The sequence below is a fragment of the Hevea brasiliensis genome, chromosome 12 (genome assembly GCF_030052815.1).
Source record: "Hevea brasiliensis isolate MT/VB/25A 57/8 chromosome 12, ASM3005281v1, whole genome shotgun sequence".
NCBI classification, from domain to species: Eukaryota; Viridiplantae; Streptophyta; class Magnoliopsida; order Malpighiales; family Euphorbiaceae; genus Hevea; species Hevea brasiliensis.
The window spans coordinates 28,714,654-28,858,832 of record NC_079504.1 but is presented as its reverse complement, the minus strand read 5'-3'; the positions used below and the strand labels follow the sequence as shown (position 1 = coordinate 28,858,832).

Sequence of the window (144,179 nt, the reverse complement as noted above, 5' to 3'; positions counted from 1 at the left end):
CTCATTGAAAAAGCATGCAATATCAAGAAATACATCTTTCTGTGTATCATCTAGTCCATCAAAACTTACTCTCAACACATCATGAATTTTCAAGTCAGGAATCATTGCTAGTTCATTTTGCACACTTTGCCACTTAAGCATGGTTTTATCATTGAGAAAAGCACCCAAAACCTTAAGAGCCAAAGGAAGACCTTTGGCAAAAGATGTAAACTGTTTTGAGAGCCCCAGATACTCTATTTTGGGGTTATTTTGCTTGAACGCATGCTGACTAAAGAGCTGAAGGGCTTGATCAGTATTTAGATACTGAACATCATATATATCCTTTACTCCATGTGTAAATAGCAAGTGTTTGTCACGTGTGGTTATGATGATCCTACTTCCTTGACCAAACCAATCAGGCTCTCTGGCCAATGCTTCCAATTGCTTCAGATCATCCACATCATCAAGAACAAGAAGAACCTTTTTGTGACATAGCCTTCTCTTGATTATACTAAAATTGGCATTGAAAGTCCATGTATTTATTTTCCTTTTTTCCAATAAGATTTTCTGCTGTAAAGAAGTAGCACCATGTTCTCTGAAATTTTCTTTAACATTTGCAAGAAAACAATGAACCTCAAATTTGCTACAAAGTTTGTCATAAATAACCTTCGCAATTGTTGTTTTACCTATGCCGCCCATACCCCAGATTCCTACCATATGGACAGCATTTGACTCAAAATGTAATATCCTTTCCATTTCTGTAATGTGAGAACCCATTCCAACAAAGTCACTGCCATTGCTTGATGATGTATAAATTAATTTGTCTGAAATATCTCTTGCAATTTGTTCTATCAAGATTTTGTCCTCCCTGTCTCAATCAGACATAAATGAAGCAAAGGAAATAAATTCATGATGATGGTAACTTATTGAAAAGGATCACTCTCAAAGGATCACTCTCAAATCTGATTCAAAGATCATAAAATTAAGAGTTTATACTGCGGCATTGTAATAAATAACCAAAGCAATCTAAGGGACGGACCGACTCAAATTAAAAATAATGACTCGAAAACAGGTCAAATATTAAGAACTCACAAACCTTAGATTTCGTTCTCAATTTCAAATCATGCAAAAACATAATCCCCCTATTTGGAAACTAGAATTTTGCAGGACAATTCAATTAATTTCTTTTTAGTGAACTCATATTTGGAATGAAAGAATTCAAATCTTTTTAACTTAAAAAAAAAAAATCATTTTAAAAGAAATAGAAATTAAGCATGATTGTGTGAGAATTAAATTGAAATCTTTTTCTTGCAAATGATTTATTCTGAATGAAGCCAATGCATAACTACTCAAATCAAATTATGAATGGACATCTATATAACAGAAAGTTTTTTGTAACAGCAGTCAGTGTTTAGAGTATCAATCAATTTCAATTGACAATCCTTTGGGAATTTGCATCAGATTCAGATCAAATACAAGAAATAAATAAGAAGAAACATGATAAAAAATTTTATATATTGAAACATCAAAGAACCCTACTATATTTACAAAGAGATTAAACTCACAAACCAATCATTAATTACAATCACCAAAAAGAGCATAGAGGAGGAAAATTAACACCAATTTGAGCTCCTTATTGACCAAGACCAACAAGATCAGATCACTTTCTAGCTTTTAAGTAAATAGACAGGGCAAAGAAGTAAAATTAAGGGTTTCAAATTACCATTGCTGTGAATCCCACCCACAAATTGAGGCCACTTTTGTTAGAGCATCTTTCCACCTCTGCACCTTCTCCATGTACTCCCTGAAAACTTCTTCATGCTTTACAAAAGCTTCTGCCACTTTGCCTCTCTGATCTCTCACATCGATTGGATCTACATTATAAAAAATGGGTACGACCATTTTTCCCATTCTCTCCCAGCAATCGATGATCTTTACAAGTTCATCCAAGCACTGAATAGAAGCGACATAGTTTTCCGAGAGAAGAACAAGAAAAAATCTCGATTCTTCAATGGGTTCAAGAAGTTCAAGTTTTTCGTCATTTCTTATAGTGTATACTCCTTCAAAGCTCAAGCGTTTACAGAGATGACCAACAAAATTCTTGTGGTTATCTTCACTGTTGAAGCTTAGAAACACATGGCACTTCGAAGGACAGGGGGACCCAGAAAGAAGGGAAGATGAGGAAGATGCCATGGAAGCTATGTTCAAGGTAGAAGAACAGAAGAGATTGAGGCACTGAGGCTCTGTTCGACGAATTGTCAAGAAAGCTGGGAAGAGTTGGTGCCTTTTGACCTTAACTTTGCAGGCAAACTATATTTTTCTAATAAAAGTATAATTTTAAATGATGTTAAAAAAATAATTTAAAAAAATTATTTTATTATTTTAATATTTTTATAATTAAAATTTATAAATTTAATTTTTAATATTTTTTAATTAAAACATTTAAAAAATAACTTTCTCGACAACAATTTTAAATAATAATACTAAAAAAGTTTGAAGGGATTACGGATGACTTTTTCTATTAAACGTAAAATTTAAGTGATTCTATTTTAATAGAATTAAGGCTAATAGGATAAAAAAATCTAAAATTATAGTTAAAATTTTTAATTATGTATATTATAATTAAATTTTAATTATAAATATAATTAAATAAATTAAAATAACTTTTAAAAGTTAATAATAAATTATAAAATTAACTTATTCAATCACTTATTAATACAAGTTTGATCACAATTTTAGTTATTTATTTCGATTTCTTTTTGTCATTACAAGCACAGTTTCTGGCACAAAATTGCATGCATAAATATATTCACTAATAAAAAAACTTAATTTAAACTATAGTGAGGGACTTAAGAGTAGATAAAACAAAGAGAACCAAACCAAAACCCACCTAAACCAAACCCAAAAATCAACTCATCCCTAACCTAGAAACACTAGGAATACAAAATGAGTCCCCATCAAAGAAGCAAACTGCAGACCATAGCTAGGCTTAACACCACTAGAGTTGCTGCACAAGGATTGAAGCTAGCATGCCACCAACGAAACAAGGGGGCAGAACATCACCAATCATAGCCCGAAAACTCTCCCAAAGCATTGACTTTTACGAACTCCATGAACATGTAGCTCAACTCTGCCACGGCAGGAGGATGCTACCAGAGAGCTCATCATCCCTATAGGCCATCATGATGATCTTCCTAGCCGTGGTGTAGAAGTATATCCCGGAGATGCTTACAATCAATGCAAAAGTAGACCTCATACCGAGCATAGTATACCCTCAGACTCAAATTGAGCATCAAAAGGCTTCCTTTTTAGCCTTCAAGCGGCCAACCCGATGGCAAGCACACACAAAGAACCAAAAAACCTATGAAAAACCCATAGTGACAACATATGATTTTTTTTTTTTTTTTTAAACAAACTCTCTCCATTTCACCCCATTTGCAAAACGGAACTAAAGCCAATATTTACAACCCAATACAGTTGAGGGAGTGTTAAATGCTCATCTTTCCCTACTCATGAAGGATAGAGGAAGCCTATGGGAAAACTAAAAACTTAGCGCCTCCGAGAGTATATGAGAGAAAACTAGAGAAGAAAGAAAATCAGAGGGCTAATATATATTATTTACAATATTATAAATTCAGATGCTAATAAAAAATTTAATTATAATGTAAAAATTATTCTATTATAATCCATCTACGTAGATTTTTGTTAGTGTAATTATAAAGAATTTTGGTCTTATCGTATTGTCCTTCAATTTTGGTTATGCCAAGAGTGGTGCATGGGGAGATGTCACGTTGTAAGCATCTGCAGATTTGGTATGGAAAATAATAATAATAATAATTATTATTATTATTTTTAGATTCAGAACCTGGTTATTGCCAACGATCGTGTGTCTCAGCAGCTCCTAAGGGATGGTTGAAGCCATCCTTGGATCTGAATACAAGCTTGACAATACTCGTTCACACCAATGGAATCTACCATGCACTGAATTCCTTGGTTTATTCAATAGTTATTCTAATCATAAGTTGCAATATGTTCCTTAGAAGTAAAGATCAATCAAGAGTGCAAGTCGAATCCTCTGTAAGCTTGAATGGCAGAATAGATTTTTGGAAGCAGAATCTGAAAATATATATATATATATATATATATATATATATATATATATATATATATTAAAAGATTGAAAAATATAAATCGCATTATGCAGTAGTTCGGTTTTCATTTGTGGTTGAATTATTTTAGATCATAACAGGTTAATTTAGAATAAATCATTTAAATACCTTAACATTTATGGTTAAATTATTATTTTCTTTAATTTTAATTTTTAAAAATTAAGACATTTTTGTAATTAAATGTAATATTTAAAAATTATTTATATTATTTTATAAATATTAATTTTATTTTTTTAGTTATCTTTTAATTATCATTATTATTTACAATACTACCTTAATATTTATGATTTAAATTATTATTTTCTTTACAATTTAATTTTTAAAAATTAAGACTTTTTATGATTAAATAAAATATTTAAAAATTATTTATATTATTTTTTTTAAATTCATTTATGCAAAAATATTATTTTCAACATGTTACCCTCTATTATAATAATAATAATAATAATAATAATAATAATAATAATAATAATTTAAAATAAAAAATAATTTAAAAGATAATAATAATAATAATAATAATAATAAAAGGTCATTGATGACCATTAGTTTAAAAAAAATTAAAGAAAATTGATAATTAATTTGTGATATCATAATCAACTATCATATAATTTAATCAATCTTAAATTATTTCATTTCTTTAATAAATATTTTCATTACATTGTTATATTTTTTATTATTTTTATTATAAAATCTTTGTTAAAAAATTTAAGAGATAAAAAGTATAGTCTACATAAAAGTTATAAAAATGAAATATAAAGATTTGACTTATTTATAATTAATATGTATTATTTTTTACGTTAATAATTTAATATTCTTTTTATTTCACTTTTCTAAGATTAATTAATACTTATTATTATTATTATTATTATTATTATTATTGTTGTTGTTGTTGTTGTTGTTGTTGTGGCCAACTTATAACCATTTAATTGAAACAGTCAAGTAAATAGTAAACATTTTACTAGTATAAAAATTGAATTTGAATGCTTTTGTTACTATTTTTTAATTAAATAATATTCAGTTGTAAATTATTTTTTTTATTTAAATGATTTTCATTTGTTTATCTATATATAGTATGTCATATAAGACATTTGATAGACATCAAGTACTCTCATCTCACCAAATATTTTTATTTTATCTAAATCCTCTCAAATCTTTTTTTGATTACACTATTTTTTTTAATTATTTCTTTCAATTAGTTATCCTTTTCAAAATTTATTTATTTTAAATATATTTAATTAATATTTATTTAATTATTAATTTTTTATAAATTTTTTATTTAATATTTCTTGAGCTTTGAATATTTTATTTTATTATAATTATATATGAATGTAATGGCCTAGTTATATAAGGGAAATGATAAAAGAACAAAATATAATCTGATTTTCTTAAAAGAGGTGCCGCCACCTTGTCTTCCTCTTCCTATCTTCTTCTTCATCTCTCATCAATTAAAAGAGAATTGCCAACATTCTCTTGAATTAAAATTGCTAGAAATAGTTTCTAGTGTCCTGTATACATCTATAACATCTCTAAAGGCAAATCCTTAATTTCTAATTGATTGGAAAGGCTTGAGAAGCTGTTCAAGGGGCTGCCATTGGTGATCTTGGTGTGGACAAACTAAAGAGACAATATCTAATGTCCTAGGTGCATTCCAAAGGTACCAAACACAACTACAGTGCATCAAAAGGTTAGTGCACTTGTTCTTGATTTAATATAGGGTTCTAATGAATTAATCTGGTAATTCTAAAATCTTAAATGGCAAATGTAGATCTAAAAATATATTAAAAGTGTTTTAATATGCTGTTTAACATTGAAATCAAATAGATAAATAATGAATCTTGCATGATGCATGAGACTCTAGAAGAAAAATTTTGAATTCAATGATTTAAACTTATATTTTTCATGCTTCCGCTCCTTCTATTGGTATCAGAGCCACTATATTTGTCATTTAAATTATTGATTATATGATTTAATTGTGTGATTTGATCATGAGATGATTGATTCATTGCTGGTTTCAAAGAATAGGTGGCAGCATGATGATGAACACCATTGGTGCGCATGGTTTGGTGCATTCAAATATGCGCATGGTTTTGGGCTTGAATGTGGGTTTGGTTTCAAAGCCCATAAATAAGCCCATGACTAATTAAAGTGTTTAATTAGGAGTTTTAATCATATAATTAAATTTTGATTCAAATCAGAATTTTTAAATTTGTTTGAATATGATTCAAATATGAATTTTTAAATTTGTTTGAATGTGATTCAAATCTGAATTTTTAAATTTGTTTGAATCAAATTCAAATCTGAATTTTTAAGTTGAATATGAGATATTCAATTTAATTTAAGTATGTATGTTTTATTTAATTGTTAAATAGTAATATAATGTAATTATAATTAATATTTTGATTATTTATATTTTATTATAATTAATTTTTAATAGAATTATTTTTAAATTTTAATTAAATAGTTATATTTTTATGCATAAATTATCTCTCAACTATATGCATAAATTATCTCTCAACTATATTTTTATACAGAAGTAGAATTTCAAAGATAAATTACAAATATAATTACATTAAAAATTTAGTTACAAATAAAGATGATTAAAAATAATTAAAGTTATAGTATTAAAATTATGAAATCTGTCTTTTGAAAAATAATATGTATTTTTAATATTTATTATATTAATAAAAAATGATGATATTTTAAAATTTTAATTTTTTATTAAATGTATTTATTTTATATTATAAATTTATGTAAAGTGATAATCATTTTTATAAAAGAATTATTTTATAAAAAATATATCAGATAAATGAAAAAAATTTACACTTAGATATAGTATTTTTAAAAAATAATATAATAGAATGTTATTTTTAATTAATAATAATGTTATATATTTTCATTATTATTAAAATTAAATAATTCAATTCATTATTAGTAATTTAATATTTTTTTCATTATATTAATAAAAAAATATTATATTTATATATTTTTAAAATAATATTATTTTCTCATTAATCTAATATATTTTCTGTAATTTATAAAAAATAAATATTAATTTACATAAATTATGAGATAAAATATAAAAGTTTCATGAAATTTAAATTATTTTTTGAATAAAGTACTTTTATTACATTTTAAATGAAATAATCATGAAAATTATTATTAATATATGTATAAAAAGAATTAAATAGGTATTTTAATTAATTACACTATAAATTAATTATAAATTTATTATTATAATAGGTAAAATTTTATTTAAATTAATTAAATAAGACAAAAATTTTAATTTAATATTAATTTAATAATAATTTATTTTATTTAAAATGTAATTAAAAATTAAATTAAAAAATAAAAATTATAAATTATTCATGCATAATATGGACATTATACTAGTTGTAATGATAAGCAATCACTAATCATTTGTGAAATTCTGACTTGAAAGTAGCGAGAGTTTAGGTTGAACAATTCTTATTAATGCCCAGATTAAATGGTCATTAATGATTGATCATACTTTAGTTAATGATTCCTTCTAATCTCTATTTCCTCTTCCATTCTCATTGGTTCAAGGAAGAAAATTCCATTAGCTTTAATTTTATACATAATTTATTATTAAAATAATAATTTAACATTTATAACATATTATAAATTATTAAAACTGTAACAAGAAAATTATCATCTTCAGGGAGATTATTTAATATTCTCAATTTATATACATGTATTCTCACTAATAATTACATTGCTTCACTCATCTTCTTATCTACAATCTTGCTCTGGTATGTTGTTGTTGCAGGTGGGTATCTTTTTGGCCTTGAAGCAGCTTGTTTAGCCACCCAAGGAGGAAGAATTCCATGGTTCCGACTATCCCAAGTAGTGGTGCTGGATCGTTGGTCCCTTGCGAAAACGGGTCCTTTTCTCGAGTTCTCTACTCGGTTGTGCCTCAGGTTCTTGGATTCGGATTATTTTGGTCTGTGATTGACTTGGGTTTATTTTTAGATGATTTTGAGTTATTAATTATTTATTAAATTTTCATATAAAAATATTGAGATAAATTTAGTTAATTTACGAATTGTATGTCGTTTTGAATTGAATTAATTTCTCTTATAAATTAGGTTTTTTTGTTAAAATTTGAATTAATTAAATTAATTTAAAGAAATTACATTTAGATCATCAAACCAATCTTTAATTTTAAGTATCACTTAAGTTTTAATTATTATAATTTTATGTAACTTAAAATAGATTGTAAATTATTTTGAGTTGACTTTATAGGTGAAACAAATTTTATCAATTTAAAAAATGAGATTATTAAAATATCATTTTTTTTAATTTTTTATATGAATGAAATATTCAATTATTTAATTATTAACGCAATTTATATATATAAATAAAATAAAATTTTAAATACATAAAAATATTTATATATATATAAAACTCAGAAAAATGCTAAATCTTACATTAAATATTGCATTCTTAAATTTATTGTTTTCATTGATATTTCGATAATAATTTCATAAATAAAATATCAACTATATAATTTTTTTTATAATATTTTATACAAAATTAAAATTATTTTTTATTTATAATGAAAAAATAAATAGATAAGAAAACTTATTATATTTTTTTTAAAAAAATTTAATTTCAAATTAATTATTGAAGTATTTAAATAGAAAAAAAAATAATGATTTGAAGCTACAGTATAATAAAATTTTCATGAATTATACTAATATTTTATTAAATTATGAAAATAAAATTTGCGTGTATATAAAATTAATTAATTAATCGCATAGTTTTTTCTCAGTTCATAAATTATTTGTCTATCTAATTTTTTTAAAAAGTCTAAAATTTTATTTTTTTTAATATGATTATGGATGTATATATTCATAAAATATATTTATATTAACAATTAACATTAAATTTTAATTTGAAAATTTTCATTTGGATACTTATTTTGCATAATCTTCATAAAATTATATAAAAAATAAAATTAAATAAAAATAAATAAAAGAATGAACTTGCAAATAATTAATGTAAATACAGTGTCTTCTGTGGTTAATTTATTTTTAATCTAATTTATTTATAACTTTTTGGAATCATTAAATTATATCTTACCATTCTAATAATTGTTATTAATAAAAAAAAATTACATTTTAAAAGTAAAATTATGGTAGAAACTTTTTATAAATACAAACAAATTGCCTATTTTAAGATGGTCCTATTGTTAACAGTGAAAAAATAAAATTTTATTATCTATTCTTGGAATTTAATTAAAATTTTTTATTGTAATTTTCATAATTTATCAATAATACTATTACCTTAAAGCCTATTATTATAGTGAAAATCAATCTTTAATAATTAATATTTGCATTTAAATAAATTTTTTATTTTTAGTATCTGATATAAATTGATATATTTATTGAATTAAGTTAATAAATTTTTATAAAATTTAATTTGATTATTTGTATAAACATAATTCATTTAGATTAGGATTTGTAAATAAATTTATAATATATTGATTTTTGCAAATCTATATATAAATTAATAATTTTTGAACATTATAACATTATAAAAAATTAAACATGAAATTTAAGAAATTGAAATCATAATCTTAATACATTAAGAATTAATAAATTATATTTAAATAGAAATTAATAGTGAGATAACATAAGACTTATAAAAAAAATATAGTCTTTTTTATTCAAATTTTAGATACCATATAAGATTTGGGGTCACATATGCTAATAGAAATGTGAATTAAGTAAATAATAAAATTAATATAAGATTATTAAAAACGTAATACCTTTTTCTTTAAATCTTTCTTTTTTAAAGGAATATTAAATGTGATTTTTTTCTTTAATTAGGAAGATTAGATGTGATTATTAACATAAGATGAACTCAGGTAGTTGACGTACCAATTAAAGTATTTTAATAGAAGTAGAAATTATAATAAAAAAAGAATTAAGTATTAGTGAGATTATTTTTCTGAAAAATATATATATATTCATATTTTTTAGTGTTTAGAGCACTTTAAAAAATCAATAAAAAGTATTTTCTTAATTAAAGGAAAAATTAAATATTTTTAAATAAAATAACTTCGACAAATTTATTAAATTATAAAAACACTTATATATGCGTGTCATAAATACTAAGGCTATGCATGGTTCTTAGTTCCTAAACTGAACAAACACTGTATCAAATTAAATTTCTTTTGGTATTGTAGATCGGTTCTGGTTTTTAACTAAAAACTAAACTAAAACCATATTGAATTTGAATCGAATTTATAGATACGTTTTCTATGGTTTTTTAGATGTATTAATAACTCATTTCAAAATTTAAATGGTAATTAAGTATGAATTTTTATAGAAATAATTATATAAAGTTATTTTACAAATCTATTACCGAATTTGACCCATACTAAATCGAAACCAAAGAAATTAGAAATCGTATTGAATGAAAATCGAAAAAATGAAAAATTGAATATGAATTATGCTAAAATTTTAGATCAGTTTCGATTCATAGTTAGACTCCAAATCAGAATCAGAATCACACACTCCTAATAAACATATACTATTAGTCTAAAATTACAATTAAATAATGAAAAACATCTTTGTAGAAAACATTTTCTTATAATATGATTTCCATGGATCCGCGAAAACAAAAATAAACGGAGGTTTAGTTTTTGATTATGGGTAAAGTTTGGTGCAAAGGATTGGGGTTGGGGTTGCATTATGGGGTTGTCGCTTTGAGCCAAGGGCCATAGCCCAATCTCCTACCCTTTTGAGTTCAGGTTGTATGTCATGTTGCACATTTTGCTCAGATGTCCCAGCATTCCACAGCTAAAACATATGTCAGTTATCCTCTCTTATTTAAAATGAACTTATCTGTGGAAATAAGGGCTCTAATTCGCAGCATAACTCAGGATACCTTCTTGAGTGAGATCAGTTTCTATTAACTCATGATAGTCGGTATCACTTTGAAATTCCCTATGGTCTTGGCATTTTGGAGGGTCATTTTGTTGGGGGGAGGCCATATACCATCTGTACCCAGAATGGGGATTTAGTGAAAGTCAATTTCTCAAATGCAAGCTCGAGGGGACAGTCGCCAATGAATAAAAGTTGATTATATATTGACCAAGGTCTATTTTACATAACATAGGTGGTGTTTGACTTAGTTTATAAAAATCAATATATAAGTATCTAATGTTTATAAGCTAATTTGAACTTGTAAGTATTTAAAATTTTAAATAGTTATAATATTAAATAGTTATATGTTTGATTAAAATACTTGTTAGTGAGGGCTTTCCCCAGAAGATGTAGTTGAGAGGATAATGATGAAGAGTTGGTTTTCCATTGTATGCCAACCTTTGGTTATCTCATATCTCATATATGTGTGTGTAGGCTTTGTTAATTGCATCAGATGATGAAATAAAAGAAAGTGTCTTCCTCTAAACATATTTTTGCCTTTCATTTTCTCTGATCCATCCATCCATCTGTCTGTCTATTTTCATTCAGCTAACAGACGGATTTCCAAGGAGACTTCACCATTTGAACCATTCAACTTGATACTGTGCAGGTGTTTTCTGGGTTGGGGGAAGGGGGTTGGGTAGGCATGTAAAAGAACATGCAAGTTACCATTTTTTTTTTTTTTTACAAATAGCTCCGACTAGACTTAAATTTGAAATTTTACAGCCCTGAAGACGACTGTAATACCACTAAGCTAAAACTCATTGTTGAAGTTAATTTTTTTTTTTTTTTTATGAATTTAGTATTGAAATAATAATTTTAATTTAAGGTTTTGATTGGTATTATTCTCTTTCACTAATTGAATATCCAATAAATATAAACAGAAGGATTAACTAATTAGCAAAGTGAAATTTTGAGAATCAACTAATTCAATTACAAAAATACAAGTCTGAATCATTAATATTTTTGTACTGCACAGACTAAACTATAATTATCACTAATGCCTGTTTCATTCATCTATATTTGACAAAACTATAAGCAATGAAACTTAATCCATTTTTTCATTGATAATGCAAGTTTCTTGTCCCATATAATATGAGGGATTAGAGATTCAAACCTGATAACTGACATCCTGATAATTTGAATATTTGATCCTTTTAGAATTCGATTCCTCTTTCTCATTATCAGGGTCAAACTCAAACATCCTGCTGGGTTTGGTCTTGGCCTCAACATATAGAAGACGCACTCCACACTTATTAATATTGCAATGTAGCATATGAATAAGTTCTGGCAGCCCTTCAAAGCAAAAATCAAATGAAACCTCATGACCAGAATACTTGTTGAACCAGCCTTCTTCATTCATTAAACCAGTTTGTGAAGCTTCTGAATACGGATCATACCACAACAACACATGATCTGACTCAAGCAAATGGACATCAATGTTAAAGCATTTCCAACTACATATGACCCCATTTTCATCAAAATTATCAGCTTTGACTCGGCATTCACAATTTATCCAACAATCAATTGGTAAAATGATTTCTGGCAGGCTTTGGGATCTCTCTGATGCTATGACAATGCAGAAAGCAATTCCCTTGAACTGATGCCTATGTGAGGGCAACTGTACAGTTACTAATGATCCCACATTTTGATTATGAAACCATTGTGGAATTTCAATTCCTGGAAAAAGAATTCTTGATTGATTTCCACCCTCCCAGAACTGTATCAATAAAAACCTGAATGTTAGACAGAAAGAGATTTGTGGGATAGGCACGATGATAATAGTTTATAAGGTATACCTTGCTTGCCATCAGCTGAATTGCCAAATGAGCATCTGCCTTTAGATCCAGTTTGAAGCAATTTGCAAAGTCGATGAATGCAAATTTGCATTTGCTTCTGCTTGATAAGGTTTCGAGTGATTCACAGTTATTTGCCTTTAAAATTTCTACAGATGGTGGAAGCTGTGGTAGAGAACGAAGAATCTTGCAATATCGCAAGTTGACACCGTACAGTTTAGAAAGCTGATGGATATTGATTGGAAGGCTCACAAGGTTTTTGCACAAATCCAAATGCAAAGTTTCAAGAAACTTTACATGTTCAATAGATGAGGGTAAATATTTTATAGCCGTTTGACTCAATCTAAGAAAAGAAAGAACTTCCATTGGCTCCAAGATTTCTGGGAAACACTCAAATTTTGAGCAACCAGATAGATCAAGCGTTCGAAGAGATCTCAACTTGCAGATGCTGCTTGAGAGACTCAATAGCTTTTTGTTGTCATTCAGCTTCAATGTAACAAGCCCAGTAAGAAATTTGATTGATTGGGGCACCTCTTCAATTGCAGTCGCACATAGATGTAGGTGTTTTACAGGCACTAAAGTATCAGCAGGAAACTTGGTGATTTTTGAGCATCCACTGAGATCAAGACACTTAAGATCTGTCAACTTCGAAATTGATGCAGGTAGTTCTTTTACTGCTGTCCAGCTCAAATCTAAGTATTTCAAATTTCCAGAATTCTCTGGACATGTATTGACGTTATAGCACTCTGTTAAATGAAATTATCTGAGTAATTTTGAATCAATTCTGCAAGGAAGATTTTTAAGGGCTTCACAAAGTCTAACATTGAGGTACTCCAACTTGCTAAGATACTGAATAGACGAGGGAAGCTCCACCAAACTTTTACAACCTTGAAGATCAATACGCTCAATATTTTTGGCCTCTGAGAGATCTGGTATGGTAGTCAAGTATTCGCTCTGTCGTAGGCTAATCCTTTTTAAATTCACAAGACGCTGTCGTAATTGACAAGGGAAGTTAATTAGCATAGCTAGAAATGTAGCATCTTGAGCAAGCAATTTAGACTGCAAAACCTAAAGGGGAAAGATTTCATAGGAAAGATCGAAAACATTTGTTGAGTTATAAAAGCATACCTGTATTCCTGTCCAAAGTTGTTCAGCTTTACAGTGAGGTAGCTCAAGAGCAACAAGCTTCGCAGGGCAAAAATTTGACCCCAAAGATTTCATCGGAAATCCATGCCAGTGGAGATACCTCAGCTGATGAGAAAGATATTGAAGGCCATGAGGAAGGTGCACTTTAGCTTTGGAGCTTGTAGATGAATTAAAAAGATAGAAATTGAGCAATCTAAGATGGTTCATCCTTGTAAAGGCACTGGGTCGCAAGTGCATCTATCTTGCTTTGGACATGTCCAAGGATATGGCTTCAATTGTTCTAGTCCCCTGTAGACGAATAATATATATACAAGTGATAGAATTATCTAGAAAGAATTGCTTCTTCTTTCAAGGAATGATCAAACTATCAAATTCATATTATTTTTTTCTGACATATCACAGAATTCAGAACATGCATTACAGTTATTCTTACCCTTTCTGTTGTTAATACTTGGTAAATATCCTCAGGAATCCACAACCTACTGCGTTCTCCAGGCTCTTCCTTGGATTGCAGTTGTACAATTTCCTGACCCATTTCCTGTAACATATCATGCATCAACAACGTATCATCTGGAGTGGTTATAAGAGCTTTGTCCTTGAGAACTGCAAATGCTATCTCTGGAAAGAAACCACAACATTCTAGAATATCTCTTGCAACTTTCATCTCCCAACCATTGAAAAAGCATGCAATATCAAGAAATACATCGCTTTGTGTATCATCCAAATCATCAAAGCTTATTCTTAGCACATCATGAATTCTCAAGTCAGGAGTTATTGCGAGTTTATCTTGAACAGTTTGCCACTCGATTATGCTTTTGTCATTAAGAGAAGAACCCAACACCTTCAGAGCCAAGGGTAGACCTTTAGCATAAAATGATAACTGTTCTGAGAGCTCTAAGTACTCCATTCTGGGATTGTTTTGTTTGAATGCATATTGACTAAACAGCTGAAGAGCTTGATCGTTATTCAGATACAAAACCTGCTATATATTCTTCACTCCATGTGCTTCTAGCAAGTGTTTATCGCGAGTGGTGATGATGATCCTACTTCCTGGACCGAACCAATCAGATCCATTGACTAAGATTTCCAACTGCTTCCAATAATCCACATCATCAAGAACAACAAGAACCTTTTTGTGACAGAACCTTTTCTTGATCATATTAAAACCAGCATTAAAGGTCCATCTATTCAGAAGTTTTCTTTCTAGCAATAAGCCTTTGCAAAGAATTTTCTCTCGTAAAGCTGCAGCGCCAAGGTTTCTGAAATCCTCTTTAACATTTGCAAGAAAGCAATGAACTTCAAATTGGTTACAAATCCTGTCATAAATAAACTTGGCAATTGTTGTTTTTCCTATGCCACCCATGCCCCAGATTCCTACCATATGGACAGCATTCGACTCCAAGCATAATATCTTTTCCATTTCTGTTATGTGGGTACCCATTCCAACCAGGTGTTCAGTATCTCTTGATGATGTATAATGTAATTTTTCTGAAATATCTTTTACAATTTTCTCTATGAACATCGTCTCCTTCCTGCCTTGGCCAGACAAGCAACGAAATCAAAAAATTATGATGATCTGTGACTCGGTTAAAAAAAAAATAATAAAAAAATTAAGTTAAGTCATGAACACATACTCCCCTGGCATGTGTTATAGTTCTGGGCGTTAATGACAAGCCATAATGCATAACTCAAAAGACCTACATAATTATACTGTAATCAAACTATATAGATGAAGTGAAAAGGACAGCCATTGCTAGATTGTAAAGTTGAATCAGACTCGGATGAAGTTGTAAAAACTGAAACAGAGAAAAATTAAGCACTACAAGGTTCTTCACTATATGTTAAAAGGACAATTAATGCCATCTCAATTTGAAATTGAGTGATTAAAGTCATTACCTGATCATATGCCTTTACCATCATAGTCAAAGCTTATTAAAAAAATAAAATGTAATTACCAACAGAAGTGAAATAACCGAAATTTTTTTCTCTTCAAAACCGAACCGAACTGAAATAACCGAAATTATAATGTAAAACCGAACTGAACCGATTGAATTTTAAAATCGAATCGATTGAACTAAATTGATTCGGTTCGATTCAATTTTTCGGTTTGCACCGAATTCTGCTCAGCCCTAGCCTTAACTTGCGCCGCATCAGAAGATAGAAGAAGAAGAAGAAGAAGAAGAAGACTTCCTGGTGGTGATGAACGGCAACGAGGCACAGGTGAGTAAATCCCGCGCTGTTCCTCTCCTTGAAGTGATGGGAAGTTGGTAACCATTCTTTGTTTCCTCTAATTTGTGATTGGTTAGTTTAGATTGGGTTTTGAATCTGGTTTTGGTTTAGAATTTAGAATTGCAGCTAATCGAGAAACTCTCTCTCTCTCTCTCTATATATATATAGTTATGGGTGGATGGATGTAACAGGGGACAATCAATACTGATGAGACTGGGTTGTAGAAGCAAAAATAGTTGAAGTAAAACTAACCAAGACAGAGGGATGATAAATGAAGGAAGAGTACAAGGGAGAACCCAAATGAAACAGAGATAGGAAACAATCTCAGAGAGAAGGGCTTTCCCCCGGAAGATGTAGTCAAGAGAATAATGAAGAGTTGTTATGCCAACCGTTGGTTATCTCATATCTCATTTACGTATGTGTGTGTGTTTAGCTTTGTTAATTACATTAGTCTTAGATGATGAAATAAAAGAAAGTGTCTTCCTTTATACATTTTTTTTTTTGGTGCCTTTCATTCTCTCTGATCCATCTATCTATTTACCTATTTTGATTTAGCTAACATACGGATGTGCAAAGAGACTTCGCCATTTGAACCAGTCACCTTAAGATTGTGCAGGTGTCTCCTGGGTTGCGGGAAGTGGGGTGGGTAGGCATGCATAAGAAGATGGAAGTTATCCTTTTTTTTTTTTTTTCTTTTGAAGTGAAGTTAGTTTTGGAATAATGTGGGGGTGGCGGCGTGAGGCGAAATATCATCCATTGGAATTATATAAAATGCACCAGGTAATGTCCAGGAAAGATGGTGGAGTCACAATGGTCTCACTTAAATACCACCTCCTTAGACAGCATTTCCTAGACATGCACTTCATACAATCCTAATAGAATCAAACCACTGGTAAGTACCGTTTTCCCATAACACTACCACGGTACTAAGGATTTATGCCACGAAGGCATAGATAGACAGGAGTCGCCACCCGGGTAATAACCGGGACATATTCAGTGTTTCTTCCGAGGGTCATGGATGGCAACTTACTCCTTGCAGAGTTTCCACAACCGTCATTACCATAGCCCAATGTCTAGGTTCGGGATAGTGGGTACGTAAGGGGAAGGTGTTAGGCATTCCTTACGCCTGGTCTAACCTCGTTGATTCGAGTACCAGTCCTCTACTAATGTTTCTAGAAGTCTTGTTTATTATTCCTTTATTAAACTTTATCCTAAAAAATGCAATTCTAATCCTACACACGCAAGTAATTCACAAAAGGGTTGTTGTTTACACACAATTTTCATGCACAAGTAATTTCTATCTATGGGGTTGCTAATTATTTAAATGATATTTACCAGATGACTAAAATTAATTTATTATTAAGAATTTAATTTACAAACAAATTCAATTTCAAATAACCCTATGTTTCTATTTAATCTAATTAATTAATTTTCACCAAGTTACCCTAAGGATAATTGAACTAAGTTAATTATGTACATGTGTAATTTATTCTAATATCACATAAGGCCCAAACAATCACAACCTAATAAAGATTTCTAACATGCAAATTTATTTTATAATTACCAAATATTAAATTAAATTTATTTACATGCCAATATTAGTTTAATTTACAAACAAGATTAATTTTAATTTACAAAGTATTTATTTAAATTAATTACATTCAAAAGTCAGTTAAATTAAAAACAAGGTTAATTTTAATTTACCAAATAAAAGTTCTATTATTACTACAATTTCATGCCAATGGTTTTTCGATAAGTTTAGAGTTACTTACCTATTGGTAAATGCAGTTGCCATTGGGGCAAGCTACCCTTAAAAAAAGGTCTTCTCTTCTAGTATGTCAATGATATCCCTGGCTTACTCCCGTTTAGCTCCATATAAGCTCCGCGCAAATGCCCTCTTTGGTACTTACCTTAGGGCTACTTACCAATTTTATTTGTAATAAAAAATAAAGAAAATAAAGAAAAATAATAAAAGTACGAGAGACAGAAACTAAATATGTGCAGAGTTGTGTATCCCCTCAAATTAAACATGATTACATGATCTATATGAACATATAAAATAAATTGAAGACAAAGAGCATAGAATTAAAATATTGTGTGGCATAGATCTTGAAAAGAAAATAATAAAAAATGACCTTCTAGAAATCTTGTATGAAAATCTTCTTGAAGAAAAAAAAAAAATAAGGAAGAACTCAAAGAGTCTTAAATATCTCTAAATTTATTATAGCTCCGAATTTTCTCTACTTCTTTCCTCCCATCCTCCTCTTCTTCTCTTCTCTAGTAGGGTATTTATAGGGTTTTGGGAGAGAGGTGTGATAGGGTTTGGAGTCTTAGGATGATAAAGTTTAGATGACTTAAACAACTACAATTGCAGAATTCGAATAAGACTGGGATATGGGTGAGGTGTTTTAACCAATAGGAAGACAGGAAAAAATGGAAGGCACCAATAGGGAATGAGGAAGAGGTGTGGTAGGAGTTGGAGTCTTAGGGTGATAAAGTTTAGATGACTTAAACAACTACAATTGCAGAATTCGAATAAGACTGGGATATGGGTGAGGTGTTTCAACCAATAGGAAGACAGGAAAAAATGGGGTGACACCAATAGGGAGTGAGGAAGAGAGTGGGGCCAAGGAGGAGAGAGATATTTTGTTGTTTTAAGTTTTAGAAAATAATTAAATGGGTCCCATTTAAAATTCCTAACTAGGCTTTCTTAGGCTCATGGAGTCCAATTAAACTTAATTAGATCCATTTAAAAACTATCCATATTAAATTTAAATAAAATACAATTTTATTTAAATTTAATTAAATTAATTTCCCCAAAACTTTATTATGATTTTTATTTTTTCAAGATCATGCCGCGAAATTAATAATTCAGCTCCATGCCTCCAATTACATCTTACAGTCATATAATTTTTCATCATCGGGTTTCCCACGGCCTCAATACACATACTCATCACAAAATAAGGGTCTACAGTTTGCCCCCCACTTTGGCGAAAGTTGAAATCAATGCGAAAGCATTGCTTAAGTTTCGTCAAAGTGAAACTCAAATTTCTAATAACTATGAAACATTGGCTATGAGGATCAAGTATATCTTGCTCGGTTGACATACTCTATGTTATGAGACTAGCTACGGTCTCATAACAGTAATAACTGTGTCATGTGAAAAATGAGTGTATCTTGCTCTGTCGATACACTCTGCGTCATGAGACTAGCTACGGTCTCATAACAGTGATAACTGTGTCATGTGAAAATTGAGTGCATCTTGCTCTGTCGATACACTCTGCGTTATGAAACTAGCTACGGTCTCATAACAGTGATAACTATGTCATGTGAAATCGAATGCATCTTGCTCTGTCGATACACTGTGCATCATGAGACTAGCTACGGTCTCATGATAATGGCAACTCTGTGATTTGAAATGTTGTGGATTCGTATTTAGGACCGCAGTCCTAAACTACCTATGTATCCCCCTCGCTATCCTGAGGAAAAATCAGACCCACTCGTAGTTCGACACTTGAAACTGTGGTGATGCATGTTTTTCTACGCCTTACACACCTACAGGTGACATGTTGATGCGTGTTCTTCTACGCCTTACACAACTATGCCATGTGCCCAAAACAACGTCTAAGGACTTACCAGAAAACATCTGTCATGAAATGTTGTGGGTTCGTATTTAGGACCATGATCCTAAACTACCTACGTATCTTCCTCGCTATCCTGAGGAAGAATCAGACACTCTCGTAGCTCGATACTTGAAACTGTGGTGATGCATGTTATTCTACGCCTTACACACCTACAGGTGACATGTTGATGCATGTTCTTCTATGCCTTACACAACTATGTCGTGCACCCTAAACAACGTCTAAGGACTTACCAAAAAAATATCTAATTCATGATTTGAAAAAATTGGGATGACTGGATCTCAAAATTCTCTCTGATTTTTATGCTTCCTGTATGCTACTTCCTATCATAGGCATGCTAATTTTACTAGAGATTTTAAAAAAACTTAGTCATTTGGGGGATCTCTTTTTGCAAAAACTTTCTTATAACCTCAAAATTTTTTAAAAGAATTATTCACCAAAAAAGACTTCCTCAAGGTCACAATACAATTTCCCTCTGATTTTTCTTTTTCTTCTCTCCCCCATGCTTCATTATTCTACAGCTATTTCAAAACTTTTTCTGCCTTGACTCCTTTCTCTTCCATGAACTCAATTCTTTGTACCCTAACTTTTGCCTGAAATGCTCTTTCGAGTTTTCATTTCAGCGGGCTTGCTCTAACTTTTGCCTAAGCGGCCCTTTCGGGTTTTCCACTTAGCGAGCTTTCTTTTTTCTTTTCTTTTTCTTATTCTTTTTCTCTTTTTTTTTTTTTTAAAATTAGACAATCACCAGGATATTCATATCAAGCACCTATTCTATCATGCTCACAAGACAATAGGTTAAATCAAAACAATGCAGTTCAATTACTTAATCTTTTGATGTATCCCTCAAGACACAAAACATTCACAATCATAATTCAATAAAACATATTCCTGGTTAATGCAATAAAAACTTCTTTATTTATTCAGGTACACCATTACTCCCTCTTACATTTAGTTTTGCTAAATTTCTAACCTTCCAAAGTTAGAAATAAGTTTTATAACCTACCGAATGGCCTTTTCAGGTTTTCCATCCAGATCTTCTCTCATCTCTCCTTTTGCCTAGATTGCCTTTTGCAGGTTTTCAATCTAGCATTTTTTCTTTTTTTTCTTTCTTTTTTTTTTCTTTTTCTTTCGTTCTTTTTTCTTTGACCCTTACTTTTGCCTAGACCGCCTTTTGCAGGTTTTCAGCCTAGCGGACCTATCTCACACAAAGTACCATTTGAGCTTGTCTAAGTTGACTGGTTTTTGATATTCATTCCCATCCAGGTCTGATATTCTTACAGCACCTCCTGGCAAGATCTTTTTGACTATGTATGGACCATCCCAATTTGACTTAAACTTTCCTCTTGGATCAAAAGGGATGGGCCGAGCTTGTTTCAAAACCATGTCTCCCTCTTTGATATTTCTTGGCTTCACCTTCTTATTAAAGGCCCTTGCTATCTTCCTCTGATAAGCCTGCATATAATACAAGGCTCGCATCCTCTTCTCATCAATCAAAACTAGCTCTTCATATATTTTTTGGGCCCATTCATTTTCTTAGATCTTAGCTTCTAGTATCACCCTCAAGGATTTGACCTCTTACTAATGGATAGCATTGCTTTAGTCCCATCTACTAAAGAGAATGGGTTGCCCTCGTGGATGTCCTTGTAGTACTACAATAATTTTAAAGAACATAAAGGAGTTTTTCAGGCCAATCCTTATATGTTTTGAACATTTTTTTTCCAACTAGAACCTTTCCATTCATATGGGGACCACACATTCCTGCATGTACTTCTTTCATTATTTGCTCAGCCTATTTTTCTATCACACATAAGAGTTTATAGAATTGCCCCCAAGCTACAGTAAGTTGAGTGGCTAATCTATGAATTGTTGCTCTATCTCTTTTGTAAGCTTATTGCTAGTATTCTCTCACTTTCAGAGACCTCCTTATGTCTTCATATCATTTTCCTTCTCCCTCTAGGTCCACATGTGCTACTACTAATCCTTCATAGCATGAAATTTTACTCCTCATTAGGATAACTAGCTAAGTTAACTTTTGATCATTCTTTTCCTATGGGGACACTAGCTTGGCTTGAGAATCGGCCATCTAATTTTAAACTTGAGGCATGTGCTTCTTAGTACTTTGTTAACAAGGCTATAAATTTATCTTTCTTCTTGGGTTAAATCTTCAGCTAACTTAATGTCTTTAGGATTATTTGGTGTACCCAAATTAATAGAGAACGATTTTGATGCATTAATAGAAACTGATTCTAAATGATTATGAATGCCATGCATATGCCCATTAGAATAAACATCAAATAAGTAAGCAAAAGGACTGATCATATTATTAATTTTTACCTCGAAATCTTCATCAAGTACATTAGAAATGGAAACATCTGTATCACTACTATGAGCATTACAAAAGACAAACTCAAACTTAGGAGTGTAACTTTAGGTGCTTAGCTTTCCATGCAGTCCTTAGATCAATGGTCATGATTTTCTGCTTTAGCACTTTCACATGTAGTAACCCCTAATCATATGTCCAGGTAATTGCCCCTCTCTTTCAAGAACTTAGGAGGTTTTGACTCTTTTTCCTCTTTAGTTGGCTCATAGCCCAAACCATGACTCGTGATCTGCCCCATCATCTCAAGAAAAGTCACCAGACCATCTATACTTTCTCCTAAGCCTGTGCTAAGAAAAAACTCCATCCCTTTCTTCATAGTAGCCACTTTTAGATCCATCTAGTTTTTATAGATCTCGACAACTTGAAAATCAGACACTAGTGGAACTAAACCATCTAGTTGTAATGCAACTACCTCCTCATCAAAATTGGTCCAAACATCTAAAGGACCCTCATCATAGCTAGAATTATCACAAATGTCAACAACCATTATAGACTGAGGTTCATTGAGCTTTTGGATGGGTTGGATAGGTTCACTGGGCTTTTTGATGGGTTGGATAAGTTCATTGGGCTTTTGGATGGGTTGGATAAGTTCATTGGGCTTTTGGATGGGTTGGATAAAGTTAATAATTCTGTTAGGGTTTTTTGGGGTGATGGAGATCATGTAGAGACCTGGTGTAGGTGGAAATTTTGGCTAGGCATGGGGCTTTTGGGTTGATTTTCTGGGTCAATCATCCTTTTGGCATCAATTAGGTCTTAGATATCATGCTTAAGTTGAAAGCATCAGTCAGTGTCATGACTGTGGGCTTCGTAGAACCGGCAACATTGGTTGATATCATAGCTAGGTGGGAGTGGATTTAGTAGTGGTCTGGGTACTAAGAGCTATAGGAGGTCTTGAGCTTTGAGACGCTCCAAAACTTAGGATAAGGGTTGTCTGAATTGGAAAAATCTCCTTAAGGTGTGAGACACAATTTGAACCTCAATAACTTTAATGCCACTTAATTGGCCTACCTTGGGGCCTCTTTCTAAAGTTGACCACAATTGTCTCTTCTAACTCAAACATCTTGGCATTCAATATTTCATTAAGCACGGCCATAGTTTCTTCCATCTTAAGTAGTGCAGGTGAAATCCTTATTAGTCTCTTCCCTTCCATAACCTAAGTGACCTGATTGGAAGTCTCTTTGGTGTGTTTTGAGGCTATGTTTGCTCAAAAAAATAGGATTTAAGGGTTAACCTAAGCTTGCTATGTACATGAATGCAATGCATTAATGGACCATTTTTTTCTTTTTTTTTTTTTTTTTGCCTTTACTTTTATAAAACCAAAACCAAACCATACCAATAGAACCAAAACTGAACCAAAACCAGACCATATAAACTGAACTAAAATCGGACCAAAGACTGAATCAAAACCGAAAACAAAATCCTCTAGAACTGAATCTTCGCCCCCTTATACCTTCAACTCTCACGTGCAAGGTAAGAAAAAATTCTATCCTAGGCTATGGTACACTGGACACACCAACAGGGGGTGGTCCAGGACGATCCTTCCCTCACAAATAAAGGATTTATATCCTTAAAATTTAACCATAAGTAAGCATCCTCTTGCTTAACATGGGTTTTGAAATGAACTTGGGCCTATACACACATTGGGTTTATGCATAGGCCTAGGTTCATCTCAACTACCACTAGAACTTATGGTTTAAACAGTAAGGTTATAAGTCCAGCACAACAAAAATCTACGGGGTACCTAGGGTTGAAATCTATGGCTCATGGGCTTCATTGGGTAGGAAAAGGGTCACCCATGCGAGAGCTTGTCCATTAAGCACAACGGCCGGAGCTGTGGCTCTTTTATATACTCGAAGGTACGGGCATGGGGTGCTAGCATTCACCAATTCGTCATAGCTCGAGTAGAACTATGGTCTCCTTGGCTAGTACTAGCGGGGCTAAAAAGGGTAAGGGTGATCCGTGTGATAGTGTAGTGCAATGCAAAAAGTTTAACAAAAGAATAATATTAGACTAACAGAAACATGTGGGAGTAACTATCCATTTAGTCCTCAGCGAAGTCGCCAAACTGTGGGGGCAAGGGGAGCGTGAGGCGAAATATCATCCATTGGAATTATATAAAATGCACCAGGTAATGCCCAGGAAAGATGGTGGAGTCACAATAGTCTCACTTAAATATCACCTCCTTAGACAGTATTTCCTAGACATGCACTTCATACAATCCTAATAGAATCAAACCACTGGTAAGTACCGTCTTCCCATAACACTACCACGGTACTAAGGATTTATGCCATGAAGGCATAGATAGACAGGAGTCGCCACCCGGGTAATAACCGGGACATATTCAGTGTTTCTTCCGAGGGTCATGGATGGCAACTTACTCCTTGCAGAGTTTCCACAACCGTCATTACCATAGCCCAATGTCTAGGTTCGGGATAGTGGGTACGTAAGGGGAAGGTGTTAGGCATCCCTTACGCCTGGTCTAACCTCGTTGATTCGAGTACTAGTCCTCTACTAATGTTTCTAGAAGTCTTGTTTATTATTCCTTTATTAAACTTTATCCTAAAAAATGCAATTCTAATCCTACACACGCAAGTAATTCACAAAAGGGTTGTTGTTTACACACAATTTTCATGCACAAGTAATTCCTATCTATGGAGTTGCTAATTATTTAAATGATATTTACCAGATGACTAAAATTAATTTATTATTAAGAATTTAATTTACAAACAAATTCAATTTCAAATAACCCTATGTTTCTATTTAATCTAATTAATTAATTTTCACCAAGTTATCCTAAGGATAATTGAACTAAGTTAATTATGTACATGTGTAATTTGTTCTAATATCACATAAGGCCCAAACAATCACAACCTAATAAAGATTTCTAACATACAAATTTATTTTACAATTACCAAATATTAAATTAAATTTACTTACATGCCAATATTAGTTTAATTTACAAACAAGATTAATTTTAATTTACAAAGTATTTATTTAAATTAATTACATTCAAAAGCCAGTTAAATTAAAAACAAGGTTAATTTTAATTTACCAAATAAAAGTTCTATTATTACTATAATTTCATGCCAATGGTTATTCAATAAGTTTAGAGTTACTTACCTATTGGTAAATGCAGTTGCCATTGGGGCAAACTACCCTTAAAAAAATATCTTCTCTTCTAGTATGGCAATGATATCCCTGGCTTACTCCCGTTTAGCTCCATATAAGCTCTGCGCAAATGCCCTCTTTGGTACTTACCTTAGGGCTACTTACCAATTTTGTTTGTAATAAAAAATAAAGAAAATAAAGAAAAATAATAAAAGTACGAGAGACAGAAACTAAACATGTGCAGAGTTGTGTATCCCCTCAAATTAAACATGATTACATGATCTATATGAACATATAAAATAAATTGAAGACAAAGAGCATAGAATTAAAATATTGTGTGGCATAGATCTTGAAAAGAAAATAATAAAAACTGACCTTCTAGAAATCTTGTATGAAAATCTTCTTGAAGAAAAAAAAAATAAAATAAGGAAGAACTCAAAGAGTCTTAAATATCTCTAAATTTCTTATAGCTCTGAATTTTCTCTACTTCTTTCCTCCCATCCTCCTCTTCTTGTCTTCTCTAGTAGGGTATTTATAGGGTTTTGGGAGAGAGGTGTGATAGGGTTTGGAGTCTTAGGATGATAAAGTTTAGATGACTTAAACAACTACAATTGCAGAATTCGATTAAGATTGGGATATGGGTGAAGTGTTTCAACCAATAGGAAGACAGGAAAAAATGGAAGGCACCAATAGGGAATAAGGAAGAGGTATGGTAGGAGTTGGAGTCTTAGGGTGATAAAGTTTAGATGACTTAAACAACTACGATTGCAGAATTCGAATAAGACTGGGATATGGGTGAGGTGTTTCAACCAATAGGAAGACAGGAAAAAATGGGGTGACACCAATAGGGAGTGAGGAAGAGAGTGGGGCCAAGGAGAAGAGATATTTTGTTGTTTTAATTTTTAGAAAATAATTAAATGGGTCCCATTTAAAATTCCTAACTAGGTTTTCTTAGGCTCATGGAGCCCAATTAAACTTAATTAGATCCATTTAAAAACTACCCATATTGAATTTAAACAAAATACAATTTTATTTAAATTTAATTAAATTAATTTCCCCAAAACTTTATTATGATTTTTATTTTTTCAAGATCATGCCACGAAATTAATAATTCAGCTCCATACCTCCAATTACATCTTACAGTCATATAATTTTTCATCATCGGGTTTCTCACGGCCTCAATGCACATACTCATCACAAAATAAGGGTCTACAAATAATAATCTTAATTTAAGGTTTTCATTGGTATTACTCTTTGACTATCCAATAAATAAAAACAAAAGAATTAACTAATTAACAAAATGAACTGTTGAGAATCAACCAATTCAATTATAAAAATACAGAGTCTGATTCGTTAATATTGTTATACTACATGGACTAAATTATAATTATCACTAATGCATGTTTCATTCATATATATTTGACAAAACTATGAGCAATGAAACTTAATCCATTTTTTTCATTGATAATCCAAGGTTCTTGTGTAAGGGATTAGAGATTGAAACCCTGATAACTCACTTCCTAATCATTTGAATATTTGATCCTCTTAGAATTCGATTCCTCTTCCTCAGTTTCGGAGTCAAACATGCTGCTGGGTTTGCTGTTGGCCTCAACGTATAGAAGTCGGACTCCACACTTCTTAATATTGCAGTGTAGCATATGAATAAGTTCTGGCAGCCCTTGAAAGCAAAAATCAAATGAAACCTCATGACCAGAATACTTGTTGAACCAGCCTTTTTCATCCATTAAACCAGTTTGTGATGTTTCTGAATGTGCATCATACCACAACAATACATGATCTGACTCGAGTAAATGGACATCAATGTCAAAGCATTGCCAACTACCTATAACAGCATTTCCTTCAAAATTATCGGCTTTGACTCGGCATTCACAATTTATCCAACAAGCAATTGGGAAAATGATATCTGGCAGGCTTTGGGATCCCTCTAATGCTATGACAATGCAGAAAGCAATTCCTTTGAGCTGATGCCTATGAGAGGGCAACTGCACAGTTACTAAAGATCCCACATTTTGATGATGAAACCATTGTGGAATTTCAATTCCTGGAAAAAGAATTCTTGATTGATTTCCAACCTCCCTGAACTGTGTCAATAAAAATCTGAATTTTAGAGAGAGAGATTTGGGGGTTAGGTACGAAAACAATAGTTTATCAGGTGTACCTTGCTTGCTATCAGCTGAATTGCCAAATGAGCATCTGCCTTTAGATCCAGTTTGAAGCAATTTGCGAAGTGGATACACTCAAAATTGCATTTGCTTCTGCTTGATAAGTTTTCGAGTGATTCACAGTTATTTGCCGTCAAAAGTATTAGAGATGATGGAAGCTGTGGCAGAGATAGAAGACCTTTGCAATATGTCAAGTCGATCTCTTGCAGTCTAGAAAGCTGATGGATATTGCTTGGAAGGCTCACAAGGTTTTTGCACTCATTCAAATGCAAAGTTTCAAGAAACTTCACATTTTCAATAGGTGAGGGCAAATATTTTATAGCCGTTTGACTTACTCTAAGAGTCGCAAGAACTTCCATTGGCTCCAAGATTTCTGGGAAACACTCAAATTTTGAGCAACCTGATAGATCAAGCGTTTTTAGACATTTCAACTTGCAGATGCTGCTTGAGAGACTCAATAGCTTTTTGTTGTTCGTCAGCTTCAATGTAACAAGTCCGGTAAGAAATTGGATTGATTGGGGCACCTCTTCAATCGCAGTCTCAGACAGATATAGGAATTTCAGGAACACTGAAGCCTCAGGAAACTTGGTGATTTTTGAGCATCCAGTGAGATCAAGATAACTAAGATCTGTCAACTTAAAAATTGATGCAGGTAGTTCTTTTACCGCTGTCCAGCCCAAATCTAAATTTTTCAAATTTCCAGAAATCTCTGGACATGTGTTGTCGTTATAGCACTTTGTTAAATTAAATTCTCGAAGGAATTTTGAATCAATTCTGCAAGGAAGATTTTTAAGGGCCTTACAAAGTCTAAGATTGAGGTGCTCCAACTTGCTAAGATACTGAATAGACGAGGGAAGCTCAACCAAACTTTTACAACCTTGAAGATCAATACTCTCAATATTTATGGCCTCTAAGAGATCTGGAATGGTAGTCAAGTATTTGCTCTGAGGTAGGCTAATCCTTTTTAAATTCACAAGAGGCTGTCGTAATTGACAAGGGAAGTTAATTAGCATAGCTAGAAATGTAGCATCTTGAGCTTGCAATTTAGATTGCAAAACCTAAAGGGGAAAGATTTCATAGGAAAGATCGACAACATTTGTTGAGTTATAAAAGCATACCTGTATTCCCGTCCAAAGTTGTTCAGCTTTACAGTGAGGTAGCTCAAGAGCAACAAGCTTCGCAGGGCAAAAATTTGACGGCAAAGATTTCATCGGAAATCCATGCCAGTGGAGATACCTCAGCTGATGAGAAAGATATTGAAGGCCATGAGGAAGGTGCACTTTAGCTGTGGAGCTTGTTGGTGAATTAAAAAGATAGAAATTGAGCAATCTAAGATGGTTCATCCTTGTAAAGGCACTGGGCCGCAAGTGCATCTCTCTTGCTTTGGTCATGTCCAAGGATATGGCTTCAATTGTTCTAGTCCCCTGTAGACGAATAATATATATACAAGTGATAGAATTATCTAGAAAGAATTGCTTCTTCTTTCAAGTAATGATCAAACTATCAAATTCATATTATTTTTTTCTGACATATCATAGAATACAGAACATGCATTATGGTTATTCTTACCCTTTCTGTTGTTAATACTTGGTAAATATCCTCAGGAATCCACAACCTACTACGTTCTCCAGGGTCTTCCTTGGATTGCTGTTGTACAATTTCCTGACCCATTTTCTGTAACATATCATGCATCAACAACATATTACCTGGAGTGGTTATAAGAGCTTTGTCTTTGAGAACTGCAAATGCTATCTCTGGAAAGAAACCACAGCATTCTAGAATATCTCTTGCAATTTTCATGTCCCAACCCTTGAAAAAGCATGCAATATCAAGAAATACTTCTCTTTGTGTATCATCCAAATCATCAAAGCTTATTCTGAGCACATCATGAATTCTCAAGTCAGGAATTATTGCGAGTTTATCTTGAACAGTTTGCCACTCGAGTATGCTTTTGTCATTAAGAGAAGAACCCAACACCTTCAGAGCCAAGGGTAGACCTTTAGCATAAAATGATAACCGTTCTGAGAGCTCTAAGTACTCCATTCTGGGATTGTTTTGTTTGAATGCATATTGACTAAACAGCTGAAGAGCTTGATCGTTATTCAGATATAAAACCTGATATATATTCTTTACTCCATGTGCTTCTAGCAAGTGTTTATCGCGAGTGGTGATGATGATCCTACTTCCTGGACCGAACCAATCAGATCCATTGACTAAGATTTCCAACTGCTTCCAATCATCCACATCATCAAGAACAACAAGAACCTTTTTGTGACAGAGCCTTTTCTTGATCATATTAAAACCAGCATTAAAGGTCCATCTATTCAGAAGTTTTCTTTCTAGCAATAAGCCTTTGCAAAGAAGTTTCTCTCGCAAAGCTGCAGCGCCAAGGTTTCTGAAATCCTCTTTAACATTTGCAAGAAAGCAATGAACTTCAAATTGGTTACAAATCCTGTCATAAATAAACTTGGCAATTGTTGTTTTTCCTATGCCACCCATGCCCCAGATTCCTACCATATGGACAGCATTCGACTCCAAGCTTAATATCTTTTCCATTTCTGTTATGTGGGTACCCATTCCAACCAGGTGTTCAGTATCTCTTGATGATGTATAATGTAATTTATCTGAAATATCTTTTACAATTTTCTCTATGAACATTGTCTCCTTCCTGCCTTGGCCAGACAAGCAACGAAATCAAAAAATTATGATGATCTGTGACTCGGTTAAAAAAAAATAATAAAAAAATTAAGTTAAGTCATGAACACATACTCCCCTGGCATGTGTTATAGTTCTGGGCGTTAATGACAAGCCATAATGCATAACTCAAAAGACCTACATAATTATACTGTAATCAAACTATATAGATGAAGTGAAAAGGACAGCCATTGCTAGATTGTAAAGTTGAATCAGACTCGGATGAAGTTGTAAAAACTGAAACAGAGAAAAATTAAGCACTACAAGGTTCTTCACTATATGTTAAAAGGACAATTAATGCCATCTCAATTTGAAATTGAGTGATTAAAGTCATTACCTGATCATATGCCTTTACCATCATAGTCAAAGCTTATTAAAAAAATAAAATGTAATTACCAACAGAAGTGGAAAAATAAGAGAGAATATATTAAAGGATTTATAGTTCAAACCCCTGCATCTCCATCCCCTTAAAATATTTCTGAAATACCAAAAAGAAAAAAACCAATTTCTTGCTAATTTGATGATGATATAAAATATAACTTGGTTAATTAATAGAACAAGGGAATAAGTTAAGATTTTACAATTACCATCCGCGTGAATCCCAACCATATGTTATGGTGACCGCTTTTGTTAAAGCTTCCCTCCATCTTTGCATTTTTTCCCCCTCCTCCATGAAATTTTCTTCGTGCATTACAGAGGCTACTGCCGCAGTGATCTGGTCAATTAGAGCAGATGGATCAACGTTATAAAAAATGGGCACAACTAATTGTCCATTATTTCTCTCCCAGCATTCCATGATCTTGACAAGTTCATCCAAGCACCGAGACGAAGAAACATAGTTCTCAGAGAGGACAACGACCAAAAATCTTGATTCTTCAACGGCTTTAAGATCTGGTGAAAATGATTTGTCTCTCTTTCGTTTTCCATTATCTTTGATGGTGTATATGCCTTTTTGGATCAACTTGTTATAAAAACAACCAACAAAATTTTTGTGATTATCTTCACATGTGAAGCTCAGGAACACCTGGTATTTCCAGGGAGAGCTGGAACTGAAGGAAAGGAAAGAAGAATAAGAAGAAGAAGAAGCAACCTTTTGAGGACTCGTACAAGTCATGCTAGAGTTTGCGAGACCGGAGCTCGTTAGCAAGGTTTTCAAATCTTACACTATGTTTGGGAGGGGGTGAAGGAAAATAAAAGAGGGAAGGAAAATAAGAGAGAGAAAATAAAAAATAAAAATAAAAATTATTTTCCTTCCCCTGAATTGGATTGGAAGAGGAAAATATTAGATTTTTCCTTGTTTGGATTGGGAAAGGAAAATATTAGAGAGAATGTTGTTTTATAAATAGTAAAATTATAATTTTACTCTTAAATTAAAAAAAAAAATTATTAAGTATAGGGGTATTTTTATATTTTTAAATATTTTTCTCTTATTTTCTCTCCATTTTGGAGAGAAAGGAGAAAAAGACAAAATAATGTTATTTTCCCTCTAATTTTTTTCTCCCCCTTTATTTTCTACTCAATTCAAACAAAAGAATGAAAAATAAATTTATTTTCTCCTCACATTTTCTTTCCCCTCTCACTTTCCTCCCTTCCCAAACATACCCTTAGTGTCGGTCTGGCCCACGAGTTTAAGTTGCGACAATAATACCCTCAACTAGGGTGGCTGAAAATCCATACTTGGAGACAGAATCCTCCCTAGCTTCCAGGTGAAGGAAAATTGCAAGGGATATCGGTTATAGAGAGAGAGAGAGAGAGTTGGTACAACTTTGATTACCGAAGTTTTATGTTCGACGATTGGGGTTTTGATAAAAAAGGTATAATTGAAAATAAAATAATATAAAAAAAAATATGAATTTAAAAATAATTATAAAAAATGAGTGAGTTACGTTGAGTCGGATAAATTGAGTGTAAGACGTTAATTATAATAGCGTTTTTAAAGTTCGGATGCTATTTATAATAGCATCTGCATCAAAATTTTTAAAGGAAAGCTGGATGCTATTCAAAATAACGTTCGACTTTTTTTTAAATAATAAAAAATTAATTAAAAAAAAAATTATAGGTTGGACGCTACTTATAATAGCGTTCAATCTTTTTTTTAATTTTTAATTATTTTATTTTATATTTTAAATAAAATATAAATATTATTTTAATAAATAAAATTATAATATATAATATTATATATTATAATATTTTTATTATAAATATTGTTTTTTAATTTAAAATTAAATTAAAATTTAATAAAATAAAAAATTAAAATTAAAATTAAAAAAATAAATAATTAAAAATGTTTAAGAAAAGTTAGACTAGTACGTCCAATTTTTCTTTAAATTTTTAATTATTTTATTTTTATATTTTAAATAAATTAAAAATATTATTTTAATAAATAAAGATATAATAATTAGTATTATATATTATAATATTTTTATTTTTCTAATTTTATTATAAAATAAAAAAAAATTATAATAAAAATATTATATAATATTTTTATTTTTTTTTTATTATATAAGGTTATTAGCTTTATAAAAACTTAATTGGAAAAAAAAATAGTAAGTATTAGATGGCCATGAATGAAATGTTAAATTTTAGTCTGATGGTTGAATGTGAATGGTTGAGAATATTATATATATGCATATACTAATACTATGATTGAGATTATATACTTAATATATTTCATTTGTTTTAAATTTAGAACAGTTTAAACAGTTAATTAAATATTTATTTTAAGAACTATATGGACCTGATCTTTCATATTAAAATGAAGATACGTAGACAATTTTCAGGTGAGGTCCAAAACAAGTAAAATTTTGTTCTTTTTGCTTTCAATGTTTCCTTTTTTCAATTCTCTAAATATTTGGATATGGAATAATATTTGTAAATATGATGTTTGAATATATAAATTGATTTATTAATATAATTAAATTAGTCACTTGGGAAAATTATGTTTATAGGAGGCATTTATAGTTAGTTGACCAATTGTTTATAGACAACTATAGTTTATTTTCAGATTTCACGTGTTTTAGATAGGAGGATGGGTTTGATTGTAAATTTTGTTTTCCTTATTTTCAATATTTTCTTTTTAATTTCTTTCATCATTGATCTTACATATTATATGTTTAGACAGACAATTGGCTTTTAAATTTTTGTCCTTTAGTAATATTATAAATTAATAATATAATCACTTACTAAATAAATACCCTTGATAGTTTTGATATTACAGGCTTAATGCTTGATTTTGATTGTTGGTTTCTTACGATGTTATGTTGCATCCACTTTGGAATTTTTAGAATTTACATAGATTAAATATATATTAGGAAGAGGAAAAATTATGTCTCTAGTAGCTATCGTATTCAACTAGTTCTTTCTGCCATGAAAATTTGACAATTTAGTTTCAGGTCACCATGTTTTATTAGTTAGAGGGTAGTGCGTGACATCCCTATAATATAATATTTTTCCTTTTTCTCTCCCTCTTATGAAAATCGGACTACTTAATCAATTAGAACATAAATCATGTAAATATGATAAATTAGATCATAATCAATTAGATTAATTAACTAAGTAACTATTAATAATTAGATACATTAATCAAGTAATATTATTCAATAAGATCATAAATCAAGTAACTATGATCAATTATATCAATTAATTAAGTAACTATTAATCAATTAGATCTTAATGTTAGTAGTATGCCCTAGAGCATATCATTTTGTATGTATCTTGTACATGTTTTATTCATAAAAGGCAATTTCACTTTTCCGTTTACATAATATATTTATGTGTAATAAAAAATGTCCATTGATATTTTGTTAGAAATTCTATTCTTAAGTTGTTAAGAATATGAGTGACAGTATTTCTAGTACAAAGTATCATAAATTGGTTCACAATCGATGATACTTCACAAAGGACATAACTTACCCAGAAAGATTGTAATTATGTTTGTTCCTAAGGTATTTATGTGAGATATAAATAAGATGGAGTGGTGAGTCTCATGCCACATAACAAATATGATAGGCACTTATACATGATAAGTAGGTCGAATCATTGACACATATGACAAACACATGGAGTTTACTCTTGTCAATGCATTGTCATATATCATATCAGTACATATAATCTTTAGACCTAAGATAACACAGTTATCTTGTATAGGTGGTTTGAGTTTGATACTGCTTTCATACTTGTACTGTGTATGGATATATGGGCATGTGTTGGCTCCTACTAGTTATATATGGAGATAGGTGTTGATCAAGATGGAATCCGTTACCCTAAGTAAATAGAGATAAAATCCCATGTTCATTTAATTGTTCTTGATGTTTCAAGTTCCTGGTCATGACAGACAGATTTAATCAGAAAAGAGTTTCTGACAAGAAAATCTAATTAATCAAGAACTGGAATTAAAAGAGAACATAATGTTCATAGCAAATAGGGTTTGACATTAACCATGACTCCAGCTCGAATTGAGATTTTGTAATGGAGATATTCTAGTGCATGGTAATATATGATTAAAGGTTTATTTAAGGTATTCCTTGTTACTGATTGGGTGGCCATGACACCCTATGCTAAGTGTCAACCATGGTCTATGAGATGCCTAAAATGATTTAGAGAAATCATTTATAGTAAGAAAGAGTTCTGATGATATTAAGAGTTAATATCATATCTCATTGCCAATTAGTGATGAGCCTAGTGAGTCACACACATACACAAGTTAATCACAAAGTAAAATGTGATTTAATTGATTAATTAAAGAGTTTAATTGATTAGTTAAATAGGTTTGATTTACAATGAGATTGCAAAGTCTCTAGCATGGCTTGAAACCAAATATATGTTATTGGATGTATAGTATAAGTTAAATTTATATTTAAAAGTATTTAAATATGAATTTAATTATGAGAAATTAATTAATAGAGATTAATTAGTTAATTTATATTTGATATAAATTGATTAGAAGAGGAGAAATAATGATTTTGGGTTAAGAACTCAAAATTACAACATAAGGGTAATTTGGTCATTTCACATAGTGATATGTGGGACCATGAGATGGTGGCACATGGCACCATATAAACTTGCCATTTTTCTTCCTATTATGCAAGATGATCAAAGTTAAGATTAAGTCTAGCTTTGACACTTGGCTTAATGAGATTAAGTTAATTAAAAATAAGATGCAATGTGGTGGTGACATGTAGCAAAGGGTTTAAGTGATTATTTGACCTAATTATAAAAGGGAAAGAAAGAATAATTAAAAATATAACTCTCACTATTCTAAGGGTGGCGGCAGCCACTATTCCCTCTCCCTCTTCTTGTTTTCTTCATCAATTCAAAGAGAATCATTCATTCCCTTTGAATTAAAATTGCTAGGAATTATTTCTAGCGTCCTATACACATATATAACCTCTCTAAAAGAAAAATCCCAAATTATAATTGGTTGGCAAGACTTGAGAAGCAAAATTGGGGGCTGCCATTAGTGATCTTGGTGTGGACAAGCTAGAGGGAAAACACTTGGGGTCCTAGAAGCTTCCTAAAGGTGTCAATTGCATCCATAGTGCATCAAAGAGGTTAGTGCCCAAATTCCTCTTTCAAATTAGGGCCCAAATTCCTCTTTCAAATTAGGGTTTAATTGAATTAATTTATTAATTCATAATCTTAAATGACAAATGAAGATGCTAATGCATATTAAAAGTGTTTTAATATGCAATTGAGTATTGAAATTAATTAGGCACATAAGAGATGTGGCATGATGCATGAAATCCTATTTTGAAAATTTTGAAATTCACTTCATCACTTGAAGCATATTCACAAATAATTCTCAACATTTCATTTATCAACATATATTATTAAATCTTAAGTACTATCAAGTATTTTATCAATTAATCAAGTAGATAATAATTAATTGGATCATAAATCAAGTAACTACAATCAATTATATCATAATCAAATACAATCAGGTATTTTATCAATTAATCAAGTAGATCATATTTAATTAAATAATAAATCAAGTAATTATGATCAATTACATCATAATCAAGTATTATTGAGCATTTATCAATTAGTCAATTAGATCATAAATCAAGCAATCATGATCAATTACATAAAAAAATTAAGTAATCATGATCAATTACATAATAATCAAGAATTGTCGGGCATTTTATCAATTAATCAAGTAGATCATAGTTAATTAAATCAAGTAACTATGATCAATTACGTCATAATTAATTAATTAATTAGATAAGGGTGAGCATTATTAGGTTCAGACCAAAATAATCAATCGAATCAATTTAATTTAGAAATTCGATTCGATTTTTTATTGAAATTTGTTTCGGTTCAATTTTTATTTTTAAATTCTTCAGTTTACTCGGTTTGGTTTTGCAACAACTTAACATTTTATTTCTTTTTTTTTTTTATTCTATCTTGTGAAAATTGAATCATCTCCCATTGTTGTAAATGATGAAAGACGTATGAGATTGAAAATATAAATTTAATTCCAAAAAAAATAAGAGAAATGGATACATGAAGAAAATGACTTGTGGAGTTTCTTACTTGAGAAGAGTTAAAGATTAAGATAAGTCATTATTAATTAGAGTAATGGTAAATTTTGATAGGTTAAAGGGATGGTGGGCTTTGATAGTTAAGATGATCTCTGATTGATTGAATAATTAATGAAAGATGATAGGTTAGGAAGTTGATGGTATTTAATTTAATGGCTATCAATAGAAGGAAAAAAATTATAAATTTTAAAATTTAAATTTAAAAATTTAATAAAAAACTAAATAAATATTACACATTTAAATTAAAATTTATTAAATTATCCTCGTTTGTATACTTTTATACACAAAATTTTATCCACCAAGTCAAGTCCATGTTAATAACGTTCAAGAGATTTTCCAGAGATTTTGTGATATTTAATGTACCCAGTTGACTATTAAATACTTATTTTTTTTTTTCAGGCTATTAAGTACTAATGTGACCATAATGGTTTCTGGTTGTCTCCTGGGTCTTCTTACAATTTTAGGCCTCTCATACCCACTTCCTCTTCACGACTAGTCCCATCCTCATAGTGACCGTGGTTATTTTCCCTGACACGTGACATGATTTGAAGAGGCTTGTGATGTACCTTTATATCAATCGCCCCTTACTGGTGGTGATTTTCAAGTTAAAAGAAGGCCTGATGGAAGTTTTATCTTCATTTTCTTGGATCTAGAAGAGAAGGAGAAAGTTTATAACGAAGGGCCTTGGTCCATTGATAATAACCTGCTGGTGCTTAAGAAATGGCCACCTGACAAACCTTTGCATGAAGTGGATTTCTCCCTTAATGAATTCTGGGTGCAAATTCATGGCTTGCCACCATGGAATTGGAATAAGGAGAATGCAGAAAGGATAGGAAACTTATTCGGAGGGATCATATGCATGGATGAGTCAACTTTTTGCAAACAAAAGCAGGCAAACTATCTCCGAATTAGAGTCTGCGTCCAGGTTAGTAAACCTTTGCGTACTGGGTTCTTTGTTACTAATACAGGAGGAAAACGAGATTGGGTCCGTTTCAAATATGAACGGTTACCTACATTCTGCTTCAAATGCGGAATCATTGGGCACATAGTGAAAAACTGCAATACTAGTGAGAATAACACAGAGAATAGAGAAGAATCAGATAAGCAGTTTCGGTATGGCATGTGGTTAGTCGCAAAAAACTCAAAACCTTTGCCCATGCTCAACCCTACTCAAGTCAGCCTACAAGGCAATGATCCAACTGTAAACCCTCAAATTCCCCAAACTAAAACACAAAATATCTCCCTTTCCATTGTCCCATTCACAGATCAGAATCTTGATTCAATAGTGATGAGGATGGCACGTTCTGATCACGCTCCGGTTATTGGACCCTCACTGAAACTAGGCTATAATTACACTGTCAGTTCTGAATTGCTTTCATCTGTAAACTTGAACCCCCCAGTTAGTGAAAACCCCTATCTTGTCCATCTCACTCTGCCTAAAAACTCCCTTAACATAAGGGATAATCCAATAGCTCCAGCAGACTCCTTGGTAAACCCATCTACGACCTTGCTCCAAGCAGAAGAGGGAGTAGAAGATTGTACTGGAGCTGTGTGTAGCATTTATGGCAGCCACCGAAACTCAGAGGAAGAGAGGGAAAAAGCCACTGTCACAACGATCAATGCATTAAATACTACTGATAAGAGAGCGAGTCTTTAAGGGAACAGTGAAAGAGGTTATAGGCTGTAAAAGACTTCGATCCCCCATTGGGGTTTCTAATGCAGGCCCAGCAGAATTTTCTACCTGGCAAATAAGGAAGAAGACCCACCAGGCCTACTTAGCCCATATCGGTGTGAAGAAACCAAGTTTCTTGGACATTGAAACTATCGAGCCCAAATCTTTCGATTATCTGGTGCACTTAGCTGCTAGCTTGTTAAAGCCTCAATCTATTTGCTCTGGTCCAAACCCAAGAGAAATTGCCTCATTCTTTAATTTAAATGAATCCAGTCCTATTTTAAAACACATTGAACGAGGAAGGATAAAAGAGATTGTGGATGTAGGCCTGGAGAAGATGCAGAAGCACGGTCACAAAATAGAAGCGAGCAAAGATACAGGGTTGTTGAAAACTCTGCCCAACAAGGATATAATAGTGGTTCAAAGACAAAAATGGAAAAGAAGGGCGAGAGAACAGACTTCCAACCAGATCATTTTTGAGGACAATAATGGAGTGGAACAGAGTAAGGGGGATGAGAATAAAGTGAAGAATGATAAAAAGATCGTGATTAATAACCAGGCAAGCAATGCTGAGGAAGAGAACAAAGCAGAGTCTTCTAGTCCTTCTCAATCTTCTGAGGCTCAGGTGGCTAGCCAAAAGCCACCACTGTCATCATAATGACCTTATCTTGGAACTGTCAGGGGATTGGGCCACCCCAGAGAGTTTGAGCCCTACGGTAGCTCATTTTCGACTATCGCCCCTCCATTGTGTATTTGATGGAGACGAAAAATAAAAGAAGTGTTTTAGAGAAATTAAGAAGGAGATGGGATTTTGTAGAAGGCTTTTATGTGGATCCAACTGGAATAGTGGGTGGCCTGGCTATTTGGTGGAAGGAAGATGTGGAAATTCAAGTTAATCAAGCCTGCATGAATTTTGTGGATACTGTAGTAAAGCACAATAGTTTAAACACTTGGTGGCAACAAACTTTCATATATGGTTGTCCAAACAGTAGGGACAGATCGACCTTTTGGGATGATCTTATGGTACTGAAGACGACTTCCTTAGCAAGATGGGTCTGCATCGGGGATATTAACGCTATTGTTTCTCAAGAAGAAAAATGGGGAGGCAACACGGTTAGACAATCTCAAACTAGATATCTCTTAAACTTCATTAATTATTGTGAGTTGATTGATATGGAGTGCAAGGGATCGCTCTATTCATGGTTTAATAAGCAATTTGGTCAACAGGCCATTCAACAACATCTTGATAGAGCCTTGGTGTCTATAAAGTGGAGGGACAAAATTTTTGAATGCAATAGTGATCCATGAAACTCTTCTAGGTTCAGATCATAGACCCTTAATTTTGAGGATAGAAGGGAAGAAACTGAAGAAGAATTTTATTTTTCTGTTTGAAGCAAAATGGCTTCAAAGGGAGGATTGTTTATCTGTTATTACGTCAGCCTGGGAGAAAGCAGTTAGGGGATCTCCAATGTTTAAAATTGTTAGCAAATTAAAGGCTTGCAGGTCTGATCTTAGTAGATGGAATTGATTGCACTTCCAAGGGAATCAGTTGGAGATAATTAGCCTAAAAGAGAAATTGGAGAAATTATATGCCAACTCATTTGAGCAAAAAAATTTTGTGGAGGAGCAGCAGGTGCTTCATGGTCTGAATGAGCTGTAACAAGGGAGGAATTGCCTTGGAAACAACGGTCTTGGGTTAATTGGTTGCTTGAGGGTGATAGAGACACAAGATTCTTCCACCTTACTACAGTTCAGAGGAGGCACAGAAACACCATTTTGAAATTGCAAAAGAGTGATGGGGACTGGATTGAGGCAGAGGGAGATATTAAACAAGAGATATCTTCTTTTTTCAAAGACATTTATACTAGCTACAGTATAATAAAATTTTCATGAATTATACTAATCTCAACTCAACTAAGACTTTATCCCAAAAATTTGGGGTCGGCTATATGGATTCGCTTTTTCCACTCTGAACGATTTTGAGTTAAATCCTCAGAAATGTGTAATGCTTCTAAGTCATGCTGTACTACTCTCCTCTAAGTCAATTTAGGTCTACTCCTTTTTTTCTTTCTATCCTCTAGCCTAATGTGCTCTACTTGTCTAACTGGAGCCTCCGTATGTCTACGCTTCACATGACCAAACCACCTCAATCTCCCTTCTCTCAACTTATCTTCAATTGGCACCACTCCTACCTTTTCTCTAATACTTTCATTACGGACTTTATCTAGTCTAGTATGACCACTCATCCACCTTAACATTCTCATCTCTGCAACTCTTATCTTAGATGCATACGACTCTTTCGGTGCCCAACACTCACTACCATATAGCATAGCCGTCGTATGGTCATGCGGTAAAATTTTCCTTTTAATTTATTGGGAATCTTACGATCACATAGAACTCCCGTGGCACGTCTCCACTTCAACCATCCGGCTTTAATCCTATGACTAACATCCTCCTCACATCCCCCATCTACTTGAAGGACTGAGCCTAGATATTTAAAGTGATTACTTTGGGACAGTGCCACTCCATTCAAACTAACTCCTTCCCTATCACCAGTTTGGCCTTCACTGAACTTGCAATGCATGTATTCTGTCTTCGTTCTACTTAACTTAAAACCCTTTGACTCTAGAGTACTTCTCCAAAGTTCTAGCTTACTATTGACTCCTTCTCGTGTCTCATCTATCAGAACAATATCATCCGCAAACATCATGCACCAAGGAATACTCTCTTGTATATGTTTCGTCAGTTCATCTAAAACTAATGTAAAAAGGTAAGGGCTTATGGCTGATCCTTGGTGTAATCCAATTGAAATCGGAAAATCTCTTGTGTCCTCCCACCGTGGCGCACAATAGTAGTTGCTCCTTCATACATATCTTTCAATACTTGTATGTACCTAATAGATACCCTCTTTTGTTCTAACGCATTCCATAAGACCTCTCTTGGAACACTATCATAAGCCTTCTCCAAATCAATAAAAACCATGTGAAGATCTTTCTTCCCATCTCTATATTTCTCCATCAAGCTTCTAATGAGAAAGATCGCTTCCATAGTTGAACGACCAGGCATGAAACCAAATTGATTGAGAGAGATAGAAGTATCATGACGTAGTCGATGCTCCACAACTCTCTCCCACAACTTCATAGTATGGCTCATGAGTTTAATTCCCTATAGTTTGAGTAACTCTGTATTTCTCCATTTTTTTTTAAAATAGGTACTATATTTCTCTTCGTCCATTCATCATTCTTCTTATTTGAGTTTAGAATCTTATTAAATAATTTAGTTAACCATGCCACTCCCATATCTCCCAAATACTTCCACACTTCAATTGGTATTTCATCGGGTCCACAAGCTTTACCTACTTTCATTCTCTTAAGTGCTTCCTTTACTTCTAAAGATCTAATCCTTCTAGTATAATTTACATTCTTTTCTATTGTTCTATAATCTATATTCACGCTATTTCCATTTTGACTATTATTAAAGAGATCATTAAAATAATTTCTCCATCTTTCTTTAATGTCCTCATCTTTCACCAACACTTTTCCTTCTTTATCCTTAATGCACCTAACTTGATTGAGATCTTGACATTTCCTTTCTCTACTCCTTGCTAATCTATAAATATCTTTCTCCCCTTCTTTAGTTCCAAGTTTCTCATATAACTTTTCAAAGGCCGGGGCTCTTGCTTGGCTAACTGCCTTTTTTGCCTCTTTCTTTGCTATCTTGTACTGTTCATATGCCTCATTATTATCACATTTAGGTAATTTCTTATACCATTCCCTTTTTCTCTTCAACGCCTTTTTGTACTTCCTCATTCCACCACCATCTCTCTTTTGAGGGTGGTCCATGTCCTTTAGACTCCCCAAGTACTTTTCTAGCTACTTCTCTAATCTTTGATGCCATCTGTATCCACATATCATTGGCCTCCATATCTAGCTTCCATACTTCGGACTCAAGAAGCTCATTTTTGAACTTCACTTGCTTTACTCCTTTGAACTCCCACCATTTTGTTCGAGCTACACTATTTCTTCTGACATTACTTGAATTGTTCCTAAACTTGAAATCCAAGACCACCAACCTATGTTGACTTGTTAAAGCCTCTCCTGGAATGACCTTGCAATCCTTGCATAGAGCTCTATTTGTCTTCCTGGTTAAGAGGAAGTCGATTTGGCTTCTATGTTGCCCACTTTTGAAAGTCACTAAATGTGACTCTCTTTTTATAAAGTAGGTATTTGCTAGTATTAGGTCGTATGCCATAGCAAAATCCAGGATGCTTTTTCCCTCCTCATTTCGACTGCCAAAACCAAAACCTCCATGAACATTCTCATAACCTTGTCTATCACTTCCTACATGTCCATTCAAATCTCCACCAATAAAAACATTTTCTTCATTCGGTATGCTTTGCATTAAATCATCCATATCTTCCCAAAACCTTTGTTTACTCTCACTGTCTAGTCCTATTTGTGGGGCATAAGCACTAACTATATTTATTGTTTCTCCGTCTAGTACTAGCTTTACTAGTATAATTCTATCTCCTACTCTTTTCACACTACTCTGCGTCTTTCAATGTCCTGTCTATGATTATACCCACTGCTTCTTGTTTCTCTCCTTTCCAGGTAAACCACAATTTGTACCTGAATTACCCACTTCCTTACTTTTCTCTCCTACCCATTTAGTCTCCTGAATGCAAGCAATATTCACCCTTCTCCTTTCCAAGGTATCCACAAGCTCCATTAATTTTCCTGTAAGTGATCCAACATTCCAAGTACCAACCCTGATCCTCCTCCTATCCTGCTCCTTCCTAATTGGTCTCCTTCTATGATATCTTCTATTATTTTCTATGTCTATCTTGTGTTCTGTTCCACTATTTATTCTATTATCTGTCCTATGGACTAACTTCTTTACCCACACCCGTCCATGATGTGGGAACCCTTGCTCACTTAACACCACACCCGGGCGCCGGCATGGCGCGTCGCTTTCGGTGAACGCCCTACACCCTTGCATATTTATCACTACACCCGGCTCGGCGTAGCGGCCGTTAGTAGAGGACGGCCCAACGTTTATATCATTTGAATCCATATCATAGGGTGTGACGAAATTTTTACGCTGGTTGTCACCTACCGCAACCCTCCTCCTTTATCCGGGCTTGGGACCGGCTAAGCGCAAACTACTTAGGCGGAGTTTCATGAATTATACTAATATTTTATTAAATTATGAAAATAAAATTTGTGTGTATATAAAATTAATTAATTAATCGCATAGTTTTTTCTCAGTTCATAAATTATTTGTCTATCTAATTTTTTTAAAAAGTCTAAAATTTTATTTATTTTTAATATGATTATGTATATTTATATACATAATCATATTATTTTTTATAATATGATTATGGATGTATATATTCATAAAATATATTTATATTAACAATTAACATTAAATTTTAATTTGAAAATTTTCATTTGGATACTTATTTTGTATAATCTTCATAAAATTATATAAAAAATAAAAATAAATAAAAGAATGAACTTGCAAATAATTAATGTAAATACAGTATCTTCTGTGGTTAATTTATTTTTAATCTAATTTATTTATAACTTTTTGGAATCATTAAATTATATCTTACCATTCTAATAATTGTTATTAATAAAAAAAAATTGCATTTTAAAAGTAAAATTATGGTAGAAACTTTTTATAAATACAAACAAATTGCGTATTTTAAGATGGTCCTATTGTTCACAGTGAAAAAATAAAATTTTATTATCTATTCTTGGATTTTAATTAAAATCTTTTATTGTAATTTTCATAATTTATCAATAATACTATTACCTTAAAGCCTATTATTATGTGAAAATCAATCTTTAATAATTAATATTTGCATTTAAATAAATTTTTTATTTTTAGTATCTGATATATTTATTGAATTAAGTTAATAAATTTTTATAAAATTTAAATTGATTATTTGTATAAACATAATTCATTTAGATTAGGATTTGTATATAAATTTATAATATATTGATTTTTGCAAATCTATATATAAATTAATAATTTTTGAACATTATAACATTATAAAAAATTAAACATGAAATTTAAGAAATTGAAATCTTAATCTTAATACATTAAGAATTAATAAATTATATTTAAATAGAAATTAATAGTGAGATAACATAAGACTTATAAAAAAAATATATAGTCTTTTTTATTCAAATTTTAGATACCATATAAGATTTGGGGTCACATATGCTAATAGAAATATGAATTAAGTAAATAATAAAATTAATATAAGATTATTAAAAACGTAATACCTTTTTCTTTAAATCTTTCTTTTTTTAAGGAATATTAAATGTGATTTTTTTCTTTAATTAGGAAGATTAGATGTGATTATTAACATAAGATGAACTCAGGTAGTTGACGTACCAATTAAAGTATTTTAATAGAAATAGAAATTATAATAAAAAAAGAATTAAGTATTAGTGAAATTATTTTTCTGAAAAATATATATATTTTTATATTTTTTTGTGTTTAGAGCACTTAAAAAAATCAATAAAAAGTATTTTCTTAATTAAAGAAAAAACTAAACTATTTTTAAATAAAATCACTTTGACAAATTTATTAAACTATAAAAACACTTATATATGCATGTCATAAATATTAGAGCTGTGCACGGTTTTTAGTTTCTAAACTGAATAAAAACTGTATCAAATTAAATTTCTTTTGATATTTTAGATCGGTTTTGGTTTTTAACTAAAAAGTAAGCTAGAACCATATTGAATCTGAATCTGAATCGAATTGAGAATCGAATTTATAGATATATTTTCTATGTTTTTTAGATGTATTATATATTTTTAATATAATTATATATATTTATACATGCATGTATGATTATGGACTAAATTTATGATTATGGACTAAATACAATCTAATATTACATTTTCTTAATAATTTTAGTTATAAATACATTAAATAACATTATAATTCTTAATTATAAGGGTACTATTATACTATATATATGTTTAATTCATAATTATATTTATATTTTAGAGTTAAAAATTACATAATTAATAAATAGCTAAAAATTAATAAATGGCTTAACGTATATTATATGATATACTTGTAATATTATATTATATAATATGTTTAATTCTAAATTATATATGCACATTATAGTTAAAAATTATATAATTTAAAAATAACTAAAAAATATATTATATAATATATCATGTATTAATAACTCATTTCAAAATTTAAAAGGTAATTAAGTATGAATTTTTATAGAAATAATTATATAAAGTTATTTTATAAATCTATAATCAAATTTGAATCATACTAAATCGAAACCAAAGAATTAGAAAACGTATTGAATGAAAATCGAAAAAATGAAAAATTGAATCTGAATTATGCTAAAATTTTAGATTAGTTTTGATTCGTAGTTAGACTCCAAATCAGAACCAGAATCACTCACTCCTAGTAAACATATACTATTAGTCTAAAATTGCAATTAAATAATGAAAAACATCTTTATAGAAAACATTTTCTTATAATCTGATTTCCATGGATCCGCGAAAACAAAAATAAACGGAGGTTTAGCTTTTGATTATGGGTAAAGTTTGCATTATGGGGTTGTCGCTTTGAGCCAAGGGCCATAGCCCGATCTCCTTCCCCTTTTGAGTTCAGGTTGTGAGTATGTCATGTTGCACATTTTGCTCAGATGTCCCAGCATTCCACAGCTAAAACATATGTCAGTTATCCTCTCTTATTTAAAATGAACTTATCTGTGGAAATAAAGGCTCTAAATCGCAGCATAACTCAGGATACCTTCTTGAGTGAGATCAGTTTCTATTAACTCATGATAGTCGGTATCACTATGAAATTCCCTATGGTCTTGGCATTTTGGAGGGTCATTTTGTTGGGGGGAGGCCATATACCACCTGTACCCAGAATGGGGATTCAGTGAAAGTCAATTTCTCAAATGCAAGCTCGAGGGGACACTCCCCAATGAATAAAAGTTGATTATATATTGACCAAGGTCTATTTTACATAATATATGTGGTGTTTGACTTAGTTTATAAAAATCAATTTATAAGTATCTAATGTTTATAAGCTAATTTGAACTTGTAAGTACTTAAAATTTTAAATAGTTATATATTTAATTAAAATACTTATAAGTCTAAAAAATATTGTAAATAAATAGATAAATATATTTTAAAACTTATAAACTGGTTTCCACAACAAAAACTCTCATGATTGACATCCACTTCATGATTAAAAGAGAAGAGATAGGAGTTACTTCCCTTAGTGGATCTATGAAAGTCCATTCAAGAGCACCATGATTTTTATAGAACAGCCTTCATCGTTGCAGCACTGAAGTACTTCCCTGAAATTAATTTCCCTACCAAGTCTTCTCTGAAGTTGTTGTGCTTGGCCGTGGTCAGCCTCCTATTGCAGTATAGAGTCACATTGCATTTGATGTTTTGAACAAGATTAATTATCTCTCAAACTTCCTTGTCTAAGCCAGACATAGTAGTTGGACGTAGTTACAGGATCGTAAAAGCAAAGATAGTAGAAGCAAAACCAACCAAGACAAAGGGATGAAAGATCACAACGGAGTTAAGACTAAGAAGGGAAGAAGAGTGCAAAGGAGAACCTAAACAAGAAAGAAACAGGAAACAATTCCAGAGAAAAGGGCTTTCCCCAGAAGATGTAGTTGAGAGGATAATGATGAAGAGTTGGTTTTCCATTGTATGCCAACCTTTGGTTATCTCATATCTCATATATGTGTGTGTAGGCTTTGTTAATTGCATCAGATGATGAAATAAAAGAAAGTGTCTTCCTCTAAACATATTTTTTCCTTTCATTTTCTCTGATCCATCCATCCATCTGTCTGTCTATTTTCATTCAGCTAACAGACGGATTTCCAAGGAGACTTCACCATTTGAACCATTCAACTTGATACTGTGCAGGTGTTTTCTGGGTTGGGGGAAGGGGGTTGGGTAGGCATGTAAAAGAACATGCAAGTTACCATTTTTTTTTTTTTTTACAAATAGCTCCGACTAGACTTAAATTTGAAATTTTACGGTCCTGAAGACGACTTTAATACCACTAAGCTAAAACTCATTGTTGAAGTTATATTTTTTTTTTATGAATTTAGTATTGAAATAATAATTTTAATTTAAGGTTTTGATTGGTATTTTTCTCTTTCACTAATTGAATATCCAATAAATATAAACAGAAGGATTAACTAATTAGCAAAGTGAAATTTTGAGAATCAACTAATTCAATTATAAAAATACAAGTCTGAATCATTAATATTTTTGTATTGCACAGACTAAACTATAATTATCACTAACGCATGTTTCATTCATCTACATTTGACAAAACTATTAGCAATTAAACTTGATCCATTTTTTCATTGATAATGCAAGTTTCTTGTCCCATATAATATGAGGGATTAGAGATTCAAACCTGATAACTGACATCCTGATAATTTGAATATTTGATCCTTTTAGAATTCGATTCCTCTTTCTCATTATCAGGGTCAAACTCAAACATCCTGCTGGGTTTGGTCTTGGCCTCAACGTATAGAAGACGTACTCCACACTTCTTGATATTGCAATGTAGCATATGAATAAGTTCTGCCAGCCCTTTAAAGCAAAAATCAAATGAAACCTTATGACCAGAAGACTTGTTGAACCAGCCTTCTTCATTCATTAAACCAGTTTGTGATGCTTCTGAATACGGATCATACCACAACAACACATGATCTGACTCCAGTAAATGGACATCAATGTTAAAGCATTGCCAACTACATATGACCGCATTTCCATCAAAATTTTGTTTTTTAAAATTTTTAAAAAAATTAGTAAAAATAGATAATTATTATCTTTTATATGAGATAAAATTTTGATAATTGAAATTTGAAAACATTGATATTTAATATGATAAATTAATTTTTTATATAAAAAAATAAAAAATAAAATTATACCGCATAACAATTTTTTAAGCCTCTTATTATACTAGGTGGGCACACTGTTATAGAGCATTTTGAATGTTTAGCTTTAATATAAGGAAACTGTCAAAAAAAAATCTTAAAATTTACCCTTTTCTATAATTGTACCTTAAGCTAAATATTTTAATAATTATATCCTAAACTATTGACATTAGTACAATTACACCCTGGCTTTAACGAAACTGTTAGAACTAACAGAGGAGTCCCTTAATCTCTAAAACATAATAATTAAAAAAAGCTTAACTTCAGCTAATTTTAGATTTTCTACATACCCAGAAACATAATCTCAGAATTCATGACATACCTAGTTTAAGTAAAGACAAAGCTAATCCTATAATTCACATATCCAATTTCGACATACTTAGAAACTCAAATTTTATTCGTCATTGCCTATTACTCGCTACTTTTCAGTTTCCATTGCCACTGTAAATGTTACTAGTTGAAAATATTTAAGTGTTTCCATTGCAATATCAAAAAGCAATATCAATAAGTTCTTCTTTACCAAGCAATCAATTCCTTTCTCACTCAAGTGACTGGATCTCCTGTGCCATAATTCACATGCACTTGCATTTTTTGCCACATTTACAGTGCCATTAGAAATTTAAGCTTACATGAAATACAAATTAGAATACTTATCTCCTCATGCCACAACCAAAGTGCCTTTTGTGAGTTTCCATTTACTTTCACCCATGATATTTAAGTAGCCCTCATCATCAAGTCTTCTAGCAGAAATCAAATTCAAGCGAACATCTAGTGCATGTCTGACATCTTTGAGCATTAATTTCATTCCATTGCCAGTATCCAAACAAATATCTCCAATACTAACAACCTGTGACAATCCACCATTACCCATCCTTAATATGACCTGTCTTGCCACAATAATAACACTTAACATCCTTATTTCTTGACCTTGACTTGCTCCAGCTTTTATCTCTACCCTTTTGAGCTTTCTGTTTGCTTCTCCCTCCATTCTCAGTGACCAGAACCTTTGTCTGTGATGAAAAACCTTGAGACCTTCTTCTCATTTCTTTATTTAATACACTTTCCTTAGCCATTTCAAAGGAGACAACACCATTCGTGGCTGAATTAGCAAGAGAGACTCTAAATGTCTCCTAAGAGTTAGGAGAGTGTTCAGCAACCAGAGAACAAAAATCTCATCATCAAATTTGATACCCAAGCCAGATAGCTAATCCACAGTTTCATAAAATTCACTCAAGTAGTCGGCTACAGAACTCCCTTCTTTGTATTTTAGTGGTATCATTTTCTTCAGCAAAAATAACTTGTTATTGCCACTCTTTGAGGCATATAACAACTCAAGCTTGTCCTACAGTGTTCTTGCATACCTTTCATTGCTGATATGATTATAACTATTATCATCAACAAATTGCGTAATATACCCGCAAACTTGCTTATGCTCAAACTCACAATCTTCATCACTTTTTGATTCAAGCTTTTGAGTAGCAAACACAGGCAAATGCAATGACTTCACAAATAGCAAATCTTTCATTTTGTTCTTCCAAAGGTGATAATTTGTTCCATTCAAATAAATCATTTTACTCAAATTCCCTTCTATCATTCAAGTAGGCAAGCTAACAAAGAAAACCAGCTCTGATACCACTTTGTTGGGGTTTTTCACAATGCAGAATCAACAAATTAACCTTTAAATAATTCGGATCTTAAATTGTAACAAGCCTAACACTAAATTATCACAACCCAAGTAAGAAAAATAACTCAAACATAAACAAAAGCAAGCACACCAAGAACACAAGATTTTTTACATAGAAAACCTCTCCAAAGTGAAAAGGAAAACCACAGGACTTTAGGAGTCCACCCTCAAATTTCCACTATCACCAAAATAAGATTACAAACACCCTTCAAAATGTCTCACAATAGATTCACCAAATAATATCAACAACAAAAAAGATTAAATACAAGAGAAATGGAGAATAAAGAGAAGAAATACTCCAAACCGGATGACACAATTCGTGACCCAATCACTAGGCTAAAGGTCTCCAATCTCCATCTCCACTATTCAAACTGAAGAACCGGATGTCAGAAATATGCAGACAAAATTTGAGCTCGATCTAACAGTTAACGAACTCTCAAAGGCCAAAAGAGTGAAGGTGGTTCAGCACACAAAAATGTAAAATTCTCTCTAAAGTATTTTTCTCTACTTCCTTTTTCTCTCCGAAATTTTCTCCAAAAATAAAATCTGTAGCCACCCTAATTAATGTGACATGAAAACTCACAAAATATTAATTTTTTTCTGCTAATCTCTTTGACTTCTTTTTTTTTTATATAATAACAATATTTATTAATTTAATTGATTTTTCCTACATGGGCGTGAACCAATAACCCAACAACTTGATCCACTTTTTTCATTGACAAATGATAATGCAAGGTTCTTGTCCCATAATACAAGGGATCAGAGATTCAAACTTGAAAACTCACTTCCTGATCATCTGAATATTTGATCCTTTTAGAATTCGATTCCTCTTCCTCATTGTCAGAGTCGAACATCCTGCTGGATTTGGTTTTGGCCTCAACGTATAGAAGACGTACTCCACACTTCTTGATATTGCAATGCAGCATATGAATAAGTTCTGGCAGCCCTTTAAAGCAAAAATCAAATGAAACCTCATGACCAGAATACTTGTTGAACCAGCCTTCTTCATTCATTAAGCTAGTTTGTGATGCTTCTGAATACGGATCATACCATAACAACACATGATCTGACTCAAGTAAATGGACATCAATGCCAAAGCATTGCCAACTACATATGATAGCATTTCCTTCAAAATTATCTGCTTTGACTCGGCATTCACAATTTATCCAACAATCAATTGGGAAAATGATTTCTGGCAGGCTTTGGGATCTCTCTAATGCTATGACAATGCAGAAAGCAATTCCCTTGAACTGATGCCTATGTGAGGCCAACTGTACAGTTACTAATGATCCCACATTTTGATTATGAAACCACTGTGGAATTTCAACTCCTGGAAAAAGAATTCTTGATTGATTTCTACCCTCGCAGAACTGTATCAATAAAAACCTGAATGTTAGACAGAGAGATTTGTGGGATAGGTATGATAATAATAGTTTATAATGTTAGTATGGTGACCAACTCATATGAATTACTAGTATAGCTTTCTATACTTAGGATTATAGCTAGCTGTATGATTCTGGGTAATTAAGGAGTAAATAACTTTCCATAATTAGGCTGATATTATAGTTGATTTTTAGGAATGTAAATCAAGATGATTTCTATTTAAATGAAAGGACTCTCTATTGGAGAGACATTCAACAAAAACTGTCATGGTATCAGAGCCTTCTCTTTGAATCTGTGTTTCCTTGTCTTCTTTGAGTTCTTTGGGTTTTTTTTGGTTTTCTTGATTTTATTTGGTGATCAGTCCTAATATCTCAGGCTCTTGGATCTTGGTTTTCTGATTATATTCGTGCTTTTGGTCACAGAAATTTCTGGTTTTCTTTTCTGGTTTTCTTTGGGCTGTTCAAGATGACAACTTCAAACCATTTTGAGACTTTCAATGTTTGATTCACTGGAAAAAATTATTCTACCTGAGAATTTCAGTTTCAATTATTTGTCACAGGGAAAGAATTATGGGGTCATGTTGATGGCAGTGATCCAGCTCCTACAGATTCTAAGGAGTTGCTTCAATAGAACGTTAAAGATGCTCGGGTAATGCTCAGGTCCATATAAGACTGCAAAGGCCATGTGGGATTACTTAAAAAAGGTTTACAATCAAGACAATACTGCAAGACATTTTCAATTGGAGAATGACATTGCTAATTATTCTTAGGGAAATCTCTCCATCTAGGAATACTTTTCTGGTTTTCAGAACTTATGGACAGAATTTACTAACATTGTTTATGCTAAGGTGCCTGCAGAATCTCTTTTTGTAATTCAGGCAATTCATGAGCAAAGCAAGAGAGATCAATTTCTAATGAAATTGAGATATGATTTTGAGACGATTCGCTCAAATTTAATGAGTCGTGATCCTTCACCCTCCTTAGATGTTTATTTTGGGGAATTACTTCGTGAAGAGCAACGTCTTCTCACACAAAGCACTTTCAAGCAAGAGAATACTGTCACGGTTGCATTTGCGGCTCAAGGAAAAGGGAAGGGTAGGGATATGAACAACATACAGTGTTATAGCTGTAAAGAATATGGACATATTGCTGCCAATTGTGGAAAGAAGTTCTGCAACTACTGTAAACAGCTCGGACACATCATAAAGGAGTGTCCTACACGTCCTCAAAACCGTAGAGCTAATGCTTTCTCAGCTGCAATGAATAGTTCTAATCACTTTGTTGCTCCAGCAATATCTACAACTCCTTCTACAGCTGCTGAACCTGTTGTTCTTACTCCTGAAATGGTGCAGCAAATGATTGTTTCAGCCTTTTTTGCCTTAGGGCTACAAGGTAATGATATTGCATCTTCTCAATTTTGGCTTGTTGATTCTGCTGCTTCAAACCATATGACCAACTCATCTAGTATGCTTAAAAATGTTCGTAAGTATCAAGGTTCAACAGAAATTCAGATTGCTAATGGAAGTAATATACCTATTACTAAGGTTGGGGATTTTACTCCATCTTTCAAAAACATTTTTGTATCTCCAAAGCTCTCTACTAAGCTAATTTCAGTTGGGGCCTAAAGTTGGAAGATTGTTTCCCTTATTTTTTTCCACTCCTAATGTCACTTCTTTTGCTTGTATCACTATTGCTAGTAAGAGTGAAGTATGGCATAAACGTTTAGGTCATCCAAATTCTCCTATTTTGTCTCATTTATCAAATTCTGGTTTATTGGGAAATAAATACCATTTCTCTAATGTTTCTTTTGATTGTTCCACATGTAAACTAGGCAAAAGTAAAACTCTTCCTTTTCCTTCTAGTGGTAGTCGTGCAGTAAAATGTTTTGATATAATTCATAGTGATGTTTAGGGCATCACCCCAATTATTTCTCATGGTCACTATAAGTACTTTGTGACATTCATTGATGATTATAGTCGATATACATGGTATATTTCCTTCATTCAAAATCTGATGTATTTTCTATTTTCAAGACCATCTTAGCTTATAATGAGAATCAATTTTCTACTTGTATTAAAGTATTGCGATCTGATTCTGGTGAGGAATATAAGTCTCATGCATTTCATGATTTTTTGCGTGAGAAAGGCATTGTCTCACAACGCTCATGCCCATATACACCGCAATAAAATGGGGTTGCTGAACGCAAAAACCGTCATCTTTTGGATGTCCTCAGTCTACTCCTACTCCTCTCTATGCTGGCAACACTAGTGGCATTCAGATTGCCACAAATCTAGTTTTCCATGAGCGTACCAAACACATCGAGGTAGATTGTCATTCTATTCAGAAAGCCGTTGATACAGGTGTCATTTCTCTTCCCATGTTTCCACTGCTCTTCAAATTGCTGATGTGTTTACGAAATCTATGACTCGACAACGTCATCAATTTCTAATTGGCAAATTGATGCTTCTTGATTGCCCAGCATCAATTTGAGGGGGGATGTTAGTATGGTGACCAGCTCATATGAATTACTAGTTTCCATATAGCTGTGCATATCTTTGTAAATATGGTATAAAATAGCTTTTTATACTTAGGATTATAGCTAGCTGTATGAATATGTGTAATTAAGGAGTAAATAACTTTCCATAATTAGGCTGATATTATAGCTGATTTTTAGGAATGTAAATCAAGATGATTTCTATTTAAATGAAAGGACTCTATTGGAGAGACATTCAGCAAAAATTGTCATATAAGGTGTACCTTGCTTGCCATCAGCTGAATTGCCAAATGAGCATCTGCCTTTAGATCCAGTTTGAAGCAATTTGCAAAGTGGATGCATGAAAAATTGCATTTGCTTCTGCTTGATAAGGTTTTGAGTGATTCACAGTTATTTGCCTTTAAAAGCATTAGAGATGATGGAAGTTGTGGTAGAGAATGAAGACTCTTGCAATATCTCAAGTCGACATCGTGCAGTTTAGAAAGCTGATGGATATTGCCTGGAAGGCTCACAAGGTTTTTGCACCCATCCAAATGCAAAGTTACAAGAAACTTTACATGTTCAATAGATGAGGGTAAATATTTTATAGCCGTTTGACTCAATCTAAGAACAGCAAGAACTTCCATTGGCTCCAAGATTTCTGGGAAACACTCAAATTTTGAGCAACCTGATAGATCAAGAGTTTGTAGAGATCTCAACTTGCAGATGCTGCTTGAGAGACTCGATAGCTTTTTGTTGTTCTTCAGCTTCAATGTAACAAGTCCAGTAAGAAATTTGATTGATTGGGGCACCTCCTCAATTGCAGTCCCACATAGATATAGGTGTTTTACAAACACTAAAGTATCAGCATGAAACTTGGTGATTTTTGAGCATCCAGTGAGATCAAGACAATTAAGATCTGTCAACTTAGATATTGATGCAGGTAGTTCTTTTACTGCCGTCCAGCTCAAATCTAAGTACTTCAAATTTCCAGAAATCTCTGGACATGAATTGACGTTATAGCACTTTGTTAAATGAAATTCTCCGAGGAATTTTGAATCAATTCTGCAAGGAAGATTTTTGAGGGCTTCACAAAGTCTAACATTGAGGTACTCCAACTTGCTAAGATACTGAATAGATGAGGGAAGCTCAACCAAACTTTTACAACCTTGAAGATCAATACGCTCAATATTTTTGGCCTCTGAGAGATCTGGAATAGTAGTCAAGTATTCGCTCTCTTGTAGGCTAATCCTTTTTAAATTCACAAGAGGCTGTCGTAATTGACAAGGGAAATTAATTAGCATAGCTAGAAAAGTAGCATCTTGAACTTGCAATTTAGATTGCAAAACCAAAAGGGGAAAGATTTCATAGGAATGATCGAAAACATTTGTTGAGTTATAAAAGCATACCTGTATTCCCGTCCAAAGTTGTTCAGCTTTACAGTGAGGTAGCTCAAGAGCGACAAGCTTCGCAGTGCAAAAATTTGACGGCAAAGATTTCATCGGAAATCCATGCCAGTGGAGATACCTCAGCTGATGAGAAAGATATTGAAGGCCATGAGGAAGGTGCACTTTAGCTTTAGAGCTTGTAGATGAATTAAACAGATAGAAATTGAGCAATCTAAGGTGGTTCATCCTTGTAAAGGCGCTGGGTTGCAAGTGCATCTCTCTCGCTTTGGACATGTCCAAGGATATGGCTTCAATTGTTCTAGTCCCCTGTAGACGAATAATATAAAAACGAGTGATAGAATTATCTAGAAAGAATTGCTTTTCTTTCAAGGAATGATCAAACTATCAAATTCATATTATTATTATTTTTTATAATATATCATAGAATACAGAACATGCATTATAGTTATTCTTACCCTTTCTGTTGTTAATACTTGGTAAATATCCCCAGGAATCCACAACCTACTACGTTCTCCAGGCTCTTCCTTGGATTGCTGTTGTACAATTTCCTGACCCATTTCCTGTAACATATCATGCATCAACAACATATTATCTGGAGTGGTTATAAGAGCTTTGTCCTTGAGAACTGCAAATGCTATCTCTGGAAAGAAACCACAACATTCTAGAATATCTCTTGCAATTTTCATGTCCCAACCATTGAAAAAGCAAGCAATATCAAGAAATACATCTCTTTGTGTATCATCCAAATCATCAAAGCTTATTCTTAGCACATCATGAATTCTCAAGTCAGGAATTATTGCGAGTTTATCTTGAACAGTTTGCCACTCGAGTATGCTTTTGTCATTAAGAGAAGAACCCAACACCTTCAGAGCCAAGGGTAGACCTTTAGCATAAAATGATAACTGTTCTGAGAGCTCTAAGTACTCCATTCTGGGATTGTTTTGTTTGAATGCATATTGACTAAACAGCTGAAGAGCTTGATCGTTATTCAGATATAAAACCTGATATATATTCTTCACTCCATGTGCTTCTAGCAAGTGTTTATCGCGTGTGGTGATGATGATCCTACTTCCTGGACCGAACCAATCAGATCCATTGACTAAGATTTCCAGCTGCTTCCAATCATCCACATCATCAAGAACAACAAGAACCCTTTTGTGACAGAGCCTTTTCTTGATCATATTAAAACCAGCATTAAAGGTCCATCTATTCAGAAGTTTTCTTTCTAGCAATAAGCCTTTGCAAAGAAGTTTCTCTCGTAAAGCTGCAGCGCCAAGGTTTCTGAAATCGTCTTTAACATTTGCAAGAAAGCAATGAACTTCAAATTGGTTACAAATCCTGTCATAAATAAACTTGGCAATTGTTGTTTTTCCTATGCCACCCATGCCCCAGATTCCTACCATATGGACAGCATTCGACTCCAAGCATAATATCTTTTCCATTTCTGTTATGTGGGTACCCATTCCAACCAGGTGTTCAGTATCTCTTGATGATGTATAATGTAATTTATCTGAAATATCTTTTACAATTTTCTCTATGAACATTGTCTCCTTCCTGCCTTGGCCAGACAAGCAACGAAATCAAAAAATTATAATGATCTGTGACTCGGTTAAAAATAATAATAATAAAATAAAGGTAAGTCATGAACGCATACTCCCGTTTTATAGTCCTGGGCGTTAATGACAAACCATAATGCATAACTCAAAAGACCTACATAATTATACTGTAATCAAACTATTTAGATGAAGTGAAAAGGACAGCCATTGCTAGATTGTAAAGTTGAATCAGACTCGGATGAAGTTGTAAAAACTGAAACAGAGAAAAATTAAGCACTACAAGGTTCTTCACTATATGTTACAAGGACAATTAATGCCATCTCAATTTGAAATTGAGTGATTAAAGTCATTACCTGATCATATGCCTTTACCATCACAGTCAAAGTTTATTAAAAAAACAAAATGTAATTACCAACAGAAGTGGAAAAATAAGAGAGAATATATTAAAGGATTTATAGTTCAAACCCCTGCATCTCCATCCCCTTAGAATATTTCTGAAATACCAAAAAGAAAAAAACCAATTTCTTGCTAATTTGATGATGATATAAAATATAACTTGGTTAATTAATAGAACAAGGGAATAAGTTAAGATTTTACAATTACCATCCGCGTGAATCCCAACCATATGTTACGGTGACCGCTTTTGTTAAAGCTTCCCTCCATCTTTGCATTTTTTCCCCCTCCTCCATGAAATTTTCTTCGTGCATTACAGAGGCTACTGCCGCAGTGATCTGGTCGATTAGAGCAGATGGATCAACGTTATAAAAAATGGGCACAACTACTTGTCCATTATTTCTCTCCCTGCATTCCATGATCTTGACAAGTTCATCCAAGCAGCGAGACGAAGAAACATAGTTTTCAGAGAGGACAACGACCAAAAATCTTGATTCTTCAACGGCTTTAAGATCTGGTGAAAATGATTTGTCTCTCTCTCGTTTTCCATTATCTTTGATGGTGTATATGCCTTTTTGGATCAACTTGTTATAAAAACAACCAACAAAATTTTTGTGATTATCTTCACATGTGAAGCTCAGGAACACCTGGTACTTCCAGGGAGAGCTGGAACTGAAGGAAAGGAAAGAAGAAGAAGAAGAAGAAGAAGAAGAAGAAGAAGAAGAAGCAACCTTTTGAGGACTCGTACAAGTCATGCTAGAGTTTGCGAGACCGGAACTCTGGTTAGCAAGGTTTTCAATTCCAGAGCCTGTTAAAGTCTAATTCGTATTATAAAATTCTTAAAATATTCATTTTGAGTAATATAAAACTCTAAAGTAGTGATAGTGCTTCATGATCAATTATTAAATAACATTGTTTAATTGTATATATATATATATATATGACTATGCGCATTCTTCTTATTGTTCTGTGTAGTGTGCAGCGTTGTGTTCAATTTTCTGCTTAGAGAGTTGTTCAATTTACGAATTCCTTTTGGGTGCTATCATACTAATATATGGTATTGTGAATTTCAAATGTATTGACAGTGTAAATTTTCAGCTTGATTTTGTGATTGTGTTTTGTTGAGTTTTGATTCTAAGTTTGTTTTTGATTTTGTGTTTCATGGGAAAATGGTTAGTGGCGTTGATGAGAGGTTGACGGTGAGGGTATTTTAGTCATTTCATTTTTAAAAAACTTTTAAAATAATATCAAATTTGATATTTCTATTAAAATGCTTTTAAAAAATTTGATAATTTTTAAAAGAAAATAATAATGGACAAATATTTGTAAAAATATTTCCATAAAAATATTTCCACATCTAATAGTTGGTGTTTATAGAAATTTTTGAAAATTGATGTGAAATAGTGTAATCCATATCCGTATTAATGCAATTAATATTCATCATAAATTCGAATTAAATAAAGAGTAAATTTCTTTTTTATTCTTGCTCTATTTTTTTTAATAGATTTGAGTTTTATCATCTGGCTTTAAAGAATTTTGTATCTTCTCTTTTTTACCTTGGGAGGGTTTGATGTTTTCTTCATTGCAATGATCTTTTTTTCTTTTCTTTTCTATTATGGAGTTAGATGCTTTGCTTTATTACTTAGATATAAGCGTAATAATAGGAAGTATAAATTTTCTCTTAATGAGATATTAAATTTGATGATTTTCATATCAAACTAGTAGAAAGACAGTGTATTCAAACAATGATTGATTACCATTGAGTAGAGTATGCTTCCTATCGAATAGCCAAATTAAATAGTCTATCAATATAATCACATCTTTCAAGTAAAGAGAATTGCTATTATACTTTATATAAATATTTATCTTATATTTTTTTATATAAAATTATAATAATATGAAATTTTATACTTTAAAATTATAGTTTATCTATATTTAATAAAATTCGTATCTTTTAGTTTCTAAAAAAAATTTTATTAATTGAATCACACTTAGATTAGTTTCATATTAAATCATACAAATTAATGAGTTAATTTTTAATTCCATAAACCATTTCAAATTTTAAAAAATAAAATATTATTTTATTATAATCTATTTAAAAAAATTATTTTATTTTACCAATTTTATACCATCATTTCAATCAGTAGAATCGGCTGCCTTTCAACAATTAAATTTAATAGTCTCTTAATTAGTTGGATGCACATGGACTACACATTTTTGTCCCTTCATTTTGTCTGCAATCATCTTTCCCTTTTGCCAATTTCTTTTACAGCTTCTTTTATATATATATATATATATATATATATATGTATCTTAATACGCTGTTAAGGGTATCTTCTTCATGGGGGACCCAAGGATCATACCAAACTTTTATCACCTTTCCATCATCAATACTCCATCTGATACCTTTACAAAGCAAATCCTTAGTCTGTAAAACACTCTTCCAAACATAGCTCAGATTATGACCATCTTGAGCTTTCAGAAAGTCCACTTGCAGGAAATATTTGAGTAACTAACCTAGGAGAGTATGAAGGTTTGAAATTAATCTCCAAACCTGCCTGCCAAGCAACGCAATATTAAAGTTATGCAGATTTCAGAAACCCTAACCACCTTCCGTCTTTTTTGAACACATACAATCCCATGAAAGCCAATGTATTTCTCCGCTACCATCCTGTTTCATACCCCACCAGAAAGTTCATCATTCTTTGAAGCTCTCATCGCAGACCAACAAAGGTATATGGACATAAGACGAGATAGCCTAAGAAACTGACTTCAATAAAATTTCCTTACATGCTCTCGAAAGAAGTTTACTTTCCAACCCTGCAACCTTTTCCACAATCATTCCTTCAAGAAAGAAAATATTTGCTTTTTGTTCTAACCAATAAGAGAAGGTAGACCTAGTAGTGCCCATGGTCCAGAGGAGAAGATACACCGAGCATGCTAGACACAACATTCTTCATGTTTTGAGATTCATTAGGACTAAAAAAGCTCAGAGTTCTGATCATTAATAGCAATTAATAGCTTGCTTGGAAGCCTACTTATAGGCACTCAGAATTTGCTTAATAATATCACATTCCTTAGCATCTACCTTGAAAAAGAAAAAGCTGTTGTCAAAAAAAAGCAAATGGGAAATGCTAGGATTGTGTTTGCTAGTTTTTTAACCATGAATATCTCCAAATCTCTTAGTCTTACGAAAAAGAGATGACAACCCCTCTACACAGAATAAAAAGGTAAAGAGAAAGCATATCCCTTTGCCTCAAACCCCGCTTAGGCACAATTGGGCCAATTTCAACATCATTCAAAGCAACATTATAGGACACTAAAGAAACACAAAGCATAATGATATCTATCCATTTCTAAGCAAACCCCATCCTTTGCATCATAAACTTCAAAAAATTCCAATCTACTTTATCATAGGACTTAACTGATATCAATTTTCAATGTCGCCTCACCTTTTTTCCCCTTGCTCGTCCTTTTCATATGGTGGATCATGTAACATTAGGCCCATAAAGCATTTAATTAAGAGCCCATAAAGCAATTTCATAAGGCCCATAAGAAGTCTCTAGAGATAATAATAATAATTATTATTATTATTAATAATAATAATAATTATTATTATTAATAATAATAATTATTATTATTATTAATAATAATAATAATTATTATTATTATTAATAATAATAATTATTATTATTATTATAGTAGTGGTAGAAAGAAGTCTCCATAATAATAATAATAATAATAAGGAGAAAGGAAGTTTAAAAGAAGCCAAAGGGAAATTTTTTTTCCCGTTTTCTTCATTGAGCAGAAACAAGGGAATAACTAGCCAAAATTTCGCAAGAAAAATTTCCTTTTTCCTCTTTTCCATTCATACCCAATTTCTTCTTCCTCCCTCCATTCACCTCTCTTTTACTAAATCAACCTATAGGCCCACACAAGCATTAGTTAAACCACTAATTTTAACCAAAACCTTAATCTAAAATCCATTTCCCCTTGGCGAGAGCTAGTAATTTCCTGCAATTGGTAAATCCTTTCTTCCTTTCTTCTTAATTATTAAAGTTTAATTAGATATTCATTTGTTTTATGGTGATTTTCTATGGCGTAGGGATAGGAGGGAGATAAGTTTTATATTAGATTAATGAATAAAGTTTTATTTTGAAGTAATAGGTTTGTATGGGGTAATAGGTTTGTATGGGGTAATAAAAGAAAATTTAAAATTCCTAGCTTATTAAGTATGTGCTCTTTAACAGGTGAAATTAAGAGTTGGTGTATATGGAAAGGATTGGATTTAAGTTTTATGGCCTTAAATAGTAGGTTGAGAATGAAGTAAATTCAAGTATGAGGTGGTAGATTTTAGAGCTATTAATGGAGATTAATTATATTTAGATTAGCAAGAATTTTGATTTAATATATGGAAGGAATTTTGGCATGAAATGCTTAAGGTGAAGAAAAATATGTTGAATAGAGGAGGAGAAATAAATGGACAAAATGTGAAATTTATCATATTATTTTGTGTAGGCTTCAAATGGACATTTTAAATTTATTTGTGATGCATTATGAATTGTTGAAAGTTTGTTGAGCTGTTGAAATTTTGGGGAACGTTCAGTTTTATGCCAGAGTTATGCTAGTTTTCTTTTAATATTTTCAAACATAAGTCATGCATTTTACACCTCACTATTTTCACTCTAGAATTTAAATTTCTTTTTTTGATGCACTTTTATTTTCCTTAACTTTAGGAGAGGATCCGGCTCTTATAATAGATACTAGGAGTGCTTCAGCGGTCTAGGTTTCAATCTGTCTTCAGTACAGGTAAGTGGATAAAATATATAGCACTGATATTTTATTAAATATAAATTATTTATATTATTTCTAATTATATAAATGAAAACAGAGAATGGTAATTTTATGCTTTACTATTAAATAAAATGAGATTTATAATTACAATTGAATAAATCACCAAATACACTCAATATATACGCCGAATAGATAGCACTTTGATAATAGGTGAATTATTTTCAACTTAGCTTATATTTATACTATCTTTGGGATAGCGTTTGATATACACATAGCTTTTGGGGTGTATATCAGGTGATTGCCCTTTGGGATACCTCTGCACATGTGTATGACTAATATTTTTATTACTCTCAGGTTATTTTTGTGTCATTATAGAACCCAAGATGCCAGCATTGCTCTCTAGCTGCCAGAGTTTATTATTGCACATGAGATGTCAACATTATCTACATGAAGTATATTACATGTGTATAAGGATATTACGGATTTAATGATATCTCAGCAACTTTATTTCAGCAATCGTTTTAGAGCATACATTTTTATTTTAGCTCAATTATGTGATTTTGATTAATTAATATTTATTCAGCTGACTTATTCTAGCATAACAAATTGGTACTGTTAAGTATCAAAACCTCATCTGTTATCGCTTTGTTATTTGTTTGTCCACTCAAAGAGTAATTGTACTTATTTCTTAATTTTTAATTTTTCAGATTCTTTTCGCTGATTTCAACATTAACAACCTCTCGTCAGTATTGTTCTCTTTTCCACTTCACCCGCTATAGAGTTTAGTGGAGATTGGACTAATATGTTTCTTTTGCATATTTGTTTTGTTTTAGATTACCATACACCTGTATAGGCAGTTAAAAACTCTAGACTGTAAATATTTTCTTTTGATCCTCATAGAGAGGATATGTGTGTGCGTGTGTGTGTATTTAAATATGTTTGATTGGCACATAGCCATATTTTATATATCAAATGTATTTTAACAAGTTTCATATGTTCTTTTAACTATAAATATGAGAAAAAATTCTGTCAATTTTCTAGGTTACACTTGTCTTTATAGGTTGGGGACGAGAGTGATAGATCATCTTAAAAGAACCATGACATTATCAATGATTAGTCTCTTTGAAATGAAAGTCGATTGAGAAGGAGAGATAATAGCAAGAAGTAGCTTCTAGATTCTATTAGCTAGATATTTGGCTAAAATCTTGTACACCATATTGCATAAAGAGATCGGTCTTAAATCCTTCAGTGACAAGGGAGTCTCTTTCTTAGAGATTAGAACAATAATGATGTCATTCAGATGCTCAAAGAACAACCATGCTGAAACCAGTTTTGACAGCTTCTAATAATATCTCCGCCAACAATGTACCAAACCTTCTAGTAAAAAGCAAGATTAAGTCCATTAGGACTCAGTGCGTTATCTAAATGCATGTGAAAAGATGCTCTTCTAATCTCTTCGGCAGAAAGGGGCAGTCAACATCTCATTGTCAGAAGAGGATACCCTTTGGTCAATAAGATTCACCACCTTATCACAATTGCCTGATGAAGAACAAAATAAGTTTTTAAAATAGGAGAATATTAATCAATTTGCTCATGCCGTCATAGCCATTTTACCAAGTACAATCACCATTCTAAAAGCGCCAAAATTCAATTATTTCGCTTCTAGAGGAAGCTTGGGCATGAAAGAACTTGGTATTGCAATCTCCATGCTGAAGCCAAAAGGTCTTTGCCCTTTGTTTCCAAAAGATCTCTTCCTGAGCTAGAGCCTGATTAGATCATCTCTAAACTTATTCAGAGCATTATTAGAATCAACAATCAGACTACCTTGGAGCCACTCGATGTCTCTTCAAATAGTTTCAACCTTCTTTTTGAAATCATTATTAATGTTTCGGCTATTATAGTTGTAATGCTTTGAAAATTATAAAATAAAATAATTATAAAAATTATTTTAATGTTATTTTAATTATTTAATTAATTATTTATTTTATTTTTAGAATTCTATTTTAACACTAATAAATATTGTATTGATTGATATTAATAAACAATTAGATATACTAGATATCAGGATTTAGTTGGCTCCCTAAATTGTTGTGTTATGTGTTGAGTTAAGTTGTACTCCCAAATTGAGTAATATTATTTTATTAACATTTTTTCTTGCATATTAGGTCTTGAATTTGAATTTAGTTATGAATATGAGAATAATAGGGCTTATTACGAGTTTCAAGACTGTATGTTGAGTCAAATCCTAATGTTGGTCTGGCCCACAAGTTTAAGTTATGACAATAATACCCTCGATCAGGGTGGTTGAAAATCCATACTTGGAGACGGAATCCTCCCTAACTTCCAGGTGAAGGAAAAGTTCAAGGGATATCGGTTAGAGAGAGAGAGAGAGAGTTGGTACAACTTTGATCGTCAAAGTTTACATGTTCGACAATCTTGGGCTAAAAGAAATGCAAAACTACTCGCCTTGGATAGGGGTGAGCATTTGGTTCGAATCGAACCGAATTAAATTATAAAAATCAAATTTTAAATTTTAGAAATCGAACCTAACTGAAATGGGTAAAAAATTGAATCAAATCGAACCGCTCTATTTCAGTTTTGTTTGATTTAAACTTATCAGTTTTAATTTTTGATTGATTTTTTAATTTAGACTTGATTTTCAAGTTATTTGATCTAATTTTGATTTTGGTTTGAACCTAATAACCATTAATCAATAAAATTAAACAATTAATATATATAAAATTAAATATAATTCATAAATTTCCCATAAAAATAAATCAATTCAAAAATCAATTCGGTTCGATTTGAATATATAAATTGTTATTCGGTTCGGTTTAACAGATTTTTTTCTCTTCAAAATCGAACCGAAATAACTGAAATTTTTATAATGTAAAATCGAATCGAACTGATTAAATCAAAGTGACTCGGTTCGATTCGATTTTTCAGTTTGAACCGAATTCTGCTCAGCCCTAGCCTTGGACTTGCGCCGCATCAGAAGATAGAAGAAGAAGAAGAAGACTTCCTGGTGGTGATGAACGGCAACGAGGCACGGGTGAGTAAATCCCGTGCTGTTCCTCTCCTTGAAGTGATGGGAAGTTGGGAACCATTCTTTGTTTCCTCTAATTTGTGATTGGTTATCTTAGATTGGGTTTTGAATCTGGTTTTGGTTTAGAATTTAGAATTGCAGCTAATCCAGAAACTCTCTCTCTCTCTCTCTCTCTCTCTCTCTCTCTCTCTATATATATATATATATATATATATAGTTATGGGTGGATGGATGTAACAGGGGACAATCAATACTGATGAGACTGGGTTGTAGAAGCAAAAATAGTTGAAGTAAAACTAACCAAGACAGAGGGATGAAAGATCTAAATGAAGGAAGAGTACAAGGGAGAACCCAAATGAAACAGAGATAGGAAACAATCTCAGAGAGAAGGGCTTTCCCCCGGAAGATGTAGTTAAGAGAATAATGAAGAGTTGTTATGCCAACCGTTGATTATCTCATATCTCATATACGTATGTGTGTGTGTGTTTAGCTTTGTTAATTACATTAGTCTTAGATGATGAAATAAAAGAAAGTGTCTTCCTCTATACATTTTATTTGGCCTTTCATTCTCTCTGATCCATCTATCTATTCACCTATTTTGATTTAGCTAACATACGGATGTGCAAAGAGACTTCGCCATTTGAACCATTCACCTTGAGATTGTGCAGATATGTTCTGGGTTGCGGGAAGTGGGGTGGGTAGGCATGTACAAGAAGATGGAAGTAATCCTTTTTTTTTATTCTTTTGAAGTGAAGCTAGTTTTGGAATAATAATCTTAATTTAAGGTTTTGATTGGTATTACTCTTTGACTATCCAATAAATAAAAACAAAAGAATTAACTAATTAACAAAATGAACTGTTGAGAATCAACTAATTCAATTATAAAAATACAGACTCTGATTCATTAATATTGTTATACTACATGGACTAAATTATAATTATCACTAATGCATGTTTCATTCATATATATTTGACAAAACTATGAGCAATGAAACTTAATCCATTTTTTTCATTGATAATCCAAGGTTCTTGTGTAAGGGATTAGAGATTGAAACCCTGATAACTCACTTCCTAATCATTTGAATATTTGATCCTCTTAGAATTCGATTCCTCTTCCTCAGTATCGGAGTCAAACATGCTGCTGGGTTTGCTGTTGGCCTCAACGTATAGAAGTCGGACTCCACAATTCTTAATATTGCAGTGTAGCATATGAATAAGTTCTGGCAGCCCTTGAAAGCAAAAATCAAATGAAACCTCATGACCAGAATACTTGTTGAACCAGCCTTTTTCATCCATTAAACCAGTTTGTGATGTTTCTGAATGTGGATCATACCACAACAATACATGATCTGACTCGAGTAAATGGACATCAATGTCAAAGCATTGCCAACTACCTATAACAGCATTTCCTTCAAAATTATCGGCTTTGACTCGGCAGTCACAATTTATCCAACAAGCAATTGGGAAAATGATATCTGGCAGGCTTTGGGATCCCTCTAATGCTATGACAATGCAGAAAGCAATTCCTTTGAGCTGATGCCTATGAGAGGGCAACTGCACAGTTACTAAAGATCCCACATTTTGATGATGAAACCATTGTGGAATTTCAATTCCTGGAAAAAGAATTCTTGATTGATTTCCAACCTCCCTGAACTGTGTCAATAAAAATCTGAATTTTAGAGAGAAAGAGATTTGGGGGTTAGGTACGAAAACAATAGTTTATCAGGTGTACCTTGCTTGCTATCAGCTGAATTGCCAAATGAGCATCTGCCTTTAGATCCAGTTTGAAGCAATTTGCGAAGTGGATACACTCAAAATTGCATTTGCTTCTGCTTGATAAGTTTTCGAGTGATTCACAGTTATTTGCCTTCAAAAGTATTAGAGATGATGGAAGCTTTGGTAGAGAAAGAAGACCTTTGCAATATGTCAAGTCGATCTCTTCCAGTCTAGAAAGCTGATGGATATTGCTTGGAAGGCTCACAAGGTTTTTGCACTCATTCAAATGCAAAGTTTCAAGAAACTTCACATTTTCAATAGGTGAGGGCAAATATTTTATAGCCGTTTGACTTACTCTAAGAGTCGCAAGAACTTCCATTGGCTCCAAGATTTCTGGGAAACACTCAAATTTTGAGCAACCTGATAGATCAAGCGTTTTTAGACATTTCAACTTGCAGATGCTGCTTGAGAGACTCAATAGCTTTTTGTTGTTCGTCAGCTTCAATGTAACAAGTCCGGTAAGAAATTGGATTGATTGGGGCACCTCTTCAATCGCAGTCTCAGACAGATATAGGTATTTCAGGAACACTGAAGCCTCAGGAAACTTGGTGATTTTTGAGCATCCAGTGAGATCAAGATAACTAAGATCTGTCAACTTAAAAATTGATGCAGGTAGTTCTTTTACCGCTGTCCAGCTCAAATCTAAATTTTTCAAATTTCCAAAAATCTCTGGACATGTATTGACGTTATAGCACTTTGTTAAATGAAATTCTCGAAGGAATTTTGAATCAATTCTGCAAGGAAGATTTTTAAGGGCCTTACAAAGTCTAAGATTGAGGTGCTCCAACTTGCTAAGATACTGAATAGACGAGGGAAGCTCAACCAAACTTTTACAACCTTGAAGATCAATACTCTCAATATTTATGGCCTCTGAGAGATCAGGAATAGTAGTCAAGTATTTGCTCTGAGGTAGGCTAATCCTTTTTAAATTCACAAGAGGCTGTCGTAATTGACAAGGGAAATTAATTAGCGTAACTAGAAAGTTAGCATCTTGAACTTGCAATTTAGATTGCAAAACCAAGGGCTCGTTTGGCTCAAATGGCCTACTTTCTGGGAAGTGGGTTAGGGAAGTCCAGCGAAGGAAATGAGAGCCTTGATCTCCCAGGAAGTCAAGGCATATGGTCAACTAAACAATAAAATTTTAGCACATCCTGAAAACTTGAACTTTCTGAGTTGACTCAACCAAACAAGCCCTAGGGAAAGAAAAGAGAAGATAAAAAGTGTAAAACACTTATTAAGTTATAAAAGCATGCCTGTATTCCCGTCCAGAGTTGTCCAGCCCTACAGTAAGGTAGCTCAAGTGCAACAAGCTTCTCGGTGCAAAAATTTGACGGCAAAGATTTCATAGGAAATCCATGCCAATGGAGATACCTCAGCTGATGAGAAAGAGATTGAAGGCCATGAGGAAGGTGCACTTTAGCTTTGTAGCCTGTAGATGAATCATGCAGATAGAAATTGAGCAATCTAAGATGGCTCATTCCTGTAAAGGCACTGGGTTGCAAGTGCATGTCTCTTGTTTTAGACATGTCCAAGGATATGCCTTCAACTGTTCTGGTCCCCTGTAGACGAATAATATGTACAAGTGACAGAATTATCTAGAAAGAATTGCTTCTTCTTTCAAAGAATGATCAAACTATCAGGCAAATATATATTCTTTTGTAATATATCACAGAATACAGAACATGCATTATAGTTATTCTTACCCTTTCTGTCGTTAATACTTGGTAAATATCCTCAGGAATCCACAACCTACTACGTTCTCCAGGCTCTTCCTTGGATTGCTGTCGTACAATTTCCTGACCCATTTCCTGTAACATATCATGCATCAACAACATATCATCTGAAGTGGTTATAAGAGCTCTGTCCTTGAGAACTGCAAGTGCAATATCTGGAAAGAAACCACAACATTCTAGAATATCTCTTGCAATTTTCATGTCCCAACCATTGAAAAAGCATGCAATATCAAGAAATACATCCCTTTGTGTATCATCCAAATCATCAAAGCTTACTCTTAGCACATCATGAATTCTCAAGTCAGGAATTATTGTGAGCTTATCTTGAACAGTTTGCCACTCGAGTATGCTTTTATCGTTGAGAAAAGAACCCAACACCTTCAAAGCCAAGGGTAGACCTTTAGCATAAAATGAAAACCGTTCTGACAGCTCTAAGTACTCCATTCTGGGATTGTTTTGTTTGAATGCATATTGACTAAACAGCTGAAGGGCTTGATCATTTTTCAGATATGAAACCTGATATATATTCTTCACTCCATGTGCTTCTAGCAAGTGTTTATCGCGAGTGGTGATGATGATCCTACTTCCTGGACCGAACCAAGCAGATCCATTGACAAAGATTTCCAACTGCTTCCAATCATCCACATCATCAAGAACAACAAGAACCTTTTTGTGACAGAGCCTTTTCTTGATCATATTAAAACCAGCATTAAAGGTCCATCTATTCAGAAGTTTTCTTTCTAGCAATAAGCCTTTGCAAAGAAGTTTCTCTCGTAAAGCTGCAGCGCCAAGGTTTCTGAAATCCTCTTTAACATTTGCAAGAAAGCAATGAACTTGAAATTGGCTACAAATCCTGTCATAAATAAACTTGGCAATTGTTGTTTTTCCTATGCCACCCATGCCCCAGATTCCTACCATATGGACAGCATTCGACTCCAAGCATAATATCTTTTCCATTTCTGTTATGTGGGTACCCATTCCAACCAGGTTGCAAGTATCTCTTGATGATGTATAATGTAATTTATCTGAAATATCTCTTACAATTTCCTCTATGAACATTGTCTCCTCCCTGCCTTGGGCAAACAAGCAATGAAAAAACAAAATTTTTATGATCTTTGACTTGGTTAAAAAAATAAATAAATAAAAATCAAAGCAACTCATGAACTCATACTCCCCTGGCACGTTTTTCTAGTCCTTGGCGTTAATGCCAAGCTATAACGCCTAGCTCGACATACCTACATAATTACTGTAATCAAACTGTATAGATGTAAGTGAAAAGGATAGCCATAGCTAGATTATGAAGTTGAATCGGACTCGGATGAAGTTGTAAAAACTAAAACACAGAAAAATCCAAAATTAATTACTAGCTGCAACTTCTTCACTATATGTTAAAAGGACAATTAATGCTATCTCAATTACAAATTGAGTGGTTAAAGTCATTACCTGATCATTTGCCTTTAGCATAATCAAAGTTTAATATATAAAAAAAAATTCTAATTACCAACAAAAGTGGAAAAATAAGAGAAATATTAAAGGATCTAAGGTTCAAACCCCAATATCTCCATCCCCTTAAAATATTTCTGAAATACCAAAAAGAAAATATCAATTTATTTCTAATTTAAACTCTTGACGATGATCTAAAATATAATTAACTTGGTTAATTAATAGAACAATGGAATAAATTAAGATTTTAAAATTACCATCCACGTGAAACCCAACCGTATGTTGTGGTGGCCACTTTTGTTAGAGCTTCCCTCCATCTTTGCATTTTTTCCCTCTCCTCCATGAAATTTTCTTCGAGCTTCACAGAGGCTTCTGCTGCAGTACTGCCTCTCTGGAACTCGATTATAGCAGATGGATCAACGTTATAGAAAATGGGTACAACTACTTGTCCGTTAATTGTCTCCCAGCATTCCATGATCTTAACAAGTTCATCCAAGCACCGAGAGGAAGAAACTTACTTTTCAGTGAGGAGGACGACCAAAAATCTTGATTCTTCAATGGCTTTCAGATTAAATTCTGGTGAAGATGATTTGCCTCTCTCTCTTTGTCCACTATCTTTGATGGCGTATAGTCCTTTTTGGATTAACTTTTTATAAAAACAACCAACAAAATTTTGGTGATTATCTTCATACGTGAAGCTCAAGAACACATGGTACTTCCAGGGAGGGCTGGAACTGAAGGCAAGGAAAGAAGAAGAAGAAGAAGAAAAAGAAGAAGCCTTAAGAGGACTCGTACAAGTCATGCTAGAGTTTGTGAGACCGGAGTTTTGGTAAGTATCCAGAGCCTATTTTGTTGGCAGACCGTTTCCACCTTCTCTGATTAGGTTGATAATGGAGTTATAAGAGAGACTGAAACCATCAAAAGGGAAGATTATCTCCCTTATTCACAAAAGTTAATATTTGCCCTTGCATCGAATAAGGTACGGCTCTAAAATAATTAAGACTTTTTATTTTAATTGTAATGCAAACATTTTACTTATGAAAAATAAATTTTTATATTATTAGTATTTTCAAAATATTTATTATTAATGAAATATAATCATTTTTCAATTTTAATATAACTTTTTTACAAATTTTATTTTATAATTTTCTATTAAAAGAAATTATTTTCTTATTATTTATTTACCCTTAATAAGTGTCACATTCATCATTAGAATAAGTCATCAATTTTTATTATTTGCATTATCTAGCAAGTGTTTCATTTGGATATATCTCATAGTATTTACAATGTGTAATTATTATTATTATTATTATTATTATTATTATTATTATTATTATTAAATAAAATTTCAAAAGAAATCTTTTGAATTTTAATTAATTCTAGCATCAGCTTATATGAACGTGTATAATGGGAAATTTTTAAATAATTTTTTTTAAAATAACTATTAAATTTTAATTAACCTTTTTTAACAATTGCACCCTTAACATTTTTATTTTTAAAATTGTACCCTATTCTTTTTTTTTTTTGTTTTTACAATTACACCCTGACTTATTGGGAATGAATTAATTACGTAATGCTGTTAACTATCGTTAACGGGGCTTTTAACGATAAGGTCCAAATAATTCGTTGATGGTGTAATTGTTAAAAAAAAAAAGTTATACTTGTAAAAATTATAAAAAGTTAGAATTTTTTTTAGCCATTTTCTAAAAACATAAGGTCATTCACCAAAAAAAAAAAAAAAAAAGTAAAGAGAGGAGCCAATTTACGAATGTGCATCCCTTTCCACTCCTCCAACCAAGCTGATGATCTGATATGCTGGGCTAAGTGCTTAATGCACAGACCAAAGAGATAAAGCGACGGTGGACAATCCTGTCCAATATCCTGTGAAGGGGAAAAAGCTTCCATTGGAGGGCCATTCATACTACTTTCATAATAGCATAGATTAGGTTTTTGTGGGAAACCAGGCATCTAATAAAGTTATCTTAAACAAACTGTCAAGTTAATTTATCATATGCTTTCTCAAGTTCCACCTTTATGGTCATGTAACCTTTATTCCCCATCATCCACTCCATTGAATGCACACCCTCAACCCAAATACCATTATTTGTTGTTTATATCTTTATAGTTTAAAGTATGAGAGATTATTTAATAAATTTTATGAATTTAAAAAAGAATATATTATATCAAGCTCATGTGTTATATACTTTATAGCTATGTATGAAAAAAATTATAATTTAATTCATCTATTTTTAATAAAAAAAAATAAGTTAGTCACAAAGTATGTTTTACGTCAACAACATATATATATGAAGAGAAAGAGGAGAATTTTACTTTATTCTGGAGTGCTAAGCAACACTCATTGATGTCGGCTACTTTGTATCTTTTTATGAATAAATATATAAATTATTTATAGTCATTCAGCAAAAGCTTGATTTTGTTATTAATATTTTATAATGTTTTCAATAAAATAGAAATAATTAAAATTTATATTTATATTATTAATGAAAGTTTTATATTTATATAAGCCTTCTTTGATAGAAAAATATAATTTTAAATATTATTAAAATATAATTTAAATTTTTTATTTTAATATTATTTTAAAATTTTTATAATTTGAACATATTAAATTTAATTTTAATTTTAATTAAATTTTAATAGTTTCTTTTCAATATATTTAAAAATAATTTTTTATAATAATAATAGTCATAACAACAATACTTAATAGGTGATCCATAGGCAATCATTTCAAACTTAACACCTAAATGATGTTTAGGATAAGGTATTTATTTTATATATAAGATTTTTTCTTGAGTTAGTTTTTAAGTAGAGTTAAATCTGATTTATTTTCTTTGTATGATATTAGAGTCCATTTTATTTTAGTGATGAGTCACTCGTAGATATGTTTGTCTATAAATTTTATGCTCTAAATGTCTATGTTTGAGTATGAGAGGATGTATTATTTCATATTAAGTTTAAAATAAGGTGTTTGTACTATAGATAAGACTTGATAAAATTTTTTTGCTTGAATTATCTTTTAGGGTAGTGTTTTATTAGTATATTTTTTTTATATGAAAAATTGCTTTTAGGGTAGTGTTTGAAATAATATGATACTTTTATTTTAAGCATACATATAATGCCACATGTCAAATTGATGCATTGTGAATAATTTAATTGACAACTTTATTCTAAAGGGATTGACTACTTGCACATTCACATTTGGTCCACACACAAATTGAAAATTAAAATCTTGTTATAAAATAAAGTTAGAAGAACAATTTAAAAGAGGCTAAGATTTTGAGAGAGGAATAGAATTTCTACACTTTCATTTCTCTTAAGTGTCCATCTTCAAATACAAAACATCTATTTATGGGGATATATAAATGTGGCAAAGTAAATTCACATAATGCTAGGAATAAATTCATGTAGAGTTAAAAGATTTAGAGTTCTAAGAGTTAAAAAATATAAATAGACTTTTGGGAGTTAGGAATACACATGGACATCTATGATAATTTTATTACTAAAAGAAATTATTATTTAGTTCACATATTGAAATTAATTATTTAATTTTTATTTTTTAAAAAATATATTATTTAATCCATACACTTTACTTTTGTTATACTATTTAATTTGTTTTATTAAATTTTTTACTAGTAAAAAAATTTTAACATCAATTAAGCTATATTTAATCCTTTTAAATTAATATGCGGTTGTCCTATTTTCATAACATTCCAATTGTAACAAAAAAAAATATTGGGTAGTTCTATTTTAGTGAAATTAATTAGTTGATCTCTGTATTTTAAAAAATATATAATTAATGTAATTTAATTACTTAACTCTCTAGTCCCTCCCATTTTTTATATCTAAAGTTTTCATGGTCTTTTCCTCATTTTTCTCTTCATATTTCTTCCCATCTACGCCCACAACATTTTCTTTCATGTTCTCCTTATTGTTCATATTTTTATAAAAATTGGTACAAGCTATATACATAAAAAAGTTAATCAATTTTTTCAAATCTAATAATTTGAAAAATTATTTTCTAATAGAGAAGACATAAAAATGATGCTCAAAAAAATAAATCAAAATTCTTAAATAATTAAAAAAATTAAATTCAAATTTAATATTTAAACAATAAAATTTTCATTTTCATTATGAAATATATTTTGCAAAATATTATATTTTCAAAATATAGTGAGTAATTAATTAATTTCATGAAAATATATAAATTAAATAATAATATTTTTTATAATATAAGGACTAATTAATTAATTTTATTAAAATATAATAACTAAATATTAATTTAATAAGTATTGACTAAAAAATAATAATAAACAATTGAACAATTTAATAAAAATAAAATATATAGACTAAATATTATATTTTTCAAGATATAAAAATTAAATAACTAATTTCATTAAAATTTAAGAATTAAATAATAAATTTCCTATTTTCTGATAAATTAGTTTCGTTAAAATTTAAAAAACTAACTAGTAATTTTTCTTATAGTAATTTTTCCTATTTTCTAATAAAGAAAAAAGAGTACATTTTTGCGCAAAATTTGCAATAATATACTGGTGGTCCAGTGTGGATTTTTTTTTTTTTTTTTTGTCCTGAATCTATACTTGAAAACATAAATGGCCTCGTCAGCAAGAAGCATTCTGCTGAATAGATCCAACAGGTTAAGAAGCGCAAATCTTGCAGAAAATAAACAGGACAGGGGAAAATCTAAGCTTTCGTACTCCCATGGATGAGAAATTCAACCCACAATGATCAGCTTAAGGCAAACACTATTCTATCCTCAAAATGCTGTTAATTGAAATAGTTCATAGTTCTATTACTACAACAACAACATATGATTCTTGGCAGTCATCTAGCTTTGTCCAAATCAAAATTTTCCATTGACATCTGTGAGGTACCAAGCTGACATGTTGATTCTAGATATTCTACACTGGCATGTAGGAAAATCATGAACTTGAAATTCTGAAGTAAATTCTGGAAAGCAACGAGACCCAGCACAACTGTGATTTCTATACTTCTATCATCAGCTAGTGTTAATTTATGCAAGATCAAAGTAATGTAAAAAATAGAACAAAAGAGACATTGATCTCTCATTTCTTAGTCTTGGTTTTCTTTGACACTTGAGCTTTCTTTCTTACTTTCTTTGCAGGCTGCGCTTTTCCTCCGGTTTTACCCTTCTTTTGTACCACTCCCTGCATCCAGACCCTCCATAAATTAAAAATACTTGAAAAATGATATCAAATTAGAACGCATGTTGGGCTTTTTTTTTTTTTTTTGTCCTTTTCATTACTTTCCTTCTTAAACATTTAAAGACTTGCAAAAGTCAGAATATATAGATTCTGGAAAATGGAAACGAATGACAGAAAAAGGTTTCAAAACATACAGATGATTTCTCAGCTTTTCCTTTAGTTCTTCCATTTGTCTGTTCTTCATTGCCTTCATTTTGATCAGTTTCGCGAGAAATAGCTTTAGGCATCTTGTCAGCCTCATCTTCCGAGTCAAAAGAAAAACCCTCGAGTGTTCCTACTCATGCAAAATCATAAGTGAAGAGAAAGCTGGACTGTTCAGAATAAAGATTTACTTTCAAATATTAAACATAAGTGTCAGACATAAAAGAATCCTGACCTTCAACCATAGTTTCAGCTTCATAGACATTAGACTGTGCTTTTAGCTGAATGAAGTCATTCATAATGGCCTCTATCTAACAAAAGATACAAAAAGTCAGTAACTGATATGTTGCACTCCATTTCACTTTTTGGAAAGTAGAGCTTGTGAGGACAAAAAAAAAAAATGCATCACATACATCCCTCACTGTACACAGACATCAAACAAGAGATGCCAAGAGGACAAAGAAAAACAGTGAGCAAACCTTTGCCTCTGATTGACCAAAGCTAACCTGAAACAAAAAGATATGTATTATGTTACAGCAATCTACTAAAGAATAAGATATATGTAGAATGCTAAATATTAAAAATAATAACGCTAATAAGACATAGGTGGTAAGACGAGAGGCCGTTGAAATATTTTGTTCATTTGTTGGTATTTAGGGGGAGGAGTTACAATCTGAAAAATACAAGTCCAGATCATGACATACAACGCAAAATGTCCGGGAAGGAACTATTGTTGTTCTGTATATCGTTCCTGAAACAACCAAAGTTAACCAATCAGATGCAGGTTCATTTGTCAAGACATGTTTAACAATTAGGAGTATTGGTGAGGTGAAAGAAATACATTTTATAAGATCTTCAAGGTGGAACTGTAAAACCAAAGAGAAGCAAAAAGCATAAAAAGAAACACAATAAAGTAGAATGCTGAGGCATTTGATCATTTATGTACAAATTCTGGGAATTTAACAACTTTATTTCGCAGTGGTTTCAGGAGGGGAAAAAGGATACGGACATTTTATTTCTGAAGAATCACTGAGTCAACTTTTTCAGCCACTAAAATGGGGTCAGATATCTTCTGGCAGGATTAGAGATATCAAGAAATGGATATTTGAAATTTTCAACACACCAACCAGAAAGGTACCTTTTAAATCCAAGTACATGTCATGATTTCCAGATGAGGCATCTGGAATCACTACTCGTCCAACAGCCCCCACATCACCACTCAAATCTATGGAATCCCCTTCACATTCAACAAGTGCCTGCACAAACCTTATAGCTTTTACTTGATATAAATTCATGTGCAGATGTGGAAGTGCATTCACATTTGGGTGCGCACGTGTATGCGTGTATTTATTTATGTACCACCATAGATTTAAATTGCAGTTAAAGTCATCTCTATGTAACAGAAACAGGGCCATTCCAACCATAACATAATTGTTGCAGCACAAATTTTTCATAAGAATAGCATACTGCATATTCTAAATTGTGAGACAGCATCTTGGAAACTCAGATGAACTATTTCAGAGCAAGCAGATTTGTTTAGACTCAAACCTACCTTTGAACGACTGACTTTCTCAGGGAGAAGCAAGGGCAGCCTTGACGTAGAAACCTGGGAGTTTTAACTTGTCAAGCCAATTTAATGAACCACGAATTAGGGAATAAAACAATATGTGATGTCCATAATTCTCACATGAGGATCAGTACGCTTCACAGAAGTGTCTTCATCTGCAACCTCTACAGCATCAGGGTCTCCTGTGGCATCATCAAAATCATTTGCATATCTCCAATTAAGCTGCCTTTATCCCTTTTCTTTTTAATTTTGGGTGAGATATGAAAGAGAGAGTCAAATTCAACGCACTTCTAAAAGGTGGAATATAAGTCAGAGCTATTTTCTTCTCTTAAGTTTCAGTAAAGGGTTTTATTTATTCATTAATTCTACCCAGGGGTAAAAGAAGATATTGACAAAAAAAGGAAAAGAGAAAACCCCTTCTAAATCAAAAAGATCTGTCACTCTGCTCATTTCATACCTTTCAGAACATTATCCTTTTTATTCTTCTCTTTCTTGTGTGTATGACCCTCAACTTTTAACAGTTTTTTAGGAGACTTTTCCTTCAAGGCCTTCTTCAATGCTTCACTGCTACTACCAACCATTGCAGCCTCATCCTTTCCACTCTCTTTGAGTTTAATATTTTTTGTCTCCCTCCTAGAGCTATTATCATGAGAAGACTCAGAATCTGATGATAATGCCAAAACTGAATGATTTGCTGCCTGTTTGACAAGAAGAGTACTTATCATCAGTGGTCAACCATTTGACTTTTAAAGAAATTTAAAAATGTTCAAAACTATAACAGCATTAACATTTCTAATAGAAGTAAATTAATGCATCCAGTCTTTGAGGAAACTGCAATGCAGGGTGCATGTGACAATCTTTTACTTGAACAGATATCTCTTACATACTGGGTGCATTTAACATAAAAAAAGTGAGAAAAAATTGAAAAAGAAATACAAAAGAAAAATCTAATGTATTAGTTAACATTTAATATCTAGTAGTTTACCCCAAACCATGGATGCTTAAATAGGATGTCCTTCAATTTTGAGAACATAGATTATATTAACTTTCCCTTCAGAATTCTTATTATTTCTCTACCTCAAAAACACCCAAAGCTAACCAAGTAAGCCCCATATGGCCACATTTCTTTTTCGGCTTTAAAATAGTTTCATATTGCATTCTTTGAGCATATCCTTTACTACCGTTGAATGCATTGGGTAAATTTCAACATGAACAAAAACGAAAGCCCAAAATAATGAGAAAATGGTGTACACTTTCCTACTACTAAATATGCATAACACATCCACTAGCCAAAATGAAATATCCGTTCTTTAAATTATCAAAAGTAAAAAAATATGATCAAGCGAAGCACACCAAGAAAAGAATGTCTTTATCTTCCACATTTTCCCCCAAGGGAAAATTGCGCCCATCTCCTTCGCACATGAAGATTATCATTATTAATCATTCTTCCTAAGCAATATAGCATTCCATTCCATTCCAATAGCCAGGTAAATAAAATTTGCTTTTAGTTAACAGAATATGAACAACACAACAAACATTAACATCTATTGGCTACACAAGATTGAGAATTGACTACGACAAATTGACAAACCAATCCACCCCTCCCATCTCTACCCCCCATGCAGAAGGGAGCATTACAATAGGTCCCTTGACCAAAGACTTATCAAGGATGTGGCACACATCACTATTTTCCACTTTTAGCAGAATGTGAAACACAACCTTCCCCAGTTTTTAGATCCAACAAAATCCCTTCAGATACCCTCACAATTCCAAAACATTAGATAGTTTTTAGCTTCTTGAACGAATTCAAAACTAATAATTTTCAAAGTAGTTTTGACATTAGCATAACAGCAAAATTTTCCACAGATAACTGAGTAATTATCCTACTAAACTTCAACAAACATAACAAAATGCCAGAGCAGAGATATCATACATGAGGTTCTATATCCTCATCAGGTGTTACTTCCTCAGAAGCTGGCCCATCAGTACCATCCCCTGTATCAAAATTAAAGACAACCTATGTAACTTGAAACAAATATGCCCAATGAAAAAACTGTCAGAAAATCAACATAAAAGGCTCAAAAGTTGTAATAAGACTTTTCTTTCAGTCACTTCCCCTCTTGATACCGTTGATACTGTTTTAGAATCATAAAAGACACGTCTGAAACACTATTTCACCTTCTCTTTGCTCCTTCTTCCTCTTCTTTCTCTCATTCTTTGTTGGTATTCCATCTCCAGTTGCCCCCCTTTTGGGAGCCTTTGCCTTGGAAATCGGATATAATGGAGATTCTGCACCACTTTCACCAGGAACAATATCATTATTGCTGTATCTTTCTGGGGATTGAGAATCAATATTATCATCCCTAGAAGGACTAACATTTTGCAAAGAATCAGAATCCGAGGATAATGTAACAGTTGAATGAGTTGGGGCCTGTTCAAGAGTGTAAAACCTTTTCAAATTAGCACCTAAGCAAACATGGAAAGACTCGAAAGACCCATGAAGAAGAAACACAAATCAGGTCAATTCCCAACTTATAGTAGGATAATACCTGAAAACAACGAAGCCAATCCGGAGAATCCTCCCTTGAGCTGCTCATTTTAGGCGAAACTGCATCATTTAAACAAGATAATGAAAAATTTCAGTTGATTTGTGTAAAATGAGTTCATGACTAGTTTCGAGCGGGGAATAAAAAAAAGAGGATTGCAAAATTCGAAACCCTAATTCCAGAACGGAAATATTTTGCAGATTTGGGGGAATGATTCATTGAATTGAAAGTAATTGCAGCATTGTGAAAAGGATTTTGAATGAATCATAAAAATCATAATAAAAAAAAAAAGAAAAAAGAAAAAAGAAAAAAGAAACTTACCAGAGGTTTAACTAAACAAACAACAGAGCTCCGAGCTCGAGCTCCTTCATCAAATTTTAGCGCCAGGGTAGAGCTACAACTTGGTCCCACAATCCATTAATTTATAAATTATATGATTTATTTAATATTTTTATTCATAATATATTTTTTTACAAATAATTTTGACGATGGCTCAAACAGTAATTGTCACGGTATTGACTAACTCATCCATGCGTTAATAGGTAAATTTTGATAACTGTTATGGGATTTTTTTAGATATAATATTATAATTTTTTAATTTAAAAATATAATATAAAATTTTATTAATTTTTAAAATTTTTTTAATTTTTAATTATTAATTTTTCAGTTAGATGTTGATCTGAATAATTTTAGTATAGAGTTTAGTCTAATATTTTTCTTTTCTCTTTTAAGTCATGTGTAAATTAAATTTTTCTTTTTTTATAGATAGAATAATTTTTTATGTATAAAGAAAATAATTTTATACTTTACATAGAAGAGAAAAAAGAAATATTGATTAAACGCCATACATGAGCTATTCACATCAGTTTCTAGTTGAAAAATCAATAATTGAAAGTTAAAGTAATTTTATTGTACAAAATTTAAAAGTTTATGCGGTTTTATATTACATTTTAAAGTTGAAGGGCTATAATATTATAACTATATAAGTTCAGAGACAATTGTTGAAATTTATCCATATAATATTAATTTAATAGATTAAAATATTAAACTAATTAAAATTTTCACTCTTTTTTATTATTATTTTTATTTGTTTTTAAAGTAGAAACTCATACAAATATAAATATTTATACATGAAAATAAAATATTTAATAAATGAAATAATAAAGGGTATGGAATTTTATTTTTATTTAAATAAGTTTTAATTGATTATTTTAAAATATAAATTTAATCCAATTAAATTCTTTATTACACGATTTACATTTTATTGGATAATTAAAATTGTTTAGGGCAAAATGCCTTTTAAACCCTTAAAAAAGATAAAAAAAAAAAAAAATTTTAAGTCCTTATTAAACAATTTGAACCACGTAGAGGTATTTAGTTTAGTTTATAAGTTAATTAAATTAAGTTATAAGTAAATTAGTATTCAATTTGACTTATAAATTAAAAAATTAATTTAAAATAGTCATAAGTTATAAATAAAAATACCTTACTTATAACTTATATACTTATTTTAAAATTTTTTATTATTGTAATAATTTTCTTTTAAAAAATATCAATATTATTCTTATTTTAATAATTACAACACAAAAAGACTTAATATTAATATTATTAAGTTTATGTAAACAGAGACTATAATCTCCAATGTAAACTTAAGAGGAAAACCTGAGAGTAAATCTTGCTTTCACCCACTGTTCAAGGCACCTACTAAAGCAATAACCTCCTCCAAAACCTAGAGGAAAACTCGAGAGTAAAACCCGCCCTCACCCGATATCTAAGCCAACCCCATTGAAGCAATACTTACTCTAAAACCTAAAGAAAAAATATCTTGAGAATAAATCCTACTCTCAACTTGGAGCTCTGGTTCTCCCACAGCTCTTGAGCTTTCTTCACCAAGCTCCATCCAGTTCTTGAGAGCTACTCAACCAAGCAAGCTCTCTTACAAATGAAATAAACTTCCCATATTTATAGGCAAAGAAAACTTGCCAACTCCTATATGTGTCACTGCCTAATGCCACAATATTTTACCACAATCATCTCTTCAAATGCCCCACTTATGCCATTTGTATTTTGTGGCCTACTTTGGCCACTTTTCTTCACTTTTTTTATTATTTCTTTTTTCCTTCTAAGAAAATAAGATGGTAAAGTTTAAATTTTGCGTTTCTTTCTTTTACATTTTCACAAATTTTATCTCAAATAATGATGCAATTTGCATCTCAAGGTATAAAAACATATGAAATTAGACGAATTGACTAAAAAGAATAAGATAAGCATATACATAAACAAACAAAAGAACCATTTACTTTAAAATTGAATTGAATTTCATTTTCAGAACTCAAAATCTAAATAAAACCTTAATATCATTGACAAAAAAAAATACTCCAGCATGCCTCAATAATCAAGCAAATGAATTTTAAAAATAATGTGAAAGAAAAGAATTTCTTTATTATTTTGTAGATAAACAGTTACATAAAAACTCAAACAATCCAAACAAATCTATAAAGGTCAATTAGCTATAGTGGGATTTATAGGAACGATGGGATTTTTGTTTATGTATCACAGATTTTTCTTTTACATATCTTTCTCTTGCTTGAAATTCTTCCACAATTTAGTTGATCAATATCAAGATGAGGATGATGTCCTAATCCTTCTTGAGTCTTTAGAAATGGCAACGGGGCGAGTCTAGGGTTTGGGGTGGGATAAAGACTTTTCGCGGGGAGCCAAGCAGGACAAGTATTTATTTTTGGGCCAATTGATAATTTTCCCAGCAAGTTCCTCAACAAAAAATAATACAATTTTTCATTTTAATTTATTATTATATAATACAAATTTATTTATTAAAAATAAATTATAAGTGAGAAATATAAGTTTTAAATATAATATTAATAATATATCTATATTTTTTGTTAAAATTATTATATTTAAATATATAAAAATATATAAATAAATTATTTTTAATAAAAAATAATAATATATTATTGTGCAAATTAAGTTATAAGAAATCGTTCTATCCCCATCTCACATAATATCAAGATCGAGAAAAATTATTTGAGTCAAGTGGAGTGAAGAAACAATTACTATCCCTAAATGAATTTGAGAGAGAAAAATGAGTATATGGATTGCACTTCTGTTGTTTGATTTTCACATGAACTTATTAACATAATAAATGATTTTTTAATAGACATTCACCTTTTACATGGCCATGTGATTGTAATGTGGGCTTTTTAATTCACATTTTCATATGACTGAGCATTTTTGTTTAATTTTTAACTTAAATGGCTCAAAATATTTCATCATAGCTTAAATAAACCTTTTACTTGTTTTTTAAGGGGTTAAATAGAATTTTTTTATTATTATTTAATTAAGAAAATCAATCGACACTAAATGTAAATTATAAAACTGTGCACATTATTAGAGTTCTAAATTAAATCAAAACATCATATCAAATATATAAAAATTATACATAATCAAATTTATTTTAATATTTTAGTTTAATTTTAGTTCTTTATTAAAAATTGAATCAGGATCATGTTGAAACTGAATTGATACTGAATAAATAACTGAATTTATAAATATTTTTTATGAAATTTTTTAAAATTTTATATGCTTTAATATATATGAATTAAATATAATTTAATATTATATTATATTTTCTTACCAAAACAGAAAAAATATTATATTATATTTTTTTTATTTTTAATAATTTTAAAATAAATATATTAAATTACCTTATAATTTTTATCTTTAATTATAAGTATATTATTATACTACTTAATTCATTATCATATTTATATTTTATAATTAAAAATTATATATTAATAAATAATTAAAAAATATATTATATAATATATTTATATTATTATATTTAATTTTAAATTATATATTAATTAAAAAATTATATAATTTAAAAATAATTAAAAGATATATTATATATTAATAATTTATTTATAATTTTTTATAAAAATAATTATATAAAATTATTTTAAAAATAAAAAATAAATTAAATTAAATTAAACTGAAATTAAAAACATAATCATTTCAAACAGAAAATCGAAGTAAAATCGTATCAAAATTTCGGTTCAACTCCAATTCCTGCCCAGATTCCGAACAGGAACCGGTTCGCTCAATGCTCATGCGTCGCTATCATCAAAACTTCACATTCGTGCCTTGTTTTCGTCTTCCTTTTTCCTTCGCCTTGTGAGATCTCTTCTAGGGTTCTAGTCGCTCTTGTTTCGTCTGTTTCCCAAACCAAGTGATTCCTTTTATTTCTTATTCTCTTCTTTGTTATCTTCTTTTATCTGGATTTATTATTTATTTATTTTCTGCTTTGAATTTGCTGTGAGCACATTAATGTGTGTGATTTTGGTTATGGAACGACTGCCGAGATTTTATCTGTTTTTGAGTGAGATAATTGAATTTTTGTTGAATTTTATGAAAGCCTTGGTCGGCTGTTATAGTTATCATTGCTATTGATTTCCAATTAATTTGTGGGTGTTATTTCTATTTTTTGTTTCCCATAATCTTCAAGTTTCTCTAGTCATGGTGTTATTGTCTTTGTTTAGATTGAAGTATTGAACTCAAGGAGCCCAAGGTAGCTACTTAGTGCTCTCCCTCGCTTCCCAAGCCGTTCTCTTTAGAGTTTCACAATCCGAACTGACCAATCGAAGGAAGGAAGTTCGATAGACATTCGATAATTTTCCCAATTTGAATATAAATAAGCTCAGGTATAACTCTCTAAACTAATTATTTTGTTTTGCTGGGTTCTGTTTTTGAATATGATTTGTTTGGATTTTATGAGTATAAAATTGTTCAAATAGAAGTAAGAGGGGGATTTTGATTCATTTAGGTTGAGCTTTTGAAACTTGTTTTAGATTAATTTGCAGACGACAAAAATAGAGTTTTTGCTTTGTTGGAGTTGGTTTAGGAATGTGCTGAAGACAGTAATAGATGCTCTATACTTGCGTTGATCCTGATCAAAATGAAGGTTTAACTTGATGAGTAGTTTCACAAGTGTAACTAAATTTGCTTTCTGTTGTTTACTTGCTCTGGATGTTGTTTCTGTTAGGCTTAACTTATATACATGTAAAAAGCCTCAGTTTATTCACCTTGATCATCCTCTTCTCGTGTTGCATAAGAAAGAAAATGCACTTGCATCTGCAGATTGGAATATTTTGCATTTGGACTGATGAGCAATTCCCCTATAAATTAATATATTGTTATATTCTTTTTACAAGTCTCATGAATTATGTGAGAAATACACAATGAAATGATTTATCCATTACAATTAAAATGGAAATTTGTGAGTTTTACTAGGAAGCAATCATAATAATTACATTGTTATTTATTCTTCGGATTTACTATTTGTATTCTATGTGGGATGGGCATGGCAAGGGAGAAATTCTAATTAGGGTTGGGATGGGGGACAAGTATGGATATCTGGATTATTCATTGGGTTGGGTACAGGTAGGCAATTTTCATGGGTACTCTCTACCCACTGCCATCCCCTGGGGAAATGGGGCTTGATCCCACTTGGAACTTGCTTTTGGAGAATGCCTTATAGTTTTGAATAAGGGTGAAAAAATAACCTTCATCATGCTGATTTGCTTTGTTTGGGTTCACATTGAAGGTAAAGGATCATGGTGGGATTTAAAAATAGGTACTTGGTAATGGAAGTTTTCTTGGATCCAAATCGGGACCTTGTGGGTGATGATCCCATCATAATCACACAATTTAATGTAGCAAAAGCAATAAAAGATAGCATTCTGGTAAACTATGGGGAGTGTGGTTTGGCTTCATCACTTGGATCATTACAAGGTAAAGTATGCTCTAGTTGCTTTTGTTGTTTGTCTTGTGTAAAATCACTTTTACCTTACTATAAAGGTGATGTTCTTCATATTTGTAAATCTGGCCTCTTTGCAGTAAAGTATGTGAATCCCATCACAAAGCTGTGTATTATCAGAACCTCACGGGAGGAGTACCAGAAGGTTTGGTCTGCAATTACCATGGTTAGGAGTATTGGAAATTGCCCAGTGTTATTCAACTTATTGGACTTAAGTGGTAAGTCAAACAACCAATTACAATGGATATTGAAAAAAAAAGGGAAAAAAAAAAGAATTAATCAACCTGAACACTCACTACCTTTTGTTATTGATTTTATGAAGTTAAAAAGAAATAAATGCGAAAATGAAACTTTTCAACTCCCTCTTATATGAAGGAGATTCCTGATTAAAGCATAGATAGATAAACTATATTTTTGAAGAACTGTTTATACCTTTTTGTTTTATTTTGCTATTTGTGCAATGTATCCTAGCAGTATGTGATAACAAGAGATGTTTTATGCTTGTGAATATTAAGGTGTTCTTTGTAATGAATAGTCATTTTAAGGTTGTATTTATTTTTAAAATTTTTGAAAATTTAAATATTGTTCTCATAGAGATAAGAATAAATCGATGGTGTTTTAAGCATTGTAGTAGTAATAATAAAAATAATAAAATTATAATAATATTCAACTCAACTAAACTTTTATCCAAAAAATTTGGGGTCGGCTATATGGATTCGCTTTTTCCACTCTAAATGATTTTGGGTTAAATCCTCAGAAATGTGTAATACTTTTAGGTCATGTTGTCCTACTCTCCTTCAAGTCAATTTAGGTCTACCTCTTTTTTTTCTTTCTATCCTCTTACCTAATGTGCTCTACTTGTCTAATTGGAGCCTCCGTATGTCTACGCTTCACATGACCAAACCACTTCAATCTCCCTTCTCTCAACTTATCTTTAATTGGCACTACTCCTACCTTTTTTCTAATACTCTCATTACGGACTTTATCTAGTCTAGTATGGTCACTCATCCACCTTAACATTCTCATCTCTGCAACTCTTATCTTAGACGCATATGACTCTTTAAGTGCCAACACTCACTATCATATAACATAGCCGGTTGTATGGCTGTATGGTAAAATTTTCCTTTCAACTTATTGGGAATCTTACGATCACATAAAACTCTCGTGGCATGTCTCCACTTCAACCATTCGGCTTTAATCCTATGACTAACATCCTCCTCACATCCCCCATCTACTTGAAGGACTGAGCCTAGATGTTTAAAGTGATTGCTTTGGGACAGTACCACTCCATTCAAACTAATTCATTGCCTATCACCGGTTTGACCTTCAGTGAACTTGCAATGCATATATTCTGTCTTCGTTCTACTTAACTTAAAACCCTTTGATTCTAGAGTACTTCTCTAAAGCTCTAGCTTTCTATTGATTCCTTCTAGTGTCTCATCTATCAGAACAATATCATTCGTAAACATCATGCACCAAGGAATACTCTCTTGTATATGTTTCGTCAATTCATCTAAAACTAATGTAAAAAGGTAAGGGCTTATGGCTGATCCTTGGTGTAATCTAATTGAGATTGGAAAATCTCTTGTGTCCCCTCCCACTGTGCGCATAATAGTATTAACTCCTTCATACATATTTTTCAACACTTGTATGTACCTAATAGATATCATCTTTTGTTCTAACACATTCCATAAGACATCTCTTGGAACACTATCATAAGCCTTCTCCAAATCAATAAAAATCATGTGTAGATCTTTCTTCACATCTCTATATTTCTCCATCAAGCTTCTAATGAAAAAGATCGCTTCCATAGTTAAACGACTGGGCATGAAACCAAATTGATTGAGAGAGATAGAAGTATCATGACGTAGTCGATGCTCCACAACGCTCTCCCACAACTTCATAGTATGGCTCATGAATTTAATTCCCCTATAGTTTGAGCAACTCTGTATGTCTCCCTTATTTTTAAAAACAGGTACTAAAATACTTCTTCTCCATTCATCAGGCATTTTCTTTGAGTTTAGAATCTTATTAAATAATTTAGTTAACCATGCCACTCCCAATATCTCCCAAACACTTCTACACTTCAATTGGTATTTCATCGGGTCCACAGGCTTTACCCACTTTCATTCTCTTAAGTGCTTCCTTTACTTCTAAAGATCTAATCCTTCTAGTATAATTTATATTCTTTTCTATTGTTCTATAGTCTATATTCACGCTATTACCATTTTGACTATTATTAAAGAGATCATTAAAATAACTTCTCTATCTTTTTTTAATGTTCTCATCTTTCATTAACACTTTTCCTTCTTTATCTTTAATGCACCTAATTTAATTGAGATCTTGATATTTCCTTTCTCTCCTCCTTGCTAATCTATAAATATCTTTCTCCCATTCTTTAGTTCCATGTTTCTCATATAACTTTTCAAAGGCCTGTGCTCTTGCTTGACTAACTGCCTTTTTTGCCTCTTTCTTTGCTATCTTGTACTGTTCATATACCTCATTATTATCACATTTAGGTAATTTCTTATACCATTCCCTTTTTCTCTTCACTGCCTTTTGTACTTCCTCATTCCCCCACCATCTCTCTTTTGAGGGTGGTATATGTCCTTTAGACTCTCTAAGTACTTTTCTAGCTACTTCTCTAATCTTTGATGCCATCTGTATCCACATATTATTGGGCTCCATATCCAGCTTCCATACTTCGGACTCGAGAAGCTCATTTTTGAACTTCACTTGCTTTACTCCTTTGAACTCCCACCACTTTGTTTGAGCTACACTATTTCTTCTGACCTTACTTGAATTGTTCCTAAACTTGACATCCAAGACCACCAATCGATGTTGACTTGTTAAAGCCTCTCTTGGAATGACCTTGCAATCCTTGCATAGAGCTCTATTTGTCTTCCTGGTTAAGAGGAAGCGATTAGGCTTCTATGTTGCCCACTTTTGAAAGTCACTAAATGTGACTCTCTTTTTATAAAGTAGGTATTTGCTGGTATTAGGTCGTATGCCATAGCAAAATCCATGATGCTTTTTCCCTCCTCATTTCGATTTCCAAAACCAAAACCTTCATGAACATTCTCATAACCTTGTCTATCACTTTCTACATGTCCATTCAAATCTCCACCAATGAAAACATTCTCTTCATTCAGTATGCTTTGCGTTAAATCATCCATATCTTCCAAAAATCTTTGTTTACTCTCACTGTCTATTCCTATTTGTGGGGCATAAGCACTAACTATATTTATTGTTTCTCCTTTTAGTACTAGCTTTACTAGTATAATTCTCTCCTACTCTTTTCACAGCTATTACTGCGTCTTTCAATGTTCTGTCTATGATTATGCCTACTCCGTTCTTGTTTCTCTCATTTCCGGTAAACTACAGTTTGTACCCTGAATTACTCACTTCCTTAATTTCCTCTCCTACCCATTTAGTCTCCTGAATGCAAGCAATATTCACCCTTCTCCTTTCCAAGGTATCCACAAGCTCCATTAATTTTCCTATAAGTGACCCAACATTTCAAGTACCAACCCTGATCCTCCTCTTATCCTGCTCCTTCCTAATTGGTCTCCTTCTATGATATCTTCTATTGTTTTCTATGTCTATCTTGTGTTCTATTCCACTATCTGTTCTACTATCTGTCTTATGGACTAACTTCTTTACCCACACCCGTCCATGATGTGGGAATCCTTACTCACTTAACACCACACCCGAGCGCCGGCATGGCGCGTCGCTTTCGGTGAATGCCCTACACTCTTGCATATTTCTCACTACACCCGAGCTTATAAGTAGAGGATACCCCAACGTTTATATCATTTGAATCCATATCATAAGGTGTGACAAAATTTTTACACAGGTTGTCACCTACCGCAACCCTCCTTCTTTATCTAGGTTTGGGGCCGGCTAAGCGCAAACTACTTAGGCGGAGTTAAAATTATAATAATACTAATTGGATAAATTTCACCTATCATCCTCAAGCCCTTATAACAATAGTACAACATCATCCCTAAACTTCAATTTGTATCGTAAAAACTCCCTCAATTTTATTTTGGTGAACTTCTCTAACTTGTATTTGCCAGTTGCCCTGGTAAATGGTTGACGTGGTACACCTAATACAATAAAAAAATAACCACCGCGCTCCTCTCTCGAACTGACCCCTATCCCACTAAAAACAACGCCCCATCACCAAGCTCCATAGTTATTAAATGCTCAATGCACACTAAAGCATCAAGGGGTCCTGGAGTCTAGGCACAAGGTGCAAGGCATAGAAGCGCACCTAAGTGACGTGAGGCGCAAAAATTAAAAAAAAAAATCCATAAAAGTCAAATAAATGTGAATATTTTATCAAATTATAATAATAATAATAATAATAATAATAATAATAATAATAATAATAAGTATTCAAGTAATAACAATTTTGCAATCCAAATAAAATAAAAATAAATTACTAAAAGTTTAAGACACTAGTATATTGAAACTTGAATACTGTTTTAATGTTTCAAAAATAAAATCAAGCAATTATAAAAAAAAACTACTTTTCAAGTTTCATCAAAAGTAGCATCATAATTTTCTTCATACCTTCATCCTCTTGATGCTCACTTTCAAAATTAATATATTCGTCATCCTTCTCATCTCTAATACTAAAGGAGTATTAGTTCTCAAGTTAGCAGATGATGTTTTTTCTTTTTCCCTTTAGCATAGATATTGAAATAGGTGTATATGTAACAATTTTTCTGAAAAAGATAAGAAGAGAGTGGTATTTGTTGAAAATGGAAATATGGGAGGTTTACGATGCTGGGTGTGCTGGTTTGATGAGATTTTGGTAATTAGTCATCACTAGCAATGCTAATTTTGAAAACTTCCTGATGCATTAATATAGGATTCTGGTAGATCGACAAATTTAAGTTGAGTAGTAGTGCTTTTTGCCAATGGAAGTGCTCACTGAAGGTGGAAATAAAGAAAGCGTGCCTTTTTACAGCCGTGTGCTTGGAACAAGGTGCACGCCTAGGTGCATAAGGCACTAGGATTAGAAGCGCACCTTTAATAACTATGCGAAGCTCTTCTCTATCTATCCTTTCTCCATCTGCAAACACACATCAATCTATCATTTGGCATCATAGTACTATCCAAAACCCAAATTCCATCCTCATAACTCATAAATTCAACCCAAAAAATAATAACCACAAACTCAAATTCAAACCACAAATTTGATGTGAAGGAAAGAAATATAGAAACAAAAGGACCTTGGTTTGTGAAAGCATTTACTGTTTTTTTTTTTTTGTTCACCCAAAATGAGCATTGGTTGGTTTTTGTTCATGTGTTTCATTGCTGGAATGAAGCTTGAATGCAACTGAGGGAGGTTTGCTAAAAGATTTATCTTAAATTCAAAGCAATTTATTTATTTATTGTTATTGGGCCTTGTTATGGATTTTTTTCCTCTATTCATTCAAATTTAAGTGATATCATTGAAAAGATTTAGAATTACTAAATCCATTTTTGCTATTCTACCTTTGTTTTCCTAGTTACGCACTGCATTTAATTTAATTTTTTGTTAATCTCTTAGAACTTAAATATGCTCGACCTTTCACATTGGCGTAATGTTGGCATACAATGTTCTGTTCAAACCATGTCAGTTGTAATTATCTCAAGTTTTCTTCTATATGCTATCTCCAGCTTCTGACTAATATGTTCATCTCGTATTTTTTTTTTTCACTTAACACTTATTGGGACATGTCATAGCACTGTAGTCATGGCTGTCCGCAATTGGCACTTTCATGAATTTTTCTAAAATAAAATAGCAAAATCACTCAAATTGATAGTTTAACACTTATAATTTAATCTGCAATTTATTAATACTCTTAGCATCTAATTTTACTATTTATTTAAAAGAAAATACTTTTCATAATTGATATCAAGCCAAAAATAAAATAAAATAAACTATTAAGCCTAACCATAAAAATTTCTAAAATAATAATAAGCATAATGTTTTATACGAATGCGCTAATAGGCCTTTTTTTTTTAACCAAAAAAATAAAAAGGAAAGGTGACAAACAATGGTGACGGTTAAAACAGGGAGGAATTAGTAGTATAAGGACTTAATAATTCTGAAATTGTATATTAACCCAAACTTAAGGAGGTTTTTAGCAATATACTCTAATTTCTATAATGTTATGCCTAAATTGAAATCTAATTGAACAATAGTAGCTTATTGCCTATGATGTTAGTCTGGTTTTAAATTTTATTCCGATTATAATTCTTTTTCTAATTGGGAGATGTAATTGGTGGTATTGGTTTTTGGTGTGCTTGCTTACCAGGGAGTATCAAGGCCTGCAAAAGTGCTGCCTTAAAGTGTGATGAACTCAAATTTGAACAGTACAAGCTTGTGGTTGGAGACCGTCTTTCAGAGGATGTTACTAAGCACATGCAAAATTGTCTTGAAAAGATCAAGATTTTGGAGCACTGAGAATTTTATGTGTAGCCTACTGTTCTTTCACTTCATTTTATAAAATTTAACCTTTTGATTTTGATTCACTCAGGGTGGACTGGTAACTTTTTTTTCAACAACCTCAATCATATTTTGTAAACCATCATCACCATTGATTGAATTGATTTGAAAAATCAAAATACAAAGAAAGCAAATTAAAAAAAAAAAAAAAACCTTTGATAGCACTAATTAGCTCATTTGCTCATATCTCAATTAATGTGCCTTGAATATTAGTTGATTGTCATTGTTGTTAATGTGGATACAGTATTGCTCTATTTGCTTGCACAAGGGAGTGATCACACTCTTTCTTATTCATGCAATGCATCTGGACTTTGGATGTGTGAAAATAGATGCATCTGGGCTAGAATAGTTAAGTAAAACCATAATTTGAAAAATAGATAAATAGAATTGAGCATTTGACTCGGTAAAGATATACATCATATAAATTAACACCAGGAACCATACATTCACACAATATAAGAGTATAACATAATATGCATATCCAATTCATGCATTCGTCATTCAATAAGTGCATGATTCCAATGTTTTGCAACCAAAACACATAAGCACATCGCAACTATAACAAAGTGTGAAGACATTGGTAGAACATCTTTTAGACCCTCGTTATCATAAAAATCATATTTTTGACATTCAACATGATTCAAAATGCCTTGTAGCTATTATCACTATGGTCTTATTTAACCATTTCTAGATTGGGAAGCACCATGTCCACCTTTCTTTGGTGCGCGACTCCTTAGAGTGCCAAGCTGCTATCATTAGCAATTAGCACACCATATAATCTCGCAACAATCAATAAACCTCCAAAATAATAGGAAAAATTACTTTTTAGTCATTGCATTTTAATAAAATTAAATATTTAGTTATATTTTGAAAAATACACTATTCATTTCCTATATTTTACTTCTGTTAAAACTATTTAGTTCTTTTTGTCAAATTTTTTTTGTAAACCAATACTTGTTAAATTACTATTTAGTCCATCTATTTAGTGAATTTAATTAAATGGTTTTCACTTTTTTAAAAAATATTACTATTTAGTCCGTCTATTTTATTAAAAGTAATTAATTAGTTCATGTATTTTGAAACACAATATTTTAAAAAATATATTTCTAAATGGAGGTAGAAATTTTGTTGTGTGAAAATTAAATGTGAATTTACCTTTTTTTTTTTTAAATTGTTCCAAGTATTTTCATTCAATTATCTAGGCGCTATTTTTGTGTTTTCTCTATTGGAAAACAATTTTTCTAGATTATGAACTTGATTACTTGGATATCTAGGAAATTGATCAACCTTTTTTTTGCATACAGCTTATACTAATTTCTAGATGAAAAATAGAGATATAATGAGGGGGAGAATGATTTGGCCGTAAATGGGAAGAAACATGGGGAGAGAAATAAGGGTGGAAGGGTCAATGTAGTTTAGGTATAAAAAAGTAACAGAAGGGGCTAAAAAATTAATTGAATCAAATTACATGAAGTAATTAATATGTTTTTCAAAATGTAGGAACCAACTAATTAGTTTTATTAAAATAGAAAGATTAAATAGTAATTTGACTGGTATTAAATACTTTGACTAGTAGAAAATTTAACTGAAAGATTAAATAGTTTATCGAAAGTAAAATACAAGAACTAAATAGTATATTTTTCAAAATATAGGAATTAAGTAATTAATATCATTAAACTGCGGAGACTAAATAGTAATTTTTTCAAAATAATTGTTGGATCACATAGCCTAAATGCTAACCCAATGGGTGATAATTTCTACTTAGATTCTTGTGCAAGTATCATATACATATCCAACCACATACGAAATGCAAAAAACAACAATATATGTATCTCAAATTCAAATACCGCCCTAGGATAATGTATAACATATATAATATGAAGCAAACATGCCTTTACTGTCATAAATTTAACAACGCGGAATTTTAAGGTAAAGCAAATTTCATAGACTTGTCATTACTGTTTGCAAACCTAATGATTTAATCCTTAATGTTTGATTATGTTATTAATTGCTTTTTCAAATTGATAATTTCTACCATTAAGTTGAGTTGAAAGACAAAAATACCTATGAGGATTAAAAATGGAAAACTACTAAACTAAATGATATGCATATTCCCATATCCGAGAAATTTTAGAATACATCCATTATATGTACAATAGTTTAATTATAGCCATTGATCATGTAAGTTCTATCATAATTAACAGTAAAATCCATCCACCCCACAATTATCAAAACCAAACTTTGTGTCTCTCTAGTGCAAGTGCTTTCCGTAATTCAACTCATTGATCACTTTGGTACCACTCCTGAGTAGGGGTGAGCATTCGGTCGGTTCAATTCTGAACCGAACTAAATCGAAATGACCAATAACGGAAAATCTCTTAAAATGTAGACTGAACTAAACCGTTTATTTGAGAAAAGTTGAATCAAACCAAATTGATCATTATCGGTTTGGTTCGGTTCGATTAATGAAAAACCGAAATTCATTTTTTTAATTGCCAAACCTGCTTTGATCTATGAATTGCATTTGTTCACACTTCACAGTATACAATTCATATAAAATCAATTGTGTAGCATCAAATAAACAATCAATTTAATAAAATGCCACTATGCCAAATAAACCATAAAACAAATAAAACCACTAAACCAAATAATAATCCAAGCACCAAATGCCAAACCATAAAACAAAACATAATTCAAATAAAAGCTAAAATAACCACAACCATACTCTAAATACAATCCAGTTCAGTTCATATTAAAATCCACAAAACAACATAATAATAAAATGCCAAATCTCCAACCAAATATAGTCCATATTAAAATCCATCAAATAACAACAGAATTAAACATCATATTAAAATCCATCAAATCTCTAACAATTAGATTTTGCACAGTCCAACCAAATCCCAAAACATCCTCAAATGAGGAGGCAACAGCTTTTGTGAACCTGCACAAATCATATATATATAAAAGATAATCGTTATATAATAATCAATTAAAGCATAAAATAATATAAAACTTTAAACAATCAAACTTACATCTAAGAGTTAAGGGTAGGGGTAGAACAACTTGATCCCCCTAAGTGGGTTAGGCTAGCACTTGGCAGTGCTAAAAATTGAATTATATAATGGAAAAAAATCAATCCATATTGAAATGAAAATATGAAAAGATAAAAATGATCTAAATACTTATATTTATTACATTCCCTCTTCAAGCTTTTCCAGTTCCTCTAAATCTTCCTCAACATTTATTGGACAATTTGAGGAACGTATCAAATCTTGTGCACATATCAAAGCTTCCACAATTTTGGAAGTCAAAGAACTCTTAAAGGGATCAAGTATTCTCCCACCAGTATTGAAAGCACTCTCTAATGCAAAAGTTGAAACTGGGATTGCCAATATGTCTCTTGCCATTTTTCCAAGGATAGGAAATCTATCAGAATTGATTTTCCACCATTTCAAGAGATCAAAATCTTCCTTGTTCTCTTGAATTGCTTCATTGAGATACACGTCCAACTCTGTTTTTGAATCTAAACCTCTATTTTTTTTTTCCAACTTTTGCTTCTTGTAGTGATGGTTCAAGTATAGTTTGGGCTTCGGATTTATTGTACTACCACTACCACTACCACTTGGGAGCTGTGAGTTGGTGTTATCACTTGTTTGCTCACAATCAATTTGGTACATTTTCTTGTACTCATTAAATAAGTCAATTAAAGATGATTTCATCTTTTGGAGCAACTGCTCACCCTTTTCTTCACCATGCATTTGGCAAAATTGAAACTCCATATACTCAAACTTATCACGAGGGTCAAGAATAACAACAAAATAAATCAATTTATTCATTTTATCCATATCCTCCCAGTACTTGTCAAATTTTTTCTTCATTCTATCTCCCATATTTTTTACCTCAATATCAGTATTACCCATCCGTTGACTCAAGATAAAAGCCAAGTCACTTATCTCACCAAAAAACATATTAGATGTGACATACAGAGAACCAGAAATACGCAAAATAAGCTCATAAAAATGAGATAACATTTCAGCCATTTTCCTACACTCCAACCAATCATTAAATTTGGCACCCCATTCTCTCCCAATTAAAGCCTAAACATAGGTTCTTGTGACTCATACCTCTCGAATGCCCGTTCATAGTTTTGAGCTTTATTCAACATCAAGTAAGTTAAATTCCACCTAGTTGACACATCCAAACACAAAGAAGACTTGCCATCAATTTTTTCATATTCAAGACACTCCTTAAACTTTTTCAACTTAGCTGGAGAACTCTTAATGTATCTCACTGCATTCCTTACCTTCAACACTGACTCACCAATAGCCATCCATGACAACCACATTAACTATGTATGCCATGCACCTCATATGAAGGTAATTAGAATTAAAAACACTAACATCCCAATTTGCAAGCTTTTTTTTCAAATAAGAAATGGCTACATCATTGGAACTAGTATTGTCAACCGTAATGGTGAATATCTTAACTAGCCCCCGCTCTAGTAAATAAGTTTCAATAGCTCTACGAATTGCATCACCTTTATGACTTGTAATAGGACAAAAATTAATGATTTTCTTATGTAACTTTCAATCATTATCAATGAAATGAGCAGTGATAGACATGTAATTAATTTGTTGTAATGATGTCCATGTATTCGTAGTAAGACTCACCCTTTAACAATTTATCTTCAAATAAGACTTCAATTTTGACCTCTCCTCAACATACACTGAATAACAATTTCATGAAATAGTCCAACGAGAGGGGATCTTAAACTTAGGACATATGGCTCTCATAAATTTCTGAAATCCCTCACCTTCTACAAATTTAAATATCAACTCATCAATGATAATCATGTAAACAAGAGCCTCCCTAATTGCATTTTCATCATATTTCCAAGTAGTAAGTGTGCCTACTTCATCCTCTACATTATTTGAATTTGGATGCAAATTCAATAGTGCTTGCCTAGTCTCAATGGCATGTGGATGCTTTTTGCAAACATTCATATGATTCCTAAGTGCAATGGCTACATTTCTCTTGGGATCACAACAAAATTCTTTATCACAATAATTACACATGCCTTTAGTGTCGCCATCATTAGTTTTGAACTTGGTGAAGTGATCCCAAACTTTAGACCTTGGCCTGACTTGCTTTCTTTTCACTTTTGATTTTGAACTTATTGCAGTTTCCTGTTCACTTTGATTGGAATCAATTGTATTTATTGGATCATTTTGCTCGCTAGAACAAGAATCCATCTTCAGTTGCTAGAAGAGTACACAATTAATTAACATTAGAACTCTAATCAATATTATTGTGGAGCACAAACTGCCATAGAACGAGCAATTCCAATTCACATTAATAATCTGTCATAATTAACCACCTTACCATATATATCAAAAAATAGAAATTGAAAGATAAAAGAGTAAAATCAAAATATTTAAATGACTTTCTGCCAAAATATATTGAGGTTATACACAAGTTGTAATCTAATTACCCAAGTGGGTAGTCATTGGACATGTCCCCAGTAGAAGACAGACTCAGCCGAAGCCAAATGGTGAGGAAGGAATAGCATAATTTAACTTATCTTTTAAAACTATTCATGAACATGTTGTACATATTGTTCTGGGTAGCAGTGACTACTTTAATGACCTATTAATGAACTGTTATAGCTTGTTTAGACTATCAATGATTGTTTCATTTTACTTATATGTAAAATTAAGTAGAGGTTTCCTTGTTAGGCTAATTCCAAACTTCTCTAGCTATGACTGAATGCATAAGATTGATACTGTTTTCTCGTCATCTAAATGTTCAAATGGATTTTCTTGTTACATAAACTCAATAATCATTTGTGAATATAAGTGACACTAACACAGTAATACAAAACTAGTAAAATACACCTAAAAAAATTCAACTTTTTTAGCAATTAAAAGAAACCCAATAATCATTTTGATAGTAAGCATCAAATGCAAACAGATTATATATATATATATATATATATATATATATATATATATATATATATAACTACAAATTCTTAATTGAGAAACTAAGAATCTGAAATTGAAAAAGGGGCATATGTCCAAAAAGCTTACATATATCAAGGTCTTCAATGGATGAACAAAGATCGCAACAACTAGAGTCCAGAGAGCAATAACGGCATACCACGATACACACACATGCACAGGCACGGCCCACATCCTATGAGTTATTCAATCCCTATGAAGATTGAAGAAGATACACACACACAAGCAAGGAAGAAGAGAGACGAAAAGGAAGCAAGCTGGGGATTTTAGTTTTTGGGGGAGACAAAGTCGAGAGTAGCGACAGATGGGAAGAAAGACTGAAAGAGAAAGGTAGAATTTTAGTTTTAGTTTCAGGTTAGGGAATTAATCATGGGTTGGGTTGTGTGAAAGTGTTGGGCTGAAATCTTTGAAATCCCATAAAATTATAAAGGCTTGTGTTATTTTCGGTTTTATCGGTTTCTTCGATTATAACTAATAAAAAAATCAAACCAAATCGATAACTGAAACTCTTTGAAAATGCTAACCGAACCGCATCAATAAAATTGAAAAATCAAACTGAACCACTAATTTTGGTTCGGTTAATCGGTTTAACCCGAAAACTGCTCTCCCCTACTCCCAGGCCTACATATTTGTTATGAGATGAATAATATATAAAACGTTGCGTTGTGAATAAATAAAACAAAAAGCAATGTTCATTAGTAAAACAATGTGTGTTATGTTTTCGTCTTGGTAATGGCAATATTCAAAGTTGTTTGTGCCAGCTGAGTTAGCCATTGAAGAAGCTGTTATGGCAATCGAGTTGTTTTCTCGATCAATGACCTTGTAACATAGGTTAGTTACATGGGCCAAAAGGAGAGAAGTTGTTGAGAATCTTTTGAGATACAGCTACAAAAGTTGAAATTGCTGTACATAGTTGAAAGCATTTTTTTGAAGTTTACATAAAAATTTACTTGACACCTTTAATTTTAGTTGCATTCTATTTGACATGTGAACTTTATAATAATGTAACTATTTAACCCTATGATTGGAGAACACACAGATGTGACTTGCATGTGCTTTAACTTTTTGTTACACTTTTATAAAGTTTAGAGAAGAGAGTCATGATGTAGGATGACCATGGATGGTAATGAGTAGCATACTTGTGAAAATTACTAATGTGAATCTTATTAGTATTTTAATATTAATTTTATTTTAAATTCAATTAAAATTTATATTAAATTACTTGAACTTGTTTTAAATCCTATTATTATTATTATTATTATTATTATTATTATTATTATTTAATTTTATATTTTTAATTAATTATTAGGATTTTAAAATTTTAATAATTCTGTAAATTTTTAAATTTTATTTATTTAAAATATAATATTGAAAAATATATATAAATATTATTATAAAAAGTAAATATTTTATATTTAATTAATTATTTATATAAGAGATTTAGGTAACGGATTCCAACACAAATTTTGAACTCGTTAGTTAAATTGAATATCCAAAAATATTTAACCGATTACCATCCTTAATAGAAAGGTTAACCATGGGCTATCCTTGGCCCACCATATGAAATGCAAAGGCTGGGCTTATGTCTTAGGCTTAGTGGATTAGATTGGACTCAGGAGGATTAGGCCTGTTAAAAATGAAGTGGGCCTAAGCTTTGCATGTTTTAATTAGAGTATTAAATTTTAATACTTTTTATGTTATATTTATACGAGTAAAGGCACACATGCTCATATATTACGTAATTTACCTAAAATAATATATATGTATATATATATATATATATATATATATATATATATATATATATATATATATATAGGGAAATTTAAAAGAAAAATATAAATGGAGAAAACATTTATTCAACCTGACGTAACATATAAATATAAGTTGAAGGACAATAGTATTACAAATGACATAGTTAAAGGACAATGGTATTACAACTAGTAAAGTTGAAGGATGGTCTTATTAGATGCGGTATAAGAGAGGAGAGAGAAATATTGACTAAGTGTCACGTTGAATTTACCCATGTCAGCGTTTAACCTGAAAATTGGTGATTGGAGGTTAAAAGTATTTTTGTGCAAATTTTAAAAATTGGGGGAGTTTTATTCTATATTGTTATGATAAAAGGCTGTGATATTACAATTGTATAAATTCATGGACAATTGTTGAAATTAATCCCATTATTAGGGATCTTCTCATGCTAATATATACTATGTATCATGATTGAAGATGCCATCAACTACCTTGTGTGTAATAATATGATAGATTTTTGACTCAAAGTAGTAGTATATAAGATGATCTCGAAGAAAATTTTTATTCAAAAATTATATTGTTTTTATTATTTTCATTTTCAAATTTTAAGAAATTAATACCTTAAAATACCCTAATTCTATAAGTTTCAATTTTATTAAACTCTCCCTTAAATAAATTTTAAGCTAAGCAACTTTATATTAGTTTTAACTTCATTTTTTTTTTTTAAAATTCAATGGAGGCACTATAGTCACTATAATTAATGGGCTATAAAGTGAGAGGTAAATCTATCTCTTTTTCATCATAAAAGTAAATAATCATATAATAGGTAAATAGAGAAACTCAAACTGGAGACTTCCCCACTTCCTATGCCTTAAAAGTAGGGGAAAACTAGAAGTTACCCTAATTGTTATATTAGTTTTAACTCTTTGTTCATTAATTATTACTATAATTTTAAATTTAAATGAATTATTTCTTATTTAATTCTAATTAAGATTGCAAATTTGAAAATAAATCCAATATTATTAAATTAAAATTTATTAATAAATTAAATATTAATATTTAAATATTATATTATATATAAAAAAAATAGAAACCCCAAATTAAAAACCCACGTCAACACAAAATTCAACGAAAGAAATGAAACTTCAAATCAATAAATTCAAATTCCACAAAACACAATGATTCGGGGGGACCAATTTGGCTGAATATAAATGATGTTGTCTCAAGAATCTTCACGGATATGAATCTGCAAAACAATTCAAAAACACCGGGTGAGTTAGTTGACCATCACTTCGATGCCTAAGTATAAGGAATTGGAGAATGAAAATAGAAAATTGAGAGACCAAGATTAGATTGTGCGTATGTGTCAGTTCCCATATATATAGGCATTAGATGAACTTCCATTGAGACTAGGAATATTGAGTTATGATAGTAGTTAATCTCTAGATATATCAGTTTATCTATTACCAGAGTCCTTAGTGGTTTAAGAGTCCCCTTTGAAATAGGATTCTAACTTGGCCATGCGAGTATCTCGGAGTCTTGTCCGAGAAAGATGAACAATTCTCTCTTTTTGGGCGTCTAGGCACCCAAGCACCCATTTGAGAACTGGTCGGGTCACTTGGGAGGGCTATACCCCGTCTAGGGCATGTAGCATCATTAGTCTCCCCAACCACCACACACCCCACACCCAACCCAACTCCTCTTATATATCCAAATCTTTCAGTTTGGTTTTAGGTTAGACTTATGCCCCCCCTAGGATTCTTTGCAATTGTTGGCTCTTTGGCAAGTAATGTATTCTTTGGAGATTTTCTTAGATACTTTGAAGAAATCTTAAATGACAGTGATAAAATTTTTTTGGCTGAGTTGTTGTAAACCACAAACCTTTCACTTACTTGATTTCTTCCTTTATTTTGTATTCAAAGTATAAATAACATGAGGAAGAGACACAAATTTTTTTTTTGTCATTCTACAGATAGCATCACTGATGCTATTCGTGGATTTTTTTTACAGGTCTGGACTCGTATGATAAAAGAAAAACACTAGGTGGGTTGCCTTAAGCAATCCTTCCTATGCTTAAGTTAGTAATTAGAACTGAGATAAATAATAATTGACTAGAGAGAACAATGTACCTGACTATAGAGGCTTGAACCTCTTATATAGGCATCAAGTAGACTCTTGTTTAGATGAGAAGTATGATTATAATAGATTCCTATTTTAAAGGAAGTCCAATTAGAGTGGAATTAGAAATCCAGATAAATAGAGATGCTTATCTACATTGGATAATGTTTGTATTTTAGAGTACTACTGTATCAATAAATATATAACCTCCACATCTGCAGAGAAGCTCCAACAATTTCTGGTAGGCAAAATTGATGGAAAAAACTCAAAAAGCCTTCTTCCTAAATCTCTTATGTAACTCAACATCTTCTTCTCTATCATTTTTGGCTAAGAAGTATCTTTTAATTAAAGAAGACATTTATAGGACAAAAATGACGTAGTCTATTGCCATGGGAGTTAGGCAAATGACGAGAGGTGGTTGAATTTTTATATTGAAGCAAAGAGAAGAAAATATGTTGTCCTAGTGTGTTGCATAATAGCAAAGTCATGGATTTTGAGGCGATGAATAGATGACATAAGTGACTGGATTGAGACTTGACGTCCAGGAATAGAATTGAAGAAGAGATTTTGGTTGTTGGTTGATGATGGAAGTAGGTTGGTTGGGCAGTAGCAACCTCGCTACTGCTAAGCTAATCTATGATTAAATTTCACTTACAGTTCCTTAATTTAAATGGATGTATCATAATCGTCCCTAACTTTAGTGTGCATTACAAATATTTTTAAATTTAAATTTAAATTTAATATGTTTTCTTTGAAATTTTGATTAAAAAATTCATAATAAATTATAAATTATGATTATGTAATTTAGTTTAAAATTTTTATTTATTTATTTTCTATTTATTTAAAATAAAAATCATACTTTTAGAAATAGTCTAATATGTTTATAAATAAATACATATATAATTATTTATTTGTTTAATTTATCTTCTTAATAATAATAATAATAATAATAATTTTTTAAAGAAATAATAATAATAATAATAATAATAATAATAATAATAATAATAATATAAGTTTTACTTTTATTATTTTTCATTTGACTTTAATTTTTTTCATAAGCAATAAATTTATTTTATCAGGAGAAAACAACAAGGTTACAACACAATGCACCAAGATACAAGAAAACAACATGCAGAAAAAAAAAAAAAAAAAGGTGCCCAATACTGACAAGCCAAACAACTGAGTGCCTAAGATCAAAACACCAAGCAGTAGCAGGGCATGAGACGATTGACTGCAGCAACATATGGACAGAATATCAGACTCGAGACGAACAGCTAGTCCCAATCCCAAAGAAAAAAACAGTTAAAAAAACACCAAGCCTACGGAACCGTAGTAGACCCGAAGAAAGGCTTAAAGCATAATTGCTCAATGCATGATTGGAAGATTCACCAACTCCCTTTGTTCGAAGAACCGCTAATTAACCTTGTATTTCTTTTCTTTCCACTGCCCAAACCTTCGCAATTCCACGATAGGATGGCCACCATATTGAAACAAATACAAATCAGAACAATTTTATAGAGAAATTATTCGACTTTTAGGTTAATGTCTGAAGGATTCATATCTAATATATCTTCATCGATCTTATTTTAGTGTAATTAAAAAAAAAAAGTTTAATGATATATATTATTTGATTTTATTTTAATTATACCCAAACTCTCTAATTATGGATTATTTTCTTTTTTTTTTTTTATGTAGGTTGATATTATGTGTAGTTTTTTTTTTCTTTTTTATTCTTTCTTACATGAACAAAATAATGTATCCAATCTTAAATTATTATTAAGCATATTTTATATTAAAATTATTTATATAATATAAGAAAGAATGGTTATGGTACACTTATCTGAGTTAAGTAATGATTTCATAATGATAAAAATTAGCTATAAATTAACCTGCAAATGTTACGAAGACTTTAATGATATTCAAATTGAGATACTATTTTTATTATATACATTGAAGTTAGAGGGATGCTGTCGATACAACCATCTAAGCTGAGAAACAATCAGTTAAATTACTTCAGGTGAAGGGATTAAGGCAAGAGAAGGATATTTAAGTAATTTTATTTATATTTTTAATTTGTAAATCAATTGTTATAGGCTAGAAGAATTTTTTAATATAAATTAGAGACAATCAGTTAAATTACTTCACCTAGGTGAAGGGATTAGGGCAAGAGAAGGATATTTAAGTAATTTTATTTATTTTTTTAATTTGTAAATCAATTGTTACAGGCTAGAAGAATTTTTTAATATAAATTAAATTTAAGAAATTTTTTTATAATAAATTAAAATTAAAAAACAAGAATCAAACAAATTCAAAAAAAGGACGGTGGCAAATCCAAATGATATAAATTAAACTAGAAACCGTGACGGTATATTGGAAAAAGGAAGGGGGTAAAGTGATGGGTGTTAGAAAATAATAATAATAAAAATAAAATAATAAAAAATAAAATATTACTTTGAAGTGTAGTGATATTGTGATTATTCTTAAAATTTAACGGATTCTTTTTAATATTATAGGAAATTAAGAATTAATAGAATTATAAATAAATATTATGAGACTGATAAAAAAAAAAAAGAATGGCAGAGTAAATTAAAGAGTAATTTAAAAGTACTAGATGAGGAGGAAAGCACTGTGAGAAGAGATATCTTATTGTGTGTAGAGAAATGGCATTTGATGCAATCAAAGAAATGAAATCCATTTAAATTAAAATTTAATTTTATCATTAAATATTTATTTAATGGGAAAGAAAGGTAACCCTTAATTTTTATAATAGTAAAACGTTGGACATTATATTTTGTCATTTAAGTTGGTATCTAAAGTCAATTACGTTATATTAATTACCATTATTATTGATATTATTTTTAAATTGATGGTCTGCTGTGCGGCTCAAGTCCACTAATACACTCTCAACTGTACGTCTACAAATTAAATAAGGCCTCTCTAGTTGTCCCTTTATCTCCATCACCTCATTTTATTGAGTCCAACCAGAAGAGACCCGTGTTCTTTCCAACAACCATCACGTTTTCATCTTCTTCGAACCATCCATTTGTTCAACATCATCAATCAATAATGGAGAAAAAATTTCTTGACTACACCTTGGTTCCGTTGGGGCTGGCTATAATGGTGGCATATCACATATGGCTTTTCAATCGAATCATGAACCACCCTTCCAAGACTGTTATAGGCGTCAATACCATCAATCGCCGCTTCTGGGTTCAGGCCATGATGGAGGACAACGCCAAGAATGGAGTTCTTGCTGTGCAGACTCTGCGAAACAATATAATGGCATCTACAGTTTTGGCATCCACGGCCATCATGCTCAGCTCCGTTATTGCTTTGCTCATGACCAAGGACATCAGAGTGGATCGATCTGCTTGGACTTTTGACTCTGGGGATACCAGTGAGATGGGATTGTCTATAAAGTTCTTCTCTATATTGGCATGTTTCTTGGTGGCTTTCTTGCTGAACGTGCAATCCATTAGGTACTATAGCCATGCAAGCATCCTCATTAACGTCCCCTTCAAGAACTTGTTACCTGATCACCACCACCACCATCTGACAGCGGAGTATGTGGCTAGGTCAGTCAACAGGGGTAGCCATTTTTGGTCATTAGGACTACGTGCCTTTTACTTCTCTTTCCCTCTGTTTTTGTGGATCTTTGGGCCAATTCCTATGTTTTTGTGTTGTTTTGTCCTGGTTTTCATGCTCTATTTTCTGGATGTCACCTTTGAGTGTAGCTGGGCTGTTTATGATCACAAGGACCAGGAAATTGAGACCCAAAATGAAACTTGATTTTATAATACTAGAAATTAGGTTAAAAAAAAGTGCATTTTGCATTCAATATTCAATCCAAAAGTTGAATAGAATTAAATTGCAAATGCACGTTATATATATAATGCTCCTGATATGTAATCAATAATGTTATAATAAGTTTCAGCTTAATGATATTTAAGTTATTTTTAAAATTATGAGATCTCGAACTCGAGTCTATATAATATTTAAATTTTGCATACCAAGACAATCTGTTTTTTCACATTCTTTACAAAGCCAAGTGACTGAAAAAGTTTCTGGCGGCCTTTTACTGGGGAATTTCTATGGTGAACTCTTAGTTTTCTACTTAAATATGAAAAGTCTCAAGCATGGGAATCCAGGGACGTAGTAGCTAAAGGAGTTCCCTCAGTTTTTTTAAATTTTTTAAGGATATAGTGATAATTTCTCAAAAAATAGTATTTTTTACTCTTATCATATAAATTTTATGAGTCACTGGTTCCATAAAATTTTAATAAAAATTTTAAATTTTTTTTAGGATTATAGACATAGTAGTAAAATCAATTTTTTACTATTACTAGGCACTGTGGATCCCAATATTTTAAAATTTTTTTAAGGGTTTATTAATAATTTTATAAAAAAAACCTCTAAATTTTTTAGTGCCCTATTGAAAAAATGATATCAACAATGAAACAACATATTATTTTGCCAAAAAGAAAAAATTCAAAACATCATTGCATTTTAGCTTTTTATTCTTTATTAACTCTATTTTAGCACAATCTCCGATTTCTATTCTTTAAAATTTAAATTATTTGATAAAATTATCAAATGAAAGTATAGTACATTACTTCATATTCTTTTCATTAATTTTAAAATTTAATGACTCTTCTCATAATTGTGTTGCTATTTTTGGAATCTCTCACTTGCTATAATTTTTTCATATTAATTCAAATTTTAAAAAAAATTCTTTCATAAATTAAAATTATGCTATTTATTTTATTTAATCTACAATTTTAATTAAACTTATTTTTCATGATTACTTTGAAAAATTAAATTCAAAATAAATTTGATAAATTTTTTAATTTTAGATCATCAAGTTTAATAATTCTTAATGTTAAGCTTTTTTATATTTTAATTAACAGCAGTTCTATTTAATTTTTACCGAGTAAATGAATAACAAATTCACCTTTGATAGCACCAACTAGCTCATTTGCTCATATCTCAATTAATGAATCTTGAATTTTAGTTGATTGTCAACGTTGTTAACGTGGATACGGCATTACTCTAGGTGCTTGTACAAGGGGTGATCACACTCTTTCTCATTCATGCATGTATATGGACAACGGATGTGTGAAAATTAATTCATCTTTGTTAAGATCCCACAATGATTTGGGATAGGAGTAATAAGCTCCTTATATGGCCTTGGACACGTCTCTCCCCTTAAGCTAACTCTTTGGGGGGTGAGTTAGACCTGGTGCATTTTCTTAAGATGATATTAGAGTTTCTCCAATCAATATTTAGGCTTTTCATAAGTGTTTCACACTTCAAATATTTGGTCTTCAGCGTGAGAGGGAGTGTGCTAAGATCCCTTGATTCTCCCCCCCCCCCCCCCCCCCTCTTTTCTGAGCTAACTTTTAGGGGGTGAGTTACTCGGCTCATTTTCTTAAGAATCTTACCATTGCTTGGACTAAAATGGGTACATAGAATTGAACACTTGACTTGGTAATACATCATATAATTTAACACTAGGAATCATACATTCACATAATATAAAAGGATAATGTTGTGGACTGCGGAAATATATAAATTGCAAAAAAAAAAAAAAAAAAAGCAAATACACAAAATACCAATATTTACGTGGTTCATCCTCTCAACATAGGGCTACATCTACGGGCATGCAATCTTTCACTATCAATAATTATAAATCATCATTACTAGCTCAAAACTATATTATCCATAAATCCAATTACACCCAAAAGAACCCACACTGCATTAAACTGCTCATAGTAAATACATTAGTTAGTCCCTCTTAATCTCCTCTAAACATAACCCAATATATTTACTATTAAAATACTACACCACAAAGGGTATCTTCAACTATATGGGCAAGAGCCCTCTCACCAATGGATAAGAATCTCTTCTTCTTGAATTCTATGTCATTTCTTTACCTTAGGCCGAAGCCTCTCTCCACTGCAATGGGCAAAAGCCCCTCATCAATGAGCAGAGCCAAATCCGCAGCAATTGGCAATGCCTCTCTCTACAATGGGTGACAGTCTCACTCAATGAGCTGAAAGCCAAATAACCTTTTCCATCATTCTTCTATTTATAGTGTTAACTCCCTCAATCCTAATCTAATTAAGAGTCCCACTCAATTTAGGAATAATACTAAAATAAGAATTATACTCTATATAGAAAATATTTCTCTATCCTATTGAGAAATATTTCTTCTACTCAAATTAGAAAAAGGTCTCTTCAAATCTTACTAGGATTTTGAGTCATAATTCTAATAATCTCCACCTTGACTCAAAAATCCATAAACCATTGCATATCTCAAATTCTTGGGTGCCTTCAATCATCACATCTTCATGCTTGGGCTTGAATGCTTCAAATCAACAATCTCTTCAATCTTCATCTTGGGTGTAACTTGCTTCTATCTTCAAAAAATTTTCGGTTCATTAATCTTATTGATTTTGCATCAAGAGCTCCACTTCAATTTCAACTATCCACCACCACCATTGTTGCATATACGAATTTCCACGTGTCGCAGTAGCTCCACCTTCAACTAAACTCACCAAGATCTTTCCCATGCTCTGATACCAATTTATTATGTACTGTGGAAGTATATAAACTGTAAAAGAAATAAAATAAATACATAAAATACCAATATTTACGTAGTTCACCCTCTCAACATAGGACTACATCTACGGATATGTCATCTTCTACTATCAATAATAATAAATCATCATTACAAGGTCAAAGCTATACTATTCATAGATCTAATTACACTCAAGAGAACTCACGCTACATCAAATTACTCATAATAAATATATTAGTTAGTCCCCTCAATCTCCTCTAGACATAACCCAATATATTTACTATTACAACACTACACCACAAAGGGTGTCTTCAACTATATGGATAAGAGCACTCTCACCAATGGATAAAAATTCCTTCCTCTTGAATTCTATTTCATTTCTTCACCTTAGGCCGAAGCCTCTCTCCACTGCAATAGGCAAAAGCTACTCATCAATGGGTAGAGCTAAATCCGTAGTAATTGGCAATGCCTCTATCAACAATGGGTGACAGCCTCACTCCATGAGCTGAAAGACAAATAACCTTTTTCATCATTCTTCTATTTATAATATTAATTCCCTCAATCTTAATATGATTACGAGTCCCACTCAATTTAAGAATAACACAACAACAAGAATTTTACTCTATATAGAAATATTCCTCTATTCTATTAAGGAATATTTTTTCTACTCAAATTAGGAAAATGTCTCTTCAAATCTTACTAGGATTTTGAGTCATAATTCTAACAGATAATATACCATACATATCAAACTCATGCTTTCATCATTCAATGCATGCATGATTCTAACGTTATGCAATCAAAACGCAGAAGCTCTACCAGTTTGTGCAAGGCAAAAGACTTCCTAGTTCTCTTATGCAACTCAACATTATCTTCTCTTTACTTCACATCAAACTTCTCTAAAATATCCTTTTTTGGTTATAGAGTATCTTTTAGAGGACAGAAATGATGTAGTGTAGTATTGCCAATAGATAAGCCAAAAAGAAGAGAATCAGAGTTTAGAGTTGGTAGTTAGGCAAATGACAAGAGGTGTTGAATTTTTTTATAGTGAAGCAAAGAGAAGAAGTGACATTGTGTCGGTGTGTTGCATAGCAGCAGAGCATGGATTTTAAGGCGATGAACAAGCAGGTGACAGAAATCGCTGGATTGAGACTTGAGGTTGAGGAATGGGAATAGAAGAGAGATTGTATGTTGGTTGATGATGGAAGAAGCCAAGAAGGTTGGGTTGGGCAGGTGCCACCTTTCTTGCACAAGGGAGGGAGAAAGTTTAGCAAGACTGTAAGACTAAGGGAGGGGAGTGAGAAAGGAAGAAGAAGAAGGGGTTTTGGGTAGTGGAAGTGTAACACCCTCATACTAAGTAATCTATACATTTTACTGTTCTTATGACTAGTGTCTGTCCGGACGGTTAAAATGTCTAGAACCATACCTAAACCACCCAGGAAAGCCATAAATAAAAATTAATAGAAATTACATGAAGGTGAATGGGAAATACATAAAACAAAGCATAATTGGTTAAATGAGCCGAGGTCCCAGCGATGAGTGACCAACTCGGGAAGTGACTGTGAGCTCAGTTGCTACCCTAAATTCGTATAGGATCCCATGACACCGTAGGTCAAGGGATAGTTGCGAAATTATTAGGAACTAGAATGCCACGGAAATAAAAAGAGAACAAGTTTAAATAAGTGAATCAAAACTCAATGGGTAACCAAGCACTATTAGAAAGATGGATTAGAATCGATGAGGGGCATTTTGGTCAATTCACTCTTAGAGGTGAATTTTGACTTACTTGTCCATTAAAAATGTATGAGATTAAAATAATGAAAAAAAATTAAAAATGAATAGGTGTAGGGAAAGAAAAGAAAATGAAAGAAAAGAAATTCACACTTAAATGGGATTTATGACATCACAATGATGCAAGCATGACACAATTAAAATTTTAATTTTTAATTATATAAATTGAGGATAATTATAACATAAAAGAGACAAAATAAAAAAAGAAAAAAAATTCACTTCTTCTTCCTTCTAGCAACTGGCTCCCTCTCTCTCTCTAATCTCTCGAATTTTCCTCCATTGATGAATGTCCAAAACTCCAAAAAACCTTGAATTTCCTCCTAATTTCCATAACCATTATTTGGCCTTGGTAGGAAGTTTGGCTGCCATTAAAACAAAGAATTTGAAGAGATTTGAAAGCTACAAATTCTGCTCAACAAGGTAAGTTTCCTTTCTACCTTAATTAGTTAAGTAATCTTTGAATTAAGGTTGTGAGGAGGAAAATTAACTTAAGAAAAGAAAGAAATATGTAAGTATGGAGGGCTACACAATTCGGCCAGCCATGGGGGGGTGTAGGATTTGATGTGTTTTGATTCATTTGACTATGAATTCTAGCTTAGGTGATGGTTTATACTTGGATGGTGTGATTGAATTGCATGGATGTATGAAATTGGAAGGATGGAAGATTAGAGTTTGTTAAAAATTAGGGTTTTGTGATGTGTTGACTAATTGATGTTTATTATGCTTAATTGTGGCCATTTGGTGTGTTTGGATTGAGAATTAAAGTGAACTGATGAAGGGAATTGATAGAATTGTAATGTGTGAATTGCTGGATTTCTGGACCTTTGAGTCCAGTGGGTTTGAATGGCTATAATTAGAGCTAGACAGCTTCAATTGGTGTGAGGCTAATTGGAGATGAAACTTAAGACCTAAAGCCACAAATTTCATGAAGAAACTTTGCCCAAAAACTGACCATAAGTGATTTTAAAATTGGCTTGAATCTGGACTTAGTGTCCTGAACCTGGGCAGAAATGACAAAATAAACAGTGTTTGGTCAATTAGGCATAACTCATTATAGAAAGCTCCAAATGACCTGATTTTTAAACCTATGAAGAGCTTCGACATAGTAGAACATTTTTCATGTGGATCAGTAATACTAATCCTAACCCAATCAAATTGCTAAGCAAAGTTAGTCCAATAAATCTACTAGAACCAAACCTAACCCAGAAATCCTGGAAAAATGGCCATTCGACCAGTTTTGGCAAAAATGCCATAACTTGGGCTACAAAACTACAAATATAGTGATTCAAAAGCCAAAATCTTTATAAGACTTAGAACTATAACTTTGATGTTTTGACCAAAACCTAGATCCTGAAAAAACTTAGGGAAATTGTTAGGACAATTCAAGACTTCCCAATCTGGAATTCCTACATTGGAACCAATTTATCCATTTGACCCTAGAATAGTAATTAGACCATAACTTTCATTAGAAAATTCCAAATGAGATGAGCCAAAATGATATGAAAACTTAAGACTTAGGGTTACAACTTTAATTCAGGAACCTTACTCAAATTGTGAGAGTAAGGACCTCAAATGTGAATTGCAAAACCTGATCTGGAACCTGAAATTATGGAGTTGTAGGGTTATAAGTCCAGGTTGATTTAATTACCAAAACTCATCCTATACAGCCCCAAATTTAGAAAATTTTGAACCTGATATCCATGAGACATAGTTGAACAAATCACATGAAGAACACTAATTCAAATTATGACCATAACTAGTTCAATTAGCTTGATCAATTTGAGTTCTAGAATTTGCCCTGTTCTAGACCAATATTGGTCACTCGACCATCACTTCGTTAATTGATCATAACTAGAGCTATACAACTCCAAATTTAGTGATTCAAATTGGAAATTAAACTTAACACATAAAGGAACAACTTTCATTAAGATCATATCATTAAATGAGGATTGGAAGTAGGTTGACTTTGGGTGAAAATTCAACTAAGTTAAGGTTCAAAACTGTCCATAACTTAAATTTCTTAAAATTATATAAGTAACTTAGGCATTCATTATACCTTCACTTGAGTAATTATTAGAGATAGTTGGGATAAGTATTATGACATCTCCATTGTTTATTTTCAGTAGAAAAGGAGCCTCCTAAAGAGGGAGAAAATTGAACTAAGTGAAAGGAAGTATAAAAAAGGTTTGAGCACAATTATTTCTAATTCTTTGCTTTCAATTTAGAATTGCTTTGAATGAGCCTATATGAATGATTTATGATTTTATTTGTATTGAAAATTTTAAATTGAGGATTTGTGTATTGCCAAACCTATAAGAGAAAAATTATGAATGAAATGTGATTATTGGCTTGCAATGAAATTTTTGAATGAAATTGTTTAGATTTGTTTTGAAACCACACTTGGCATGACAATTCATATTGTGTTTCTCCTCCATTCATTGGGGTCGAGTTTGATTATATCAACTGGTTGAGTTCAGATGAGTACTCATATAGCTAGCTAGCCACCTCCCTCATTAATTTCGGTTAGTGAGGTTGTAGATTGCTTTGTCGTGGTGTACAACACGACATTGATTGTGAAATTTTGTGTCGTGACCTAAGTTATGTAAATTATTGGCAACACTATTATTTGCAATTTATTTAGATAAAGTGTTATTAAAAATATTGGTATCAACTTTGTGATTTATGGATTTGTGAAAATTTTAAATTCCTGCTTATCAATTGATAAATTACGCTTTTAGTGACTTTTAAAAATTATAGTTGTGCATCACTGAGTGTAATACTCAGCGATAGCTTGTTTATGCTGTCGCAGGTAAGGAGATAGATAAAGCAGCGAATTGAGCTGCTTGCAGCGGGGATTATAGCTAGATTTTTACCATTTCCGGATATATCAGTTATACCCTTTGTAATTTTTTTTTTTATGTAATTTGATCTGTATGTATTTTAAGACAGATGAGCAGTTGTACAAAAATCTTGTATAACATTTGAGTTTGTGAATATTGAAATCTTATTTCTATATAAGTATTGATTGCCTTGAAATGAAAATGGGGAATGAATTGTGAAATGTTGAAAATGTTGAGATTGAACTTGGGTGTTATTATAAATTGGCTTTTTCAAGTAAATTGAAGAACTTTTTTCTTATAATTATAGTTGTTATTCTGCCAAAATTTTTGTAAAATTTAAAAAATAAGGAAAAAAAAAATGACATCTCCCTAAATTTAAAAGGATACTTTAACCACTATTTTATAGTCATTTGAAACTCTCAAATGTATTGGAATTGTTTTAAAATTCTTTGTAGTGTATTTAATGAGTTATCGATAAGCGAAATTCGATAATTCATTAGGTATACTACGGGATCATGTCATGCCTTATGAAAGAATAAGGTGTGACAGGAAGGATATTTAGGTACTTTAATTTTTTTTTTAATTTGTAAGTCAATAAAAAAATTAAAGTTAAAGAAATTTTTATAATAAATTAAAATTAAGAGAAAAAATAAAAAATAATTTATAATTTACTTTCTGATATTTGATGAAATATGCTACTTAGTCTCTATACTTTTAAAATTATGTAAGTTAATTGCTCACTTTTTAATCCCTTTATAAAATAGTTGTTGCCATTAAAACAATTAAGTGTCTAATATTTTAATGAACTAAAAATTAAATAAATTAGTTCCTTATTTTTAAAAATTTACATTTAAATAAATTATATATTTTATATTTAGATAATTATATACATTATATTTAAATTTAAAATAATATATATACATATATTATTTTAAATAATATAAATATATTTTTTTATTAAAATATCTCCTGTTCATAATATTTTTAATTATGTTAAAATTTATGCATTGATATTTATAATTTTTATCCATTATATAAGTGTAATGTGATAAACGCATTTAAAATTAGGGTATTAAAATAATTTTTGTACTAATTTATAGTTAAATTTTACTGATAACTATTATGTTAATTAAATTGATGAATATCATAATCAATAATATTTTATTTATTCATATTGCATAGTGTTATCATATTAACTATAAATTATTTTTATATTTTTTTTATTAATTTATTGTTATATTATTCATCAAATTAATTAATATTATAATATATTAATTTTTATTTATATTGCAAAGATTGGCATATTAACCGTAAATTATTAATTTGAACAATATAATATTCATTCATAAAATTTAGTAAAACAATATAAAAAGTTATTTTAATTAGGGTATACATGTTGGGTTCTGGTTATAGTTAAATTCTGCTTAAGAATCAAATCAAGGTCAAACCTTTGGTTCTTTAATATTTAAGAACTAGATTTAAAATCAAACTTTGATTTCGGTTTGAATTGATTTTAAGTAATTTCAGTATAATTCTGATTCTAATTTGATTTCAATTTCAATTCAAATCTCGATTTTTTACACATAAAAATTACAACATTATCGTGCTTGTTTTATAATAGTAAAAATAATAAGACATTTCTAACATCAAAACAATAATAAAAATAATAATATATATTAACATTAAAATAACAATATTAATATCAAAAACATTTTATATATAGTCCTTAGTTATATTATATTATCTCTTACATATTTCTTAATTATATGATTTTAACTAAAAGATACATATATAATTAATAACTAACAAACATGTGATTTAATCAGATAATTAAAGATTATAGAGTGATTTAATACATTTATGAATAAGATTATTTAAAAAGAGATAGAAAAATAAAAAATAATATTAAATTACATATATTGACATTAAAATTATAAAATAAATTAAAAAATATAAAAAATATATGTATAAAATTATTTTTTCAATTTAATATAATTTTAATTTATTTTTATATAATTGAATTAAAATAATAAACATAAATTTAATTTTTTACTATAACGATTTTCCTATTTCACTACAATACAACGATTCGGTTTGATAAGAAAATAGTACACAGCTCTAATTTTAATCATTCTAATGTGACTACACACATTTACAATGGGTTTAAAATTGAGGTTTGGCAAACCCAAGATAGCGGTGGAAATTAAAATAGAAACAGTGATGGTGCATTGGAAAAGGAAGGTGGCAGGGTGATGGGTAAATGGTGGTCTGCGTGGCTAAAGTCCACTTACACACTCTGCAGTGCGTCTATAAATTAAAGGAAGCCTCTTTCGTTTTCTCTTGCCTCCATTGCCTCAATTAATTGAGTCCAGCCAAAACAAAACATCCCTGTTCTCTCCGACAACCATCTTATTCTCATCTTCCTAAACCCTCTAAAATCCATTTGTTCAACAACACCATCAATTAGTAATGGAGAAAAAAATTCTTGACTACACCTTGGTTCCTCTGGGGCTGGCTATAATGGTGGCGTATCACTTATGGCTTTTCAATCGAATCATGAACCACCCTTCCAAGACTGTTATTGGTGTCAATACCATCAATCGCCGCTTCTGGGTTCAGGCCATGATGGAGGACTCTGCCAAGAATGGAGTTCTTGCTGTGCAGACTCTGCGAAACAATATAATGGCATCTACCCTTTTGGCATCCACCGCAATCATGCTCAGCTCCGTTATTGCGGTGCTCATGACCAGCGGCACCAGAGGTGATCGATCTGCTTGGATTTTTGAGTTTGGAGATGCCAGTGAACTGGGATTGTCTATAAAGTTCTTCTCTATATTGGTATGTTTCTTGGTGGCTTTCTTGCTGAACGTGCAATCCATCAGGTATTATAGCCATGCAAGCATCCTCATTAACGTGCCGTTCAAGAAATTGTTACCTGATCACAACCACCACCATCTGACGGCAGAGTATGTGGCTAGGTCCGTCAATAGGGGTAGCTATTTTTGGTCGTTAGGATTACGTGCCTTCTACTTCTCTTTCCCTCTGTTTTTGTGGATCTTTGGGCCCATTCCTATGTTTTTGTGTTGTTTTGTCCTGGTTTTCATGCTCTATTTTCTGGATGTCACCTTCGAGTGTAGCTGGGCTGTTTATGACCACAAGGACCAGGATATTGAGACCCAAAATCAAGTTTGATTTCATAGGACTAGAGAAATTAGGCGAAAAAAAAGTGCATTTTGCATTCAATATTCAATCCAAAAGTTGAATATGCAATCAATTAATAATAATAATAATAATAATATTGCCAAATTTTAATTCAATGATATTAAAGTTTTGAATTTGAATTGCAATCAAAATTAATTATACCCTTGGTTGCACCCTTTAAAATATTCAACAAGGCAAAGCCAAATGACTGAAAAAGTTTCTTGGGTTCCAAGTGGGGAATATCTGTGATAAACTCTCAGTTTTCTACTTGTTCTTAATCACAGTTGGGAAGTTAAATATGAAAAGTCTCAAGCATGGGAATTATAATTTTCAAAATGTGGAGGCTGTGATAATGCTTTCCACTTGTGATTTTAATGGTAATTTGTTGGCGGATTTTGCACAAGGAGATAAAGTATCTTCTAAAGTGCGATGGTAGATGCATAAAGCTCCTCTGCTTCATCAATTTATAAGAAGCAAAGTCAAGACAAATCTCCACATGGACGCAGCCAAAAGCAATTTCCCTTATATATATATATATATATATATATATATGTCTAAGTGGAAGATATATATATATATCTTCCACTTAGACAATTTTTCACATGACTCAACTTTCTGGGGGTCATAAATCAAATGCAATTGAGTATTGCATAGATTAGGTTCATGATGGATATAAAGACATTTCATTGCATGCGAGTTCCATTGATTTTATGTTCTGATCAAACTTTAACCTGGGTTTTAACCAATCAAAAATAACTCAAAAAGTTTTTTTTTTTTTTTTGGCGTTAGTTATGATTAAAACTCAAACTTGAAATCTTCAAATATTTTAAAAAATTCTAATATTACTGAATTAAAACTCATCTTCATTCATGGTTAACTATATGTGCAAGCACAGCCTTCCAACAAATCTTGTTGAATAGCCTCAAATTTGTATTATGCTGAAGTTAAATGTGAACAGTATCAGTTGACTAATTTTGAACATGTATGGTGAAAGTATAGCTTTTTTTTCGTTTCCAGGATCTTTACTGTATATGTCTTGGAGATTTGAGATAATGAGATGCCCAATAAGCATTCTGACAAGGCTTCAATCCACTTTTTTGGTAAGTCAAAACTACCCCACCACATGACATAAGCTTCTCTTTTGTGGGATACTGAATGATGATTTTTTTTTTTTTTAAAAGATTCTCAAAGCCCTGAGAAAGCAAAGAGAAACATGGATCTGAAAACTGGGAATTTTGACGAATTGCTACTCTTTCTTGATTAATAGACATTATTCACAAGTTGGATATTTAGCTTCTCAACAACGATGTGAAAGGAAAGAAACCTTATGGTGAACCTATTGAGTCAGTTTTGTGGGGTGGCAACACTGTTTACACTCAATGATTGTTATTTTCTTGGACAAATATTGAGAAAGAAAATTAATTCCCCTTCAGTATGGTTGTCAATGTGTGTAGAAGAGAGAAACCCCAAAATTTTTATTCAACAAGACACAGTTGAAGTGATAACTTTCTGCTATATAGAAATTCATACACATTATAAGCTGCTAATCAATTTGGCTATTCATTACTTGATGAAATTAAAGAGACCATTTTTGTAAAGAGTGGTGATTATTATGGCTATGTGAATTTAATGGACGATACCTCCTTCAACCTATTATGAGCTCAGCTCAGATGGAGCCTTCAAAAGCAGCTGCAGGTTGGCCGGCTTATGGTGGATGTTTAATTCAAGACGGTAGGGGCAATTGGCGTAGTGGTCTCGCAGCTGGTTTCGATAAGACTTGGGTTATGGGTGCTAAGCAATGGGCTATCCTACCATGAGGGGCTCAATTGAACTTGGGATTTGGGTTACTGGAGCATTGTTTTCGCAGCCGTGAATTTTATCGTTGGCAAAGGTGATCCTAAGAAATGTCCGATCCATCATAACCTCTATCAAGAACATGCTTATGTTGAGTTGAGAAGTTCATGTCTTTCACATTTTATTGAATAGTGTACTTCTGTGCGGACTTAAATAATATATTTTGGTAGCTCTGTTTGAGCTTTGCTCAAGAAAAAAAAAAAAAATTTAATTCTTTTATTTTAACAAAACTATTTGATTTTAAAAATATATATCCATGTATTTTGATCCATTTACTCTTTAATTTCTTTTGTCATTTTAAGTCTTAATTTAAATTTTATTTAATCTTTATAATTTAAAAAATATAACTATATAACCGCTCTATTTTTTAAGTCTTAAACTATTTAGTCTCCATAAAATAACAATAATTTTTTTTTTTTCATTTGAATGCATTGAGCAACAGAAATTTTGATTTAAACTAAATAAACAGTGAATGTAACAAAAATATAAGGACTAACTAATATATTTTTTAAAATTAATTTTATTAAAATAAAAAAAATTAAATAATAATCTTTTCTAAAAAAAAACTTTCCAAAAATATTTTCAAAACTTAGGAAAGATTGAGAACTTTAGGTATCCTTTTAAAAGCATATTCTTTCTCATATACACAATATCTAAAAATTTGATTTTATTAGCGTTCAGGATTCTTCAAGCTTGATCTTCTTGATCTTGTAACTTAATTCCAGGAGATATAATCCTTTTAGAAGCAATATGAAACTATTCTTTCAACACAACTCAAAGTGGTTAGATCAATTTCATTTAGGTTTGTTATTATCAAATCAAGTAGTTTTGAAGCTAATAATAAGCAATTAACTTTATCAAGTAACACTTACTTATGCAAGGAATTTACCCTACAAGGGGTGAAACTCAAAATGAACCAGAAGAAAATGTATGGTTATAACCTAAGAAAACAGCAAAAAAACACAAAAACAAATTGGAAAACAGCAAATTGAATAAACAAGCAACCGTTTTTATATTTCTGATAACAGTTTGCAACTAGCAAGTCATTTTACTCATCTTTAAACAAAGTGTACTGAAAGAACACCTAGCATCATTAGGTCTCCTTCAGTATCTTCGACGTGAACAAATCGAGTCTTTCAGACTATACATGCAGGTAGGTAATTTCACTGATGTTGTCCACACTCTCTGGTGCCACATTCTCGGAAGTAATTTTGCAAATCTTCGTTTCCCTCCATCTTTTAAATGTCAATTTTCAATTGTTTGCAGCCCTGTATACAGCAGTCATTCCTTTCTTCCTTTTGCCTAAAGATGATGTCGCAATGTTGTTCAACAAAATCCCTTCTTCCCAGGGTTTGGCATACAAGTCTACAAAAAGAAAAAACAGTAATATACAAGCACACAAACATACAAATAACATTTTAAGTACTTAGAAAAAAAAAGCTGGAGCAACATCCATACCGGTATTCATAAGCTACTACTTATACACCAATGTAAAGATGTAAAAATTCACTGAACTAATCTATGAAGATTTCAGAAAGCAGCCAACTCTGACTCCTGGACACATGCCCATATCATATATTCGTCTCTGAATCAAGTAACATAGTTATGGACCAACTTAACTAGGCAGACAGACATGTCAGCTTATTTCTTACCATTCAAGTCCCAATATCCATTAATTTCAATTTCAACTTCATGTTGCCAGCTTGAACTACTATTTCTTCTTTAGATTGATCCACTCTCAAAACTGTTGCTTTTCTTCCTAGGGATGAAACATACACTGTATCACCAACCTGAGGAAGCTCAGTCCTTACTGCAGTGAACAAGAATACCATCAGACACAGCTTTCAAGTGATGAAACGCAGACACATTTTGAGCCTCCAGCAGGCCACTGGACCTAGTAAAATATTTCATCAGGGTTTTAGATATACCTGATGGTGATTGTGTTCTAATTTCAACTGCAGATAAACTTCTACTTGCTGTGGTATTTCCACTATTATCAACTGTAGGACATTGGTCACTTGTCAAAAGTTTTCTTTTATTGGCTGTAGGGGGCTCAGAAGGTTTTGCTAAGTATGCACGAAGTTGCCGCACTTTCTTGTGAAGGGTAGATCGTGCCACAGCAGCAGCCTTGGAGATTTCTTGCATCTTCCAGTGTCTTTGACCAGAACCATGCTCCACAATCTTCCTTCCGGCCAGCAATAGTTTTTCATGAAGATTTCTTGAGAGCCTGTGGTAAAAAGACAGATATTAGAATATTAGATTAGCATCCACAAGCATACAGATTCATCTTTACTAAGCAACATTTAAACACTGAGAATCAATGTTATATGATAAATGTTTACCAAAAAAAAAATGTTGGACTTGCATCACTTGCCACGAAGAAAAAGTTAGTTCATCTTCTTTTAAGGGAAAAAGAAAATGAACTCATAAAGATGATTTTGAAATTTGAAGACTAATCTTTATCAATAAAAACAAGTATACCCTGGTGGAAAATAACTTAAAATATAAACCATGGCTCTTGAGCCCTGTTAAATTGAATAAAAAAACGTGATTATTGTGTCTATTAAAATAGCAGAGATTACATATTAGTTCATTATGACCATACTAAGACATACTGCTCAGAAAAAGACTTTGTAGTTGTTGCTACCAAAACATATAGATCCTTCCACAGGATAAAAACTTGAATATGTACTGAATGGATGTAAGCATGCGTGCATACATGAGGTTAATTTCCTACTACAGTGAAATGCCATATTGTGAAATGAAAATTTTATGGAAATACACTAATTTAAAATTTTTATTTAAAAAAATGACAAACAGCTTAGGCCTGTATAGGCACATTGACAGGCAGAGTACACAGATATTGGCCATTACTATGATAATTTTTTTTTTCTCCAAATTAACCCTGATTGACCTTACAAGAACAATTTTCTAAAGACTTTAAGCCATAGATTCTCACATCAGATGAAGTTGTGCCTCATCTAAAAGCTCTTGAAAATCTTGCTTGAATCTTTCCATATCAATTATGACCTGTAAGATATTGCAAGGATTATAGTTGACAGTTGAAGAGAACAATGAATCTATCATCCAGTAAACTGATGGGTTGAAAATGATAAAACTCCAACAAAAATATATATATATACAATCTTCTCCCATGCTTACGATTTTCTTCTTTGAAAAACTAGTGTGACCTCTACCTATAATACACAATAACACAGTTAGAACAACAAACTTCCGCTGAAACTCACAACTAAGCAGCATACAGACCAAAACTATCTTGATCCCAATCTTGTTGGAATTGGCTTAAATTCAATAACTATCGGTCAAAAAATGCATAGGGTTTCCATTGCATATTCATGCAGTCAAATGGAAAATTGCAGTAGATATTTCTAAAGGCGAGATAGAAACAAACCAATTTCAAATGAATACTGTGGGCTGGAAACCAATTTCAAGGTTAGTTAAAAACAAACTTTTTTTTTTTTAAATTGTGCTTGTTACCTCATTAATCTCTGCACTAGCAGCACCATATAATTCTCGAGCATTACTAATAACTATGCCCGGCAGTCCCAACTTTTCAGATATGTTGATGGCATTTGAACGACCTATAAAAAGAATCACATTTCTTAAGATATGAACTAAGGCCAAGTGAGGAAATACCAACAGCTGCAAACAACAGAAAATCAATACTTGATCTTATTTCACCTTTTCATGTAGATGAATATGGAAAATACTTGATGCCCGTGTATCAGAAAAATGAGTCTCAAATACAAACTAACTTATTCCTTAGAAGAAAACCATACTGAAGTTCTTAAATTTAGAGAGAAGTGCATTGTCAAGACTAATAGTAAAAGGCTTATATTCTCGAAACCACAGTTGCTCATGCCAAGCCTTCAATGCACTCTCTCTCTCTCTCTCTCTCTCTCTCTCTTCCGAAACCACAGTTGCTAATGCCAAGCCTTCAATGCACACACACACACTCTCTCTCTCTCTCTCTCTCTCTCTCTCTCTCTCTCTCTATCCCTTCCCAAAACCACGGTTGCTCATGCCAAGCCTTCAATTCACTCTCTCTCTCTCTCTCTCAAAGGGTTATATTCCCCTCTCTTCCCAAAACCACAGCTCTCTCTCTCTCTCTGTCTCTCTCTCTCTAATGAACACCTTTTCAACGACGGAGTCAAAAATTTAGTTTGAGGGCAGGGAGGCGCCTCTCTCTCTCTCTCTCTCTCCTCCCCACACACACACCCCAACACCCCCAACACACACACACAAAAAAAAAAAAAAACAACAATCCTAATAAACACCTTTTCAATGAGAGAGTAAAAAATTTAGCGTGGGGACAGGGAGGAGGGGCAAAGTTTGACACCTATACTTTATCATAATACTATACAATAAATTTTTTGTTCATAAAATATCTAATAACAAATATTGATCAATTCCACAAGTACATATATATATATATAACAGAAAGGAAATCTAAATGGTGAAAAATAACTTGATCATGTAAAACACTCAAAAGAAATAAAGTAACATCATAGGAATAAAAAAAAAAAGGCTTTGCAATAAACAAAAGTAATGTAACCACCAATGAGAAAAGGTTTCAAATTTCTAACGAAGCATATATAATTCCATAACTTTTAATTGTTCAGTTGTTAATTGTTATGTTTCAGTTGTAAGCCTGTCATGTATGCTATAAACATGAGCCAGTTTCCTTCTTTACAGTTATTCCAAATTTTAGTTCTGTGAATATTTATGAGGAAAATGGAGTGAATTAAAAGAAGTTTATTTCCACAAACATAAGTTCCTGAGATCGAAGGGTTCTTTCCAATGTTGCTAATCATAGGTAACAAAGCAAGAAAAGAAAGTAAACAAAAAGCCACCACCAACCCAGATTTTGATTTCACAGTCCTTGTTCCATTAACTTGATCCCGAACATTGGGCCATGACACATGATAGGTAGTTATCTGCAGAAGAGAAAGCATTCATACCTGCCCCTTGATTTATTTGCAACAAGTTTGGCTTAGGTATACCATATCAGTTAGTTGGAACATGAAAAGTCATTCTGTTTCAAATACAAACTTTCTATATGCAAATGCTAAGAAGATAGACAAATTTTTGCAACCGTTTGGGAACAGATTGAGGGTTCTGTTTCTAATGTTAAGTAACCAACCTTTTGTTCTGTGTCCTTGACTTGACACCAAAATGATCACAACGAAAGGGAAAAGAAATATCATATTTAAGGGATAGCTTCAATAACTTCGTAAACATCACTTCACATATCCAGTGTTAGACCAGAAATATATTAAATAATCAAGCAACCAAGAAAGAAAACCTGGTATTCCCCAAAGAATCCTGTAAGTTGGCTTTAGATTCACTTCATCAAACTCCATGCAAGCATTTTCAAAGGTGCCATTACTGTCATAGAAGCAATTTTTAATGTGAAACCCAGAACAAAAAGCCAGCAATCAAATTTATTTCTCATATCAAAGGATGAACCCTATGTTGAATGAGACATATAAACAGAGAAACATGGCAATCCCAGAACAATTATTGCATCTTTACTATATTCACCACATGCCTGTATTTCAGGGATTTAAGTTCACCATGATGCGTTGTAGCTATTGTCAATAAAGCACCACCGTCAGCAAATGATTCCAGCAGTGACATCCCCAGTGCAGCTCCTTCAAGCGGATTTGTCCCTGCACCAACCTAAAAAATGCAAGATGTGTGTATTCATATGTTGTTTGCATTATCCTTTACCTCTCTTTGTGAGTTAGTGGATTAAAATCTTTACCTCATAGTTATATTATCATATGTTATTTAAGCTGATATAACCAGTAATACAGTATCCAATGAGATAACTATCACCAACAAAAGAAAGAAAAAGAAAGAAAAAGAAAGAGGGAACATACTTCATCCAGTAGCACCAGTGACTGATTTGTTGACTGAGACCGAATGTCCTGTAAGATAAACCAATTAAATTGCTTGTACTTTCTCTCATCAGAAAAACATAAATAATTTGGGGGAAAAAATTACCACAGATTGTGCAGGACGGTAAATCATTGCAATAACTTCAAATGATGTGCGCCTTTTAATAATCTCAAATTTTAATAATTCTTATTAACTATATGCAATCAATATAAAAAGCCTATGAGGATGTTAATAACATGCATGGATAGCCCAACTCATAATGGCATCAAAAATAGAATAGTGCATCCAGAGTAAATAAACTTTGTAATCAGTTTACAGTACCCTGGCATGCATATCCATCATTTGCACACACACACACACACACACACACACACACACAAAAGGAAGAAGAAGAAGAAGAAGAAGAAGAAAACTAGCCCAAGCAAGCAAATAGCTTATTGTGCCATAACCCAAAAAAATCCAGACACAAATATGCTGAAAAATAATTCTAAAAGGGATATTCCACGTACACTTATTTGTTTCAAATGGCCAGAGAATGTAGATAAAGATTGGGACAACGACTGCTCATCGCCAATATCAGCTAAAATGTAATCAAACCAAGGAAGTCGTGCAGATTCAGAAGACAAAACATAAAGACCTGCAATGTTGAACAAATTAGTTGAAGATTATATGATAAATGACGTTATTTTATTAAGAAAATAAAGCTGACAAGTATAACATCTAATGCAATACTAATTTCTTGCGATATATAATCATTCAGTTTTATCATGAACCAAGTGGGAGATAAAATTGAATATGATTTCCATCATCAATATCAGGAAACAAATTAACCAGCTCAATTAATAGGAAATCAAAATTTCTAACTACTTTTCCATCTTATAAGTGGCTTCAACTTCCTTTACTTGATGCCCAATGACAATATCTAAAGTTGTCTACACTAATAGATATACTCCACATCATATAAACAGAAAAGCATCACGAAATTAAGATTGAGAAGAGGCCAAAAACTCAATCACATGATATAAGAACTTTTGATTCCCCTATTCAACATCCCATGGAAATGTATGACAAGATATACAAAAATAATCAATAGTGTTGAATCAACCTGATTTGCCCATCATAGCAGTCAATCCAACAGTCTTTAAGCAAATGGTTTTTCCCCCTGTATTAGGACCGGTTATAACCAGGACTCTCGTTTTCTGGGCAATAAAAAGATCAATTGGAACTGGATGAACTTGTTCCACTGCAGAAACCTGACAGCCATGAATAAATTTCCTCTAAATGAAAAAAAAAAGTAATAAGTCACCTAAAAAAGAAATAAATATGAAAACCTCCCAAGGGTTTTCATAATATAAACTTTAGCATTTGCTATTTCAAAATGACCAGTTTTGGTCCTTGTAGTTTGTTAATGACTACACTTTAGTCCTTCATGATAAAATTAAGAATTTTTTCATTACATTTTAGTCTCTTATATTTTAATTTAGATCACACTTTAATCCCTCAAAATCTTGTAATCTTCACTAATAGTACTATCAGGACTAAAATTGCTAATTTTGAAATAGCAGGGACCAAATGGCAAAATGCATTTTTTAAGGCAAATATCAAGAAGTGTTTTGTAATTAACCCCATAAAGAAAAGTTGAATGAATTTAAGAGGCTTGAAAACAATAATGAAAACACAGCCACAAATAGTTTTAATAAACAAACAATTACATATAAAAGACGCCTGTATTTCTAAGGATAAAAGATCTACGTTTCTTTCTCCTTTCCATGAACCATTATCCCCTTGGAATTTTCTCTTAATTTCCCAAAGCAGAAAACAAAAGGAAATAAACAAAAGATATGCAAACAATCAGAATGACGGTAGAAAATTGCAGAAGTTTAACAAGGAATGAAAATGTTAATTGCCCAAAAATTATTGAGCTTTTCCCAATACTCGATTGTGGTTGTGGCCTGTACTTCTGAAATGACTAATTTCATCCCATGCTTTAGTTATTGGTTGCTGTTGTGGTCAGGCCATCTATTCTAAAACCATTTAATTTCATTACATGCAAAATTAACTTACAAAAAGGTTGATAAATTTTGTGGCCTCTATTAATGGACCTATCTTTCTGTTGATATATCCCTCTGTGACGACAATATTGGAAGCTGATTTTCGAAAGAATTAGATGGTCACTTTCAACTAGAGTAAATCTGTATGGGCCAAAGTTGGTCACTTTCAAAGAACTAGAAATTAATTGTGCTTAAACCAATGAAAACAAATTTATAACTCGAGCTGGTTAGCACAGTGTAATCCTTACAGCAGCAGCATTTTTGGCATCCTTCTCCGCCTTCTGCAAATTTTGTCGATGCTGCTGAAGTAATAAAGGATGATAAGCTTTGGGTATATACAATAGCCACTCTCTCTTAAAGGCGTATGGTGCCTTTGAAGCTTTCTTCTCTGATGATTCAGCAGAGAAGGATCCATCAATGTCTTCCGGCAGATATAAATCAGGGCATGCACCTTCAAATGAAATACTATAAGTTGCTCGGGCATTGATCTACATGTAAAGAATCACAATGAGGAATAATTCACCACAATATTTAGCTAAATTAACATGAGAAAGTGCAATAAAAATGCAAAGATTATCTGAAAATGCAATAACTCTTATGGAGGACCTTGTGTTGAGACTTGCACAACAAGCTATATATTGTGTTTATGCCCTGAAGGCAACAAGGTTCTAAATAACAAAACGGTCATGGTGTTGCAGAATTGGACCAAATCAACACTAAATTGGCCACCACTACTATGAAAATTTTCACAAAATTAGCAAAAGAACTCAAATCAACATTAAATCAAGAATCTAACTAAAACATGCAACATATCAACACAACAAACACCTAAAAGAACACTTTATGGGGTGATAAAACATGACTTACTTTATTTGAAAGAGTTGGTGGGTCGCTGAGAAAAAGGAGAAGAGTAAAACAAAAAATGGATGCTGATAAGAATTACCGGGGTAACAGCTGTTACACTGCTTGTGATATGGAGTGTAACATCTGCTACTGAAATTTCAGCCGATATGCATTTTACTTCCATTTTAAAATCACAGAAATGCATCAGAGACCAAAAGAACAAATATCAGCCCCATAAAATCACATTATAAGTCCCAATATGTTACATAATGGAAGATGATATGATATTCAAAGTCCTGGTAACATAAAGCACCATCACTGCCCATAAAGGCATAAACCTTAGTAAGTACTCCCATCTTTCATGAGCAATACTGTCCTATGATTTAGACAGAATAACAGAATATTTCAGCCAATTCAATAGCACCCAGAAAGTTACGTTACAATGAAAAATTCCCTAATAGAAGCTAAACAGAATTTACAACTTCAGAAACTCACTCCTCTGATTTTGAAGGTTGGCTAAACCTTTTCGCTTACTAGTAATTGTGTATCAATTAGAACATATCAATTATGAAGCAGGAATAACTATAAATATAGTAGCACCTTTACTCTGAAACCTTATTTAATGGATAATTTTAGTGCCTATGTGTATGAGAATGAGAGAGACAGACATAGCAGAGCGGCAGACACCTACCACATCTAGTTGAATTACGTTTTTCAATACTTTTTCAATGTCATCAAGATCCTTTTGCATCTGCATAAATTACAAATGAAAACATGATGACTAAGGCAAGAATATGGATAATGAATATAAATTTCACCAGATGAAACCAGCTACCTTTTCTGTCAACACCAAAAGCACATCTGTCTCTGCCTTTGCCACTGATGCTCTTGTTCTTTGTAACTCATCATTCAAAGGAACAGCTGAGAGTGGTTCTAAAATGCTTCCTGTGCCTGAATCACTACAGCGGCATATTATTCAGAAATGGAATATTTAAGCATTTATAGGCTAAGCCCCCACAAATTAAAATATGGTTAGGCACAGAAGAATATTTACGGAAAAAAAAGGGAGAAAAAGGCGGTTAAGTTAAAACTTAGCATATCAAATCCACAAGACACAATTTAATAGAAATGTTAATATGGATCTCATTTCTATGCTAAATAACATTTTCTTGAGAAGTTGATATATATATATATATATTAAAATGTTAAATTGTGTAACCAAACAATAAACACATGGTTTGAGTTTTGGAAGTTCCAACTTGCCAGATAATTATTCAGAATCTTTATGTATAGGTTTAGACTATATGATCAAGTTTTTAATTTAAAAAAATGTTAGAAAATTCTCATTCGTGAAATTATCTGTGTGCTCAATAACTTTAATTACCATGAAGCATACATATTGCCTTCACTGCTGAGTTAACATAGTTGACTGGATCCAGGCATTGCCGTTGAGGCCTTGATGAAAGTGGCACTTATACCACAGTAGCATCATGGTTGTTGAAAATCATTGGCTCATGATTAAGATCATTTGCATTGGACAATAGACTTTTATTTTCCATGGAGAGAGAGAGATAGTGTTTGTCTTTTTTGATCCACAAAAGTTAATAAAGAAAAATATCTCTCTCACACACAATCCATAAAATCCATCAACTAATATATTCAAGTGAAAAAGCAAAGAATTCTGTGAAACTAATCTTACATATATATTCATGTGAAAAAGCAAAGAATGCTGTAAAACTAATCTTACACACCTTGACAACAGTAGGCCCTTGAAACTTGTCAGCTGATTAGTCCCTGATTTTATACACCATCTGCCGTCAACATTAGTTGCTTCCTGAACCAATACTGTTAAAATAGCTGGGAACAAAACATAAAGAAGCAGAAAAGATCATATCTATAGATGATCTTACCAGAAATGATGCTTCTTTCATATCCTTCCTAATTATGCTGTCCAATAACTGATATAACTGAACAAAGAACACAATAACAGAGTCAAAACTGAAGAAGTCTGGAATAAAATGTAGAGAATTCACTTTGAAGATATATTGACCAACTCAAATTATTAATCAGAGGACACCATCAGATTAACAAGTAATCCAAAGAATAAGGCACTTATCCATAAGAGCAAAGTTCATAATTTTCATTTTTGGTATGCAAGACGGGAAAAATGTGTGTATGGGACATCACTGGACCAGACAAGACAAGACAATTGTTGTCCAGCCTAATGTTTGGTGTGAAATAGACAAGATCACGAAACAAACTGAATTGTTAAAATAACTAAAATACCCTTTATGTTGCCTCTAATCTCTTAATTAAAAGTATTTATTAAACAAAATAGTACAGCATAATAAAACAAAAACAATATTTAGACCCAACATATATATATATATATATATATATATATATATATATATATATATATATATTGGTTATTATTTTTTAAAATTTCAAACCTACAAGTGGAAAATAAAATATTTATTTACATTATTTTATTTTTTAAATGCTCTATTTTTTATTTTTATTGCTATTGTAACTTTTATAATTTTTTGCATTGAATAATTATTTTTAATTAAATATTACAATTATAAATTTAAAAAAATAAATCAAAGTTAACAATCTTTAAATATTTAAGCATATTATTGTAAATAAGTAGGAATAACCACATCCATCGGAGAGTGAATGTAGCACACTGCGCACATTGGGGATAAAATGAGAGTGTCCATTAAGATGGTCTAGTCAAATCAAACATAGATAATCAAATGCTCCAGTACGAAAAATGTAATAAATTAGTGGTGAAATGAGTAAAGAAGAAAATAGAGAGATCTAAAATGGCGTAGAGAGAAGTAACATAAAAAATTAACAATTCTTGAATATCGATGCGAAATGGGTCTTAAACAGAGCTAAATGGTGAAAAATGATCCATATAGTCAACCCCCAACTAGTTTGGGATTAAGGCTTAGCTATTCTTATTGTTGTTGCTTGTCTCGAGTGTGTATCATATGCAAGACAAGAAGGATTTGTCCTGTCTTCTCCCATCTTGCATACCAAATGCAGCCAATGGGACTAATATGCAAAGGCCAGTCAGCCCTAGTTTTAGGCCCAAGCAAAGGCTAACATACAACAGAGAAGGGACATTCATCCTCAAGTGAATTTTGCAAGCACTGCGAAGGACTTTTACATCCCTTTCAATGTCTTCATACAACATCTAAGGTTCCACAACAAAATATAGCCCCTACTTTAAACAAAAAATCTTAAACAAAAAAATTTTTTTTTTCTAAAAAAAAAGTGAGAGATAGGGTGAATGTGCAATCCATATCCATGAGATAAATAGTAATGGAATCGCATCTTGATAAGAAAGGCACCAGGGTGCTATAGGAGTCTTTAGAAAATGTATTATATTGTCAATATGTTGTTGGCCACAATTTTCCTGTTAAGATTTTCACTAGTATCCCTTTTGAATTATAAATTGATGCCAAACTTGAAGTTTTTACATAAAACTTCTGGAAATTCCCAATATCAGTTTGACTTCAGGTAAAAACAGATTTTACCTTTTTTTCAAGTATCCGTACTTGATCACGTGATCTTCTCAGGGCAGGACTCTACGCCAAGAAACAAAACTGAAATAAGACGGTAGAACTTGAAAGCAATCATATTGAAAAAGGAAAAGTGTGTGCAATAGAGCTGTCAATGTGTGTATAAACTCAGAAAAAAATAAGGAACAAACAGCAGAGTCTTTGACAGAGCCATCTTCATCTATAACTTGCTGTATCATCCTAACTAATGATCGATTTATAACCAGTTCCATTATCTGCAAGTCGTATATATCCAAAAAAAAGATAAGAAACAAGACATGAACCTCTTCAAACAACAAATTTGTGGATTAAAAACCGAATCCTTATTACCATTTGGGAAAGAGGCATAAAGCGATTGTACCAATCAGCGTCTTCCTTGATTGCAGCTTCAAGATTAAGCCGCAAACAATCAGCAAGCTCTAACATAGCTTTAACAGCCATTGCTTCATTTGCACCGAGTGGTAAACCCCTCCAAGCATGTCCAATAGCTGATTTCACCTTTTTAAAAGGACAAACAAAACAAGACACTTGGAGGACAAGGGGAATTATGAGGAAATAGCATCAAGAGCAAAACAAACGGAGAACATATCAAGTGACTAACCAGAAGAAGATCGATGCCAGTGAAGTCCAAGCGGCAAGCACCGTGCTTGTGCATTTCCACAGCCGCATTTGTTTCTTGCAAAAGCATCAAACTTTCCTTATAGCTCTTATTCAAGGACCATAATTGCAGCTGCCATCCATCCAATTCATCAAAATAAAGCTAATGTGAAAATGGGTTCCTGCTTTTCCCATCAATTTCTTAATTTCTCGAAGAATTATCAAATTTTACTGAATAAAAATATCATTAAACAGCAAATGAAGAATAACAGTAACCTTGGAGGCTTCACGACCCAAGGAAGTGCCGGCGAAGGAGGAGACCAAATCGCAGAGCTTATCCCATTCCAAGATTCTGAGACTGTCATAGTGAACCCCAAGTTTCTTCAGCTCCAAATAGTTGTTTTGAGGTGGGAAAACGTTGGAACAGAAAATTTGCTTGGGGAAACTGTAACCTCCATAATACTTGTTCAATCTAACACTGCTACTACTCCTAATCCTGAATAATTTAATCTCTGGGAGAGGATTGTATATGGTTATCCGGTTTCCAAACGCCGCACAGCATGTCATCGTTCTCCTTTTTCGTGAGAAATTACAAGGAAATAGAGAAATATAAGCTTAAAATTGGCAAGTTTCGTTCACCAATTTCTAATTTACAAAGTCTGGTTGTGTGTGAGAGATTGGGATTGGCTACGACTACGAGTGGCCTGTACAGAGAGCTTGGAAGTAGAAGAAAGATCATGTTTATCAACTTGCTAAAGATTTTCAACGAGGGGTGAGAACCATTGGTTACGGGTTTCGAACCATAATCAAATCGTTACAGAACAATTTGAAAGATAGTTACTAAATTGTTGGTTTCAATTGGAGCCTCAATTTAAAATAATTTAAAGGTGGATTGGAAAAAGGATGATTCAAGATAATTCAGCAGATGATTTAGGATGGTTCAAGGATGATTTTAAAAAGGTTAAAAGAAAATTTTATTGGGTTAAAATTAAATTATATTTATAAAAATATTTAATTTTTTTTTTTAAAATATGTCAATTAAAATAAAATAAAATAAAAATTAATTTATTTTTATAAAAAATTTAATAAAAAAATTAAGATTTATTGAAAAATTAGAAGTGAAATTTATTTTTTTTAAAAAAATTAAAAAAAGTATATGAATTTAATTTTATTCAGGGCTTAGAAAAATTAAAGTTTTTGATTTTATTATTTATCATTTTTCTAAAAATCATATAATAAAATTTAATAATTAAAAAAATATAAAAGAGAAAAAAATAAATGGTATGAAAAATTTTATTAAAAATATAAAATAATAATAGATTAATTGAAATAATATAAAAAATTTCAATGAGTTTATAAAATAATAAAATAGAAAAATTGAGAAAGTAATTAAAATTAAAAAGAGTATGAAAAATAATTATTTAAAGAATTTGAGAAAAATTAAGAGAGTATTAAAAATTAAAAAAATATAGAAAATAATTGTGTAAATAACTTAAAATATGTATAAATAAATTAGGAATGTAACGAGATATTTATTGAGTTATTTTATATTTAAATCATAAATTTAATTCAGCTCGAAACTGTTGATTTAATCAGGTTTAAATCGTCGATTCACAATTTCTAAAAAATAAGAACATAAATCAAACTATAAAATAGCAATTTCAATCCAATTCAAAGTCGATTTCAATTTTTACCAAGCCGATTCTAGTTTTGAATCAGACCGTGGCTACCCATATTTTCACCTACCCTCGTAAATAAATGAAATACAAAGAATTTTTTTTTCTTATAATAAAGTTAATTATTTAATTTTTATATTTAAAAAAAATACTTTAATCTATATATTAGGAGAGCAATTAAAATATTCTATAAAATAATGAGATTATATAAAATATTTTAGAGTTTATTTGCAAGATCTTTTGAAAGATAAAGAAACATCCAAATTGTCTTGGCCATGAACCAACATTTTTACCAAATGGGTTTCCAATTATAGTTTAACGCTCTATTTATTCTGTCAATAATATTTTTTTAAAAAAAATATTTCTTTTTGTATTTGACATGCTTAAAAAAAAAGCCAATGAAAAATATTTATAAAATTAAAGAAAAAATAGTATATTCACTCATAAAAAATTAGATTAATTTTTTAAAAATATTTTAAAAAAAACTAAAAAAACAGAGTTTTATGATAGAGAATTGAAAACCAATTTTATAAAATTTAACTGAGATTTAGAAAATAATTTTGAGTTGTTTTTTATTATTTTCTTTTATAATAAAAGTTTGTTTTACAATTATTTTCAAAATAGAAAACAATGATATTTTTATAATTAAAATTATATTATAATTTTTTATAATTGAAATTATATTATAGTTTTTTTATAATTAAAATTGAATAATTATTTAAAAAAGTAATCATATTATTATAAAATAATTAAAAAACTTTAAAAATAAAATAAATTTTAAAATATATTTTATAATAATTTTTTAATTATGAAAGATATGAATATTTTTCTATTTATTTGAATTATAAATTCGCTTTTTATTATTCGCATATGAATATGTTTTATATTTTTTTCTCTTGTTTTCTATAAAAAATAAAAACTAGAGTTTTATAGAAAATTGAAAATAAAAAATATAAAATTATTTTCTGTAAATAAATAAGGTAATTATTTTTAAGAAAAAAGACTTCTTCTTTTCAAGGAAAATTTATTTTCTAAACTTTAAAAATTTTATTAAAGTGTGAAAACACTTATACATATTTGATATAAACAAATAACATTACTTTACTATTACAATAAAAAAATAAAAAATATTTTTAATATATAAATTATTTTCTACAAAAACAAACAGAGTAAATATTTCAATTTTAGAATTTTCTTGTATGAATTATTAGTAAAAGATACTCATGCAGTGCTTTGTTCCATTCTGATGCATATTGGCATAAATTCAACATGTAAAATGGGTCAAATAAAAGAAAGCAATTACTTCATCAGCCTGATCAAGGCAATCCATTTTTATCAGAATTTACAACAAATGATAATAACATATACAGAGAGAGAGAGAGAGAGAGTTCATGCATCAATTTGCCAACTAGTCTATATATATTACTGAAACATGAACATCTACATTTCAAACAGAGAGAGACTGGTGAAGAAAAAGTACAGATTCACATGGCTATTCTTGGAGACATTTCAATCTCTTAGGACATGGTTCCTCTTCCTCATCAGAATTATAGGTTCTGATGGCTATCCTCTCACAAAGTAGCAGACGAACTCCACACTTCTTCACCTTGCAATTCCGTAAGAGGTTTTCTTTATAATCTAGAGGAAAGAATTCGAAAGTGGCCTCACTGTATTTACCAAACCAATCTTCATCAATTATATTAGCGTCAAAGCAAGGATCATCCCATACAAACAAATGATCTGACTTAAAGAGAATTGGTTTGTAATACCATTGAAGCCAGTTATTCAAATTGAAATTCAGATCACTGCTTCCACCGTGGTTTGTTTTGAAGTGGCATTTGCATCTAACAATCAAACCGGAATCCACATAATTTTCCTCAAATTCGAGCACAACACATAAAGCAATTCCCTTTAATTGACTGTAGCTTGAATGAAGCTGCATACTTACTGAAGATCCCATATTTTGGTTGCAGAACCACATTGGAATTTCACCGCCAGGCAAATGAATTTTAACCGAACCCTGTTGTACAACAAGTATTGTGAATTTAGAAACATGAAACATAGTGTCTGTGCGTGTGAAGACTACAAAGAGAGAGAGAGAGAGAGAGACCCTTTCATCATTATATAGTTGATCTGACGCAGTAGCCACAACTTGAATTCTCTGCTCTGTGCCTGCAAGAATGCTTCTGCGAGTCTTTTGATCCATTTTGATGCAATTGGTAAATGCAAAATGCTTGAAATTGCTACTTTCAAGCATATAATCTATCTCAGAGAAGTGTTTGCTGCTAAGTACACTTTCTAATGATGTGCATTCATGTGCATATAGATGTTGTAGACTCCCAGGAAGCTCTGGCAGAGAGCGAAGCCTTCTGCAGTAGGCCACGTCAAGCGAGTGCAACTGAGAAAGGTGTTCAATGCTTGCAGGTATGCTTTCGAAGTTGTTTCCACTTAGAAATAGTGTCTTCAATGAGGATAGTCTGTCTATTGCTGTGGGAATTTGTAATAAACCTGCTGAATCTTGAACTCTAAACAATAACCTTCCGAGACTTTTTAAATGTATGATAGAGGATGGCAGTTGTTTTACAGCACTTCCACTTATATCTAAATCCTCCAGAGATTCTAAATTATCCAGGTTCTCTGGCAACTTGTCAAGTTTTGGACAACCATCGATGTGAAGATTTTTCAGGGATTTTAAATTACAAATGCTGTCCGGAAGGTTCACCAGGCTTTTGCAGTTCTGTAGTTCTAACTGATCAAGGCCAGTTAGATGCTCAATGGACGAGGGTAGCTCTTTAATCATTGTCCCTCTTAAATCAAGCTCTGCAAGATTTTTCAAATTACCAATGCTGTTCGGAAGACTCCGAAGATTTCTGCAGTTAGCCAAATAAAGGTATTTCAAACCTTCCATAGCCTCCAAAATTTCTGGGAAACTCTCAAGTTTCGAGCAGCCACATAAATTCAGCATTCGAAGACATTTCAACTTGCAAATGTGGCTTGGTAAACTTCTGAGCTTTGCGCAGCTTGTGAGACACAAAGAGACAAGCTTGGTAAGGCACTCAATTGCTGAGGGAACAACTTCTATAGCAGTGTAATTTAAAAATAATTCTTCCACATTTCCTGCAATCTCTGGGAACTTCTTGAGATTTGAGCAACCAATCAGATTCAAAGTTCTTACAAGCTTGGAAGCAAATGTGCTCGGAATACAACTAAGATTTTTACAACCTTCCATATTCAGATATTCAAGCTTGTTAAGATTCTGAACATATGAGGAGACCTCAACCAAATTTGTGCACCCTTTAAGATTCAAACTCTCAAGTTCTTTAGCATTTGAAAGATCTGGGATTTGAATCAAATACTTAGAGTAACTGAGATCGATCCGCTTCAGCTTCACAAGGTCCTGTATCAAAATATAAATCACTAAAATAAGTCAGTATTTCTGGAACTTATAATCCATTTTGCAGGACAAAAGAACAGATTTGATCCATTTGGAAATTAATATATACCTGCACTCCTTCCCAGAGTTGTTCAACATTGCTACGAGGAAGATTGAGCTCAACAAGGTTTTCAGGACAAAAGTTAGCTGGCAAGGATTTTGAAGGGTACCTATACCAGTGGAGATATCGCAACTTATTTGAATGAAATGTAAGGCCTTCATCAGGAAAGTGCACTTTAGAGAAATTTTCAAAGTCAGAATCATGAAACTTGAGCAATCTAAGATTATACATCTTCTTGAAAGTATTGGAGGTCAAGCGCAACTCTTTCGTTTGAGAGAGGTCTAAAGCTATGCCCTCAACCTCTTGAGTCCCCTGATAACCAAAATCAAATTAACTGGGAATGAAAATCAGGTCTAGAGGACTAATTCAGTGAAGGAAGGTACAAATTATACATTTAAGCAATTATGAAACCAATGTAGAAAACATATGGAAATTGACACTAACCAATTATTATCTATTTGATTACTGAAGTCCATGTAAATTTTTTGTACTTGGCTCTTACCGTATTTTTTGTCAACACATGATAGACATCCTCGTGGTGCCACAATCTGCTACGTTTGCCAGGTTCTTCAATAGATTCTTTCTGAACAATTTCCCAACCCATTTCTTGTAGCAAATCATGCATCCACAACTTGTTGTTTGAAATAGTAATGAGAGACTTATCCACAAGCATGTTAATTCCTAAATCCATAGAGAAACCACAGCCATCAAGTATTCTTTTCACAAAATATACATCCTCGCCTTTAAAGAAACATGCAATATCAAGAAATATTTCCTTGTCTTCGGTTTCTAATCCATCATAACTTAATCTTAAGACATTCTTTATTCCCACATTTGATGTTCTTCTCAGTTTATTCAATGCAATTTCCCAATCCTGTTTCCTTTTTTCAAACAAAAGCAACCCAAAACTATAAGGGCTAGTGGATTGCCTTTTGCATAATAGATTGCACTCTTTGATGACTGCATAAACTCTTGGAAGGGGTGATTTTGGTTAAAAGCATGCACGCTAAGGAGTAGAAGAGATTCATCACGATTTAAGCTCTCAGCCTCATATATTTCATCAACTCCACTTTTGAGCACTTGCCTATCCCTACTTGTTACAATGATTTTACTTCCTTGGCCAAACAAATGACTTAAATCAACTAACAGTTCTTGCAATTGCATTGAGCTATTCACATCATCAAGAACAATAAGGGCCTTTTTTCGACAAAGCCTATTCTTGCCGAAAGAGAACCCAAAATTGGGAGTTCTTCTATTAAAATTTCCTTTCCCACATATTTTAGAAAGAAGCTCACTTCGAAAATTTAATAACCCATGTTTTTCTGACTCTTCCCTCACATTTGCAAAGAAGTGGCAGCTTTCAAATTGAGCAAGATTACGCTTGAACACAGCTTCAGCATTAGTCGTCTTTCCTATACCACCCATTCCCGATATTCCATCAATGCGAACATCCAATGATCCAATGCATAGCAAGGATTCAACTCTCTCAATGCGCGAATCAATTCCAACAAAATCTATAGGGGAAGTAGATGACATCTCTTATTCAATGTCTTCCAAATATCTCCAGCAATTTCCTGTGAGTTAGAAGGCCTGCAAAGAACAAACAAGAATAACTTGAAATTAACCACAATGTAATATAGAAAACTTAAGTGAAAAAATGGTCCTTTCCTAACAAATCAAATTTACCAATGATGCATCTAGATAGACTGGAAGCTTCTGACAAGACAGATATTAAACTTTGCACCTTCTCCGCGTTCATCTAAAAATTTTCCAAGCTCTTTAATGTAGGTCAGATGGATCTACTTGTTAGAAAATCAGTCAAACCACCTGTTTCTTCTCTAGGTCATCCAAGCACCATGGCGAACTTGCATAACCTTTGGAAAAAAAGAACATGAAAATATTGGATTCTTCAATCGTTTACAAGGTAGCTATGATGCGGAACATTTATTTTATTTTATTTAAATAGATATATTTATTAGTTATCCAATTTCAATTAGAATTAGTTATTTTTCTATTCTATCTAAATTTTCTATTATATTTATGTTATCTTATTCTATTTAGATTAATTATATTTAATTCATTCCTACTTAGATTAGGATTTAGAATACTATAAATATGCATTACGCATTGTATTTTCATTATGTATAAGTTTCTAAATTTATTCAATGAAGTTCTTTTCTTTACAAAGCTAGTTTGCTTTATTTTTTCCTTAGATTCTGGATTAAATCCTGTGTTTATTAAAAGCTTGAATTAGATCTTTTTTTTTTTATTTTCAAGGATTTGATCGTGTGTCGATCCTTTTTTACTTTACACGCTGCATCAGGTGGTTTTAGAGTAGGGATTTCACCCTCATTACGATGACCAATACTAGTGGTGGTGATAGCAATCAACCTTGTGATGGTGATCAGGGGTTATCAACTGTTTGGAGAGCAATCGAAGAGCAGCAAAACTCTACGACAGAAATTATGCGACCATTGCAAGAGATCCAAGAGCAATTGCGCACTAGGGTGAATGTTCGTGAAAATAGGAATCAAGTACTTATTCAAGCCGGTGGATCTAACCCCGGTAGAGATGAACTTGAACCTATTATCTTCAACCCTAGAAAAAGGGCTATGATGGAGGATGATACAAGCGAGGATGAGGAGATGGACTTCTGGTATGTTGCACACCAAGAACAAGGAAGAGGTGGCTGAAATTTCCAACAACACCATAGGAAGGATGATGAGTTCAAATTAAAGATGGATATCCCTACCTTTAGTAGAGATCTTGACATTGAAAGTTTTCTTGATTGGTTGACTGAGGTGGATTATTTCTTCGAGTATACTGAAATTCTGAAGGAACGAAGGTGAAATTAGTGGCTTATAGATTAAAGGGAGGAGCTTTTGAATGATGGGATCAATTGAAAGAGACAAGGAAGCGAGAAGGGTGCAATCCAATCACTTCATGGAGGAGGATGCAATAATTATAAAGGGGTAGATTTTTACCTCCAAACTATGAACAATATTTATTTAAAGCTTACCAATATTGTTTGTAGAAAAATAAGAGTGTCAATGAATATACCACTAAATTCTTGAGGTTAGCAACAAAAAATCACTTGTCCAAAAGTGATAATCAACATGCAGCGCGATATTTGAGGGAATTAAAATCTTCAATTTGTCATAAAACTAGAATTCAGATGGTAATGAGTGTGTAGGATGTAAGGAACTTAGCCTTGAAAGCTGAAATTATGTTGCAGGAGAAAACTCGCCAAATTTATTATCCCACATATGATAAACATGACCACCAAGCTAGAAATAAAAAGGAGGAAACCTCATAAGATGTTTCTTTGAATGGTAATGTGAAGATAGCCAAGAATCCTGCAAGTGTCAACAGTAAAGTCAGCAGTTCTAACTCTCCAAAGACCAATAATCCCCATGCTAAACCCGTTCCAGTCAAATGCTATAGGTGCAATGAGATGGGGCACAAGTCTAATGAATGTCCAAAGAGGAAATCTGTTAACATTGTTGAAAAACATGATGATGAAATCTATTGTGAACCTGATAGAGAGGATGAAGAGGAAGATTGTGAACAAGATAAATCAACATGCTTAATGAGGAGCTCAATGTTCATACAAAAATTTGAAAATATATCATTAAAAGATTTTGTAGAATAAAGGGATCATCTTGAATTTGACACCTTTACAATGCCTTTTGTTACGATAGATGATGAAGAGTTTGAAGAGAGAGTCATGGGGAAAGAAGAACATCAAGCCAAGGAGATTTCAATAAAGATTGAAATTTTCTCTAACAATTTTCTCGAAAGTGAGGGTAAATAATGCAGAGCATTTATTTTATTTTATTTTAATAGAAATATTTATTAGTTATCCAATTTCAATTAGAATTAATTATTTTCTTATTCTATCTAGATTTCCTATTGTATCTATATTTACCTAAAACTCGTAGATAATAGTTATCTTATTCTATTTAGATTATGACTATTTAATTCATTTCTAATTTAGAATACTATAAATACCTATTATATTTTCATTATGTACAAGATTCCAGATTTATTAAATAAAGTTTTTTTCTTTATAAAGCTGGTTTACTTTATTTTCTCCTTAGATTCTGATTGAATCTTATGTTTCTTAAGATCTTAGATTAGATCTTGTTCATTTTCAAGGGTTTAATCATGCGTTGATCATTTTCCATACTACATGCTGCATCAAGCTAAGTGAGATCTCTTTCTACTGTGTCAACTCTTTTATCTATCAGGGTTTTGATTTGTTTCTGTGACAAAGCAGCAGCACATAGATATAGCTAGTGAACTTATAGTTTTTTATATATATATATATATATCTTTTTTTTTTTTTTTTGTCTCTGAAACTAAGGAAGAAATGGTTTTTCCTTTCTGGGGTTGTAGATAGTAGATGCAGCCATGGAAAATTGTACTGAAACAAAATTGAAAACTCTTTTCTTGACTAAAACTAGTTCTTACAACAGCAAGAGGAGGAGACACATACAACTACCAGATTAACAATCCAATGAAACTGGACTACTAGACTATCTTAAGATTTGATTTTAGAGCAAGAAATTGTTTGATATGGTATGATTATCATGTTAATATGAGATGGATGGTTTACAAAGCACTATCAGCTATCCTCATTTGTCATTACGCAACTCCAAGGGAGTTTAAAAGACTCGAAAGCAGGAACAAAAAATAGTATAATAAATTCCTAGCCTAGCGTTTTGAGCTGAGAATTTCATATTGAGGAATCTGCCCTATCTTTTTAAGTGCCAATTGCATGGAGGAAAAAGAGAATATATATATATATATATATATATAAACAATATATATAAAACTGAGAATTTTATCTTGAGGAATCTGCCCTATCTTTTTAAGTGCCAATTGCATGGAGGAAAAAGAATATATCATCTTCAAAATATATATGTGTGTGAATACATGTCTATCTCTTAGCCATGAAAGTATAGCAAGTGCCAAACTTAAACTTTAATGCATCTTATTTTCATATTTTAATTATTTTTATCATTAATAATAAAAGTTTAAGTTTGGCACTTGCTATACTTTCATGGCTAAGAGATGGACATGTGTTATATTTTGAAGATGATATATTCTTTTTCCTCCATGCAATTGGCACTTAAAAAGATAGGGCAGATTCCTCAAGATAAAATTCTCAGTTTTATATATATATATATATATATATATACATATATATATATATATATATATATATATATATATATATATATTAAATAAAATTCATTTGTCTTATTATTAATATTAAATAAAATGGCATTTAGTTTTTTAATGCATCACATAACATGTTAATAATTCATTCTATTTCTATTTTTTAAGCTATATTTTTTTATTGTTAATAATAATTAATATATAACTTAAATAAAGTTTATTAGTTTTATTATTATTACTAATTAACATGTGAATTTTTTAATTTTCTAAAATTTAACATAATCTGTTAATAGTAAAAAAATAGAAAAAAAAAATAAAAAAAAGAAAGAGTTAAATTTGTTTTACGTTCACGCCCATTTATTTTTTATATGTCTAAGATATATATATATATATATATATATCTTATGTACATGTCCACCCATATTATATATATATTTTTTGGGTAACAATGTATTATTCATTATTTAGTTAATTTTCTCAAACTATAACTAATACTATCTATCTAATGCAATTGATATCAACAGCATGGTTTCAAAACATAGCAAGTGCAAGTAATTTCAAACCCAGCATGGTTTTAAGAGCTTAATGTGAATGAAAGGATTAGTCACCTTCAATCCAAAGGTGTTAAAATATTGGAAAAAAAGCTTACGTTGCTGTTTAAAGAGCAATTTTCAAACTCATACGCCAACTTAATGAAGATCCACGAGAAGCTCCTTTAAACTAAAAAAAAAAAAATCCCAACAAACAAAAATATGAATTAATTTTACTCAAATAACAGAAAAAAAAAAAAAAGAATTGGCAACTCCAAGCAAACAAAAAACAGAGCAGCAATCCATTTTCTTAAAACTCAGATTCAAGAACCAGACAGAGGTTCCTTGCAAGTCCAGAATCCTGCAAGGGAAAATTAGAGTAATGACAATTCTTGCCTTGAACTATTGCTATTTTTAGCATCACCTGCGCTTCTGAAAAGCAGACTATCAATTGAATTCAGAAAAGCATTTGTAATTTCATTTTCACATAATCTCCAAGAACATATCTCAGGACCATAAGTTTCAAATATTTGTAACTTGGGTTATCAGTGCTAGTTCAATCCTTGTAAGTTCCCTAATTCTTAAACAACAATAAGCAAACCAAAATCAAACAAAGTAACAACCACTGTGAGACCTTTTTCTGCTCTTCAACTCTATATTCAAACTTTGACTATTTCTGAGACAAAGCAGCAGCACATAGACATAGCTGATGAACTAAGGAATACATGGCGTTGCCTTTCTGGGGCGCTGTTGATCGCAGATGCAGCCACGGAAAATGACACTGAAACAAGATTGAAAACTCTTTCTTGACTAAACCTAGTTCTTCCAAAGGCAAGAGTAGAAGAGGTATATTAAAATAAAAAGTGACGAGAGGAGTACTGAACCCCCAATTTAAAAAGCAAGAAAGTTGATTTCTGGAAACGCAAATTGACAACTTGGCGTTTTAAATTAACCATAGGAATATGTACCAGTAGCACCCACCTTGTTGGAGCGGACAGAATTTAGGCGTGGACGATCCGTCTAAATTAAATCGAATTAAATTATAAAAATTAAATTATATATTTTAAAAAGTAAATTAAGTTAAAATGGATGGAAAATTAAATTGAATTAAGTAATTTTATTTTAGTTTAATTTAATTTAAAATGATTGATTTTAATTTTTGATTAATTTTTTAATTTAAATTTAATTTTCAAGTTATTTCATCTAATTTTAATATTGATTTGAATCTAATAACCATTAATCAATAAAATTAAATAATTTATATATATATAATTATATATAATTCATAAATTTTTCATAAAAATAAATCAATTTAAAAATCAATAAAATTATTTAATTTAGTTCGATTTAACTGATTTTTTTCACTTCAAAATCGAACTGAACCAAAATAATCGAAATTTTTATAGTATAAAATCAAACTGAATTAAACTATTTTAAAAATCGAATCAAATTTTTAAATTAAAACAAGTCGATTCGACTTATTCGATTTGAATTAAATAATATTCACCTCTAGGACAAAGAGTAGACCCAAAATTAAACATGGAGACTTAAGGACTTAAGAATTAAATTATTATATACTCCTCGTCCACTTTTATATGTATTTTTAAAAATTACCTTTTTAAATCATCTATTGTTTTAAAATAAATAAAAAAATATTAATTAATTTTTTTAATTTTATAATTATTTTTACTAAACATAATAAATATTTCTATAATTTTTTAAAAATTCATCTTATCATACATCTCTCTTAATCAGATAAAAAACAAATAATTTAAAACTTGATAGTGAAAATAATTATTAAAATTAATGAGGTCCGCTTTGAATAGGGGTTGGCCCAAAATTAGACATGGAGAGAATTAAAATTAAATAGTAATATAATTATTATAATTAATAAAATTTATAAATTATATTTTTATCAAATAGTAATTAATATTTATTGTTCTTGATATAAATTATATATTTTATTAATATTAAATAATTAGGAATAATTTAATATAAAAAATTTCATAAAAAACTAATAGAGATATTTTTAAATTAATTAATGTTTTCAAATAATAATTTATAATTATTCACTAAAAATTTTTACCCTAGGATAAATTTTTTTCCCACAAAAAATTAGATTTTTATAATATTTAATA

At 31.6% G+C, this 144,179-nt stretch overlaps 9 protein-coding genes and 2 pseudogenes across 16 annotated transcripts in view; 3 read left to right on the top strand and 8 right to left on the bottom strand.

Moving 5' to 3' along the window:
• Nucleotides 1–3,235, bottom strand: part of LOC110644402 (disease resistance-like protein DSC1) — a 5,990-nt gene extending 2,755 nt beyond the window's left edge. Inside the window, exons 1-4 of the mRNA XM_058130630.1 lie at nucleotides 3,117–3,235; nucleotides 2,923–2,986; nucleotides 1,703–2,289; nucleotides 1–847 (exon numbers count right to left, since the gene is read on the bottom strand). The exon at nucleotides 1–847 is cut by the window's left edge and continues 234 nt beyond it. Coding sequence (XP_057986613.1) covers nucleotides 1–847; nucleotides 1,703–2,289; nucleotides 2,923–2,986; nucleotides 3,117–3,235 — 1,617 coding nt within the window. The remainder of the gene's footprint in view (nucleotides 848–1,702; nucleotides 2,290–2,922; nucleotides 2,987–3,116) is intronic.
• Nucleotides 3,236–12,212: 8,977 nt separating this feature from the next.
• LOC131171162 (disease resistance protein RUN1-like) lies at nucleotides 12,213–15,960 on the bottom strand (annotated as a pseudogene).
• A 10,874-nt stretch (nucleotides 15,961–26,834) lies between these two features.
• On the bottom strand, nucleotides 26,835–31,392 carry LOC110644400 (disease resistance protein RUN1). The gene is made up of 5 exons (XM_058130628.1): nucleotides 30,866–31,392; nucleotides 29,154–30,252; nucleotides 28,703–29,008; nucleotides 27,581–28,564; nucleotides 26,835–27,503 (listed from the first exon to the last, which is right to left on the bottom strand). Exons 1-5 carry the CDS (start codon nucleotides 31,390–31,392, stop codon nucleotides 26,922–26,924), a joined length of 3,498 nt encoding a protein of 1,165 aa, XP_057986611.1. The 3' UTR covers nucleotides 26,835–26,921.
• Nucleotides 31,393–54,273: 22,881 nt separating this feature from the next.
• Nucleotides 54,274–58,159, bottom strand: LOC110644401 (disease resistance protein RUN1-like). Its single transcript, XM_058130627.1, has 4 exons — nucleotides 57,573–58,159; nucleotides 55,869–56,967; nucleotides 55,414–55,719; nucleotides 54,274–55,275 (listed from the first exon to the last, which is right to left on the bottom strand). Exons 1-4 carry the CDS (start codon nucleotides 58,115–58,117, stop codon nucleotides 54,274–54,276), a joined length of 2,952 nt encoding a protein of 983 aa, XP_057986610.1. The 5' UTR covers nucleotides 58,118–58,159.
• A 7,922-nt stretch (nucleotides 58,160–66,081) lies between these two features.
• On the bottom strand, nucleotides 66,082–71,100 carry LOC131168898 (disease resistance protein RUN1-like). Of its 3 annotated transcripts, none has more exons than XM_058131400.1 (5): nucleotides 70,412–71,100; nucleotides 68,682–69,780; nucleotides 68,232–68,537; nucleotides 66,935–67,918; nucleotides 66,082–66,855 (listed from the first exon to the last, which is right to left on the bottom strand). In XM_058131400.1, exons 1-5 carry the CDS (start codon nucleotides 70,627–70,629, stop codon nucleotides 66,274–66,276), a joined length of 3,189 nt encoding a protein of 1,062 aa, XP_057987383.1. In that variant the 5' UTR covers nucleotides 70,630–71,100; the 3' UTR covers nucleotides 66,082–66,273. The 3 variants fall into 3 exon arrangements, with proteins under 3 accessions (XP_057987383.1, XP_057987385.1, XP_057987384.1); XM_058131402.1 differs by having other exon boundaries at nucleotides 68,682–69,784; nucleotides 70,412–70,549; XM_058131401.1 differs by having other exon boundaries at nucleotides 68,682–69,957; nucleotides 70,412–70,541.
• Nucleotides 71,101–74,941: 3,841 nt separating this feature from the next.
• LOC131168785 (DNA-binding protein BIN4-like) lies at nucleotides 74,942–80,098 on the bottom strand. Of its 3 annotated transcripts, none has more exons than XM_058131408.1 (13): nucleotides 79,994–80,098; nucleotides 79,676–79,734; nucleotides 79,305–79,557; nucleotides 79,060–79,121; nucleotides 77,584–77,824; nucleotides 77,247–77,308; nucleotides 77,112–77,165; nucleotides 76,698–76,815; nucleotides 76,264–76,310; nucleotides 76,039–76,065; nucleotides 75,795–75,870; nucleotides 75,553–75,692; nucleotides 74,942–75,361 (listed from the first exon to the last, which is right to left on the bottom strand). In XM_058131408.1, exons 2-13 carry the CDS (start codon nucleotides 79,721–79,723, stop codon nucleotides 75,260–75,262), a joined length of 1,230 nt encoding a protein of 409 aa, XP_057987391.1. In that variant the 5' UTR covers nucleotides 79,724–79,734; nucleotides 79,994–80,098; the 3' UTR covers nucleotides 74,942–75,259. The 3 variants fall into 3 exon arrangements, with proteins under 3 accessions (XP_057987391.1, XP_057987393.1, XP_057987392.1); XM_058131410.1 differs by having other exon boundaries at nucleotides 77,247–77,310; nucleotides 77,640–77,824; XM_058131409.1 differs by lacking the exon at nucleotides 79,994–80,098 and having other exon boundaries at nucleotides 79,676–79,930.
• A 3,698-nt stretch (nucleotides 80,099–83,796) lies between these two features.
• LOC131171387 (probable ribonuclease P/MRP protein subunit POP5) lies at nucleotides 83,797–92,039 on the top strand. Its single transcript, XM_058131414.1, has 5 exons — nucleotides 83,797–83,921; nucleotides 84,232–84,393; nucleotides 85,296–85,483; nucleotides 85,589–85,726; nucleotides 91,823–92,039. Exons 3-5 carry the CDS (start codon nucleotides 85,306–85,308, stop codon nucleotides 91,969–91,971), a joined length of 465 nt encoding a protein of 154 aa, XP_057987397.1. The 5' UTR covers nucleotides 83,797–83,921; nucleotides 84,232–84,393; nucleotides 85,296–85,305; the 3' UTR covers nucleotides 91,972–92,039.
• A 12,834-nt stretch (nucleotides 92,040–104,873) lies between these two features.
• Nucleotides 104,874–105,857, top strand: LOC110644405 (uncharacterized). Its single transcript, XM_021797145.2, has one exon. It carries the CDS (start codon nucleotides 104,973–104,975, stop codon nucleotides 105,693–105,695), a length of 723 nt encoding a protein of 240 aa, XP_021652837.2. The 5' UTR covers nucleotides 104,874–104,972; the 3' UTR covers nucleotides 105,696–105,857.
• A 9,614-nt stretch (nucleotides 105,858–115,471) lies between these two features.
• LOC131171386 (uncharacterized) lies at nucleotides 115,472–116,357 on the top strand. Its single transcript, XM_058131413.1, has one exon. It carries the CDS (start codon nucleotides 115,584–115,586, stop codon nucleotides 116,304–116,306), a length of 723 nt encoding a protein of 240 aa, XP_057987396.1. The 5' UTR covers nucleotides 115,472–115,583; the 3' UTR covers nucleotides 116,307–116,357.
• Nucleotides 116,358–119,157: 2,800 nt separating this feature from the next.
• Nucleotides 119,158–132,086, bottom strand: LOC131169127 (uncharacterized). Of its 4 annotated transcripts, none has more exons than XM_058131405.1 (20): nucleotides 131,434–132,086; nucleotides 131,162–131,290; nucleotides 130,891–131,058; nucleotides 130,713–130,796; nucleotides 130,537–130,587; nucleotides 128,899–128,955; nucleotides 128,740–128,822; nucleotides 127,824–127,947; nucleotides 127,680–127,739; nucleotides 126,394–126,633; nucleotides 125,200–125,347; nucleotides 124,604–124,731; nucleotides 124,076–124,123; nucleotides 123,742–123,872; nucleotides 123,496–123,578; nucleotides 121,668–121,771; nucleotides 121,129–121,199; nucleotides 120,098–120,396; nucleotides 119,822–119,979; nucleotides 119,158–119,534 (listed from the first exon to the last, which is right to left on the bottom strand). In XM_058131405.1, exons 1-19 carry the CDS (start codon nucleotides 131,722–131,724, stop codon nucleotides 119,825–119,827), a joined length of 2,454 nt encoding a protein of 817 aa, XP_057987388.1. In that variant the 5' UTR covers nucleotides 131,725–132,086; the 3' UTR covers nucleotides 119,158–119,534; nucleotides 119,822–119,824. The 4 variants fall into 4 exon arrangements, with proteins under 4 accessions (XP_057987388.1, XP_057987389.1, XP_057987387.1 ...); XM_058131406.1 differs by having other exon boundaries at nucleotides 119,158–119,471; XM_058131404.1 differs by having other exon boundaries at nucleotides 119,158–119,979.
• A 2,050-nt stretch (nucleotides 132,087–134,136) lies between these two features.
• Nucleotides 134,137–143,017, bottom strand: LOC131171385 (disease resistance protein RUN1-like; annotated as a pseudogene).
• Nucleotides 143,018–144,179: the final 1,162 nt, after the last annotated feature.

Coding starts and splice junctions, on each gene's coding strand:
- LOC131169127 (XM_058131404.1), bottom strand. CDS start 131,724: ATGACATGCTGTGCGGCGTTTGGAAACCGGATAACCATATACAATCCT. Junction 131,059..131,161: donor CTGGCATCGATCTTCTTCTG/GTTAGTCACTTG, acceptor CCTTTTAAAAAG/GTGAAATCAGCTATTGGACA. Junction 119,980..120,097: donor TAGAACACAATCACCATCAG/GTATATCTAAAA, acceptor TGTTCACTGCAG/TAAGGACTGAGCTTCCTCAG.
- LOC131168785 (XM_058131408.1), bottom strand. CDS start 79,723: ATGAGCAGCTCAAGGGAGGATTCTCCGGATTGGCTTCGTTGTTTTCAG. Junction 79,122..79,304: donor GAAGAAGGAGCAAAGAGAAG/GTGAAATAGTGT, acceptor ATTTTGATACAG/GGGATGGTACTGATGGGCCA. Junction 77,166..77,246: donor TGAAGCGTACTGATCCTCAT/GTGAGAATTATG, acceptor TAAAACTCCCAG/GTTTCTACGTCAAGGCTGCC.
- LOC131171387 (XM_058131414.1), top strand. CDS start 85,306: ATGGTGGGATTTAAAAATAGGTACTTGGTAATGGAAGTTTTCTTGGAT. Junction 85,484..85,588: donor ATCACTTGGATCATTACAAG/GTAAAGTATGCT, acceptor GCCTCTTTGCAG/TAAAGTATGTGAATCCCATC. Junction 85,727..91,822: donor CAACTTATTGGACTTAAGTG/GTAAGTCAAACA, acceptor CTTGCTTACCAG/GGAGTATCAAGGCCTGCAAA.
- LOC110644401 (XM_058130627.1), bottom strand. CDS start 58,117: ATGACTTGTACGAGTCCTCAAAAGGTTGCTTCTTCTTCTTCTTCTTCT. Junction 56,968..57,572: donor GGTTGGGATTCACGCGGATG/GTAATTGTAAAA, acceptor TGGCCAAGGCAG/GAAGGAGACAATGTTCATAG. Junction 55,720..55,868: donor AAGTATTAACAACAGAAAGG/GTAAGAATAACT, acceptor ATTCGTCTACAG/GGGACTAGAACAATTGAAGC.
- LOC110644405 (XM_021797145.2), top strand. CDS start 104,973: ATGGAGAAAAAATTTCTTGACTACACCTTGGTTCCGTTGGGGCTGGCT.
- LOC131168898 (XM_058131400.1), bottom strand. CDS start 70,629: ATGGAATGCTGGGAGACAATTAACGGACAAGTAGTTGTACCCATTTTC. Junction 69,781..70,411: donor GGTTGGGTTTCACGTGGATG/GTAATTTTAAAA, acceptor TGCCCAAGGCAG/GGAGGAGACAATGTTCATAG. Junction 66,856..66,934: donor TTCAGCTGATAGCAAGCAAG/GTACACCTGATA, acceptor TTATTGACACAG/TTCAGGGAGGTTGGAAATCA.
- LOC110644400 (XM_058130628.1), bottom strand. CDS start 31,392: ATGACTTGTACGAGTCCTCAAAAGGTTGCTTCTTCTTCTTCTTATTCT. Junction 29,009..29,153: donor AAGTATTAACAACAGAAAGG/GTAAGAATAACC, acceptor ATTCGTCTACAG/GGGACTAGAACAATTGAAGC. Junction 28,565..28,702: donor AACTTTGGACGGGAATACAG/GTATGCTTTTAT, acceptor CAATTACGACAG/CCTCTTGTGAATTTAAAAAG.
- LOC131171386 (XM_058131413.1), top strand. CDS start 115,584: ATGGAGAAAAAAATTCTTGACTACACCTTGGTTCCTCTGGGGCTGGCT.